This window comes from Paroedura picta, chromosome 7 (genome assembly GCF_049243985.1).
Source record: "Paroedura picta isolate Pp20150507F chromosome 7, Ppicta_v3.0, whole genome shotgun sequence".
Lineage (NCBI taxonomy): Eukaryota > Metazoa > Chordata > Lepidosauria > Squamata > Gekkonidae > Paroedura > Paroedura picta.
This window is the reverse complement of record NC_135375.1, coordinates 49,434,428-49,578,606: the sequence shown is the minus strand read 5'-3', so window position 1 is coordinate 49,578,606 and position 144,179 is coordinate 49,434,428. Positions and strand designations below refer to the sequence as shown.

General features: G+C 42.7%; 2 protein-coding genes and 1 long non-coding RNA gene across 8 annotated transcripts; 2 read left to right on the top strand and 1 right to left on the bottom strand.

Annotated features, from left to right (window-relative positions):
• The first annotated feature begins 25,007 nt into the window (after nt 1–25,007).
• Nucleotides 25,008–50,102, top strand: LOC143841926 (uncharacterized). The gene is made up of 5 exons (XM_077346476.1): nt 25,008–25,104; nt 48,999–49,082; nt 49,259–49,342; nt 49,641–50,052; nt 50,096–50,102. Exons 1-5 carry the CDS (start codon nt 25,008–25,010, stop codon nt 50,100–50,102), a joined length of 684 nt encoding a protein of 227 aa, XP_077202591.1.
• A 461-nt stretch (nt 50,103–50,563) lies between these two features.
• LOC143841787 (uncharacterized) lies at nt 50,564–51,449 on the bottom strand. Its single transcript, XR_013232830.1, has 3 exons — nt 51,044–51,449; nt 50,805–50,924; nt 50,564–50,671 (listed from the first exon to the last, which is right to left on the bottom strand). It is a non-coding gene; the product is annotated as an uncharacterized LOC143841787 (long non-coding RNA).
• A 30,275-nt stretch (nt 51,450–81,724) lies between these two features.
• Nucleotides 81,725–141,184, top strand: PJA2 (praja ring finger ubiquitin ligase 2). Of its 6 annotated transcripts, XM_077347754.1 has the most exons (10): nt 85,882–86,009; nt 97,290–97,398; nt 104,895–105,095; nt 107,157–108,222; nt 117,930–118,115; nt 122,365–122,550; nt 123,289–123,400; nt 132,284–132,398; nt 132,632–132,753; nt 140,524–141,184. In XM_077347754.1, the coding sequence occupies exons 2-10, from the start codon at nt 97,353–97,355 to the stop codon at nt 140,647–140,649; spliced, it is 2,160 nt and encodes a 719-aa protein (XP_077203869.1). In that variant the 5' UTR covers nt 85,882–86,009; nt 97,290–97,352; the 3' UTR covers nt 140,650–141,184. The 6 variants fall into 6 exon arrangements, 1 of the variants encoding a protein (XP_077203869.1); XR_013233137.1 differs by lacking the exons at nt 122,365–122,550; nt 123,289–123,400; nt 132,284–132,398; nt 132,632–132,753; nt 140,524–141,184 and adding exons at nt 98,974–99,153; nt 109,967–115,140 and having other exon boundaries at nt 85,965–86,009; nt 117,930–118,058; XR_013233136.1 differs by lacking the exons at nt 122,365–122,550; nt 123,289–123,400; nt 132,284–132,398; nt 132,632–132,753; nt 140,524–141,184 and adding an exon at nt 109,967–115,140 and having other exon boundaries at nt 85,712–86,009; nt 117,930–118,058.
• The last annotated feature ends 2,995 nt before the right edge of the window (nt 141,185–144,179 follow it).

Below are 144,179 nucleotides of genomic sequence, written 5' to 3'. Positions count from 1 at the left end.
CCCTCGAAGCACTATGAAAAAGCGAATGTTGCGGGAGTGTTGCTGGAGTGCTGTGTTTTGTGTATGACGTCGTGCATAATGTAAAAAATGTAGCATTTACAAAGTGTTACAATTCAGCTACATTTAAGTTGTGCAGAATGGACCTTGGTTCTCCAGATTAGAGTCTGTTGCTCTTAACCACTGCACCATGCTGGCTCTCAGCATCTGTCATGTCTGTTTTATACCTGATAAACAATAACCAGAGGCCCAGCTGCTCCTGAGGAATAATCCCATATATTCAAAGAATGAGAAGGGAGACTTCCCACCCCCATGGAAATCTGGCCATTGTCAGGCAATGCATAAACAATAGGAAACCCTTGGCTGTATTTGCAGTAGTCACTTAATGGTCCCAGCTTTGTTATATAAATAGACATATGATTCCTTCTTTAAAAGCTGCCAGGTTTGTTTAAAAGCACATACCAAAAATACAACCATTAAACAAAATGCTTAGGAAATGAATTTGAGTTTAAATCTCTATTTAATCTCTATAGAGTTCTTGTAACTACAACTTCATTTAAACTGCCTCTTATCTCAAATCAGCCTATATAGTTTTATCTGCATGTATTTTAATGCATGCAGCATGAGAGCATTAGTTTAAAGGTCATAAGAGACCCTATGAGCATTAATCCATGATAAGCATTGTGGGGGAAATTCTGCTGTGAGGACTGGTATTTCCCCCAAAATGTTGGACATGAAAGACCCTTCCAGCTCAGATATGAACATCAGCCTCAAGTGCAGTTGTACAATGAAGACAAATGAGATTTTCAGGGTATAAGCTTTTGAGCACTGGAGTTCCCTAAGGTCTCTTTGTTGGTCACCAAAATAGACTTGAATCTAACTGTTCAGCTGCAGACCTATATGGCTATCACCTAAAATAAAATAGTTCAAGATAATTTTGGCTTAGGTCAACAAATGGCAATATATAATGCATTATTTATTTATTTATTTATCATACTTCTATACCGCCCTCCCCGGAGGCTCAGGGCGGTTTACATCATAACAGAGAACAATACATAAAACAGTCTGTAAAACATGTATAACTGATAACTAATAACTGTATCCAAATAACAGCACAATATAACAGTGTAACAATATAGTGGTACAAACAGGTCCAGGGCTTATTGATGGAATTCTGAGGGGGGGGAGCAGGGGCCCTTTGGTCGCTGTTGATTACATCTGGTCTCTGCCAAATGCCTGGTGGAGGAGCTCCTTTTTGCAGGCCCTGCGGAACTGTTTAAGCTCCGTCAGGGCCCTGATCTCCTCTGGGAGCTCATTCCACCAGGTAGGGGCCAGAACAGAGAATGTTCTGGCCCTGGTCGAGACCAGACGGAGTTTCCTCACATGAGTTTCCTCACATGAGAAGCATCCCTATTTAGAACAACATAACTATCAATTAAAAAACCCACATGGAATATCCTGATGGGTTTTGTTAACATTGTTCACCTTTCAGTTTTCAGTCTGTTCTGGTAAGTTCTCATGAAGAATGTTTGAGACTCAGTCTGTTCCTGTAAATAGTGGTGGTAAAAACAACCACTTGAAATGTTCCTAATGGAGGATACTTCAAACAGTTTTGTGTAAAGTTTACGGTGCAATTCCAGTGAACAATGAAAATTCACAATATTATGAAATGTTGATAAAACTCCATTAGGAGCTACTTCAGCATCCTTGTAGTTATGTTTTAACTGTGTTAGGATTGTATTAGGCCATGAAACTCACTGCATAATTTTCTCTCATTCTCTTTTACCCTACCTCTAGGTTGTTGTGAAGATAAAATGGAGGAGGGGAGATCACCATATTTGAAGTCATGATCTCCTTGGGGGAAGAATAGAATAAAAATATAAAATATAATAGACAAGTGGGGGGACACAAATACTTGTCACCCACTATTTCTGTATTTTCCCTAACTTTATCTGCCCTTTGTTTTCTGCTTTTTCTCCCCTGTTTCTATTATTGGGAGTGTTCCCCAACGTTGCAGTTGTTAATTTAATTTTTTTCTGCAAACTTTTCTAGGGCTTCTAGAAAAATGTCTTGTCTACCCATGGCTTTAGTCTCTAGATCAACAGATGTAGTAAGTATCAACAGATGCAGCATTGCGGGGAATTAGATATGTTAACAGTGGATATCTATGTTTTTTCTCCTGATAGCAAGAAACAGGACATTAATTCTATAGAAAAACTGAATCACCTAACGGTTTTGTATTTCACAAGTCAAGTCATGAGCATTACTGCTAGTCAGATGAATAAGCCAAGCTATACATAAGCATTTATCTCTCAAAGCCTGGTTGTATGTGAAGGATTATGTGGTAGCTTCCTAGGCTTACATGTGGGGCTTTGTTGTTGTTTTTGAGCAACTAGAAAGCTCCCTTTTGTTTTAGCTCTTGCTGTGCCTGAGCTCAGAAAATCTGGTTATCCTTCATCCCACCCTTTGAGATCAGAGTTGGACAGCAGCATTCTGAAAACATGTCCTTTGAAAGCCCAAGTTTCTAGAAGTTGTGAAATTTTATTTACAATGATTTTAAAAATATCTTTAAATGATTTTATAGTGCTTGTAACCAACTTAGTGGTGGGAAGAAACTATTGAAGTTTAATTTTTTTAATTGTAAATGCATTATGGTTGCTGAGAGAGACAGAAAATGCAGATAGGTTAAAGAGGTCAACCTGGCTCCATTTGTGTATTTTCTACTACATGGAATCAGACATCAGAAGTCTCTTTATCTTTGTTCTGCACTCTGGCTCTATAGCAGGAGTGACTGACTCTTGCTCCCTGTACAACTCCTGAAAAGAATGACACCAGTGGAAACAAGCATAGATGATAAAATGGACAGAATTATGTACAGCATCATTATATAACTGCCTCACTAGCCATGATTCCTATACCAGAGACTCTCTCTGTAAGCATAAAATATTTCCACCTGGGTGATATACTTTCAGAAACCTTCATGTAGTTTTCCTCTTTTAAAATATAAATACAGCTGTGACTTCTGTTTAAATTCAGTGGGTTCTCTTGTCCTGATCCTCAGTGAACTGCTGCTGTTTCTACAAAACAGACACCCTGTCTACCTGGGTCTTCTGGTTTTATGGAGACAACAGGGCAGTTGACCCCTCTAAGCACAATCTCTTTCATAAATTGGTAATGATGGCTGGGATATATTTATAAATCTGTTCCTGTGTGACCTCTTCCTACGTAAAAAACAAAACATTACTTCAGTGCAGTGATGTAGCACAGTCCAGTTCTTTAGAGGTAACTGCTTTTTGTTCTTTAAACAGTCTATCTCAGGCTTTGCACTAGTAACCCTGAAAACAGCAGGTGTCTGTTAAACTTCATTCTAGTTCAATGATTTCCAAAGTCCTGATATTTTTTTCCTGTAGGCAAGTTTAAACACTTGAAAAGATTAACTTTTGGTGTGAAGAACTAAGGGCCTTTCTACACACCATAAATCTAGTGAAATGCTTACCTTCTGCAGACACCATATTTTTGGTGTTTTGCATGATGCCAACAACATTCAGAATCCAAGCAGCAAACTGGTAGCTACATCCTCCACTTTAAAGCGCTAGCTGGGGAATCGCATAAAGTAGATTCCCCAAGCTAAAAAGCACAAGCTAGAGGAGAGCAACCAGCAAGCCACACACCAAGGAAATGTGCAGAGCCAAAGAAGTTCTATCTTTGCCTCCAGTTCCCACCCTCACACCCACCTCCCTCTCCCTTCTTCCGGGGATGGGTTTCTTTGTTTGTTTTAGGCAAACTGCCTGGAGCAACAAATAGGTGTTCAATCATGAAGACAAAGCAAAAAAAAAAAAAAAAGAATTCCCCAAACATTTATTGGGTGATAAACACAAAGCATGCCTGGCTAAAGTCCCCCCCCCTCAAAAAAATCAGGAGGCTTGTGCAAGGGCCCAATTCAGCAGCTTCAGCTGCAGCTCCCATGTAAGTCAATGGCGCCATTGAGTAAAATGGGAATTTTGGCTTTTTCACCTTTCCAGGGGCCTGAAGGAGTTGGGGTTTGAGGTACAGCTCCCAGGATTTCAGGGTAGCTCTTGGAGGCTATTCCCTACTTCCCTCTGAATTTCTAAAGGATTGGTCCAAGGGGTCAGCTTTTAGGGGCTCCCAAAGCAATTGCCCCATCCCTCCATAGGATAGAATGGGGGGAAGGGGTCACTCACTTTGGGAACCCCTGGAAGCCGATCCTGTGGACCAATTCTTCTCAAATTTGGAGGGGAGTCAAGGAAGAGCCTCCCAGAGCTACCATGAAATCTTGGAGGCTGTACCTCAAACCTCCACTCCTCCAAGCCCCTGGAAAGGTGGAAAAGCCGAAATTCCAATTTTAGTCAATGGAGGAAGGGGCTTGGGTGCCTGGCTTGATTGACAGGTTGAAGAAAGTTGCTTGTAAAGCATGTTGCTCTCGTCAGCCATTTCAAGCAGCCATGTGGAGTGTAAGAAGTGTGAAAAGGCAGTGGACTGCAATGAGACAGCAAGAAGGTGAGGAATGGCCAGAGGCATGATAATCTTTAGCGCTATGCCACTAAGGTGGCATAATGCTATTTTTAGCGATGTGCAGAAATGCCCTAAGAATTACCAGTCCTAAGAAGAGCCTGTATGAGTGGCTGTTCTGATATGCTCTTTGGCTAGAAAGAGGCAAGACCAGAATGATTCATGCAGAGATGCAATACGCATCCTCCCCCCAAAAGAACTAATTTTCCTGCAGCTCTTTACAAGGAATGATAAATCCTACATGGACAGCTAAAGCACAGACTTACCTTTAAGTGAGGTCACCCAGTGTGGACTTATGAAGCCCTCTGATGATTTCATTCATTTATTTTGCACTGGATACAAACAGTGAGGATTTATGAACACTAGTGAGGATTTATGAACACTGAAAACATTTGAAACCCCAGGACTTAACAGGGATATTGATTTCTTATCTCACTATATATGCTAACCTCATTCAGTCCTTCCTTCGATATTCTCACCAATCCAGAAGTGCTGTACATCCTCTTTTACATCCTCTTTTATTTCTTATTTGGAATAATAGATTAGAATAATGTAATTTGGAGTGGAAGCTTAGAATGTATTTCTCTGGTCTGGGGATAGAGAAGATACCCTGCTCAGCCAATTGCCCCGCCTCAAAAGAGAGAACACTGTAAGGTCACCAAGCTTGGGAGGAGTTGCTTAAAAGGTCTCAATTAATTACTCTCAGCATTCTACAATCAAGAAGGGTACATCTGCCCAATGATTTTGATATATCTATTTTCTTTACTATTTTTCTACCCAGAATTAAACCCAAATGTTAACCATATGTGAAGGAACCAAGTCTGGGTCCCCCTGAGCCACTGCCTCTCAAACTAGTGGTGCTCAAACTCATTAGTCCCTGAGGTTAAATGTGTACAAGAAAACAAAAACCTGTAAAATACACATACATTTTTTTGAGCAATAAAAGGTAACACAGTCTCTAGAATTAGTTACCCTAAAACCCAACAAAGGGTACCTTTTCTTTCTAGCACTTAAGTACCTGGCATTAATTGCTGCACAATTCAAAATTGCAGAGTCCAGGCTACAAACTTATACATCCATCCCATCGGATCAAGAGTTAGCATCACATCATTCTGATCTAAGGCCCAAGTATAGTTTCTTGCCCTCTGGCATCAGGAGGTCTTTGGAATCCAATCAAGGTGGTCTTTCCCTTGAGCCCTCCAGAAGATGATGCCACTTGCTCCTGGCTTACCCCTCCCATCTAGTTACTGAACTGAGCACAAGCTTTTTCATTTAGCCAATTACCACATTCAGAAATCTGGCCTTGAGAGAGATAAAGATAAGAGGAAGCCCAATTACAAATACCTGCAAGCTGAAGAAGGACCTACTATTATTCACGGTAATCCTTGGTGAAATTAGGGTGCTTTGCCTCATACCATATAAACTAAGCTTGTTTTTCCTATTTGGTCCTTGTCTGTCAAACATCATCATTATATCTTATACTAATTTGCTGCTTACCCTCTATAGCAGGCTTTCTTAACCAGGGTTTCATGAAACCCCCGGGTTTTCTGATGACCCTGGAAATGTTTCCTCAATGGGTAGGAGTTAATTAAATAAATCCCAAAATGGCCAATGATGGGCCTTGAGGGGGTGGGAAGGGTAGGGGTCCTGTGTGGGTGGGTACACAGCTATGCTTCCCAAACATATTCTGCACAGGCTACCTATATGTATGGACATATGTATGGGCTTATAACTTCCATTTCAATGTATCTAAAGAAGTCTTATTGGTCTTAAAGGTGCCATTGGACTTGAACTTTGTTCTGCTGCTTCAGACCAAATCTAATTTCAGCCTCTTTGCCTATCCTGTGAAGCTCATTTGGATGACCTTGAGCCAGTCATTCTGTTTCAGCCTCATCTATATCACAGGGCTGTTGTGAGGAGTGTATCCATTGGCTACCATGGAGGAAAGATTGTATAAAAATCTAATAAATAAATGAATTTTCAGAAAGCTAACACTTTATTCTGTAATTAGATTCAGGCACATTCATAATTGTCCTTTTGGATTACAATGGGACTGGCTCAGAGTTTGACTTTCCTACAAGCCTTTAGTTTATTTTATGTGATGACGGAATCAGCAGTATTTCATTAAGCTGGACTTAGTATGATATATTTCAAACATGTCTCCATTAATGTCAAGTTATATTTATGCTTGCTCACAAAACCTGTTTAAACAGGCAAATATTTGCATTGGATAGTTTATTGGTGGAAAAGCTCTCATTCACAATTTGTTATCAAAGAAATAAGGAGTTTGCTAAGTGGTTTGGTTTGAAGTTAAAGATATACTTGCATGAAACTACAAAGTTTTTTATTATTATCACCCCACCTTGTGGGCTGAGTAGCGCACAGGACAGGACATTAGCATATAGTTCAGTGAATTCCTGCTCTAACCATTTTCTCTCTGGCTGAGTTGGCCAGTCAGTTCTTTCAAGTAGAATCTTTATGTAAGTTTCCTGTTCACCATCCAGATATCGTTCTCCTCCCAGAGGCCCATGCCACAGATATCTAGACTTGCAGCAGCATCCATTCATCTTGTTCATACTTGATTTCATGAACTGATCTACTTCATTCAATCATCCTTTCATGGAGGAAAGGTCCATAATTGGCTAATGGCTATGTGAATAAAGTGAACCTCCATTTACAAGGGCAGCAAATTCTGAATCTCTGTGCGAAGAGGCAGCATCAGGAAAAACTTGGACCTCTATGTTTTCTGGGCCTCCCAGGGTAACTGGTGTGCTAGACTAAATGGACCACTATCATGCCTGCTCTGTCTGCATCTCCATCTGAGTCCCCAGAGAGTGCTTCCAGAGGCTGTGGCCAATCCAAATGTGCTTCCCAGTCCAAGCATTCTCCTGGCACTGCCTGGAGATCCTGCCACTGGGAATCAGAGCCCACCTAATCCCCTGGTCCCAGCCAGGCTGACACCCAATCCTATATTCCAGCCTACATAAAACCCTGGAACAAGACCCACCCAGCCCCGAGGACTCACCAGAGCAGTGGTGCCAGCATCGCCAGACCAACTTGACAGCTGTCAGGAGATCAGCATGCTGTCAGTCTAGATAGGATCTAGGTGCAGCTCCTTCCTCATATGAGGATTAGGCCCAGCTGCAAGTCATCTGCCTGACCCAGCCTTGGTGTACTTAAGAAGAGGCTTGATGTAAGCCTCTTCATGGGTGCAACATGTGTATTCCTTTCCCATCTTCCCAGACACTTGGTGTTCTGGGTTGCTACAGTGAAGCTCTGCCTGACCAACTCTTGGTTCCTGACTTTGGCCTGACTTCAGCTTTGACTTGGTTCCCGGTTCCTGACTTTGACTTGGCTTGGCTTGACTTCGTTCCTGGCTTCTGACCTCGGCTTGTTCCTTATCTCCACTCCTAGCTCTTGACTCCATTCCAGCTTTCAACTCTGCTACCAGCTATTTGACCACAGTATGGCTTCAGCGGTCTCCCTGGCAAAGGACCATGGCCTGGCTTTAACTATGCTTCCTGTCCTACCCTCCTTGGAAAACTGCCTCCCTCAGCTCTAGACTCTTGTATTGGACTTTGATTCTAAACTTGGCTACTGATTTGGTCTCAGCTTCCCAGCCATGGGTGTAATTAATTGGTACCTGGTGTGCTACCCAGCAGGGTTGCACAACCACGGGTCTGACCCATTAAGGCCCTTCTTTTGTTTTTATTCATTTGTCAGTACAGCCTAATAATTATCTTTCTGGAACAAAACACAAACATTCATCACTTAACAAGTCCTGTGGATAACATATGACAAGCTATGTGAAAGATACGAAAGTATCTCAAGAAAACAGATGTTGTCATCCATTTGAATCATTCCCAAAGCCATTCAATGAATCTGTTATGTCAGTTCTAATCATAGCAAGTTCATTTCCTTGGAGGCAAGGTCTATTCCACTCAACCAATGGATCATTGGTGTAAATGTGTTCATTATCAGAATGCTAATCCCTAATATTTATACATTTGCTGTCACGTTCCTTGACTGAAAAGTAGCAAATGCCATTTCAGAAGATAGTTGTGGATAACAGAAAGGATAGCTGTGCTTATAGATAAAAGGAATGAGGAGAATAAAACATGATGTAAAAAATCTAGGTGGAAATAAAGAATCTGCAAAAATGGGGGCTCCATAGAAGACTTTACTGTAATGATATATATAAATATGTAGTGCCCATATGGCATATGAGATCATTTTATGGTTACCAAAACTTGTTCAAGAATACTGTATAGTAGACCAAACTACTAGAATTTCAGATGTCCTTGTTAGTCCTTTCTCTCATAGTCATGAGTTACTTGGAGGCATAATTACCTTTACAGCTTAAAAGATGAATTTTCTCCAGGGGATTAATTGTAGCAATTTAAAATACCATTGTGAATCGTTAACATCTCTTAACAATCACGGAGAGACCCGTGTTGTAAATGTTAGCAAGGCTATTCAAAGCATGGCATAAATTCATGACCTAATCATTTAATGTAGCAGTTTCTAGAGCAATGTACTCTTCCCTCTTCCGAGGGCATGTTGCTTTAATCACATTCTGCAATTTCGGTCTCCTCAAAATGGAGAGTGGCCAAATGCAACATTGACTTATTTGACAATGAGATGAATAACCACAGTTCCACAGGAATTGTGGTTGCTTTGGGCACAGCAAAGGTGAGATACACACATTCATCTTAAATCATTCCTGTTCCTACATGGTGTTGAAAGTACAGGTATGTTAAAGACACATCTATGAGAAGGTGGTTCCTACTCCTTCAACAAAGCCAATATTCCCAAATGGACCTCAGGAATCCAATATAGAGAAGCTATCCCTTCTGTACAGCTGCTCAGTCCTAGAGTTCCCTGTATATATTTCACACTGTGTGAAGAGAAAATGTCATGAAAAGTAAATGATTTTAGGCTTTCTGAGACTCAAGCCTTCAAGATTCCAATTAGAGCAATGAGCCACGTGCCAGCGCTAACCCTTTTTGTGACTTACTGGCAATGTGCTACTACCAGTTTGAAAATAGTAATGGAATAGATACGGAGAACAAATAAGATGTAAAATTATTTATATTTTGAGCTGAGACTCTGGTTACAAAATACAAATTGTTGCAGACACCATGAGATAATCAATAAACTCTCATAACAGAATTAAAAAATGAGGCAAACAACAAACTTTCTTAGACAAAGAATACTATCTGTAAATGGCTGGAAGCGGTATAAATAATTGGTTAAGGCCTAAGTGGGAGGAGAAAGGGGCCAGGCCAGGATAGCAGAAAGTGCTGATTGGTCCCTCGCCTGGACTGACAAGAATTCCAGCCAGTCAGGTGAGGGGCCAATCGGAAGATGCAAAGTGCCTTCCAATTGGGCCCTGACCAGGACAGACCAGAGTTCCATCCAGTTACCTCCCGACCTGCCTACCTAGACCAACCAGAGGTAACCTGGAGACATTGCTGCCAGTCTGCTCCTGACCACCGCAGGGAGAGGAGGTCAGTAGGGCTGCCAAGGCGGATGAGAACAGAGGCTTGGACAGGCTGCACCAGCCCTTTTTGCCCCATGGCTGTCCTAATTGTCACATCCAACTGTAACTTGCCTCAGAACACTGACAGAGCTGGCAGGAGGCTGGTGAGTGCGCTCCCTCCCCCCTCCCTTCAGGCCTGCTGTGAAGGAGCCTCTGACAGGCCCTGACTGAGGGGAGGGAGGCGTTTCCAAGAGCAACGCAGGGGAGTCTGAGGGCATGGATGTGGGCCTTCCTTTTGAGGGGGGGGGACTTTCCACTTCTGCCAAACAGTTGGCTGACAGGGAGGCCACAGAAAAGCCCCTTCTCACTTAAAATACTGCTCTGGCTGGGGGTTAGATACAGCCAAGCCATGTGTATTTCTTCTTTGCAGCTCTCTGCAGATTTGAGGCCACTGCACAGCGTTATTATGCAGATGAAACTGGTTGCTGTTGCAGAGGTTCTTTTGTCTCCTGTTTCATCTGCACAACAACCCTCTGCAGTAGGCCTCAAGTCTTTCAATTCAACAGCAACCTGTGTGGGAGGCCTTAAATGTTTCTTCTCTACCACAACCCTGTCCAAAGTATCCCTTTCTCCCTTGGGAGCTGATCTTTATACTATGAAGATGAGCTGTAATTCCAGAAGCTCTCCAGGCCCCACCTGGAGGTTGGCTACCCCTGGGTTGGAAATATCCCTGGAGTTTTGGAGGTGGGACTTCAAAATCATACAATGCCTCAGAGTCCAGCCTTCGAGGAGGCCGCAGGTGCACTTCTGGGCCCGGGGTGAAGGCTGCATCGCTGCCAGGGGGGGGGAGGAAGCCTTCCCCCCAGCCCCAAAAGCACACCTCTCACCCATTGTATTTACAGGTACAACAGGCTTGGTCCCTAGTAAATCATATAAGGTGGCATTACAAAGATAAAAGATGTAGTAAAAGCAAGGTAATTGTTGTGGTAGACTACAAATCTGTTCCATTATAAAAGGTGCCCTTCTGAATGGAATATACTTGTCAAAGGAGGAGAAAGAACAAGATGGTTAAGAATACCAAGACCACGAGCAAATAATAACCACTTGGTTAGGGACAGAGAGGAAAGAGTGTGGGGTGAGGGCAGGGGAGAGAGAAATTGAGCAGGATATATTGATATCTAAAGATCCTGATGTCTAACAGAGAACCCAGCACTAAATCAGGTATCTAGGTGATGGGAAAGCAACTAAATCTAAAAATGGAGGAAACAGGGCTTCATTCTGTGCCACTTATCAAGGAAAATCTGCCTCTGATTATAGGATTAAAAGGATATTGGCCTGGAAACCAAGAGATAAATCAGGGAGGGGGTGATTTGTGAGCCCAAAAAAGGTATAACAGGTAAATTTGAAATAGTTCCAGAAAGGGAGAAGAGTTGTAGGATTTGAGAGTCAGATTCAAACCAAGGTGAAGTCAAGGGGAAAAACAAAAATAGGTGGCCTACGTATGCATATAGATCATGAGTAATTTACTAGGATGTGATAGTAATAGCAACAGAGTAGGTTGTGACAGAAGTCCCACTGATGAGATTAAGGGATCTCTGATTAATGATCTATGTCTGGAAGAGATCTTTCCCTCATAGGAACTTTGACAGGCTGCATACTCACTCCCAGTTATCATGATCATGTTAGGTAGGTATGGCTCTCCTTTCTCCCTTCAGTGTCTCCTTTTGTTCTGTGATGGTGTTTTTATTCACTTTAATGCAAAGCATGTAAGGATGGAAGTCTCAGGTACCAAGATATGAAATGAAGAAAAAATGGAGGCAGTGTGGTTGTGATGTGAACTCCACAGTTCAGAGACCAAGAATCCCCCCCCCCAACCCCAGATCTAAGTTATTTTGATTTATTATTAGACTTTTATATCACTCTTCCAAAAAGCACAGGGTGGTTTACATCTTGGCTAAGGAATTAAAAACTCAAAAACATAGGATACTTTTCATTTGAAAATTGACATACATGTCAAGAAAGATGATATGCTAAACTGTAGTTATTGCTTTTAAGCATTTCTTTTCAAATGGGTCATCTGGCCAATGGAACTGAGTCATTTAGAGAAGCTGAAACTTAAAGATACCATCCCAAGAAACTTAGCTTGTGTCTATATTCTCCAACTGCAACAGAAGTACAGATAGACATGACTGTAAGTGCTAACTGTCTTACTAGGGAAGACCAGGGGCAATTCCACGCATTGAAAAAATAGCATTACACCAGTAAAACTTCATAATGATAAAAAATAATGGCCTCCAGCCATTCTTCACCTTCTGGCTCTCTTGCTTATGTCTGCCACCTTCTCGTGCTTCTTAGCATTCTGCATGCCAGCTTGAAATGGCGAAAGAGAGCAACACGCTTTACACATGACTCTCCTCTGCTTGTCAATCAAGCCAGGCAGCCAATCACCTTTCTCCATGTTTTAAAGGGCCCATGATGCCAGCTAAGTAAACTTCTCCATTGAAATGCCTATGCATCTAATCATAGATGCATAGTGCTTTTTATAATGCCACCCCTTATGGATCTTTTAAAAATTAATCTCGTTCCCAATTTTGGGAGGGGGGGACTTTACAGAGGCATGCTTTGTGTTTTAACTGGGGAGGGGAATGATTTTTTTGTTGTTGTTGTTTTGCCTGCACAATTTAACGATTATTCATTGATCCAGGCAGCTTGCTTTAAAAAAAAAAACGTCCCTTGGAGAAGGGAGAGGGAAACAGGTGCGAGGATGGGAATCGGATAGCGCTACTTCTGTTCCACACATTGCCTTGGTGTGTGGCTTGCTGGTTGCTCTCCTCTAGCTCACGCTTTTTAGTTATGGGAATCCATTTTATGCGATTCCCCAGCTAGTGCTTTAAAATGGAGGATGTAGCTACTGGTTTCTTGCTTGATATTGGCAACTTCATACAAAACACAAAAATATGGCATCTACATAATGTGAGTATTTCACCATATTTATTGGGTATGGAAAGGCCACAGATATGCTCTTTACCTCCAAAGTGACCACTGGTCTACCTGGTAATTTCAGTGAGAAACTTTTATTCCTGTGGTTGAGGTACTTCATTATTTATTATTGCTATTGTATTTCATAAACCAGCTAGATTCATGGTTCTAACCTGTCGTTTGCCTCTATCTTGCTCTTATTATAATTCTTAAGATACATTCACATGAGTAGTTGTGTTGGTCTGAAGCAGCAGAACGAAGTCCATTAGCACCTTTAAGACCAACAAAGTTGTACTCTAGATATATGCTTCCGTGTACACACATACCTCTTCAGATACATTGAAATGTAAAGAATATACATATAGAAGAAGAAGAGTTGGTTCTTATATGCTGCTTTTTCTCTACTCAAAGGAGTCTCAAAGTGGTTTACAATCGCCTTCCCTTTCCTCTTCTCACAACAGACACCCAGTGAGGTGGGTGAGGCTGAGAGAGCCCTGATATCACTGCTTGGTCAGAACAGCTTTATCAGTGCTGTGGCAAGCCAAGGTCACCCAACTGGCCACATGTAGAGGAGAAATGGGGAATCACATTCAGCTCACCAGATTAGAAATTGGCACTCCTAATCACTCCACCAAGCTGATAGAAGATGAACATAAGGAAGGTATTTAAGAGCATGACAGAAGTGTTTAACAGATGCAAGGACTTCTTATGGTCCATTAATTTATATGGTCACCATTTGTTGGGGTTCCAGTGGGAAAACATAATGAAGGGCATAAATGTGTCAAAATTGGAAATTGATAGGCAGCTGTACACTTCTTAACTGTGGAATGCTGAGAGTAACTAACTAAGACCCTGCTATCATGATTCATCCATCTCCTCTCCAGTGTCAAAACTTTGGATCATGTTATGAACCTTTTATGAATTATACCACATTTTCCCAACCATCCATACCTCCCAGGAGCATTCAGGTGCTGTTGCTGGAGACCCAAATATAGACCCCTGAAACACATTGAGTTCCTTGGGCCAGTTATTCTCTCACAGCCTAACCTACCTTGCAGAGTTGTTATGAAGATAAACTGGAGGAGAGGAGAACCAAGTATGCTTCCTTGAAGTTCTCAGAGGAAGGATGGGGTAAAAGTACAACTAATGAACATGCAGGAATACAGAAAAAAAATCAATTGAGCTGAAACAGAGGAGAAGGAAATACAGAAAGGGACAACAAAAACATCAGACACCATACTTATGCTTGCCTTAAATGCTTTCCCTTATTCACTGGCTGACAGGTTCAGTAATACCAGTTTCATTCTTATTTTTCCATTTATTTGATATCTACTTTTTAGCAACCAAGTCTTTCTTCTGGCTTGATATTCTAGTTATCTGAGAGCTATGCTAATCCTCTCACTTGCAAAGACTATTTCTGACACATCTAGGGCCAGATTAATTTGTTGACCATCCTGGACTTCAATAACTACTCTACATTTTCAGTTCCCGTGGCCCAAAGTGGCTCCCATGCATGCAACAGCCGTTACTTGCAATCCACCCTTGGTTAAAGAATTTCACTGAAGCAAGGGTCATTGCTTTGAAAGTCACAGGCTGCTGGGCATGCACCGGTAAGTACATTTAAAAGACTTTAGTGCCACATAGATTTTACCATTTACAGGCAGTATAAAATTATGGGCCAATATGCCTAGGTTTATAGCAAAAGGTGGTATCTTTTGAGCCTTTTCTTATTAGCTCATAGTAGGGCCATTTAGAGGTATTAATTGGAAAGGAAATTGGAATTCTAATGAAATTAACCATTTTAGCTGAATATGCTTCCATATTACTTTCTTGGCGGGGGAGTCTTCTTTTCTTTTACTATGAACTGATTCTATTTTCATTGAACATAGCATATAAATTCTGAAAGAGATGGACTCAAAATGTATGACAACACAATGAAATAAAAATTTCTAGTATTTTAATACATATTTCTGAACCAGATGAATCATGAAAGATCAACCCAAAGCAGAATCCTATTCAGGTCTATTCAATGTACCTCACCCTCAGGAACATAGAATCATAGAGTTGGAAGGGACCTTAAGGGTCATGTAGCCCAACCCCCTGACGAATGCAGGAACTCACAACTACCTGCCCTCCTACAGTGACCCTAATTTCATGCCCAAGTGATCTCCACCACCACCACCATCACCACCAAATATCTCCAGAATTCAGCCTGGCCTGGAGGAAATTCACCTACCATCCCACAGTGGCGATCAGCAACTCCCTGGGTATGCAAGGAGGGGCCACAAAAGGCAAACACTGGCATATCCCTTTCTGCCCACCCACTCACAATCTGCCTAAGTTCATAAAATCAGCATTTCTGTCAAATGCCCTGTAAATGCTTAAAAAAATGTCTTACAATTTGGTGTCTGTGAAATCTGTGCTATTTATATTAATAGCTGCCAATCTGTTTGGATCAGCATGTGCAAGAGGGGGCGAAAACATGCACCTTAACAATATAACCCAACCATGACCTAAAGGAGATTGATGTCCCCTACTATGCAGACTCCAAAGAAAGCTGCCATCTATAAACAAACAAAAGTTAACAACCACAGCTATTGCACATCGATAAGACTGTTAATGCATTATGCTCTAGCTGGATAGTGATGATACAAGGAGATTAAAAGTTCAGCTCACTTGTGATCACAATGATAAAAATGGTAGGTTCACCCTTCAAAAAATTTCAGTATTTCTACTTTGGATGTTTTAAGATCGAACACAAATTTTATTTTCTTGTGAAGAAGAAGGAACTTCTGTAGCCAGAGCCCTTTAACTAAGAATTTTAACCTGGTCTTCCAGGTTCCTTGAGAAATTTCTTCTATACAAATTCTATAGAATTACATCTGTATTATTTCTTAAAATGGCTCTACACTTTTTGTGAATTCACCAGTGTTAAATATGTGTTTCATACTCCATCTTCATTATACCCGTGTACAATGTGCTTGACAGCTCTGATTAGGCACAGCACCCTAATAAGTGCATTTAGGATATTTAAGGACTGAAATTATAATAACAACTAGAGGCAAAGCCTATTGTACCCAGGGAAACAATGGATGCCAGGATGCACACCTGGACTGTGGCCTTCCTGGGTGATGGCAACTTGGCAAAAGCATAAATCATGGAAGGTAGAAGGAAGGCAGGCAGGGAGGCAGAATGCAGAGGCCAAGCTGGGTCCCATGCGACTGGCAGAAAGCCTTTGCTTCTTCTCCTGCCCCTTCCCCCGACCCATGAGGGCCCATCTCCAAACCTCAAGGAACATTCCTAACCCAGGGGTCACTAACCTCAAGGTGTAGCCTGGAAATTTCCTGGAATTGGAGGTCATCTGCAGACTATAGAGATCAGCTTCCAAGGGGGAAATGGCTGTTTTGGAAGGGGGACTCTGCAATGACAACTCATCTCCAGGCTCCTGGATATGAAAGGGCCACTTGGAAGAGGGGAACTCTGCGACACTGTGCCCCAGAGACCAACAACAATTCAAGAGACATCAAAATTCAGTAATAGTAGCTACTCGCAGTAATACAGAATTAAATGAAGAGCAATAGACTAACACACAGCAGGAAAAAGAACTGCAAATAAAAGATTATTGATTATTCTGTGTTGCTTTTCTCTATCCAAAGGAGTCTCAGAGTGTCTTACATTTGCCTCCTCTTTCTTCTCCCTGCAACAGACACCCTGTGAGGGAGGCGAAGCTGAGAGAGCCCTGATATTAGTGCTCAGTCAGAACAGCGTTAATAGTGCTGAGGCGAGCCCAAGGTCACCCAGCTGGTTGCATATGGGGGACTGTAGAATCAAACCCAGCTCGCCAGATTAGAACTCCTAGCTACTACACCAGTGTTTCTCAGCCGTGACAAAGGGGAGGTCCCAGGAAAATATCAATGTCCACTTTATCCTAGTTTTTCTGGTGTCCCACTTGTATCATTATGGCAGTTGTTCAAATATTTTCTTGGGGTGACTTCTCAAGGCCCTCAGCAGCCCCCAAGGAAAAAAACCTCTCTGGAAATGCACTGCTAAGCACAAATGCAACAACTTCAGATGTTTGCATCAATGAATATGGTGGTTATCCTGCTGTAGGCCATGATCTTATCAGCAATAGCAAGAAATAGTCTCTGGGAAGAAATGCTATTAGTCCTCAACCTATTTAAGGTTACCAGCTCTGGAGATTTTGGATGTGGAGCTAGGAGAGAGTAAGTTTTAGACCTAAGCAGGGAATAATGTTATAGAGCTCATCCTTTAAAGCCATCATTGTCTCCAGAGGAACTGATCTATGTGGTCTGGTTAGGAGTTATAATACCAGGGGCCATTCCACACAATGACCAATGTTGCTAAATGTTTGCAATATGCAGAAACACTATATTTAATAGTAGAATTTCGTCATTCCGCACAACTTCAATTCTAGCGGCATATTGAAGTCCTAGTAGTGGTCTGTTCATTCCCCACAAGTTTCCATCTCGCCGGAATTGCAACAAAGGAGGCGATTTTTTTCTGCACTTCTTCCCACCCCTGGCCATCAATCAAACAGAACAGCCAATGAACTGTTGTGTTCGTGCTCCTGAAAAGCCCCTTTCCCTTTAAAAACTGTTTTTTTTTAAAACCTGAAAACACCAGTAGCAACTAATATTTGTTCATTCAGCGTCTCAGAAAGACCTTTTTCACTGGGGTAGGAGCTGGGGCTTAATCGTTTACACACTCGTCAAGTAACCCTCCCCCTCCGATGGGTGCAATTTCTGGCTGAAATTATGGGCAGTGTCCAACAGGGGGCTGTATTGTGCTCAGAAACTTTAAAGACAACTGCAGAAGGGAGCTTTGTTCTACTTCAGAATTGCTCGTGGATGGACTTCAGCCGAAGAAGCCTCACTTATTCGCTTCTTTCACTGGTTTAAGGGGGGTAAATGGTGGTCGCATCTCCGGAAGCTCGGGGGCGAGAGCTAGAATCATAGAATCATAGAATCATAGAGTTGGAAGGGGCCATACAGGCCATCTAGTCCAACCCCCTGCTCAACGCAGGATTAGCCCTAAGCATCCTAAAGCATCCAAGAAAAGTGTGTATCCAACCTTTGCTTGAAGACTTCCAGTGAGGGGGAGCTCACCACCTCCTTAGGCAGTCTATTCCACTGCTGAACTACTCTGACTGTGAAAAACTTTTTCCTGATATCTAGCCTATATCGTTGTACTTGAAGTTTAAACCCATTACTGCGTGTCCTCTCCTCTGCAGCCAGCAGAAACAGCATCCTGCCCTCCTCCAAGTGACAACCTTTCAAATACTTAAAGAGGGCTATCATGTCCCCTCTCAACCTCCTTTTCTCCAGGCTGAACATTCCCAAGTCCCTCAACCTATCTTCATAGGGCTTGGTCCCTTGGCCCCAGATCATCTTCGTCGCTCTCCTCTGTACCCTTTCAATTTTATCTACGTCCTTCTTGAAGTGAGGCCTCCAGAACTGCACACAGTACTCCAGGTGTGGTCTGACCAGTGCCGTATACAATGGGACTATGACATCTTGTGATTTTGATGTGATGCCTCTGTTGATACAGCCCAAAATGGCATTTGCCTTTTTTACCGCTGCATCACACTGCCTGCTCATGTTTAGTTTACAATCCACAAGTACCCCAAGGTCTCGTTCACACAGAGTGCTACCTAGAAGCGTATCCCCCATCCAGTAGGCATGCTTTTCATTTTTCTGACCCAGATGCAGAACTTTACACTTACCTTTATTAAATTGCATCTTGTTCTCATTTGCCCATTTTTCCATTGTGTTCAGATCTCGTTGAACTCTGTATCTATCTTCCGGAGTATTTGCCAGTCCTCCCAATTTGGTGTCATCTGCAAACTTGATGAGTAGTCCCTCCACCCCCTCATCTAGATCATTAATAAATATGTTAAAAAGTACCGGTCCGAGCACCGAGCCCTGAGGTACCCCGCTACTCACCTCTCTCCAGTCTGATGAAACACCATTGACAACAACTCTTTGAGTGCGGTTCTCTAACCAATTCCCTATCCACCTAACTATCTGAAAATCCAGATTGCAGTCCTTCAACTTATCCATCAGAACATCATGGGGAACCTTGTCAAAAGCTTTACTAAAATCCAAGTAAATGACATCAACCGAATTTCCCCGATCCAGCAAACCTGTTACTTGGTCAAAAAAGGAAACTAGGTTGGTCTGGCAGGACCTGTTGGAGACAAATCCATGCTGACTTCTTTGGATCACCAAATTGTCCTCCAGATGTTTGCAGATCGCTCCCTTTAATATCTGCTCCGTTATCTTCCCCACAACAGAGGTCAGACTCACTGGTCTGTAGTTTCCTGGGTCATCCTTCCTCCCTTTTTTGAAGATCGGAATAACGTTTGCTCTTTTCCAGTCCTCCGGGACATCTCCAGTCCTTAAAGAGGTTCCGAAGATGATGGACAAGGGCTGTGCAAGTTCTCTGGAAAGTTCTTTGAGTACTCTCGGGTGCATTTCATCTGGACCAGGGGATTTGAACTCATCCAGTGCAGCTAAATGCCTCTCGACAACTTCTCTATCCATGTTAACCTGCCACCCAGACACTATCCTTTGGCTACAGCCATCTCTAGATGTGCCTAAACACTTTGACCTGTGGGAAAAAACTGATGTAAAATAGGCACTAAGCCTTTCTGCTTTCTCTGCATCTTTCGTTAGAGTTTGTCCATCTGCACCCAACAGTGGGCCTATTGCCTCCTTGACTTTACGTTTGCTCCTCACATAACTGAAAAATCTTTTCTTGTTACAGTGGGCTTCCCTGGCCAATCTTAGCTCACTCTCAGCTTTGGCCTTTCTGATGATTGATCTACAGTGCCTAGTAACCTGTAGGTACTCTTCTTTAGAGCTCTGTCCTTTCCTCCATTTCCTGAACATTTTCCTTTTCTTTCTTAGTTCCTCTTGAAGTTCTCTGTTCATCCAAATAGGCTTCTTAGAGCTCCTGCAGTGTTTTCGTATTTCTGGAATAGTCATTGATTGAGCATGCAATAGCTCTTGTTTGAGTAGCGTCCACCCTTCACATGCTCCCTTCCCTTCCAGCATTCTCGTCCATGGTATGACACTCATCATGTCTCTGAGTTTATTAAAGTTTGCCCTACGAAAATCCAACATCCGCGTCTGGCTACAAGCTTCCTTGGCTCCCCATCTCAAAAGGAATTCTATGAGGACATGGTCACTTCCCCCTAGGGTCCCCACCTCCTTCACCTCATCTACCAACTCTTGCCTGTTGGTCAGTATTAAGTCCAGTATTTCTGAACCTCTTGTGGGTTCATCTACCATTTGATAAATGAAATTGTCAGCCAGGCAGGTCAGAAACTTGCATGACTGAGGACGCTTCGCAGAGTTAGTTTCCCAGCACACATCTGGGAAATTGAAGTCACCCATGATGACAAGGTACTGCCGTTTGGATATTTTCTCAAGCTGCTCACAAAGTGCAGCATCCACATCCTCTCGTTGGTCAGGCGGTCGGTAGCAGACACCAACCACCACACTGTTTGTTTTCCCCTCGCTTATTTTCACCCAGATGCTTTCCACTGCAGATATGCTCTCCTTCACTAGAATTTCCTGACAGGTAAGCCCTTTCCTCACATACAGTGCCACTCCTCCACCTCTTCGATCTATTCTGTTTTTTCTGAACAGTTCATATCCATCCACCATTACATTCCAGTCATGAGAATCATTCCACCAAGTTTCTGTGATGCCTACTAGATCATACCTTTCCATCAGCATGAGAAGTTCCAGCTCTTCCTTTTTATTGCCCATGCTTCGGGCGTTAGTATAAAGACAACTGAATCCTTTTACTTTTGGTTCCCTATGAGCTGGCCTTGCCGGTTGGGCTGCCTCCGATCGTTTTCCTTCCATACACTCCCTATGTTGATCGTCTCCTTCCCCTAGTGGCTTTAGTTTAAAGCTCTCCTGATGAATCTCCCCAGGTTCCTGCCAAACACATTCTTCCCCAGTTTCGATAAGTGCAGTCCATCAGGTGCTAGTAGGCCTTCCTCAAGAAAGCCTATCCCATGGTCCCAGAAACCAAATCTCTTCTGCCGGCACCAACTACGCAGCCAGTGATTCACCTCCATTATCTTCCTCTCCCGATGCATTCCTCTTCCCTTGACAGGCAAGATTGAAGAGAATACCACTTGTGCCCCCATTTGCTTGAGCTTCCTCCCCAGATCTTGATAGTCTTTTTTAATAGGAGCTAGGGAGGGACATTCTTTCTACCACTATTTTGAGAACACACATGTCTTTTGCTGATGTGTGCTCAGAAGTGTAGCAGTTTTTTCGGGGGAATCCACTTTTTTGGATTTCCCCCTAAGCACTATAAAATTCCGATTGTGCAGGAGTTTGGCGGGAGTTTAGCAGTTTGTTTATGATGTCATGCAGAATATTAAATTAAATTTACAAAAGGTAAGACTTCAGCTACATTTAAGTTGTGCGGAATGGCCCTAGGAGTTCTCTAGACCCCAGCTGGAGGCTGACAACCTTAACTCTTCTCCATCTGCTTCTGCTCTGCCTCAAGGTTTCTGGTGGCCATAGAGGATTATTCCTTTCCTGGCCAGAACCTCCCTCCAGGCCAGATCCAGTCCTAAGAATGGGATCTTCATTTAAGAATGACCAGGATGAACCAGAAACTACACAGAGAGTAATCAGGAAGCTAGACTAGTGGACTGTGATCTAACTATGGAGCCAGATCCATGTACAAGTGCATATGATGCTCTGTAGGATCGTCTCAGTCAATCCCTGGTGAACTAATCCCAGGAACAGGAAGGGCATCTCCTTCTTTAGATTATTTAAGCCCTGGGCTAAACAGATAACCTTGCTGGTTCAATCTGTTCCCATGGATAGTAGAGTTCGATGCTAAGTGTGCTCCTGGACCTAGTTGCTTCCTGGTATCAGAACTCTTCAGGTGATCAGATTCTGCTTCCAATTACCCTTGTTCCTGAGGAGTCTGAAGACTGCTTCAAATAACTGCAGCCAAACAGATCTAATCCTCCCAGCATTGTGATGAGCAACCGAGTCAAGATGGTCAAAAATAAAATACTTTTTAAATTCAATTAGTAATTAAATTGTCGAAATCGCTACCAGTAGGCACAGTGATGGCCATGAGCAACAGTTAGATTCAAGGAGGATAGGTCCACAAAGGCAGCCATACTGACTAAAGGCAGCCTCCATAGTCAGAGGCAGAAAACTTCCAAAATCTAAGGTTAGGAGAAGATGCCAGGCAATGCCTCTGGGCTCTGTTTGTTGGTCTTCCAGATTAGCTGGTTGGCTACTTTGTGAGGCAGGACACTGAATTAGATGGACTACTGTTATGATCCAGCAGCACTAGTCTTCTCTTCTTATTCATCACACTGAATTCTATTTGTTTCCTTTTTTTCTATTGAAGAGCACAGTCTCCAAAAGAGAAAAATGAAACAAATTGAAATTACTGTATATTTATTGCTGATATTTTTTTTACCTGTATCCTACTACTTCCACTACTGCAGTTCTATAAAGGTAAAGGTAAAGGTATCCCCTGTGCAAGCACCGAGTCATGTCTGACCCTTGGGGTGACGCCCTCTAGCGTTTTCATGGCAGACTCAATACGGGGTGGTTTGCCAGTGCCTTCCCCAGTCATGACCGTTTACCCCCCAGCAGCAAGCTGGGTACTCATTTTACCGACCTCGGAAGGATGGAAGGCTGAGTCAACCTTGAGCCGGCTGCTGGGATCGAACTCCCAACCTCATGAGCAAAGCTTTCAGGCGGCTGCCTTACCACTCTGCGCCACAAGAGGCTCTTACTGCAGTTCTATAGACGGGGTCAATTTCATCCTCTTGTCCCTCCCTACTCCAGTCTACCTACCTGCATGATTGTTCTATTGCATGGGTCTCATGATCCCAGGAATGATCATCCTGGAGATCAGAAGGCCCTGCAGGAATAGAGAGAAACTCAGGAGTACCATGGGTGGTTGGAGACATGGGAGTATGACTACCCTGTTCAGGTGGCTAGTCAGGTTGGTCTCAAGCAACAGAATAAAATTTGTATCTTGTGGCACTTATTAAGTCCAGCAATGTTTAATTATGGGTATAAGCTTTTGTGTGCATGCCTACTTAATCAAAGATTTGAAAACATGGCGACAGTTGACCCACTGGATCGCCAAGTCTCAGACACAACTGAATGGCTAACATCATCATCATCTGATGAAGCAGTTTGCACATGAAAGGCTGATGCCCGGAATTAAACAGTGTTGGTTTTAAAGGTGCCACTAGCCTCAAACTTTGTTCTATCCTCTTAACATTTCAAGTTTTGAAAGTTCTTTTGTACTGCTTGAAAGTCAAGTAATCGAACACTTTGCAGACAAACACTATCCAAAGACAAAAATGTAGACTAAAGGAAACAAACTGTTAGGGAAATGAAACTTCAGAAGCCACCTCAAAGTATATGTTGTTGAATGTCTTAACAAAATAACGCGTGTGACAATTGATATGTGGTGTGATGCATCATTCTCCTCAAGAAAACCCAGTTTGCTTTCTTTAGAAACATACTTTTGCCTTTAGTTATAGCTTTTGCCAGAGGCTTCTTATTAGTCCATCAGCAAGCAGCACAGTAAGAAAAGAAACGGATGAGTTGCATGCATGCCTGTATGCATCATCATATATACTGTAGGCTAAATTGTTGATTCGATGTACTGAAGAAATGCTGCTAGCAAGCCAAAAGTGATCTCCGTTTTCTTCCCCTTTATGCATCCGATTGCTTTCAGGGAGTGAGGCAAACCAAAGCCTTAAGAGAATAACCAAAAATAATGATGATGAAAGGATCAGCAATGAGGACCATATAAAACAGATTTGTAACTTTTGTTTAAATTGGATTGTACTTTCTGTCAAAATGGGACAATAAAATGAACATTTACGGTTTTTCCTGCTATGAACAAATGTTATTAAGTGAAGAACCTGAAATGCAGATGAACAGATAACTAGCTATTAATTGAAACTGTTACACTTACAGAGCACATTAAAACAAAGGCATCTTAAGATAGTTACTGCAAACTGCTTGAAATGAGTCAGATTGGCATTACAAATTATAAATGGGTCATAGCAACACATGGGTATGTTAAAGAAGCCAGTTTGTCATGGACGGCTGGTGTATAACAATTCCATTATACCATATGGTACATTTCAAAAAGCTTTATTTGAAAATCCGAAAGTAAAATGATCATGGAAGCAGATTCATAGCTATGTTTATTGTGTAGGAAAGTTGTCTATAGCTTCTGGTTACTCAATATGCTGATACTGCTGTGTCCCCCATTTCCTAGAGTAGCAGAAGCATGGGAGACAATCACATGGATGGTTCTCAATTTCTCACTCCCTTTTGTTTTAATGCCAAATAGCAAGTTTCATTTACTCCCTCAGACAAATTGAACTCCTGACTCTTCACGTCTGAATCATAATCTATTTCCTTGAACTGCATTTTCCCTGTAAGATGTATACATTTCTCAGCATTGTTTTCTCATTGGTTAATCATCACTGTGCCTTCCATATTTCAAAGATAAATTGCTGTCATAGTCTCTGTCATAATTTTGGCAAGACTAGCCAGTAGCCAGTGTTTTGCCCCCCTTTTTCAGTCACTGCCAACACTTTGGGTAAAACCCAGTCCTTCACTTCTTACATAGTTGGCCAAAGGCAACTTCACAGGGGTGTCACTCAGTAGCAAGCCAAGGACCCAAGCAGGTGGAGAAAGACTTGCAGCACAAGCTCTCTTAAGTTAAAAAAAGAATTTTATTTCTACAAGGCACAAACTTGGCATATTGCAAGGGCAGAATTCAGGCACAGGAAGTAAAATAAACAAAAAAGATGGTAACTAAAGTTTGTATAATCTTTGTTGCATCTAATGTGGATAGGTGCAGGACGTCCTCCACTCTGGTGCATCTGCATCTTCCTTTCACATCATTCCCCTTGTCATGCTTCATGCAAAGCACACAGTTCCTAGTCCTGAAAGAGTTCGCAAGGATGCCCCCAACAAAAGAACTGCTCCCTTTTCTGGATCCCATCAGCCTGTGTGCTTTGGGATATTCAGCCAATCTTGATGCTAAGCCTTGGACCTCAAGTCAGCCAAACCTGCTTCCTCCAATCAAAAGGCACTAACACACCAAAGGGCTGCCATGTTATCTGTCTAAGCTGGAAAAGAAGCCATATTCCAGCAGAGAGAATATTTCCCCCTCCTTCTTAGCCGTGAAGACACCTGGGCTTTGTTATGTTACCATAATGCAACATTAACACAGTACACGAATATATCTAGAAAACCAAGCGGAAAAATTGGAAAATTGATTGAAGACAACATCATCCCTTCTGACTAAAGCCAGGACAGAAGCTCTGAACTAACATCAAGGGTAGCAATTATCTGACACTACCTTAAAACAGAAATGGAGACGACAGCAAATGTATTACAAAAGAGAAAGAATTTTAGAGGTGAGTTCAAAGAGCAAAGGTTTGGTATCACCATTCCTTCCTCACTGATAGTGCAACCTTCTTGAATACAAATGGCTCAATCCAGGCAAACATAACTACTTTTAAGACACATTGATTTCAAGGGGGCAGGTGAAGCATGACTACCCACCTGAATCTATCTTCATGTGTTTTAACCTTTTCCATGTCAGTAAATGTGATATAAAAGTTCTTTACATTGGCACTTAACTTTGCCTTAATCCTAAATTTGGATTCAAGAAAGAGAAAAAGCTGTTAGTCTTATACCTATTCCATTTATTGATATGAGTATCAGAGAGGTACATCATTTACACTGCTTCTAATGACCGTGTAACTTTAGCGATACAGAGCTGCTAATGGTGATGGTTTCCAAGTTAAGTCAAATGTAATGCTTTTATAAAAATGACAGTGCATTGTGCACATACGCATGTAGAAACTGTTTAATTAAATTGGTCCTGAGTGAACAAATGGGGTGAAATTCATGGCTGGCTAGCTTTTTGTGTGTCCCACCTCTGTCCCTTCTGTTCCTCTTCTCCTCCCCCCCCCCTGCTGGTCTGCCCACCTGCTGCTCAGCCCTTTCCTTCCCCACTCACCTTGGCCCCCACTCACCTCCTGCCCTCTTTCTCCCCAAGTACCACCTGAGCTGATGTAGCCACCACCTCCCCTGCATGCAGAGACACACATACACACACACATACTTGCCAGCAAAAGACGCTTCCCCACAAGGCCTTGCCGCCCGAGCTGCCACCGCTGCCTTGCGGGGAAGCATCTTCTGCTGGCGAGTGGGTGTGCATATGCACATGGGAGAGGTGGCAGGGGTGGCACCAGCTCAGGCAGCGAAGCCTCACGGAGAAGCATCTGAGTGTGTGTGTGCATGTGTATGTGCAGAGGAGGCGGTGACAGCTCAAGCAGCAGCAGTACCACCCCAGCTTCAGAGGTGCTCGGGGATAAAGAGGGCAGGAGTCCAAGGCATTAAAAAAATCCCCAAACTGATATTGACTTACATAGCTCCCTGCATGTGGAAACTTGTGCAGCCGGGATTGGCGGGCAGGAAATGGAGGAGAGGTGAGAGTGGGTGTGGGGGCGGGACAATACTCAAGACACTATTGTGCGTTTCCTCCTCCATATGGTCTTATCCCTATTTGCTCGTGCGATAGAGGGTGATAGATCCACTTTCCTGGATTTACCATATCATGCTTTAAAAATGGCTGAATCACAACCCATTTCCTGGACAGCCTCAGGATGTTGGCAACATCATATCACCAACATGCCAAGGCTGTGCAGGAACATTTTCCTCATGCAGAAATGGCCTATTTGAACTGTTCTTTCAAGAGCAGTGTTACAAGGGACCCGACAATTTTATACGGAGAAATAAGACCACTATGCATGAAATCCTGAACTTCTCCTGGGTCATACAAAGCAATAGTGTCCTAAACCATGTTTTTATGGGAGAGACAATAAATTATAGACTAGAAGAGAAATGGGAGTTGATAGAAGTCATGTTACTGTTTATGCTAGGCAGAAACGTGGAAATTGCTTTCTTTTCCCTGCTTATTTCCCCCTCCCCCCCCCAATAACGTCATAAGCTACTGCTGCTTCTTTTTTTTAAGTGAAACAAAATCAAAACAATATAGGATTTGGGTTATTTGAAGACCCCTCCCAAATATGGGGAAAACAGATGAAATCAATATTTTTGATGGATATTCAGGTGGGTTCCTAAAATTAACTTTTTAAAAATTTAAACACAAATCAGCATTTAACTGCCAGATGGTTAACGAAGGCAAGCCAGGCAACTACTATAACTCACAATAATGAGTATGGTAATGAGCTTACATTATAAACTAAACTGCCAAATGATACATAGTACCTACTTCATATAACAAAGCCCTTGGAGTGGTTGCTACTAAAAAGAAATGTTTCATCTCTATGAAGAAACACTGGAGGTATAATTAACAGCCTTCATTAAACACTCACATGAATAGGACACTCTATGGTTTTTAAGAAACAAATGTTTTCAACTGAAAATCATTGCCACTGGGGCCATTGTGGGAAAAAACAGACTATATGCTAAAGAAAAGCACAGGTAAGCTGCACATTAAATGAGTGCTATTGTTCTGGTTTCACAAGAATCTGTTTTGCTTTCTCGTTTGTCTTGCTGTTAGCTGAGAAAGTAATAATATAGAAGAGATACTGGAAATTATGTTAGACTTGATATTGTTCTCTCCGCCACGTGATCAGATTGGTTTAAATAAGTTCACAAGGGCTCGACAGGGTTCTCCCGTGCAGAACATGTCGGATTTATCTACAAAATTAGGAGCAGAATTTGACTTCTATATTTTGAGAGAATATTAAGTAAACACATCTTTGGTCAACATAGCAAGAAAAGCAGAACTGAACTGTATTTCAGCTTTTCGTGTTTACCAGATCCTCATTGTCTATTCTTTGTAATATTTCCATTTCTTTCAAGTTAAAATATCATCAGGGAGAGTTCCTAGTTACCCAGTACATCAGTATCTCATATGGTTCTCCCTGCCCCATTTTGTCCTTGCAACAACTTCTGAGTGGGTTCATCGAATCATAGAATTGTAGAGTTGGAAAGGATCTCCAGGGTCATCTAGTCCAACCCCCTGGAGAATGCAGGAATTCACAACCACCTGACCACTCTCAGTGTCCCCAATTTCATGCCCCAGTGATCCCTCTGGAGGAAATTTACCTACCGCATCCCACAGTGATAATGAGCAATTCCCTGGTTTTGAAAGGAAGAGCCACAAGAGACAAACACTGACACATCCCTTCATGCCCACTCACTTGCAATCTGGCTAAGTTCATAAAATCAGCATTTCTGTCAGATGCCTATCTAACCTCTGCTTAAAAACTTCCAAAGAAGGAGAACTCACCACCTCCCAGGGAAGCTGGTTCCACTGAGGAACCACTCTAGCTGTCAGGAACTTCTTCCTGATATTTATCTGAAAATTCTTTTGAATTAATTTCAACCCATTGGTTCTGGCTTACTCTTGGAGGTTAGGTTGAGAGAAAATGCCTGATGCAAGGTCACCACAGCAGAATGGGGGATTTAAACCCAGATCTTCCAGATCTTAGTCATATACCCTACCTGCTCCCATGCCATAACTATCTGTAAGATGCATCCCTGAACTACAAACTTCAGAGAATGTGTAGGCTTCTGAATTCACTCTGAAGAAGACCTATTCAAATTCTTCCAGATCCTTTAAAACATTTATTCTTATGAGAAGTTTTACATGAAGCTATATTTCTATTCAAATTTGCAAGATCCATCAAGTGTATGATTCAAAAGAATATGAAGCTGTGTAGCTCGCATATTTAGATAGGAACTATTAAATCCATGGGTTCAGTAAGACATGGACATGCAGCTCCAACAACCAAACAACTTTACTGGAAGCAAAAAATACTGAAAACAAGTAATCAGAACTGGGGAACTTATATACTCATTCATGACTCCCGCCAAGACACACAGTTGGTCATTAATGAAGGCCCATGATTGGACCTTAAGTCTATTCACTGATTGGTGGCATACTGGGAACTGGCAAATCCTGGACACGGGTTAAGGATCTCAGTCTCTGTTCCTTAGGTTACAGTTTCTAAATGTTCATAGATGCCACAGGAACTTCCTGGTATTTTTCACATAGTCTCCTCCTGTGTCCTAATGGGCTCAGTTGGAGACTTCCTGCTCCTTTGAGCAAACTTCCTCCCTGTTTGCCTTCAGATGATGAAGAACAGCAGTTAGACAGTTAGACTGCTAAGATTCTCTCTCTTTATAAAGTTGTTTCAATTTTCAATAAAACTATTTTATTCTGTAAGCAGCTAAGTGTTTTGCCCCTTTGCATATTTAAACACTTTGACCAATTTCAACATAGTCTTCCACCATATGTGACGTTTGCCCTCTATTGGTGTTGCTCTTACCTTTCTGCTCTGTATATGTGGCAAAATATCCAAGTAGTATAATGTTCAGTTAAGAGGGGCTAATTCTTATGCAATATTTTGCGCTTTTTGTACACTAGGCCTGAAATGCCACCGAATCCAATGATAACATTTGAGAGTCCATTTTGTGTTCCTTTAAAAATTATTATTTTTAATAATTAGACTTCTATTCTGCCCTGTTTTGACTAACTCACAGGAAATGTAATACTGGATTTTTTGGATGCACCCCAAATATTCTGATATTACAGCAAGGTCTATAAATGTAGGAATTTACATAATGTAAAGGTTTGGTTTTCACATTTATGTTTCCTTCTCTGGTGCACATTTGTCTTTATCAAAAAGCTGGAGGACCTGCTGCTATAATTATCTTCTAAAAGCTTTTCTTTTGTTTCAGTTTCTAGCTTAGCCATTTTTGTTCTATTGACCTTTGCCAACCGTAACGGTTGCTCAACACAGTGTGGCTTCCATTACCCAGTTTGTTGCCCTTTTTGTTGCAAGTGACATGATTTCCCCTCCTTCTCTTCATACAGTGAAGTTTACTTTGTTGTTCCATAGTATTGTTACGTTATAGATTCCATTCATTTTTGCATTCCGACTATGGTTTAAAAAAAAACATACAAATACTAAGAATTTTGACTTCATATGAGAACAATTTAAATTGGTTGATTGAACCTAAAAGAACAATTCTTACTTTTTTAATGCTTTCCATTTAAACTCAATGGAAGGATTTTTCAGAGAATCATTTTTTTGATATGAAATGCACCACTGGTGGGTAATCCAGCTATTTTTTCATTTATAAGGCATTTTTAAAAACTTTTTAAATATTAACAACATAGAGTGCTAAAGGGTAGCACAATGTTAAAGAATAAAACTAACACTTAAAAATAGAACTACTCTGTGTGGTCAGCTAAATTTCTCCCTATCTAAAGAACTGTCCAGAGGCAGAGCACCCACCTGTGCACTTACCAACTTGGGCAAACATTCCCCAGGACCAGCTGCAGCAAGCCCTATAGGAACTCACAGTGAGGATTGGTACAACCCAAGCACACCATGGTAGCAGAGTGGCCACAGGAGCTAGTGTCAAGTAGGGCTGCCAACTCTGGGTTGAGAAATACCTAGAGACTTTGGGGGTGGAGCTGGGAGTGGGCAGGATTCTTGGGGGGGGGGCTCAGTGGAGTATAATACTATGGAGTCCACCCTCCACAGCAGCCATTTTCTCCAAAGGAACTGATCTCTGTTATTTGGAGATAAGCTGTAAAACCAAGCAAGCAATAGGGCACTGGGATTCCAATATGGTACATCAAATATTTCAATATACTAAGCAGACTTCCACGGAGTCTTCAAGCTTCAGTTGATTCTTTAATATTCAGAATTCTAAATAAATCCCAATGTGTTTCACTGCGTAGCTTTATCAAAGGGCATCAATTTCAAATTGTTTTCAACTGGCAACTTCAATTTTGAAGAACAATCTCTTAACAGAGAATCTGGTACAGAGGGTTTTTAACCTGTATACCATATAGCAAACAAACAAATTCTATAAACAGCTACTCCTAACTACTCAGATGCAAATAATCGATTGAAGCTATTTCTTGCTTTGTGTCTGGTTCTTCACTGGGTCCTACCCCTCCTATTTCATTCTTGCTCTAACCTGGGGACTGGCATCCCTAGCATCCCCAGGGAATCCACTGGAAGAGGTGGTGAGAACCAGGGCAGCTCAGCAGCAGGCAGGCTCACTGGAGGCAGCCCAGCTAAGGGAACAGGGAAACAAACAGATGACTACTCAGTGATAGGATCTAAAAGCAAGAAACAAAACACTGAGCTGAGGTTTCCAAGTCATCTGTGACAAGAGTAACTTTATTCAACACAGCAGCTGAAAACCACACTGGTTGAATTGGTTTTTCTATACACTTTCTCAGCAGCCAGTATTTGAATCAAAATTATAACATATGAGATGAGATGAGATATGTCAAATATATCAAAACCAAACAAATTACATTCTGGTATTACCTTTCGAGGTAGTTTAAATAACCTTCCATAAAAAGCTACAAAAACTGAGGTTTACTGAAAAAACCTGTCATGCATGCCAAATTCAGTAACAATTACAGTCAAAAGTAAAACAAAAAACCATATAATTTCTATATTGTACAAAGAGAGATTTACCCAAAAGTAATAAAGTCAAATTTCAGAGTAAGATACAATTCTGTAGTACAAAATATCTTATGGGGGACCTAGTCTACTATCAGACCATTGTCAATGAATTGACTTTCAGTCTACTCAAATAGTCAACACTGGTCATGGATTAATATACTATGAAAGTTAGTCCTTCAATTACCATAGTGTAACAAAAATGTAAAGGAAATTATTTGTAAAGGAAATTATTTGTATTGAGAATAAGAGGCAATGCCAACATTCTTCACAACATACACCAGCTCAGCTACTGGCAACTGTAACAAACAACTCCCAGCTTTTATAGTCAATTTTCCTGCCCAAACCTCACACACAGAAAGCCTGCATACAATAATTAACCATTACGTTTCCAGCCCAACAAATGCATTACAGGAGAAATAGCAAAAATCACAATTGAACCACATCTTATAAAAATACTGAGTAATTCAATGTGGCATTCAACTCTCCAGGGTGCATTATGGATGGCAAGAAACCTTGCAAAAAGTCTGCCCAAAAAGGCAGTGTTGTTGTTATTTCTGCACATGGGGCCATTTTCGCTGTGCAAAACCCATCATGTTTTTTATTCTTATGCATGACAGCCCCTACATTCTGAAGGTACCTGAGTACCATCTGTTGTAAAGCAAGAAACTGAAAATCTTGTTCCCTATGTTGTGCTTCAAGGAAATGCCTGACCAGAGGGACCTCTTTAACTTGATTTCTGATATGAGAGTTATGCTCCAATATTCTAGTCTTAAGGGGTTGAGTCGAAATGACTACATAGAGGAAACCACAAGTACATTTAATACAATATACCATATTCTTAGAATTACAATTGACAAAGTCATTTATGTAAACATGAAAGCTCTTAGGACCAGTGAAATATTGCACTTCATCTGACAACACAAAAAAAATTGCCACATCTATGAGTCCTTTAAGGAAGTTGAGGAGTCACAGTGTTTCTAGAGTTTTGAAAAAACACCAAATCTTTAATATTTTAAGATCTTCTAAGGCCTGTCAGAGGGAGTAATTCAGAATAGGCAGTCCTAACTTCTATAAGCTAGTTTTATATTTCCAATAGGGTATTTGCTTGTTTTTTTTTAAATTAGGCTGCCTCTCCAGGACAGTTTGCTTGAGGTGCCTTACAAAACAAAACATGCCTGTAATAAAAATATGATATATAAAAAGTTGTTAAGTAAAATTGAGCATTAAAAAACTCAAGCAGATAATAAAACATAGATCATGAAGCAGCTGGAAATGAATAATGGTTTTCAGACTCAAAGCATGCTATAAAAAGTGTGTTATAAAAACAACCCTTTAATTAATAACCTCTTAATTAAAAGATCAACCCCTTAATGAAATGTCAATCACACTGTGGTGTCACTTCTGGTGCAAACTCAGAAGTGTGGTTTACCATAAAGTTCTTCATGAATAATAGAATGTGACAACAATATGATGACCATTCCATTGCCTTCAACTAGGCCTGTTTGCATTTGTGCAAAGGTGAGCAATCTTCCCCCCTCCCTGTCTGGCTCAACCCAAAGGTAGGGGAAAAGTTTAAATGCTCCTTCAAACTACATACAACAAAAAAGAGGTAATTCTTCACAACATGACACCAAATCCCTTATCTCCACCCACCCCAATTTCCTCTGAACATAAAAATGAACCTAGAGAAGGCACTGTGATAGTAATAACAATAAAAAATCCATACTTTTTAAAGTGGTCAGAGCATTTAATGTATATTGGCATATATCCATTCCTTCAATGTAAGTATCTCTTCCATGGGAAGAATAGCCACTTAAGTAGGAGGAGGGCTTCTTAGACTGAAGGAAGGCTTCAAGGCTTGCTCAGTGGAGTGGTCGGATACATCCCAATATCAAAGCAAATCTGGGTTGCAGGAAAGTTATTTATCATTGCCTTATATAGAAAGGAAGCTGAAATAGAGAGATTGCTAAAGAATGGTTAATAATTTCCTGATTCAACTGAAATCTAAACTTTAGGCTCTGGATTCATATGCTATGAATATTTGGAATATTAATTTAAATAGAAAAGTAGCAATGTATTGCTTAGATAAAATGCACAAATGATAGTGTAACATTTTGTTTGGGTGACTAACTACCTTTTTTATTCTCCCTGTAAAACGCCAAGCAAGTCAGAATGATTCTATCTTTGCAAAGTTTCCTGGGGCTGCCCTCAATTAAGCACCAATTCCCCTCTTAATTCTGATATTTCCCCAGCTGCTTTGTGCTGCATTTTGCCCTTTCATTTCAACAGTATGTAGAGCTTGTTTCCACCAGGACATGTAACTGAATATGTAATTTAAAGACATTTATATACAACAGTTTTATTCAACTTATCATTGGAGTTCATTGTAACATCTATATAGGGTGCAGAGAGATAATGGAACTCTTTTTTTCCCCTTTGCCTGCTGAACTGCATAATGCAGCACTGAGTTTGTGGGCTGTCATTTATTGCTTGGATCAAAAGGTAAAAAAATCTAAAGATCCAGATTCCTTTCGTACTTTAATCTTGCAGCGAGCCTGTCACTGCATCCATTCTGAACCTAAATAGACTTCTCAAGATGTAAATTATATGGAAATCAATGGGAATTACTCCTGAGTAAATATGCTTATCATCGTGCTGCAAGGCTGTTTATCCATCTCCCTGCCCTCCTTTTTATGGATCCCTTATAAATAATGAAACAACAGCAGGGTAATACTTTCAATGATAACAAGAAAAATGTTGCAAACTACTGAATGAGCTTTTGGGTTCATTAGACCTCTTCTTCATGCTGGGTGTTATGCAAAAACAAGCAAACAATCAAGGAGAGAGAGGGAGAGATGAAGTGAAATGTCTGCCCCAGATTGTAAGAGTCTTAACATATAGTAGCAGAGATTTAATGCAGACTGAATTAGGTTATGTTTGCTAACAACTTTATGATCTGTGCTGAAGGCAAATCTGATTAGCAGTTGCCTTTTATATTTTGAACAGAAAGGTAACCATGGCATTACTTGTCTCAGTTGCCTTTCAGTATAGTCTGAATTGTAACTAACATGGCCTAACACAGTTTGTTTGATGCCTATCTCCTCCATCTTAACACTCTTAATTATGATTTAAATAGGATGCTGGTGGGACACAATTTTGCATATGCTACTGACTTGGTTAAATTAATTTCAACTAGGGATGCTCAAGCACCTGCCAATTTGGCTCCTATCCTGTTTGCCAGGGAGCCAGGGTTTTGACTGACTGTCTATGTGTTAACCCACTCATGGCTGTATAGCAAGTTGTTCCATCTGTTCCTTCCAACAGTAAAATGCAATCAGTTTTCCCTGCAAACTACTCTACACACAACCAGTGGGATTCTGATTTCCTCCATCTTTGCTGCCCTGCTGTTCTGCTAGAAAGGGAAGAGGTGTAGGATTTTATTCCCCACTTTTCTCTACCGCGAGGAGTCTCAAAGTGCTTTACCTTTCCCTTCCTCTTCCCACAACAGGCACTTTGTGAGCAGTATTCACACTAAGGTGCACACTGATTTCTGCCTCAGTGCTGGGTGGGTAGATCTGCTCTATGGAGGCCATATCTACCCATTAGACGACATTGGCTAGTACAGCAGACCTCTGGAGACAGGTGTACCCCCATAGGAAAAAACAACTGGTAGACCCAGAGCAGAGGGTCTGTGGGAGTAATAACTAATTTACACAACCTTGTGGAATGAGCTCCCAGAAGAGCTGAGGGCCCTGATGGATCTGTCAGTGTTCTGCAGGGCCTGCAAGATGGAGCTCTTCCACTAGGCTTTTGGTTGAGGCCAGCCCAGAAAGATTGGGTCCCTCCCTATATAGGCCCTGTAGTGGACTGGAGAGACATTGCCCTTGACAACTGGGCATGGATAAGTCTCCTGAAGATAATGGTGGCTATTGGGGACTGAGCAGGATGGGTGGAGTTTTTTTTTAGATTGCTTGAGATTCATTGTTGTTTTATTATATTCTATTGTATTTTTGTTTTTACTGTAAACTGCCACGAGCTGGACTGGGTCTGGGAATGGCTGGGACAAATATAAATAAAGAATAAAATAAAAAGCTTAAAGGAAATGTTGCTTGTGAGATAGGTGGCTCTGAGAAAGGTCTGAGAGAACTATGACTGGCCCATGGTCAGTCAGCAAGCCTCATGTGGAGGAGTGGGGAATCCAACCCAGTTGTCCAGTTAAGAGTTCACCACTCTCAATCCCTACACCACACCGACTCTCCAGGCAAGCAGTTGCTAGGTAAGCAATTGCGCAAGTAGACCATTAAATCAGATGCAACCCATATATATCAGTCATAAATACTGTTGTTTTTTAAAAAACTGGCCAGTGTTTGCCTAAGTTGTATTTAGTGCTCAGAATTCCCATCCTGAGCTATGGATCCCTGCATGCATAATGATTGGTGAGGACTTATCTAAAACGGGAAATAATTCATGTATTAAAAGTCACACAAATGTGTTTTTTCCCTTCCTAGTAGCTCTAGAGAGGCATGAACAGCAGGGCAAATTTCTTATGGCATAACTTGTGTGAGCTACAACAGATGTTGCAGCCAGCATCAGTTTAAATTAGGACCTGCATCCCAGAGTTTCACTGTCACAATCAGTATAATCCCTTTGCCTTTTTCTGCCCCTTTATTTCTGTTGGCCTGCCTTTGAGAAGAGTTCTAGTGAACACAGAAGCTTGTCCCCTTCCTATTATTCTTTACTTCATTTTAGTTGGTTAAGTTAATACTCCTATATTTAGGAGTTTTTTTTATTATTATACACACACACACACACACACACATATATATATATGATTTTATATATCCTCATCCATCCATGGTTCCTCTATATATTTGTGAAACAACCTGGGGGGTGGGATGTGTCCGGCTGTCCAAGTTGGAATAGGGCCAATCAGGGTATAGCCAGCAACGCTGGCTGCACCCTGATTGGCCCTGCCCCTACAGCTTCTGCCTTACCTCCCTGGACGCTACCCACGTTCCTCTCAAACATGCCAGAGACAAAGAGAGACACACAGAGCTCTGCCAGACCGGACACAAGCCCTCATTCCCTCCTATTGCTCCTGCTGCAAGGAGGCAGAGAGAGACACAGAGAGAGCCACCCCTGCTGCGACAGAGGGTGAGAGAGACAGAGAGCTCCCCCAAACTGCACACCAGCCTTCCGTCCCTCCTAAGAACAAGCCCTCATTGCCTGCTAGGTCTCCTGCTGCGAAGCACAGGAGAAACACACAACTAGAGGGGGGGGGGGGAAGAGACACAGAGAAAGATCTGCACCTCCCGGTGTCCCCTGGGTCCTAGCGCCCATTTCATTCCTGCTTGCAATGGGCTTTCTTGCTATTATATATATATAATTTTTATCAGCAACATACTGTTAAAGCTGGAAAAAGTTAAAAAAAAGAGAAGGGAGAGTTTTCAGTCATATGAGTCTGTATTAATCATCATATCATATATAAATATAAAATATTGTAAGCTCTTTTATATTGATAGATGATATATATATTTGCTAGACAATGAAATGCTATCTGTGAAAATGTCTGATTTTTCTGTCTATTATAGTAACAGCTTTAGAAGAAGGCTTTTATTCATCATGATAATTTGCAGTACTAAGAGAATATTTACTAATCAGGTTAGCTTGTAGAAGGACATATCAGCTCTGAGATCTGTTTTCAATAGAAAACAATTTCTTGCTGCTTGTTTAATTTCCAAAAACATGTATTTCTCTGAATATGATGGATATTATTTAGAATCAAAGGGACAGTTAACATCCTATCTGAAAGAACCGAAATAGTGGGATTGGCTTTATTCAACATCTCTTTTTCAGTCCCATACACAACTTTTCTGCATAGGGCACAAACAGCAGGGCATTTTTAAAGGAATGGTAGTTGAATAACTATTTCCCAGCTATAATTTCATACACTACCATGAACTAAAAGATTTCTTCTATACGTTAGGACTGATTAGGCTAGCTTCTCCTCCCACATATACGTACGAGAAATGAAAGAGAAAAATAATACAGTTTTACAGGATGGGGATTGTAATTGTCCACTGGGTACAGGAGGAACAATACATCCAAAGCAACACAAGCAGAGTTTATTGATGTGGCATCGCTATATATGCAATTAATAAAACAAATATATATAGCACATGTTCCTCCATTAAACTCCCAACAAATTTCAGAATTCAGTGCCAGCACTGCTGGAGTCTTGAAACAGTTTTTTCTGATGAGGAAAACAAATGCAGCAATAACTATTAATATAAGACTCTTTCAATTGCATTTTTTTCTTTTATCTTCTTGTGGATGGGTGGGATGTGTGTTAGCTTAAAAAGACCTGTCTCCTGAATTTATGATTGGGAAACTAGCAGTTCTAGGAGACTTTGCTTTATGAGAGTGGCAACAAGTGAGGATATTCCACTTGTGTACATGAAAGAAGGATCTTGAGTAGAAATCTCAGGCCTTTTTAATGTCTCTGACATCACTATCACTAAACATTATTCAGTTGAAGTTGCATGCAGACAACTCACACCCTACCTGATTAGCCCTCCCTGCGAGTATGCCACCAATAAACAGCATTCTGCCTATGAGGGCCAATCAGTTCAAACTGCATACAGACAAGTTACTCCCTACCTGACTTGTACTCTCCCTCGGGGTGTGCTGCCAATAGAGACAGAGCACTCTGCCAATGAGGATCAATGAGTTCAAACTGCACTTTGCCAATGAGAGCCAATCAGATCAAATTGCATGCAGACAAGTCACTTCCTACCTGATTGGCCCTTCTCGTGGGTGCACCACTAATAGGGAGAGAGCACTCTTCCGATCAGTCCAATCATGGGGATTATCTGTCCTCTTCTTGCTATTTGATGGATGGAAGAGGTGCTGGCCTCTCTGAAAGGCCCTGCTGCTGGTAAGTTACTGCATCCTCAGCACAGACAAGCTGCCACATGTTTTGTGAGCCCAGGTCCTGTTAGGAAAGACTCCTCAGAGAAAAAGCCTTGCCAGAAGCTCCTAGCTTCACCTGAGCCTCAGCTGGGCGAGAGCTAACAGGCAGTAAGCTCTGACCAGCAGGAGGAAGTAGAGCTGCAGACAAACCAGGGCTTAGATTCCAAAGTTGCTGTAGGTGGAGTTATTCATTGCTCTGCCCAGCCTCCAGCTGCAGCTCCCTGGCTCACCTGATCCAATTAAGCAATGCCAGCTATGTACTGGAAGAGAGCTGCAGTGTAAAAGGTACCACGCCATGTTAGCAAGACAGTTGCTGATTGCCAAAGACTGTGAGCCATCACAGAATGAGAACCGAGAGGCTGATGACAACCTACATTAACTTGAGGCTGGTAGGCCTGGGTTGTAGACACAACCTATGACCTCCTCCTTCTGCTGATGCCCTTGGACTGCCTGAATGACTGTCCTAAGATCACGTAGGGAAGTTCTTTGAGGGCACAGCGGGGATATGAACCCAGGTTTCCTCAGACCTATCAAGTACTGCAACATATATGCTGTCTAGCATATGTGGTTGAAATATCAATAGATACTGTCTGAATTCCTTGGTATCTATATTACTGTGTACAGACAGGATCTATAAAAAGGGAAACTATATCAGAGTCTCTGGAATTTAATGAAGCAGACAGAGAATGAATTCCAAATTCTAATGATGTCTTTTCCAGGTGGCAACAATACACAGCAGAAACTCTTTGAAAAGTGAAAGTGAATGGCAAAAATAGGTACTGCACATAAATGAAAGAAAACATTCAATCAGCTCACGAGGCCCTGAGCTTGCACTGTGTTCAACACCCATCGGATGTTGCTAGAATATTGAATATTCTTCCATTTAGGAAAAAAGCTGGTTTTATTTCTACTTGTGGATTCTGAACAGAACAAATTTCCCACAACCTTAACTGCCAGTCCAGCTGGGATAAAGGAGATGTTAAATACAATACAGAAGGAGTGGCAGCTGGCATACAAAGCAACTGGGTATTGAGAACATATGATAGCATCACAGTCCACACTCACTGGAGTAGAAACATAACTGAGCCAAGCCAGAAGGCTCAAAAATGGAATGTCAACTTATATTGGATACAGTCACAACACGTTTAATATTACTGAAATTTCACTATGCTATTGCATATTATGAATTATCTGCTTTTCTATTTTCATTCATATAAGTTTGGGACATCTGTTTATGTCTACAATGTGTACTGTTGTTCATAACTCAATTCAGAAACAATCAGGAATGAATACTCCTTCATACCTAGTTATATACATCTTAGCTATAGAAACCTTACATTAACCTGTCATATGTCTTCAGTGATAATATGACAGTTTAATGAAGGCTAAATCATAATAAATCCTGCAAAATTCTCTCAAGGATATGAACTCTCACACATATAATGGTACAGGCATCATGTATAATAAGCTTTCAGTATCCAAGTTAATCAGTTTTTCTTATATTTTTAAAAAACAGATCATATGAACACATCACTTTGGAAGGCCGTTCTTACCATTTTCAAGAAATCTGGGCAACTTTTCTGAAGATAGTAATTACTACTTCTTCAAATCCCTTCTGTAAGCCCGTATATAAAACATGCTAAGACATAAGCTGTATCCAGATGTCATGACAAACCACTGCTGTCTTTGCACTAGAGTCAGACTGAATTTTCCACTCACGCAAGATACTTCTGTCAGTGGAATATAATATATCTGAATCTGTCTTCCCACTGCTGTAAACTGCCGTATCCAAAATGCTGCTTCTGGGGAACAATAAGGGAACAGCAACAACATAAATTGAAAATGGCAGGTCTGCAAGAGGAAGAGGGATTTGGGAGAAATCGCCATACTACTTCCTTTAGTTGAAAATTTATTTGAGATTGAACTCATTATGAAAATAAGCCTTGGAAGTCCTTGGGTTTGTGTACTCCCCTTCCTTCCCCTTTGTTATAAATTGAATTTAGGAAGATCCTCCAGGTTCCCAAAGAACTTATCTCAAAAACTTGATGAAGGATCTCAATAGATTTATTTATAAGTGATACAACTTGAACTTAGGGGGGCAACAACTCAGTGTTCCTTCTTCCCAGACAGCAGGGGGTAGAATGGCCTCCCCTCCAAATATTAACCATTTCTTAAATGTATCATCATTTGTAATTCTTTAGCACAGATGTCCGCAACATAATGCCTGTGAGAGCCATGATGTCCACACTTTTCTTGATGCCTGCCAAGTGTTTTTAGAAAGTCACTGAGGCCAGATGGGGATCCTTGAAGGTCTTGTTGGCTGTACAGATTTTTTTTTAACGTTGTTTTGGCAGCAGCTACTATTATAACACTGTGTCACTGAAGGTAAGCTGTGTATATGCCAAAAACTATACATACATTTTAAAAGGCATCCCATTAGACAGAGCTTCTGCCTATAATGGTAAAGATTTGTGATTAAGGGTTCTGCATAACCTCACTAGTATTGTCAGCTCTGGGTTGGGAAATGCCTGGAGACTTTAGGCGTGGAGCCAGGAGTAGGCAGGATTTGGGGCAGGAAGAAACCTCAGTCTCGAGTATAATGCTATGGAGTCCACCCACCAGAGCAGTCATTGTCTTCAAGGGAACTAAAGAAATAAAACTCGCCTCAACCAAATCTGGTGGAATACTCTACTGAACAATATCAGAGCCCTGTGTGACCTTAAGTTGTTATGTAGGGCTTGCAAGACAGAGCTGTTCTGCCAGGCCTATGGTTGAGGTGAAACCGCCTAATTATAACACCACTGATTTAATATATGTTTCCCCTCCTCCCCCCCCCCCCGGAACCAAAGATGAAATAAGCATCTACACATAGGTTTATGTTGTTTAAGGATTTTGATGATTTTGATGATTTTAACAATTACTAACAATTATGTATTATATGTGATTTAAAACCTTTTCAGGTGCCCTGAGCCTTCAGAGAAGTGTGGCCTAAAACAGAATTATCATCATCATCATCATCATCATCATCATCATTAATAGATCTCTGTCACCTGGAGATGAGCTATAATCCCAGGGGATCTGCAGGTCCCAACTGGGGATTGGCATTCCTAAACCTCACTCCCTGACATTTTGTGGTTGGTTTCATCTTCTGTAGCAGTCATTTTGGGTTTGTGCCCAACACCCTGTGTCAGACTTTCAAAGGTGCCTACTGGTTCAGGATGGCTGGAGACCTCTGCTTTAGCACATCCCCTTACATTGGCACTCACAATAAACCATAGCTTGCTGTTATGACTAAACCACAATCTATAATTTGTTCTCCTGTTTCCATCCCATCCCTAGTTAGGATACAAGAAGCATCATAGTTTGTGGTTTGCACATAATGACAAGAAATTAGTTGCTGCAAATGAGGAGTGGGCAGAGGAGAAAGAAACCCCTGATCCCAAATATTTCCAAGGCTCATTTTTTTAAGGGGAATGTCATTATGAGTATGATGATAGGAAAAGGTGTATTATGAGAATATTTCAATACTTTTCCCTATTCATTTCTTTTAGTAGATAAGAGTGTGGTTATCATAGGATACCTGTACAGCTAAAAGTATAGAACGACTAGCTACATGAAATTATATCACTGTAAAACTACGCTTATAGAACTCAATGGATATCCTTGGGAAGCCTGGAGTATCTCAGGGATTAACTCATCAAAATTCAATATGTATCCTTTGTGGGCCTTTGGGGTTTAATTGTTCTTGGAGTACCTACAAGCTAGGGGAGAATGTACATTTCATAGCAGAACACTGAGCCGTGAATCCTTTTAACTCCAGCTACTCACAGGACTCCCATATGTCATTAATTCTTAACATTGCCATTATATAGTTTACTGTAATAGCTAATCTCTTCCTGTATTCATTTGGGCTTAAATGATAACCTTTTACAAATAGCTTTTTGACATGATTAGCCACAATTGGTATCACTTTTGTCAAGCATTTCTACAATGGACAGGATAAACTGTCCTTTCACCTGTGTGACTGCTAGATAAAAGAAGACAAATGCATTTTAAAAAATCTGACTCTACTTCAGCTATTTATATTATTACAAGCCTTGAAGGGATTTGTCACTATGTGAATGTATCTCTCCAAACACAGACAGCCAGGAATCTGGGGGTGATTTTTAATGCCTCCCTTTCCATGGATGCTCAAGCCATGGTGGTAGCACAGTTGGCATTCTTCCATATTCACCAAGCTAAGCTACAAGCATCCTAACTGGCCCTGGTAATCCATGACACAGTCACGTCAAGGCTGGACTACTGTATCTTGTTCTATGCAGACCTTCCCTTGTCTTTGATTCAGAAACTACAACTAGTCCGCAGTGCAGCATCTCCTTGCCAGGACTTCTTGGAGAGCCCACATTTAGCTGGTCCTCTGCCAGTTACATTGGGCCCCAATGGAATTCCAAAGCAGATTTAAGGTGCTGGTTTTGACCTTTAAGGCCATATATGGACCAGGACCAGCATATCTAAGGGACTGTATCTCTGAATACACCTCCCAAAGAGCATTACGCTCTGCAAATACCAGCTGCCTGGTACCCCCAGCCCCAAGAAGAAGAAGAGTTGGTTCTTACATGCCGCTTTTCCCTACCCGAAGGAGGCTCAAAGCGGCTTATAGTCGCCTTCCCATTCCTCTCCCCACAACAGATACCCTGTGGGGTGGGTGAGGCTGAGAGAGCCCTGATATCACTGCTCGGTCAGAACAGTTTTATCAGTGCCGTGGCGAGCCCAAGGTCACCCAGCTGGTTGCATGTGGGGGAGCACAGAATCGAACCCAGCATGCCAGATTAGAAGTCCATACTTCTAACCACTACACCAAACTGGCTCTTGAAGGTATGCCTGTCCTTGACCAGGGCTGGGTTGCCTCAGCCCTGGCACCCTCCTGGTGGAATGAGCTCCCAGAGGAAGTTAGAGTCCTGTTGGAGCTAGCTGAGTTCCACAGGGCCTGCAAGATAGAGCTCTTCTGCCAGGTATTGGTTGAGGCCAGAGTGGCAGATAACATTTAACTGCTCCCCCTTCCCCTCTTTCCCCTCCTAAACTATGTAATCAGGGAGAGGCCCCCAAGCTGATGATATCCAGTTGCAGACTGCTATAAACTCAGAGACACGATGAGTGTCAATAAACTCAGAGACATGATGAGTGTCATACTATGGACAAGCATGCTGGAAGGGAAGGGAGCATGTGAAGGGTGGGTGCTACTCAAACAAGAGCTATTGCATGCTCAATCCATGACTATCCCAGAAAGATGAAAACACTGCAGGAGCTCTAAGAAGCCTATTTGGATGAACAGAGAACTTCAAGAGGAACTAAGAAAGAAAAGGGAAATGTTCAGGAAATGGAGGGAAGGACAGAGCTCTAAAGAAGAGTACCTACAGGTTACTAGGCACTGTAGATCAATAATCAGAAAGCTCAAAGCTGAGAGTGAGCTAAAATTGGCCAGGGAAGTCCAATGTAACAAGAAGATTTTTCAGTTATGTGAGGAGTAAACGTAAAGTAAAGAAGGCAATAGGCCCACTGTTGGGTGCAGATGGACAAACTCTAACGAAAGATGCAGAGAAAGCAGAAAGGCTCTGCGCCTATTTTACATCTGTTTTTTCCCACAGGTCAAAGGGTTTAGGCACATCTAGGGCCATTTCGCACGGCTTCAAAATAGCACAATGGTTGCTAATTGGAAACGCTACTAATTTGCCATAACCCACGACGTCGTAGACAATCTGCAACAATCCTGAAACCGACCCGCAAAAAGCGCTTCGTTGTAGCGCTTTCAGGGGAATCCAGAAAAGTGGATTCACCCTCCGGATAGCGATACACTCCTGCAACCAATCTGCAACAGTAGCGCTAAAGACCTGTGCGTTACCATTGTTGCTGGTTCTTCAAAGTCCCTCCCCCTGGCTCTCTCCTCCAAACTTCCGGCGAAGCGATCGCCATTTTTTTTTCTCCGAGCGAGCGGGGATAAACGCACCAGCGAGCCTCTTTCTGTTTAGAGGCTTCCCTGGCTTCAGTCCTTCACCTTTAGTCACTAAGCACAAACCACATAAAAGTCTGTTTGCTGAAATAAAGTCCCTTTATTTTTTACACATAAATTCAGCCGAAAATCGGGCCTGTGAGAGGGGGGGGGGGTTTATCACTCGAGGCAGCGTGCAAACGATCATACAATCAAACGACAGCTCACATTAGGCAGCTGGATGGGTCTCTCCGTAGCAACGAATCTACCTAGATTCGTTGCTATGGGTCTGTTTTTTTTTTTTTTTTAAACCTTTCTTAAAGGGAAAGGGGCTGTTTGGGAGCATGCTAACGGCTGCACATTGGCTGCTTGACGGCCAGGGGCGGGACGAGCTTGGCAATAGCGCTTCCTTTCTAGCGATTTCTGCCGAGACCGGAAGCCTGTGGGAAACGCTAAAAAACGCAACTGATTCCACTACAAAGGCAGGTATGCATAACGACGAATTCCACTATTTTAAATGGCGATTTTTCATTCCGCAAACAATTTGCAACAAAGATCCCCGTGCGAAAAGGCCCCTAGAGATGGCAGTAGCCAAAGGATAGTGTCTGGGTGGCAGGACCATGGACAGAGAGGTTGTTGAGAGGCATTTAGCTGCACTGGATGAGGTCAAATCCCCTTTCTGGAGAACTTACACAACCGTTACACATCTTCAGGATCTCTTTAAGGACTGGAGATGTCCCGGAGGACTGGAAGAGAGCAAACGTTATTCCGATCTTCCAAAAAGGGAGGAAGGATGACCCGGGAAGCTACAGACCAATGAGGCTGACGTCTGTTGTGGGAAAGATAATGGAGCAGATATTAAAGGGAGTGATCTGCAAACATCTGGAGGACAATTTGGTGACCCAAGGAAATCAGCATGGATTTGTCTCCAACAGCTCCTGTCAGACCAACCTGGTTTCCTTTTTTGACCAAGTGACAGGTTTGCTGGATCGTGGAAATTCAGTTGATGTCGTTTACTTTGATTTTAGTAAAGCTTTTGATAAGGTTCCCCATGATATTTTGATGGATAAATTGAAGGACTGCAATCTGGATTTTGAGATAGTTAGGTGGATAGGGAATTGGTTAGAACCGCACACAAAGAGTTGTTGTCAGTAGTGTTTCATCAGACTGGAGGGAGGTGAGTAGTGGGGTACCTCAGGGCTCGGTGCTCGTTCCGGTACTTTTTAGCATATTTATTAATGATGTAAATGAGAGACTACTCATCAAGTTTGCAGATGACACCAAATTGGGAGGACTGACAAATACTCCGGAAGATAGAGACAGAGTTCAACGAGATCTGAAAACAATGGGAAAATGGGCAAATGAGAACAAGATGCAATTTAATAAAGATAAGTTTAAAGTTCTGCATCTGGCTCAGAAAAATGAAAAGCATGCCTACTGGATGGGGGATACGCTTCTAGGTAACACTGTGTGTGAACGAGACCTTGGGGTACTTGTGGATTGTAAACTAAACATGAGCAGGCAGTGTGATGCAGCGGTAAAAAAGGCAAATGCCATTTTGGGCTGTATCAACAGGGGCATCACATCAAAATCACAAGATTTCATAGTCCCATTGTATATGGCACTGGTCAGACCACACTTGGAGTACTGTGTGCAGTTCTGGAGGCCTCAATTCAAGAAGAATGTAGATAAAATTGAAAGGGTACAGAGGAGAGTAATGAGGATGATCTGGGGCCAAGGGACCAAGCCCTATGAAGATAGGTTGAGGGACTTGGGAATGTTCAGCCTGGAGAAAAGGAGTTTGAGAGGGGACATAATAGCCCTCTTTAAGTATTTGAAAGGTTGTCAGATGGAGGAAGGCAGGATGCTGTTTCTGTTGGCTGCAGAGGAAAGGACGTGCAGTAATGGGTTTAAACTTCAAGTACAACGATATAGGCTAGATATCAGGAAAAAATTTTTCACAGTCAGAGTAGTTCAGCAGTGGAATAGGCTGCCTAAGGAGGTAGTGAGCTCCCCCTCACTGGCAGTCTTCAAGCAAAGGTTGGATACACTTTTCTTGGATGCCTTAGGATGCTTTGGGTTGACCCTGCGTTGAGCAGGGAGTTAGACTAGATGGCTTATATTTGCCAGGCCAAGGTTGGAAAAAGTCAAGTCAGTTCCCATGTCTTTCCAGCCATTTACTTGTTTACTATTTACAGGGCCATTTCGCACGGCTTCAAAGTAGCAGGATGGTTGCCAATTGGAAACGCTACAAATTTGCCATAACCCACGACGTCGTACACAATCTGCAACAGTCCTGCAACCGACCCGCAAAAAGCGCTTCGTTGTAGCGCTTCTAGGGGAATCCAGAAAAGTGGATTCACCCTCCGGATAGCGATACACTCCTGCAACCAATCTGCAACAGTAGCGCCACAGACTTGTGCGTTACCATTGTTGCGGTTTCTTCAAAGTCCCTCCTCCCGAGCCTTTCCTCCTAACTTCCGGCGAACTGTCCGCCATTTTTTTTCTCCGAGCGAGCGGGGATCTACGAGGCAACGAGACAGCGACTGGCTTTCAAGCACGATCACTTTCTGAAATTCTGCCCGGACACCACAATAGTTTTTCAAAAGCACAGTGGCACACACCGTCACGTTCCAAACATTTGCCCAAAGCTTAAAACCCCGTCTACCTTAGGCCAGTATTAGCGGAGTCAACGTACGGGGATCATTTTTAAAAACTTTCCTCTGAGCGTGCCAACGAACGTTCGCCGCTCGCAGTCTCCTGTTTAGATTACTGGGGTTCAATAGATATTATTCGAGGTGATTTCATGAGGGGCGGTTTATGTGTAGTGGGTCTTTGTGTGGTTCCGGGTGCGTGGTTGTGCTTGGGTGCGGACAACCCCTTCCATCGGCGGCTAGACCTCCGGCAAGCGGAGTCGCCGTCCGCCGTTCATTTTAAAAAACTGTCCGCTGAGCGTGACAACGAACATTCGCCAGTTACATGTCATTGATTTATGCTTTGGTTGGTGAATATTATTGGGGAACTGTTGCGTACCACTGCAATTGCTCTCGGTTTTACACCGGCATGCGTTTTTGTAATGGCGGACATCTCACTAAAATGGCTCCCGCTGCATGTTCAAACTGCTCTTCCCGCGTGTGGACGAATCAGCGCATGCGAGAAGTCAAACAAAAGGCGCTAATCTGGCCATTAGGAGCAGATCCTGTTCCCGCACGAGGAGTTTTGAACGTGACATGTGACCTAATGTGGCCAATGCGCGTGTCCCCTACTGCCCTCTACCAATCAGGAGCCGGCTAGTCCCTTTGTCTTTGTGTGCGGGAAGGTATATGATCCGTTGCACCCTGCACCTCGCACCACCATTTTGCTCAGCTACTAGCGAAAGCACCATGGAATCCTCTTCGCAAGCCTCGTCCGTCCCTGCAACCGGCCGTGGCCCAACTTGGAGGGACGCGGAGATCAGGGACCTGATCGCAATTTTCTCGGAAGAGAAAATCCAGGACGCCTTCCAGTCCTCTCACAGGAATAGGGAGGTCTTCGAGCAAGTGGCCATAAAGATGCGTGCCCTGGGCCACAACAGGACCGGCCTTGAATGCCGGTCGAAAACCAAAACGATGCGGGCGGAGTACATGAGAGCCGTGAACCATAACAAGGGTTCCGGCAACGAAAAGGTGACCTGCCCCTACTTCGAGGAGCAGCGCCCGCTGTACGGAGACGGGGAAGGAGCCGGCAGGCCGAAGCGCGTCAGGAGGAGCCTTAAGGTGGTTCGGAAGCCGGCTGCCCCGGTCGAGGAACCACCCGCTGAGGAGGATCCCGGCGAGGGCACCTCGTCCAGCTTTCGGCCTCCACCCCCCGTCCAGCAACGACCAGCGGAATTGGTCACGGTGGACCTGATGGCCATCGCTCCTGGGGAGCCAGAGGAGGTTCCTGAGCAAACGCCCCTTGCCTCCGGTAAGTAATTTTTTTTTTATTTTATATTTTATTTTTTTTATATTTTATATTGAGCAAATGTGTGTTCTGACGTTTGGGAATCGTTTTCTCGTGTGTTCGTTGCAACGCATAATATGATAGGATGTTTGTGGATTGCTTTGGGTGGCTTTTTAAAACGGTTGTGTTTAACCAACAACCCAAACAGTTTTGCAGCATGCCTCAGCCATAGGCCTTCTGCAGCGCTCTAGCCACTACTTTGGGACCTTGATGTGTGGTTCAGGTTGTATGCTTGCTCCTTTTTCACTATTGTATGCCTTGTGTTCGTTGCAACGCATGCTATGCTTGGATGTTTGTGGATTGCTTTGGGTGGCTTTTTAAAACGGTTGTGTTTAAACAACAACCCAAACAGTTTTGCTGCATGCCTCAGCCATAGGCCTTCTGCAGCGCTCTAGCCACTACTTTGGGAGCTTGCTGTGTGGTTCAGGTTGTATGCTTGCTCCTTTTTCACTATTTTCTGCTCTTGTCCACAGAGACAGAGATGCCTGGGACGGTGGTCCTCGAGTCCCCTGCAGCAGTAGCAGAGGACAGTGATTCTGGGGCGTCCACAAATGTTGGTAAGTATCAGTTGCAATAAGGGGGGGGGTGTAACTGCTTTGTGCTTTTCTGTTTGTGCAGGGCAGCAGCACTGCCAAGAGACAGAAGAGAGTCCCTCAACGTTGCTGCTTTAGGGTTTGAAGCTTGCTTTGCCACACTTTGGTCCTAAATCATGTTCTTTTTTCCCTTTTTTCAGATTTCATACCCGGGACACAGGAGGAGGAGGAGCGTGGGGTGGCTGGACCTCCTGCCGTGCGCAGGCGTATACAGATACAAGATGGTGAGCGTGCATGAACTGTTCCTTTCGAGCCATGGCTGCAGGGCAATGTCTGTGTGCAATAACTGTGTGCTTCCTTTTCATTTTTGTGCTCCCCTGGCATTGTTCTGAGTCTTGGTTTAACAATATGTAACCAAGAAAGGCCACCATGGGCAAACAAACAATAACCATGTGCTCCCCTGGCATTGTTCTGAGTCTTGGTTTAACAATATGTAACCAAGAAAGGCCACCATGTGCACCAGGGTGGGTTTTGACTGTCTCGTTGTTACTAACAGTTCTGTTTCTCTTTTTTTGCCAACAGAGGTCCTTTCAGAAGACGACGAGCCAGCTGGCTCACCACCCAGGGGTGCTCTCCCGGCTGAGGAGAGGCTGGCCAGGGAACGCGGCAGGCTGCGGCGCGTCTCCGTCCTGACTAGTGTGGGAGAAAGGATCCTGGAGCACTGCCAGGAGGAGTCCAGGCGTGCCGCTGCTGCAGACCAGGCGATGCTCTCCCTCGTGGCCCAGGAGGGCAAAAAATTCCGTGCCATCCTTAGAGACTCGAACAACTCACTACGCGAAAGCGTGGAGGAGGTTCGAATGATAAGGAGGCTGATGGAGAGGGCGGTCGCGGTTATGGAGGCGGCCACCCCTCCTCAGATTACAGTGCACGTCCCCCCCCCACCCACACCCCCCCACCACCTCCAGCACCCACCCCACCCACCCCCTCTCAGAATGCCGCGACCCAAACGAGAAGGAGGACTGTTCTCGGGAAGAGAGTCGTTAAACCCGCGGACAAGTTCTCCCCCTCCTAGTTTGGGCCAGTTTGTCTGGTTATCTGTGTTTGCTGTTGTCTGTTCAATAAAGTTTATGTTTTTGACTCTGTCTCTGTGTACCCTCTCTAGTGATTGTGCCTTTTCTGGCACCGTTGTGTGGGTTGGAGGTTGGAGGGTGTTTTAAAGGTTAAAGGTGTTTTAGGAGTTTGGGGTGAAAGGTGTGCAAGGAGTCACACTGGAGTCTTTTTCAGGAAATTTAAAATAACATTTTATTTTCAGAAACAGTTCAACAGGGGAAAAAAACAAGGGAATGTAACTTGGACCCCCCCCCACCACCACCACCCTCCAAGAAAGCCAACTGTGTTTTAACAAATTCAAATATTTAACAGGGATAGAAAAATGGGCAAAGTAACTGGGAACCCCCCCAACACCCCCCACCCCAAAACACAAAAAGAAAACAAAACTTAGGTCCCACCGCTCCCCTCCCCAGCCCCTTCCATCTCCCTCACTCTCCTGCACAACCGTCCCATGGTCCCCCTAACTTTGCGGCGGAAGAGGTCTTCGTCCTCCTTCTTCTTAACTGTGTGGGGAGGGAGAAAAAGTACACATTAGTGCCACACATATTTTCCAATTTTTTTAGTTTACATGCATACACTTTTTGGTGGCCTTAGCCACAGTGTGAGAAGAGTTGGGCAGTGGGGAACATAACCTACGTTCTTCCGCCTCCCTCTGCTGCCTTTGCTGCTCTAACTCCCCTTTCAGGTCTGCCACTTCAGCCTCTAAGGCAGTCACCCTGGCCTCCATGGCACGCATCCTTGCCTCCATAGTTTCTGCTATAGAAATCAAACAAAGAATTTAATAACACTTCAAATGGAAGCATCACAGCAGGCTCCCATATGGCTCCATGGGGGTACACACACATGGGTCTCCCGCACAGACATAAAACTCTCACCTGCAGCCTGTCCTGAGGTGGAAGGTCCCTCTTCCTCCCCCTCCTCACGCTCAGGTGCTTTTGCCATCTTGGATGGTGATTGTGTGGCTGGGCAAAGAAAAAGAGAAATCATAATTAAAAGCACACAAACCAGAGATGAAACACAGCTGGTAGACACACCACAGTTAGAGTCAAAGCGCATAACCAAAGTGGTTCTACACAGTACTGGCGGGCTAAGTCAGAGGGGGTTGACAGCATCTAAATACTTTCTCGAATTTCATTGGGGACAGTAGGGGAAAGAGGCAGCTAGTCATGCCATGCATGTTTAAGGGCAAAACACAACGAGGGCAGCACTCACCCATATGCCTCCTCATTTCCAGGGGGGGCTTCCCAGCCTTCTCCCATATTTTCACCATCTGGTCGTGGAAGACCGTCCTCCCGCTTGGCTGCGGGACCCCCCCCCCCCCACTGTTCCAGACTGTTGAGGAAGTCCAGCTTCACCCTCTTAAATTTTGTCCGGACCTGCTCCCAGGTCCGGACATAGCCCCTCTCCCTCAGCTTTGATGCCAACACCAGGTAAGCACCCTTGGTGTGGCAGTGGGTGCTGGCCATAAGGCGGCCAACACTTTTCGATTGTAGCACCAGCTCCAGAAGTGCCTCAGCCTCGGCGCGCTGCCAGAAGGAGCCCTTCCGTGGCTTCGGCATCTTCGGAATGACGGTTAGGGAACGAACGTGCGTTGCTCCGATCGACCACCCCTATTTTAAATGTATCAAAGCTGCCCACCAATAAAATTATTCCTTGGAACATAAGTGGATTGATCCTCCGGTTTGACAGGGGTCGCCAATACTTCCTGGCTACCCGCCTCCCCGAACTTTCCCCGTTCAGCGCTTCCGTATTGTGTGTGTCAATTTCAGTGGGGAGTTAGCATTTAGGGCTGTCAAAGTGCTTTTGGACCAGAGAATCCCCGTTTTTTTGCTGGCAAAGTACACAAACCGCACAAGACAAGGTTAAACAAAGAACACAAAACTTTATTCAACAACAGAGTGGGAAAAACAATTAAACACGCCTCCTGTTTCTGTAGATGTGGGTGGCTATGGCGTCCCGAACCTTGCACCCCTCAGCATAGATCCTTTTTCTCCTTGCTTCAGGGATGTCTTGAGTGTCCACAAGGACTACAGGATCAGGTTCATCCACAGGGAAGGGGATGTTATGTCCCTTGTCCTCGCATATGTTGTGCAAAATGACACACGCGATGATCAGCGGAGTCACATTGTCTATATGCACATGGAGTCGGGACATCAGGCAACGGAACCGGGACTTCAGACGTCCAAAGGCACGCTCCACTACATTCCTTGCCCGGGAGTGACTGAGGTTGTAGTGGCTCTGCACGTCTGTCCTTGGCCGCTTGTAGGGAGTCATGAGCCAGCGTCGTAATGGGTAGGCTCCGTCACCGAGCACCAACGCCGGCACACGCACGCCCTCAATGGTGGCGGTGGGGTTTCCTGGAACAAAGACCCCTTCGTCCATGGCTTTCCTGAGGTTCGATTCCCTGAAAACAAGGGCATCATGCCTCCTGCCACTCCACCCCACCTCGGCATCGATAAACCGGCCGGAGAAGTCCACAGTTCCTTGCAGGAGAACAGAACAAAAGTCCTTCCTGTTCCCGTACTCCTTTATGCTTCCCCCGGGGGCACGGATAGGGATGTGGCTTCCATCGACGGCCGCAAAACAATGCGGGAATCCAAGCCTGGCAAACCCGTCCATACTCTGGAATAAGGGAAAGAAAAGAATATAAGCCATGGCATGTCAGCGTGGGGTGTATCGCGTCTTCGTTGCTGACCTGTCAAACAAGAAAAAAAATTTAAAGGGCAAAGGGGATCGAATGACACTCACCGCTCCAAGCCGGTCTCCGAGGCACACGACTTTGCTGAACAATTCCGCCTCCATGGCGAGGCAGAACTCCTTAAGGATATCGCCAACCGTAGTGACTCCGAGTCCGAATTGCTGGGCTACTGTCCGGAAGTACTGAGGGGTGGCCAAGTACCACAATGCGACCGCCACCCTTTTTTCCACTGGCACGGGGCGCCGCATGCCAGTGACTTGCCTCTCCATGCGTCCACGTAGAGCCTCCACGAGTTCAAAAAATGTCCCCCTAGACATTCTAAAGTTGGCAATCCAGTGGTCATCATCCCAGCGAGCCCACACAAAATTTTCCCACCAGTCAGAGGATCTTTCGTCCGCCCAGAAACGGGGGGGGGAACCGGACCTCTGCCAGAGCTTGCCAGTGCCTCTTTGCCGCCATGGTTGCCCGTAGAGAACGTCTTGTGCTGCTGGTCATCGCTCTGGCAATACATTCTCGGTATTCCTCTGAAGCAGCCCTCCTATGCTGCACAGTGGTGCGGATACGCTGGACCACCGCAATCATCTGAGCCAACAATTGAACAATAATCCTCTCCATTTCAACGTTAACCTGTGCTGCGGGCAGTAGGCTACGCAAACAAAGAGACCGCGTGTCTGCCCAGGTGCATATAAGCAGGTAACCTGTGGGCGTGTACTGTGGGCGGGGATTAACCTATCAAACATATCAATGCATCAACCTCTGGTTCATAGAAAACAATAGAAAACACGTTCCAAGGGCGCCAATGATTTGACGATAACGCGTTGCTACGGGTTTTCCAGGGTTTTTTTTAAAAAAAGGGAACCCCGACAAGTCCGGCTTTAGGGTCGAGGTCAAAGGGGTGCCCGCAGTTTGATTGACGGGCACGGGAGGCCAGAAGCGCTAAAAAGGGACCTCCTTTGTAGCGAAAAGACGGAGAACCGGAAGCCTGTGGGTTACGAAAGTGACGAGAAGTGAAAGTGCTAAATTCCGCAAAAACCGCAGCTGTGCGTTACGGGCACAGCTAGTTACATTTCGCTAGTTGAAGTAGCGATTTCGCTAACAGCAACCAAATAGCAACTTTGAGCTCTGTGCGAAATGGCCCACAGTTTCAGACTGTAAATATTTATTTAGATCTTCCTGCATTTTCCAGACGTACAGGACTGATGCTTGTCTGTCTGTCTGCTCCCCAGAATACAAACAATTGCTGGTAAGGGCTGGCCATAGCCCATAGCCGAGGAGGGAGACCCCTGGACCACTCCCTCCCAACTGCAGGCAAAAATGGCTCCTTTGAAGGCTGGACTCTGAGGCATTGTATGATTTTGAAGTCCCACCTCCAAAGCTCCAGGGATATTTCCAACCCAGGGGTAGCCAACCTCCAGGTGGGGCCTGGAGAGCTTCTGGAATTACAGCTCATCTTCATAGTATAAAGATCAGCTCCCAAGGGAGAAAGGGATACTTTGGACAGGGTTGTGGTAGAGAAGAAACATTTAAGGCCTCCCACACAGGTTGCTGTTGAATTGAAAGACTTGAGGCCTACTGCAGGGGGTTGTTGTGCAGATGAAACAGGAGACAAAAGAACCTCTGCAACAGCAACCAGTTTCATCTGCATAATAACGCTGTGCAGTGGCCTCAAATCTGCAGAGAGTTGCAAAGAAGAAATACACATGGCTTGGCTGTATCTAACCCCCAGCCAGAGCAGTATTTTAAGTGAGAAGGGGCTTTTCTGTGGCCTCCCTGTCAGCCAACTGTTTGGCAGAAGTGGAAAGTCCCCCCCCTCAAAAGGAAGGCCCACATCCATGCCCTCAGGCTCCCCTGCATTGCGCTTGGAAATACCTCCCTCCCCTCAGTCAGTGGTTATTAAACGTTCCTTCCCAGAAGGCCTGAAGGGAGGGGGAGGGAGCGCACTCACCAGCCTCCTGCCAGCTCTGTCAGGGTTTTGAGGCAAAGTTATAGTTGGACATGACAGTTAGGACAGCCTTGGGGTGAAAAGGGCTGGCACAGCCTGTCCAAGCCTCTGTTCTCATCCCTCTTGGCAGCCCTATTGACCTTCTCTCCCTGCGGTGGTAAAGGGCAGACTGGCAGCGATGTCTCCAGATTGCCCCTTGCTGGGCTGGATGGGCTGGCTCTGTCAGAACTTTGGCCCTGTCAGAACTTTGGCTTTGCACTCCCCAACTGGCTGGAACTTTGGTCTGTCCTAGTGAGGGCCCAATCGGAAGGCGCAAAGCGCCATCCGATTGGGCCCTCACCCGGACTGGCCCCACCTACTCTCCACCCACTTAGGCCTTTTATGTTTATACAGCGACAGCTGTATAAAGATGTATATTGGTACATTGGTAGCATATGGAGGTGTTGTGTGTTCAAATTCTACTTTAAAAGGGATGTTTCAGGACTAGAGATGCAGCTGAATCTCATCCAGTCAGCTACTGACAAGCCCTATAGAGTCAATAAGCCAGAAACTTGACCGGAGGATAAGTATTCAGTGGTTTAAAGAGAGTTAGTATTCAGTTGCTATGCAATGGACTTTTAGGCTTCCAACTTCCTGCTTAAAGTATAGTAATATCATGTTGTCTTTACAGTATTTCAAAAGTTTTGCCTGAGTATAACTATATTCCGAAACAGTTATCATTTAAAGTGATAAAAAAATAGAAAGCCATTAGTCCATTAAGAAGGCACATCTTCTTTGTTCTCAAATCGTTGTTTACACTTACCCTCCTGTCAGCTGGCTGGCTTACTGTCTTCTCATCAAATTGACTTCTTGGCCTTTCCTCCATATGTCTGCTGACCTTCTGGCCTGTTCCCTTTATGGGATTTGACCATATGCCCAGATCCCATGCTCAGAGCACCACTTCCAATAATGGATTAAAGTACAGGCCTCAGAGATAAGAGCTGACATTGCTTTCTAACCTTTCGGTACCTTTGCTAGCTCAGCAGTCCAAACATAGCTTCTCCCAGCCCCCCAAATTGCCTCTTCATGCTGTGAGGTCTGCTTCAAGAATGACCTACATGACAACCATAGCACTCAACGTTTACAGCAACAAAAGCTGTGAAAATTCTAATGCACACTACTTACATTAGATATAAATCTGTGATATACTGACAGTGATAATCTTTGTGTAATCTGCTTTGCTTCATGATGTAATATAAGCTTCGTTTCATATCCTGTTTTTCCCCCCTCAAAACACAGATATATGCTCTTAGAAAAGTCAGTGACACATGCTGGAGTATTATGAAAGTCAGATTTTTTTTTATGTTGATGAACTTTTCACATATTGAATAGCCCAGTTCTAGAGTTTGGGAGAGAAGTGAGGGTTTTTGGTTGTGTTTAGTTTTTTTAAGGGAGGGGGTCCTAGACTTTTCCTTTAATCCTGACACTCCAAATCAGAAAATTAAGCCACTGTCTACACAGGCCAGACATTTTTTTAAACCTGATACTCACCCAACAGCCAAGCAAGATATAATGAAAGGGTAGGGATGCCTTTCTCAGACTGGAAGCATATAAGGACATACTCAGGATTATAGATGTGGATTTACTGCCTGCTAGATGCACAGCTAGAAGGCTGCAGACCAAATTTTTCTTTCTGTTCCATTTCTACTCTTTTCTGTTCCACTTCTTCCTTGTGAGAAACATGTGCACATTTAGGTTTTGCATCATTTGTATTACCATTTCATTAATTGCCTATAAATGGCATAAAATGATATACAAATGCTGAAGTATGAGGTTTCAGCTCACAGAAGGGAGATAATTTTCTTCATTGATTCTAACCCCTCCCCCCACACTGAAGACTTAAGCTCTCTTCTCCTGCTTTTTTTGGGGCATCCCTTGTTTTACAGAAGCAGCATTTGTAAGTTATTTGAGGTTGCAGAGGGAGGAAAGGAAGTTATATTTTGCAGCAGATGGAATTCCCTTCTATCAGCAGAAATTTTCACAGGGGAGCAGCCCAAACTCATCAAATGCTGTAAAAGGAAGCATCTTGTTTGCCAAGATATGGACTGTTGGAATTGTATAGTATTATTGAGTGGTGGCAGTATTAGTGGTATTCTACTTATAAATTTCATAGACGAAAGATTATTGTGGTCAGGGTCCAAATAGATGCTTTAGGGATGCTCAATGGCTTGTGAGCACTCAGTGGGAATTTAACATAGCTTTGTTGAACAACTGATCCCAATGTCAAATTGTACGCAAGTTACAAAAACAGTGAGTTGGAGGAAAGACTTCTGTTTGGGAAAAACAAATTCATAGTTTCATATGTAGGTCTAATGGGTGTAACTGAGTATCCTTCTGGATCCTGGTTTGTATATTTAATCATTACCTTGCTAATTTTCTGGATTAAGCATCAAAATGAAGTTTGAGCCCAGTGGTACCTTTAAGTCAAACAAAGTTTAATTCAAGGTATTAGCTTTCATATGCATGCACTTCAGCTGCAGTGAAACGACAATCATTACATATGAGAATAAGGGTAGTTGCCAGGAAGGTCTAGTTAAAGTTAAGATGCCTAAATAACTGGCAATTATAGCTGAGATTCAATTAAAGTCATTGGTAAAATCTGTGAATAGTAGTATATTAGCATACAAATACAAGATTTAACTGAGTTTGAGTTCTGTGGCTTAGTTCTCACATCAGTTTGCTAATTCTTCTATTTGTATGCTAATTTGCTATTCATAGGTGTTACCAACTACTTTAAACCAATCTCAGCTATAACCTCCCAGTTACTTATATATCTTGATTCTAACTAGTCCTTCCTAGCAAATAACCTCCCCCACCCTCTTTCTACCTATATGTAATGGTTGAGGAAGTCTCTTTCAATATATCTGAAGAAGTGCGCATGCACACGAAAATGTATACCTTGAATAAAACTTGGTTGGTCTTAAAGGTGCCACTAGACTCAAACTTTGTTCTTCTGATTCTGACCAACATGGCTACTCACTTGGCTTGTACTCGATGTCCTCGATGTATTCTAAGGGGACAGATTTATTTCAGATGGGCACAGTCCAGCTCATACTTAGGTTTACTCAAGCTCACTGAGTTCATTCACTGGAAAGTTATGAGAATGAGGGATAGATTTAACAGAATGAAGAATATGTTAATGTTATATATGTGTATGTGTGTATGTATATTTATGTTATGTATGTAGAACATTTTCTATAAATTTAATAAGCATGCAATACAACATTATCTGTAACCGCTCCCGCGGTATTAAATAAAAGGGTAAGGGCAATGTGGGAGGAGAAAGGGTGGGCTCTGTCCAGGATAAAAACTCAGAGGGCCCAATCAGGAGCTGCAAAATGGCTCCTGATTGGGCCTTCCGAGTGTCCATCCAGGGCTAAGAAGCCAATGGCTTCCCATTGGCTGCTTGGCCCAGCCTCACCTGGCCTGGCCAGGGAGTCACCATGCAGACACTGAAGTATGGCCGCATGGTGAGTCCTCCGCCCGGGTTCTCCTCCCACTGGGGAAAGGAGCAGGGACACCGTGTCGAGGACGCGGCTTCCCTGCTCCTTTCCCACCCCAGGGCCCTTGCTCGGCAGCCTTTTGCCGGCACCAGGCCACCTTCGCAGCATCCAGGATGCTGGGGTGCCCTTGGGACCTCCAGAAGGCCGCGGCGCCCCCCAGCACCGCAAAGAGGCTTTTGCCGGGCCCAGGCACTCCCTGGCAGTGTCCTCAATGCTGCTAGGGAGCTACTGGGGCCATCAGAAGGCCGCGCTGCCCCGCCCACTCCCTCTCCCAAATCGCTCCCCCTTCACGACTCCCCCCCATGGACCCTTCAAATACCCCCCTCCTTTTCCCCCACTCTCCTCCAAATCCACCTACCTCCCTGGCTGCCTTCCTTCCTTCTCCCTTGCTTCCTCTATCTCTTTATCTCTTCCCCCCCACTCCTCCTACCAATTCGCCCCCCCTCACGACTCCCCCCCACAGACTCTTAAAATACCCCCTCTGTTTCTCCCACTCCCCTCTAAGTCCACCTCCCTCCCTGCCTGCCTTCCTTCCTTCTCCCTTGCTTCCTCTATCTCTCTAACTCTTCCCCCCCAACTCGCCCTCCCAATTCACCCCCCCTTGCGACTCCCCCCACAGACCCTTCAAATACCCCCCTCCTTTCCCCCACTCCCCTCCAAATCCACCTACCTCCCTGGCTGCCTTCCTTCCTCCCTTGCTTCCTCTATCTCTCTATCTCTTCCCCCCCACTCCCCCCAGCAATTCGCCCCCCTCGCAACTCCCCCCCACGGACTCTTAAAATACCCCCCTCCGTTTCTCCCACTTCCCTCCAAGTCCACCTACCTCCCTGCCTGCCTTCCTTCTCCCTTGCTTCCTCTATCTCTCTAACTCTTCCCCCCAATTCCCCCTCCCAATTTGACCCCCCTCATGACTCCCCCCTTCACACACACCCCTGTCCCCTCCAAATCCACCTACCTCCCTGCCTGACTTTCTTCTTCCTTCTTTCCTTCCTGACTTCCTCTACTTCTCCATCTACTTCCTGCTTATCTCTTTCTCCCTCTCACTTGCTCTCTTTCCCCTTTCCTCTCTAACATACTTCTTGCCTTCCTTCCTCTGTTCCTTCTATTCATCCCTTCACCCACCCCTTTCCCTCCTTTCTCAATCCCATTCCTCCTTCCCTCTGTTGTGGGGAGAGGAATGGGAAGGCGACTGTAAGTCACTTTGAGCCTCCTTCGGGTAGGGAAAAGCGGCATATAAGAACCAACTCTTCTTCTTCTTCTTCAACCTTCCTTTCCTCCCTTATTCTTCCCTATGCTCTCGCACACGGGTAGTCAACCTGTGGTCCTCCAGATGCCCATGGACTAAAATTCCCATTAGCCCCTGCCAGCATTTGTTGGCAGGGGCTAATGGGAGTTGTAGTCCATGAACATCTGGAGGACCACAGGTTGACTACCCCTGCTCTAGCGCCCGCTGTATTTCAGCAACAGCAGGTTTAATTTCTAGCTTCTATATTATTTGGATTTTCCCATCATTTCAAGAAATATGATACAGGGGCAGCATGGTAACATACGCCAATAATCATTGGTTCATCATCTATGGTAGAGGTTCTCAAAGTGGGTAATATACTCCCCCAGAGGGTGTTGGTGGAAGGATCCACTGGAGTGGTGAGGAATTTTGGGGTTGTAAGAGGGTGGTGAGGAATTTTGGGGAAGTAGGGTAAGTAGCAGTCTGACTCTTCCTTCTGTGGCCTGCCATTGCCTGTCTCTGTGTTGTAGTGACCTTGGTGGTCTCCTATGCCAGTGCTGACCAGGACCAACCCTGCTTAGCTTCCTGAAGAAAATGACAGCTTCAGAAATTTGGCTGGATGGGATCATATTTCTGCTGAGTTCCATCCCCCCTCAGATTGTGTCCTTCCCAGGCCCCACCCAGACATCCCAGAATTTCTTAACTCTGGGTTGGCAATCCTTCCCCAAAAGTATCCATCTTTGGGAGGCTGGAAAAGCCTGGCCATGGGATTTTCCACTGCTTGCCCCCCTCTCTCCCCCCCATCTGTCTGTCTCCCCAAAGCCAGACTAAAATATGGCTACTGCACAACAACCAAAAAAGAAGTATAGGCAATACAGCATGTTTTGAATTTGCAGTGGACCTAATACCAGGAAAGAGGTGTGTGTTCGTACTTGTGGGGGAGGGGGGACTAACAATGTGGTCTGGGAGGCAAAGAGGTGGCAGCCCAAAAATGTTTGGGAACCACTGATATAGGGTAACTCCTTCCTGCCTTTGCTTCATACCTTTCCTGTGCAATACCTTTTTGAAGTCTGCCATCAAAAATGATAGTTGAGAAAGTTTTGAAGTTTTAATACTTAAAAATTATTATTGCTATCTAGCATATGTACCCCAATTAAATAATTCCTGAATTCAGTGCAGGGGGAGTCACAAAGGCTCACAATGTTTCCATCATTTCTTGTTTAGCAAAGGAGCTGGATTTTCCTTTATTATACAAATATCTATATTGATGTGTCATCCTTTATCTTTTTAGCACACTGCCTTCAAAAAGACATTTAATCATCTTTATTGCTTCTATGGATCTTATCTTTACTGATAACTCATAGATACAGCACTGTAAACTTCATTTTTTGAGTGAAAAAAAGGTGTGAAGGAAAGAACTGTCATAAGTTCCAAGCACATATTTTCCTGGCAGTTCCCAAAGCTAAAGGATGTTGAGTTTGTGAGCCTCCCCTCTCATTTATCCACCCACACAGCAGATGGCATAGTATAGGCTGCTCTATGCACTCACAATGTCTCAACTGTCAGTTCTCCTTGTAACATTACAAGCAGAATCTGTCTCTGTGATGGTTGCTCCTTCTGTAATTTTTTGATATTAGCAAAAAAAAAAATCAAACAAATGTCATGGTTTGTTCAAATTTCCAATCGAAATGATATTGTGTTTCACAAGACCTTGTATTCATCCTCACCCTTCCTTTCCTGAATGATAATCCCATATGTGTGTGTGTGTGTGGGGGGTTTTCTCATGTGAACATTGCAAAAAGAAAACCCTCAGTTTTTTTTCAAGCGCTCACAAAGGAATACATAGAAAAAGCATAAATCACAACTGCCACCTCTTTTGATTCTCTGTATTGGACACAAGAACTGGAAAGAACTACTTTCCTCAGATATTCTTGTGTTTGTAGAACTCCTTATTGTAGCTAGTTTGGTGTAGTGGTTAGGAGTGCAGACTTCTAATTCTGCACTCTCCCACATGCAACCAGCTGGGTGACCTTGGTCTCAACACAGCATTGATAAAACTGTTCTGACCAAGCAGTGATATCAGGGCTCTCTCAGCCTCACCCACCGCACAGGGTGTCTGTTGTGGGGAGAAGAAAGGGAAGGCGACTGTAAGCCACTTTGAGCCTCCTTCAGGTAGAGAAAAGCGGCATATAAGAACCAACTCTTCTTCTTCTAGCTTATTAAGGTGTTTAAAGGTGGCTGCACAGAGAGAAAGAGAAGGGCTTGCCATCAATGCCTCATGAAGAGATAAGTGTGGGGAAAAGGAAGGGAGGGTTCACTAATATGAATTCTCCTGAATGTTAACCCAGGCCTGAATTCTTGGGGTTGTTGTTGTTGTTATGTGCGAAGTCGTGTCCGACCCATCGCGACCCCATGGACAATGATCCTCCAGGCCTTCCTGTCCTCTACCATTCCCTGGAGTCCTTTTAAGTTTGCACCTACTGCTTCAGTGACTCCATCCATCCACCTCATTCTCTGTCGTCCCCTTCTTCTTTTGCCCTCGATCACTCCCAGCATTAGGCTCTTCTCCAGGGAGTCCTTCCTTCTCATGAGGTGGCCAAAGTATTTGAGTTTCATCTTCAGGATCTGGCCTTCTAAGGAGCAGTCAGGGCTGATCTCCTCTAGGACTGACCGGTTTGTTCGCCTTGCAGTCCAAGGGACTCGCAAGAGTCTTCTCCAGCACCAGAGTTCAAAAGCCTCAATTCTTTGACGCTCGGCCTTCCTTATGGTCCAACTTTCGCAGCCATACATTGCAACTGGGGTTAAGTGTTTTCTTGGGGTTAAGTGTTTTCAATTTGGGCAGGTTTACATCTTGAGATAATCAACCTCCATTTGGTTAATATCCCTAATTACAGATGGGTGCAAAGAGTACATTAAGCTCACCAGCTTCATGCAAGATTCTCTGTTACAAAATGCATTTCTGGGCTAAAGAATTATCTAAGTAAATGGTAAACTACATCATAAAGACCTGTTTCCAGAGTAGCCAAAAGCATCTTACCAAGGGAGCCAGCACTGAGTAATGCTTAAAAGGTCAGGCTAGGACCTAGAAGTGGTGAAGGTGGAAAGTGCCATCAAGTTACGACTGACATAAAAAAGATCCTGTAGAGTTTTCAGGGCAAGGGCCAAACAGAGGTGGCTTGCCACTGCTTGCCTTTGTGTAGCAACCCTGGGCTTCCCTGCTATTCTCTCATCCAAGTACTAACCAGGGTCAACCCCTGTTTAGTGTCTGATATCTGACAAGATCGGACTAGCCTGGACCATCCAGGCTCGGGCAAACCAAGAAGCCATGGGTTCAGATCCCCAGTAAGCAGTGTAGTGACCTTAACCAGAAATTCCTTCTCGTGATGAAAACAAAAGGGGTGTGCAGCCTGAGCTCCTGAGAGGGAGGGTGGAGTTCATATAGGAATATATATTGCCTGCCTCCACATCAGAAACCTGGTTTCCCATCAAGATAGATTCAAGTGGGTAGCTGTGTTGGTCTGAAGCAGCAGAACAAATTTAGAGTCCAGCATGACACCTTTAAGGCCAACACATATTTATTCAAGGTATGAGCTTTTGTATGCACACACACACTTCTTCGGATACATTCCATGATGTTGTAGTTGAGGAAGTATGCATGCACACAAAAACTCATACCTTGAATGAAATTTTGTTGGTCTTAAAGGTGCCACTGGACTCTAAATTTGTTGTGGTTTCTCATCCAAATACTAGCCAGGGTCAACTCTGCTTAGCTTCTGTGAATTGATGATATCAGGCTATGCTGGGCTGCCCAGGTCAGGGCATACATTTCATAATGTCAGTACATTTGTGTGATCTAAAAAAGTTTTAAAAGAAAGTACGCATACCATAGACTTCAATTTTTCCCAACATTTCTATTTAGTGGGTGAAGATTACAGGAGACAGATACCAGGTTGCGCTGAGTATTGATACTAGGCTTGTTCTACAACACAGTCAACACTTCCCGGTTGTTGCAGATTGCAAGGGATGGAACTTGGAAGTGATGAACAAGCTGTCTGCCAGAGACTCTAATGCAATCTCAAGCGATCAATATGCAAGCACAGCCTGGGGATTTGAAGGTGTCATCACCAGGAAGGTTTCTCTATTCTTCTTGTATGCCTTCCTTTGTCCCTTGCAGGAAAAAGACAAAAGAAGAGGACATTTTGTTAACATTCTAGTTCAGCACAGAGAGAATCGAACCTCATTATCAATTAGCTGATTCAAATGACTAGCTTGAGCAGTAATTGTTGGTTGTCTCCAAACCACTATCATGACACAGTTGATCGCTGTATTTAGCCTTTTTTTAACATATGGAAATCATTTTATATTTCTTTCATCTCTGTTTGAAGTGCATGTAGCTAATTCCTTTTTCTGTTTTGGAGACTATGACCATGTTGGGTACGGGAACAATAGCAAAGATTATTGAGGTTCTTATTTATTTGGTCTTCATCTAAGTAATAAAGCACTCTATTTTTACGTTAGAAATTTGGTCAGTTGAGTTGCAGCACTAGATATGCTTGCAAAATAATCAAAAACTTACAAAAACTTACCTTGCAGTTTTTAGCTTAGCAGGTTGCTGCAGCTAAAGCTATAGCTTTGTGGAAAGTGTTTCCTCTTCACATTAGTTAAGCTGGCAGGTGTACATGGTTTTGAACATATAAGAGAGCTGTTTAGGACAGGTTTTCTAGTGCTATGTTTTCATAAGAACATAAGAGAAGCCATGTTGGCTCAGGCCAATGGCCCATCCAGTCTAATACTCTTTGTCACACAGTGGCCAAAACCTGGGTACCATCAGGAAATCCACCAGTGGAGCCAGAATTCCTCCCACTGTTGCCCGCCAAACACCAAGGGCCATTCCGCACCAGGATCAATGTTGCAAATTGGTTTTGGAACGAAAAAACACCATTTTAAATAGTGGAATTCGTCGTTATGCATACCTGCCTTTGTAGTAGAATCCAGTTGTGTTTCTATCGTTTCCCACAGGTTTCCGGTCTTGGCAAAAATCGCTATCCAGGAAGCGATATTTGCCAAGCTTTGTCCCGCCCCTGGCCGTCAATCAAACGAGCAGCCAATGGGCGGCCGTTATCATGCTCCCGAAAAGCCCCTTTCCCTTTAAGGCAGGTTTTAAAAAACACACACACATTGCAACTAATTGATTCGTTGCAACGGAGAGACCCATCTAGCTAGCAGGTGGCGTGTGAGCTGCCGTTTCATCGTTGCCACGCTCCCCCCGAGTGAAAAAAAATCCACCCCCCCCCACACGGACGCGATTTTCGGCCAAAAATAAAGGGAAAAATAAAGGAAAAATAAACCAGCAAACGGGCTGTGTGGTGCTTGGTGACTTAAAACAGCTCTGGGGAGGGACTGCAGCCGTGGAAGCCTCGCTGGGTGAATGAAGGCTCGCCGGTTCGTTGATCTCCGCTCGCTCCGAGAAAAAAAATGGTGATTGCTTCGCCAGAAGATCAGAGGAGAGAGCCAGGGGGAAGGACTTTGCTGAAACCGCAACAATGGTAATGCACAGAACTTTTCCACTGGTGTTGCAGATTGGTTGCAAGAGTGTAGCGCTTTCCGGAGGGTGAATCCACTTTTTGGGATTTCCCTGAAAGCGCTACAACAAAGAGCTTTTTGTGGATCAGTTTCAGGAGTGTGGCAGATTGTCTACGACGTTGTGCATAACCACATTTTTGTAGCAATTACAATTTGCCACACTCCTGCTACAAAGAATCTGTGCGGAATGGCCCCAAGTATGTAGAGCATCACTGCCCCAGACATAATGTTCCACCTAGACCTTCTGACTAATAGCCACCGATGGATCTCTGCCCCATATGTTTATACAAACAGACTTGTCTTCCACAGACTTCTTGAACATCATACAGGACTTAGTGCAAGGTGCTGGTCAGGTTCATGTGACTTCCCTGTTGCCCTTGAACAGAGAGGCACTTAGAATACTCCCAAGAATACATCACAGGGGAGAAATGGCAGTAGGAGGCAGCCATTTAAGCATTTTCACCACCATTACTAAACTTCATGCTGGTCAACTCCTGGCATACTTCCAACATTGCTAGAGCACCTTAGCTCTTTGGGAGATGTCCTCACATATTATTAAGAAAATCATCATTTTAAAAGAAAATTTGACTGAAAACTCCAGCAAAATATGGCTCTTGGGTTGGTGTGGGGAAAAATATGAAAGAAAGACAGCTGACTCAATGTTGAGAGCAAACGGTAGAGCTTCAGACTCATGATTAGGTTAGTAGAGTCCAGAGCCCCATTGAATCTTTCTAACTAGTGGGAAATAAAAGCTGTTTGCCTTTTCATGTATATAACTCTGCTCTTTATCTTCACAATAATTTGGAAACATAAAAGGCCAGTTTCCTATGGCAGAAAGAAAGCGATTGAGATTTGTTGTTCCTTTAATCTCTTTGTGTACACATACAGAAGCAGAGCCTATTGATAAGAAAGATTCCTCAAAAAGGCAGCACTACCACTAATCCAAAGAGAGGACCTGCACTCCAAATATGTTTCAGTGTTAGTCTGCTAAAAACTTCAGCTTTTCTCTCTCTTAGTACTTTCACATATGCTAAATAATACAGTTTCCATTCACTTCAGTGATGTTTGCAAGTGGATTTTGCCATTTCACACAGCAAAATCCAGTTGCAAAGTAAATTGAATGTAGATTGAAAGTTAGCTTCCTTTCTGAATGGGTGGCTCACTGCTGAATACTCTCATTTAGGAAAGGTTATTCAAAACTCTTCAGTGCCCACATATGTTAGGCAATTTGGCTTGTTGTGAGACTAGTTTATAATTGCTATATTGCACTTCAGCTAGCATTGATAATAGCATACTGGTTAGCCCCTTTAATGGTGATATAGACTCACGATTGTGTGAATATCTGCTGCAACTGAAAGACAAGGTTGTTGTCTGCACAGGGCTTTTTACCCACTCCCAGCTCAAATAAATCCCTCCTGTCTACACTGAATTCAATTTCCATTTTGATTTTGGGTGCTTTAAATTTTCCCTCTGCAACATGCATGATTGATCTGGAGTGACCCTAACTTTCCCCTGCGTTATCCAGAGGTGGATATAACCCTTGATATTTGAAAAATCACCATCAGTAAGTGTGCAGATTTCTGTTTTTTGTGAATTAACTTTCTTCTCTATGCCTTGTAACAAAGCAGTCTTCCCTGATTGGCTAGGGCGTCAGTTCAAAGACTTCCTGGTTCTCGGTTGCAAGGCTTGTCTTAAAGTGATTGTGCTCCAGAAGCCCTAACTTCTCTCAGCAGAGATTTGCCTCTTGGATTTATTCCCTTCTTCTGCGGTCTCCAGTCCTCTCCCCCCCCCCCGACCCCCGCCCCTTGTTCAAGAAAAGAGACCCCTGCTGTGTTTGGCTCCCCTCCCTGCTCTGAGCTTCCCCAATCAAGTGCAGAACACTTTCTGTTTCAGTTGAAGGAGGGGGGAGAGAGATAAAGGAAGACCCAAATTCAAATCTATCTGAATTCAGCAGGATCCACAACAGAAAAAACAAGGTAAGTGCAAAATAAGCCCAGGGCTCCAACCCAGTTTGTTGAACACAGGTAATAGGAAAATGAGGCATCATGTCTGTTGTGTATGTAGACCTGTCAAGGATCAAGCTTGAGGTCTGAGGCAGGATTGTAATTCTGAGCCACCAATTGCCTCAAGTCTGTCTGGCTTCTCTGCATCGGGTAGCCACAGCCTGACTGGTCGGCTCACAGCAAGCTCCACCAAGGCTCCAATCAATTCAAATTATCTGTAACCAATCACTCATGACCATGGGTAGGGACAATTGTTCCCTGTTTGTATATATTGGGGGGGGGGTGTTAGGGGGATTTTCAGTGCAGTATGGTACTACTTGTACTATGAGCTGATCACTAATAAAGAGCTGAAAGATTCTAGTGCCTCCATGTTCCTTGACTCACGGATCTAACAATGGATAGAGAGATAGAACAATAAGCTATGGTACAGGATTCAGTAGACAGCTAGTTGGTCAGTGTCACAGCAGGCAGGATGTGAGTCTGAAAGTGTAAATACTTCCTATTTCCTCCTGATCTTGCCAATGGGTGTTCTGGGCCTGCCACCCCCCAAGGGGATTTGTCCCTCTCTTGTTTATCATTGGTTTGGGACACTAGTTGATGAATGTAGATGCTCCCAGCTCCCACCCATCCCTTTTCTCCTACAATCCACCCTAGCCAGCATCTATATGGAAAAATGGTCAGACATGCAGATGAAGTTCTTTGAACACAGTCTGGGTTTATGCACATAGTGAAAATTATATAACAGTACAATGGACAACTGCAGAACTGAGAAAATAAAAACACTCAAAACGAGTATAAGCTTTCTAGATGCAAATGTTACCCTGGCATTCCCTCCTTGAGATGGACACAAGCCCACTGGAACATGAAACAGTTGCAGATGCCACTTTATTCACTCCCTTATTTCTAGTTTGGCTAACTGGGGCCCAGATATTTTAATCCTTCATGCCCCAGGTGGATGCTTTTCTCCTCACCAAATCCTGAGGTTGGGAAGCGATCCCCTCCTGGGCCTTTTCTCCAGTCAACTTGAAACACACACTTTCCTCCTTTATTGCCTCAACACGTTTGGTGTAGTGGTTAGGAGAGCCAGTTTGGTGTAGTGGTTAGGAGTGCGGACTTCTAATCTGGCATGCCAGGTTCGATTCTGCGCTCCCCCACATGCAACCAGCTGGGTGACCTTGGGCTCGTCACGGCACTGATAAAACTGTTCTGACCAAGCAGTGATATCAGGGCTCTCTCAGCCTCACCCACCCTACAGGGTGTCTGTTGTGGGGAGAGGAAAGGGAAGGCGACTGTGAGCCTCCTTCGGGTAGGGAAAAGCAGCATATAAGAACCAACTCTTCTTCTTCTTCAACTATCCATTATGTCCATTCCTGACAGCTGGGCAAATAGATACCTCCTTACAGGAAACTCATTTCCACTCAGCTGGCAATTTAATCAGCTTATTACCTCCTTCCTTGGGAAAGATCATTCATGCCTGAGATTTGAGACCCCTGGGCATAATTCAAAGCAACTTATTCCCTGTCTGGACCTCTAATAGCTCACAGCCAAGGAATGGTTGGAGTCCAGGAAAATCATCAGGACAACTGTAGCTCAGTGGGGCTGGCAGCACACTATCAAGCAGGAAGCTCAGAACATTGTTCCAGCCCTGAGTGCATCCTGTGAGGAAATGTGTGTCTCCACACCTCAGTTCCCCAGAGAATGTGGCTGGGAATGTCTGTGCTCTGGCAGGACTGGAATACGTCCTGTTGCTTCAAGGCTTGATGTGAAAGTGGAAGAGTTACTCTCCTAAACTAAGGATAGATCTGAGGTGGTCATTAGATTATGAAGAAAGCGCTTAGGAGCAGATGGCCCTTGGGTTTCCTACTACTACTCTGTGGGTATCTTGGTGAGATTATTTCTGTTAGAAGTAATTCCGTTTTAAGCCTTTTTGACCACTGTGTCTTCAAATCCCCCTTCTGTTAAGGAGCTGCGATACCACATTGCACAAGAAAGCTTACCAAAATCCAGGTAAACAATGAAGTAGATATCTTGCCTACATTTGTGCAAAACAAACATGTTATATATGTGACTCTCCTTTACTACATCAGGATAAAGGTATTAACTGTAGGCTTCTGCTACAAATACCACTCAGTGAGTTCTGGGAGTTTTGTACATAGGAGTCTGTCTGTCTGTCTGTCTATCTATCTATCTATCCATCCTCAGCTGATTTATGACAAACCTAAGAATTTTCAAGGCAAGAAATGTCCAGAGGTGGTTTTCCATTGCTTGCCTCTGCATCTCGGCTCTGATATTGCTTAGCGGACTAGTGTCTAAATACTGACCAGGGTCATTCCTACTTAGCTTTCAAGATGTGACACGGTTGGGCAAGCCTGGGCATACGTAGGACAGCATGATTCTAAAACACAATGAATTTGCATAGGGATATCCAAACTGGGCAGTATGCCCCCCCATGGGCAGTGGAAGGTTACAGGGGGAAAGTGAGGGATTGGGGGCAATAGGGGACAGCAGTTTGACTCTTCCTGCTGCAGCTGCATTTTCCTAGCAAGAGATGTTCCAAGGTGGCCTGTCATTGCCTGCTTCTGGGTAATAGCAGCCATGGATTTCCTTGGTGGTCTCCCATTCCAGGGCTGACCAGGGCCCACCCTACTTAATTCCTGAAGAAAATGACAACTTCAGAAATTGTGCTGGATGAGATTGTATCCCTGCTGAGCTCCTTCTCAGCCTCCACCACCAATCTCCAGGAATTTCTCAACCCAGGGTTGGCAAGCCTTCCCCAAAAGTCTAAATCTTTTGGAGGCTAGAAAAGGATTTTCCTCTTTGCTCCTAGTCATGGGGTTTTCCATTGCTTGCTTCTCTTTTCCCATCTATCTCTCTCCATGCAGTGAGGACCCAAAGTAACATTGACAAAGAACTTATATATGCTTTTCCAGACTAAACTGTGGCTGCTTCACAGCAACCCAAAAAGAAGCGCAGGCAATATAGTGTGTTTTGAATTTGCAACAGACAACACCAGGAAAGAGATGTGTGTTTACATATATGTGAGGGGGCACTAGGAGTGGGGTCTGGAAACCAAGGGGGTGGCAGCCCAAAAAGTTTGGGAACCACTGATCTAGCTCATATTTCAAAGAGATCATTAATATATTTTACTGTTATAACAGATCTAGGAAGTTAGAATGGCTGTAATTATACCAAAAGGAGCTTTCAGGATCACATTTTTAATGCTGCATATGGATTGTGAATAGATTCATTTATTTTTATGGCCTCAGCTAAGCAAGAATATCCAGTGATTTGTTTCTTAATCAATGCTACATTGTGTGGCCTTTTACAAGCATATTCTACATCCCAGTGTGTCAAAGCTGTTACCAATAACTTAGACTGCTGCACTTTAACATGAGAATAATAGCACTTCAATAATCTAAAAAAATAAAACATGTTAATTTGCTTACCTGAGAAAAGTTTACCACTGATTTGTTTCAACATGCTGTTGGATATATTGTTGCTAGTGTAGCATATGAAATTAAGAAGCAATGGGTGGGTGTTAAATAGTTACTGAATGTTCCACTTTAATTTCAAGGACCCAGCATGTAGCAATTTCTGACCTCTTGGACATAAGTCCCTAGGTATAGTACCCCTTTCAAAGGCCAACTGGTCCTTCTCTCAGAGCAAAAGAACATGGACGGTCTAGCACATTCACATGGGGACAAGTTAAAAAGGAAAACAGCAGTTTAAATCATGCCCATGTAAGTAGTGATGCAAACCATACAGTAGCAAAAAGAATTTGCTCTTGCCTTTTCAAACTGAAGCCTTTTACTCCTTCAGTATTGTGGGAGTGTGGAGAATGCTGACTTTGAAAAGGGCATTCTCATCACCTGCGATTGCTGACTAGGAGGACAGAAATAGTCATGCACTCTTCCCAAAAGAACACTCTGCATTATGTCTCTCAAGCATCCCAGAGGAAATGGTAGCTGTTAGCAGACCTCCCTACAGTAATTTAATATCTAACTACCACCAGTTAAATCTTAACCCCAAAGAAGCTGTGGATTCCCAATATGTGACAGCACAGTGGTTACCCAAATAAGGTAAAAGGTAAAAGTAAAGGTATCCCCCGTGCAAGCACTGGGTCATGTCTGACCCTTGGGGTGATGCCCTCCAGCGTTTTTATGGCAGACTCAATATGGGGTGGTTTGCCAGTGCCTTCCCCAGTCATTACTGTTTACCCCGCAGCAAGCTGGGTACTCATTTTACCGACCTCGGAAGGATGGAAGGCTGAGTCAACCTTGCGCCGGCTGCTGGGATTGAACTCCCAGCCTCATGGGCAAAGCTTTCAGACGGCTGCCTTACCACTCTGCGCCACAAGAGGCTCTAATAAGCAGTCTCCTTATTAGTTGGGGGAATTAGCTTTAAGGATACAGAGTGAGAAGGGGCAACTGGGATTCTCCACCTATGTTTATGAGGATTTCAGGCAGATCTTCATCCAGAAAGGTTTTTATTTAAAAGAAACAGAAATAAGCAAAGTACACATATAAACTCTAATACACATAGAAGAGTTAAGTAAGAGGAAACCAGGGAGGAAAGTGGGAAAGCTTTTTTGGGGAGTAGGGTAATAAGTACCAGAGGTTCAGGAAGCTGCAGAAAACAGCCAGCATTTCATGAAGAGAAGAGAACCCACAGACTGGTCGGGTGTCCAACAACACACATACACTACACTAGTGGCTAGGAGCTCTTGATATAGGACAAAATGCCCCCTGGGGTAAGATGACATATTTGCCCCAACAACAACCTAATTGGTTTTTTCTGAGATAATGATTTAGGAGTAGTCTTAAGTGGACTATAGATGCAAATAGGGCTTGATGACCCTGTAAGTATGGGTGGAAAAAGCTACTAGATACGGTGAATAAAATTAACTGTTGCTTAATTAGGATGATGATGATGATGATGATGATGGTGTTAGCCATTCAGTTGTGTCCATCTCTTAGTGATCCTATGAGTCAACTGTCGCCACATTTTTCAATCTTGCACAGCTTCTTTTAGTTGTACAATGCTCTGGCTAGGGTCTGTTTTGATCGTAACTAACCACCGTGTTCTTTGTCATCTTGGTTTCCTTTTACCACTCACCAGTCCTAGCATAATTGCTCTCTTCACTGAGTTGGATCACATGATTTTGCCTTCCCCTGTTGGCTGTTTTGTACAAAGTGCTTCTTTTGTGTACAAATTCCTCTTCCTCATCACCAAATACTCCGTGTGTATACAAAGCATGTCCAACATGAGACCAGAGAGGTCTGCCATGCAACCTATCATTGAGATATGGGTGTCCAGACTGGAGATTGATTGCTTTTGGATCTGATAACCTAACTATATGCCATGATTGTGCTGGGGGAAGCAAAAGAAGATTTTCCCCCCACTTCCATTTTGTACATTGCTTCCTGTTTTGCTGGTTTAACATTATGAGCATAGGATTGTCAGATTTGGGAATGTAGCCTGAGGTATGGGGAGAGGGGAGACCTCAGCGGGGAATAATGCCATAGAGACAACCCTCCAAAGCAGCCAGATTCTCCAGGGGAATTGATCTGAGTTAGTTGGAATTCCAGGAGATATCCAGGTCCCACCTGGAGGCTGGCAAGTCAGTAAAAGCTGCACAAAACGGGCTTAAGATGGTAATACACCCCTAGGGCTGCTCTAGAACTAGGTTTTCCCTAGCATAATGATGTACTGCTGTCACGTAGTCATGTTTTCAAATATACTGGCCTGTGTTATGCCATTGAGAGTGCCATTCCAGACAGCTTCAAAATGACTTTAGGATTGTGACTAACAATTCACAGGTTTTAATTTTTTATTGATTGTTATAAAATAGAATAATAGAATATTGGTTTTTATCTTTTATTACCCTCCTATTTACTGTATTTTGTTTTATGTAAGCTGCTTTATTGAGAGTTTTGAGATATCAATATTGAAAACAATGTTGATTGGTTAGAATCAGCAGAACATATAAACACTTCTGAATTGACTGCTAAGGAGACTTCAGTCTGATTTCAGTCCTAACTGAGAGGATTCAAACACTGACTGTTCCAGAATTCAGCCCTGACTGAGAAGAGTTTAACATAGACAGGAGAACTGGGGAAAATTGGAACGGACTAGTGGGTAGTTAGATGGAGTCTCTCATTTGGCCAAGGAAAATCTTCTAGACTAGATTTTCTAGGGAAGGAATCTTCTAGAGAGAGAAGGAATTTCCCTACCCAGTCAAACAGGGAGTTATCTCTGAAGAGTGAAAAAAGTCTGGTGTGGTTAGAAACTGCATTTAGACACCTTAAGTCAGCTAAAAAACTCAAGATGAGTACTGGTGTTTCAAGATAAGAGGTTTAGGTACTGGAAAGAGTGTTCCAGTCTTCTGGAAACCAAAAGAGTTGAAGAATACTCAAAGAAAGTATGCTGGCGTGTTTGTGGAAAACACTGAAACAAAAGCTTCTCAACATAAAGATTTAAGTCTCTGTAAAAAGCTTTAAAAGCTCTAATCAGCCTAAAGCATAAAAACTAAAGTCTGCACATGTTTATTTTATCTCAGAATTATCTATACTGAGTTACCTGACAAATTTTACCCTTGATTTCACCTATATTAAAGAAAATATTTTGCCAATTTAGAATATAAAAATGTCTGTAGGGTTGTGCTCTTCAGCCGTTGAAGTACCTGTTCCAGCCTGAAGCAGCCAGTGCTTCGGCACTGGGGGGAGGGCCAGCACCGGTGCTGATGTACCAGGTGGCATACACACGCAGGCGCCGGTGCTGGTGCCAGTGCCAGCAGCCGAAGTGCACAATCCTAGTCTCCGGTGCCATTTAAGTTAAAGGAAAGCTCCAAATCTTCTCTCAGTTTCTTGGCTGTTGAGCAAACAGCCAAAGTTTTATACTGTGGCCGGGTGGGACAACCAGAATTCTTCAAAAAAGAAGAAAACACATTACTAGGGTGACTCAGTCAGACAGAGAAAGTTATGTGAGGAGCAAACGTAAAGTAAAGGAGGCAATAGGCCCACTGTTGGGTGCAGATGGATAAATTCTAACAGAAGATGCAGAGAAAGCAGAAAGGCTTAGTCCCTATTTTACATCTGTTTTTTCCCACAGGTCAAAGGGTTTAGGCACATCTAGAGATGGCAGTAGCCAAAGGATAGTATCTGGGTGGCAGGTTAACATGGATAGAGAGGTTGTCGAGAGGCATTTAGCTGCACTGGATGAGTTCAAATCCCCTGGGCCGGATGAAATGCACCCGAGAGTACTCAAAGAACTTTCCAGAGAACTTGCACAGCCCTTGTCCATCATCTTCGGAACCTCTTTAAGGACTGGAGATGTCCCGGAGGACTGGAAAAGAGCAAACGTTATTCCGATCTTCAAAAAAGGGAGGAAGGATGACCCGGGAAGCTACAGACCAATGAGGCTGACGTCTGTTGTGGGAAAGATAATGGAGCAGATATTAAAGGGAGTGATCTGCAAACATCTGGAGGACAAATTTGGTGATCCAAGGAAGTCAGCATGGATTTGTCTCCAACAGCTCCTGCCAGACCAACCTGGTTTCCTTTTTTGACCATGTGACAGGTTTGCTGGATCGTGGAAATTTGGTTGATGTTATTTACTTGGACTTTAGTAAAGCTTTTGACAAGGTTCCCCATGATGTTCTGATGGATAAGTTGAAGGACTGCAATCTGGATTTTCAGATAGTTAAGTGGATAGGGAATGGGTTAGAGAACCGCACTCAAAGAGTTGTTGTCAATGGCGTTTCATCAGACTGGAGAGAGGTGAGTAGCAGGGTACCTCAGGGCTCAGTGCTCGGCCCAGTACTTTTTAACATATTTATTAATGATCTAGATGAGGGGGTGGAGGGACTACTCATCAAGTTTTCAGATGACACCAAATTGGGAGGACTGACAAATATTCCGGAAGATAGAAACAGAGTTCAACGAAATCTGAACACAATGGAAAAATGGGCAAATGAGAACAAGATGCAATTTAATAAAGATAAGTTTAAAGTTCTGCATCTGGGTCAGAAAAATGAAAAGCATGCCTACTGGATGGGGGATACGCTTCTAGGTAACACTGTGTGTGAACGAGACCTTGGGGTACTTGTGGATTGTAAACTAAACATGAGCGGGCAGTGTGATGCAGTGGTAAAAAAGGCAAATGCCATTTTGGGCTGTATCAACAGGGGCATCACATCAAAATCACAAGATGTCATAGTTCCGTTGTATACGGCACTGGTCAGACCACACCTGCACAAAGATAACTGGATACATTATTAGTGGCTACAGTATGTACTGCTGTGTATAGCTTGTTGAAACTAAGATCCTACTATGTAATGTTTGCATCTCAATGCCATGTTGATATTAAAGCTTTATTTCAGTTCTGTTTTTAGATTTCTGATTGGTTTTACAACCCTAATCTTATTGCATTACTTACTGAATGCCCCAGCTGTGAGAAATAAAAATGGATGGGGGATACGCTTCTAAGTAACACTGTGTGTGAACAAGACCTTGGGGTACTTGTGGATTGTAAGCTAAACATGAGTAGGCAGTGCGATGCAGTGGTACAAAAAGGCGAATGCCATTTTGGGCTGTATCAACAGGGGCATCACATCAAAATCACAAGATGTCATAGTCCCATTGTATACAGCACTGGTCAAACCACACCTGGAATACTGTGTGCAGTTCTAGAGGCCTCACTTCAAGAAGAATGTAGATAAAATTGAAAGGGTACAGAGGAGAGTGACGAGGATGATCTGGGGCCAAGGGACCAAGCCCTATGAAGATAGGTTGAGGGACTTGGGAATGTTCAGCCTGGAGAAAAGGAGGTTGAGAGGGGACATGATAGCCCTCTTTAAGTATTTGAAAGGTTGTCACTTGGAGGAGGGCAGGATGCTGTTTCTGTTGGCTGCAGAGGAGAGGACACGCAGTAATGGGTTTAAACTTCAAGTACAACGATATAGGCTAGATATCAGGAAAAAGATTTTCACAGTCAGAGTAGTTCAGCAGTGGAATAGGCTGCCTAAGAAGGTGGTGAAGTCCCCCTCACTGGCAGTCTTCAAGCAAAGGTTGGATACACACTTTTCTTGGATGCTTTAGGATGCTTCGGGCTGATCCTGCGTTGAGCAGGGGGTTGGACTAGATGGCCTGTATGGCCCCTTCCAACTCTATGATTCTATGGTTCTATGATTCTATGAAAAATGTGGGGAGGGGGGAATCTTGCCTCTGAGGGAGGGGAGTGAATGGTGCTGACATATCATATCCATCAGTCATACGTCTTTCAACCAAAACATTATCAACATTCTTGATAGTATGATGAGAAATGTTATTTGCCTCTTTGCTTTCTTGTAAACTTCTTTGAGCCTCTGGGAATGGTAGTATATAAATAAATAAATGAATGAATGAATGAATGAATGAATGAATGAATGAATGAATGAATGGAATAAAGCTGCTAGAGAGAAGCCAATATTCCTGTGTACAGGATCAACCATTTCTCTGCATTGATCAGAGTTATTCAAAATGTGAATGATGCAAACTTCGGAGCCATGAAAGAGTATACACTGAAATAAAAATTAGATAGTTGTTGCAAACCAGAAAAGTTCCTTTAAAAATTATGTTTCTATTTATGAAATGCAGTACATTTGGCTAGCTGGAAATTATAGCTATTCACCAAGGTTCTTATTTTTACTATGATGCATTTGTGTCCCTAAAGCTTGAGAACTGTTTAATTAGCTGGATGTTGTTCGAACATTCAATTTAAAACTGCGCTAGTCACATTACTGGGATAGTTCTTCCAGATTTTGCAAGTTACAGCTCAAAGCTGTTCTGAAAAACCTGCACTATCTATTTGAGCAGGGAATATGACAAAAGGACAAAAATGAATGTGTGGATTATGGGCAATGATATCCCAAGAGTACTACCTCTAAGTCTCTGAAAAGCAATTGTTTGTCAACAGCCATAGAAGTGTGGTCAAGCTGACCATGGATGCAGCATTGTTTAGTGGATGTGATGGAAGCGCCTTCTATACTACTCTCTGTGTGTCATTCTATCCTTTTCAGCTATTTCTGGGTCACCCAGACGACTGGAGCTGACCCTTGTCAACGCTTGCCAGAGGAAATATCAGATTGAAGCACTTTGGAAGTGATATATAACTGACAGCTTCTCCATCAAATTGTGTTGTAATGTAGGTTGGTTTGCTTTAAGTTGTTGTGGCTGTGCTAGAATGCCTGCATGGTTTGGTAGAGATAAACTCTGGTTTCTTTTTAATGTGGCTAGGTTGTGCACCCAGGATTTGGCTTGCAGATGATCATTCAACTGCTAGTCTGTCTTAACAAATGATGATTTCATCACCCTTGCTCTTTTCCCATTTCCCCCCACAGAGATCCAGCTAGTACCCTTCATTGTACCACATGTGGTGTTGGGGAACAAGTGAAGATTAAGCCAGAATGTTCCTGTTCGTGAATCATACAAAAGAATAACTGAAGAGCCAGCTTTAAATCAAGTTTTCAGAAAAAGTGATCCAGCCACTATGTAGCAATGTGTCTACATCTCTGCCCACATTACCTGGAAATGATATCATAACGTCAGGGACATTAGGGTGACATTCTGGTATAATTGAAGCCAAATTACCCCAATGTTCCCAAAGTGATGACATTTCTGGGTCACATGGGCAGTGACATAGATACATTGCTGCACACCAGCTAGGCCCCCTTCCTGTTCAAGGTATGTCTACTCCATCTCTTGCCAGTTGCCAGGAGGGACCAGGCAACCCTACTTCTGAGTCACAGAATAGATAAATTTGGACCTGTACTGGATTTTTCTTTAGTTAAAGAACTCATAGGTTCTCAGGGTCAATAGTCAGGCCATTAGTTTGATTTTAACCCTACCCCAGAAATGGAGATATCTCTGGAGGTGGAACTAGTCTATCACAATGTTCTATCTTCCTATTTACTGAGGAATGGACAACTACTCTATAAGTAAGTTATTATGTTCTTTCCATTTATAACCCATATAAATGTCCTTCTCAGGAAGCTAGAAACAGCAGTTATTAAGTTAAAAGCAAGTTGCCTTCTTGCAGAATCATTCTAAGACACTGATCTTTGGGAGATAACAGCAATTAACTTAGAAGTCAGGTGAGAAACAATTGACAGAGGATATGAAGATGTGACGTTCTTTTTTATTTTCTCTCTTCCTTTATTCAGTCTGTAATGTTCTCAACATGAGCCTCTTGTGGCGCAGAGTGGTAAGGCAGCGATATGCTGTCTGGAGCTGTCTGCCCATGAGGTTGGGAGTTCGATCCCAGCAGCCGGCTCAAGGTTGACTCAGCCTTCCATCCTTCCGAGGTCGGTAAAATGAGTACCCAGCTTGCTGGGGGGTAAACGGTAATGACTGGGGAAGGCACTGGCAAACCACCCCGTATTGAGTCTGCCATGAAAACTCTGGAGGGCGTCACCCCAAGGGTCAGACATGACTCGGTGCTTGCACCAGGGATACCTTTACCTTTACCTTTTAATGTTCTCAACAATGTACATTTATTTTGTGTATCCTTTGAACAGAGCAAAATCTACCTTGCATTGCGTGTGTACATCTGCAAGAGTCTGTGTGGATTTGTTTCCCTGGAATGCTTGGGTGTCGTGCTGTTATATCTTTCTACACTGCAGATTCTTCATTTGACAGAATCATTGTTAAGAAGCCTTGAAAAATCAATGAGAGATATTTACCTGAAAATGAAATCTATACTCACCTTTTTGCCACTATGATTCTATTGATAATACTAACAAACATCAAAATAAGCAGAAGCTTTATCTTGGTGACTACGCAAGTCAATTTTTGTTCAATAGCACTTCAGGAGCTTAGAAGCTTTACGTGCATCATCATCCTGTGAAAAACTCAGCTCTTGCACATTTGTCCAAAAAGAGTACAGTTTCCATAGACCAGATATTTACAACATTTTTTAATGAAAAATATTACTCAAAATAAGGACTAGTTTTCTCTCATATATAGCTTCTTCTTAAGCACAGAAACATTGAGTTCCAGAGTGGTATAGTGGTTAAAGTGTTGTCTGCAGTCCAGTTGTAAAGATCTGGGTTCAAATTCCTATTCAGTGATAAAGCCTACTGGGTCATTGATATGTTCAACTTAAACTACCTTGTAGGGTAGTTTTACATATAATAGAGGTTATATAAATCTATACCATCCAAAACTCCTTGTAGAGAGAGAATGGAATCCAATGTGGGATACATTCTTCTTGAGCATAATGGAAAGCAGCCTGAACCAAATTAAAAGTGTTGGAGGTTTTTTTAGGAGTTGCTTTTTTTATACCCTGTTTTTCACTTCCCAAAGGAATCTTAAAGCAGCTTACAATCCTCTTCCTGTCCTCTTCTCCACAATAGACACCCTGTGATATCGGTGAGGCTGAGCGAGCTCTGAGAGACTGCTCTGTGAGATCAGCTCTAACAGGACTGTGACTAGCCCAAGGTCATCCAGCTGGCTGCATGTGGAGGAGTAGGGAATCAAACCCACTGCCGCTCTTAACCACTACACCAAGCTGGCTCTATTTGCTATATTATATCCCATGGGAAAGACACCATTTGTCTTGGGTGACAAATGGTGTCATGCAGAATTGTAGCTGTGAGGTGATACTAGCATATTCCCTGGTGGAGATTCAAAGTAAGTTATCATGTTCTTTCAATTTATAACTCAATTTATAACTTCAGAGACAACTAAGATGGGACATGATAATAAATGTTCAAAAATTATGCATGGGGTAGAGAAACAGAAGCAAAATATTGCTTCTCAATAGCATCTGATGAAATTGATGGGCAGTAAAGCCAGGATGGACAAAAAGAAATACTTCTTACTCAATGTTTATTTATTTAAAATATGGAATTTGCTTTCAGAGAATGTAGTCCCAGACATGGACAGTTTTACAAGAGAGTTAGAAAGATTCATGGAAGTTAGACCCATCAGTGGCAATAGTCATGGTGACAAAAGACAACTTTGCCACACCGGGCCAATAAACTACTAGTGCTACGAGGTAACATTAGAGGAAGGCCTCAGCCTCTGTGCCCTGTTGTTGGCCCTCCAGAATAACTGGATGGTCACAGTGTGAGACAAGATGCTAGACTAGACAGATCATTGGTCTGATGCTGCAGGACTCTTATTATGTTGTGTTAGCACCAGTATGGAGAACCCTTCCCCTCAACTCTTTTCAGAACATAAAGGTGCCATCTTTCTAAAAATTGAAAAAATTCTGGATTTGATATTTATTTTGATATTTTTTATCTCTATTCTGAAGTTTACAGCAAGCTACAACAAATCCTGATTCTATATTGGTCTCATAAGGATCTGCATATGGTTGAGAACAAGTGATGTGCTGAGATTTATTAGGGAGTTCCTTTAGTGAGCATTTTCAAACCTAATACTTTTAGCCCACACAATCAAATAACCTCGAGGGGTCTCATTCAGCCCAGAGAAGTTTATTCAGTTTGCCCAGTAGTACACATGATTCTATCAAGTATCAGTTGCTGATCTACCATCAAACTAATTGATCACTTTTGATATTCCTTTCCTATTGTACTGTAGTCCAGCCATACTCCCTGACTTTCTGGTCTACCATCTTTGCCCCCTTTAAAATTTATTTCCCCATTTTCCTGGTAGACATACTGGTCAAAACAGAAAGAATTACACTTTGATACAGCAACTAAATATTTCCCCTGTATAGCAAAAATACACTTAAAGGGATAGACAAGGACCAGGACAATATGATTTGGTTCAGTTCATGGTATGTGGTACACCCATGGACTGAACAGGGACAAAAAAAATCTATTCACATGAACCAAACCAGTTTAGTAAGTTCATGATCAGAAGGATGGTCCACTGGTGTGCTACACACACCAAACTTGAAGCAAATCTGGATGACTCTACTCTACCTACTCTCCAAGTTTGGTGAGGTTTAGATTAATGGGGTCTGAGTTACATTCCCCTAAGAAGGTACTCCCATACTCCATTGTTTCCGATGGAGAAGAAAAACAGTAAAAGAAAAAAGAAAAAAAAAGGACAGAAACAGAACCAAAGTCCCCAAGAATCTTTCCATTAGAAACTGAAGGTTGGTCTGTGCACTAGTTTATGCCCATGCCTATCTGCTTGGCCACTATTGATATAGAATATGCACAACAGTAAAGAAAGCTTATCCTCCCTAACGTAGCCAGTCACAGCAAGACAGTCTATCATGGATCATTTGCCACTGAAACTGAATTCCTGAACACTTGTGCATATTTCCTGAAGGTTAGTTAAATTCAAGAGGTTTTAAAAAACGTTATATTCATGGGACTGTGACACTGACACATGTGTGACATCACAGGATAGCTAATAATGCTGTAGTATGATATGAGCAGTACTCAAAATATAGCGTCCTGTTGAACATAGACATTCTAGAAATACTTACCAGAGCTGTGAATGTCAAACACACATGACATAATCAGTCTTATGTACCTCACCCAGGAAAGGATTGTGGGGAAGCAGGTAATGCTACAAGAGATGGAATGCACAGAGAAGCTCCTAGAGAACATGTTGCAGGTAGTGGAAGTAAGATACAAAGATGTTTTGCAGATGTTATGAGGGAAGATATGAGACTCAGAACAAGAACTTCAAGAAGTAGTGAACTGAGAGCGATCACCAGAGTCAAGATCCCTAGCCAGGTGAAGGTAGGAACTTAGTGAAAAGCTGATAAAGAAATTTGAAAGGTGGTTTTCAAAGGTGGATGGTATGAATCTTTATATATTATCTTTGTATATAATCCAGGAGGCCTGGGAAGATCACAAGATTGCCAGTTCCTAGAATTACTGAAATTTCTGGTCACAAACATGACAATATGTTCGATAGAAGTACTAATAGCTATCTGTTCTCCTGCAGTCTATATGCAATAACTGCTCTTAGACACTCTAGAAAACACAATAAAAATCACAAGATCAACAAACACTGAAACAAATTTTGCCATAAAACTGTTCCCACAGAGCTTATTGTAGCAACTTGGCATCAATAGCTGTATTACTCATAGACAACTCCCATAGCAACTGTATGGCCGTTGCTCAAAGCATTGTCACAATAGCAGGAAAGGCTAGTGACATGTGTAGTGCAATTCTAAGCATGCTTACTTATACTTAACCTCCATCAGTTTTATGGGATTTAGGCTTACAATTATTCAGGTCTGAAAGGGTCAAAGCAAGTGACTTTGCGGATTCATGACTGGATCACCAATGCATACTTAGGCCATAGCAACTTGTTGCTGTGAGGGGAGACAAGGACTGGGATATGGAGGGAAAGAAATTATGTCTGGGTCCTAATGCCATTTTCCTTCCATCTCAGTTTTTAACCATCATTCGGAAAAAAGACATGCACATTATGGGCCACTTACCTTTTCCCATTCTGGGCATTAAGCCATTCTCAATACATGAAACAGCACTAGGTTTGTCCAGGTGAAGCATGAAGGTCTCCCAGAATTACAACTGATCTCCACTGATGGACTCTATAAATTATACCCTTTTGAGGTCCCTTCCCAACCCAAACATTGCCACTCCAGGACCCCAAAATCTCCAGGAATTTTACCACCTGAATTTAGCAACCCTAAACAGCACAGGAGGGAGTATTAACTTCACTACAACAGTCCTTCTGTTCCATATCTCCCACGCATGGCTGCTTTTTCCAACTAAATTATATGTTGGAAGAAATTATTATGGATTTCTCTTGTTTGTCCCTTTGAGATAATGAAACAAGGAGTAAATAAAAGATCATACGAGTCAAAGATCATACCAGTCACTGAGATTAAAAAAATAAAGTCAAGGCTGATGGTATAAGAAAAAAAAACATATTTTATTACTCAGCTAAAAATTCTCCATGCATTTTCCCAGTGGGCTTCTTTGGGGAATTTGTATTATACTATCCAAATACAATACAGAGGTCTCATAAGTCTATAGCAAGGGTTATTTAGTTAATATGTAAATTTAAAAATGTGTTTAAAATCAAATTGCAATGTGAATAGTATACCACCTAGATACAGAACCTTTATGTATAAGTGTTAGAGTTTATTCTGTCTATATGATTGTATGAAGGAAAATGAGGGAGAGAGAAAAACTCCCCACATGTAAGAGACATAAGATAAACTGTCCAACACCCAACAGTTTGGGCTCAATTTTAAAAGAATCTTACTTCTCTCTAGATGAATGTTACAAACCTGTTAATCTTCTAGTGTGTACAAGATCAGTAGCAATTACCACTGGAGGGACCTTAATATGTATCAGTGTTTGGTTAATGCAAGTCCGAGACCACAGCCATGAGTCCATGGCAGTGTAGACCCTGGACTTTCCCATTTGTTTCCAAAACTGGTAGCTGTCCAGTGACTCAACTTATGAAAGGGCCTAACAGAGGGCTAAGCCTCAAGAGGATCATGGAGAGACTCAGAGCTATTACTGAGCCAAGTCTCAAAAGGCTACTCATAAGGCACCAAGTCTCAAAAGGCCATCAGGGAAAAAACAGTTCCAGGCAGGTGTACTGAATAGGGGGAAAGTGGAGTTAGGCAAGGGAGGAAAAAAGAGGTATAGGAGGGGGAACTTGGATATAAGAGAGGCTCTAGAGCCAAAACCAGAGAAAGGTATCATAGTAGGGCTGTGGATGCAAATATGCTCTCTACCAGGGAGACCTGGCTCCATGTGGTCTGAATAATCTGACTCCCATTATGAAGCTTGGGGGAGCATCCAAACAAAGGTCTTAAAATGGTGGAAGGTGATGTCTCTGGGAGCCCAGGTGCTGCATAAAACAGCATCTCTCTATTTTACAAAGCATAATGCAATGCCAGAGACAAATTTAATCCTTTAGGAGTCAAGGTCAGAAAGTCTCATCATCCAATCTCCTTTTTTCTCAATAGATGGCTCTCATTTTCACAATTAATTTTTGCACAGCCCAAATGGTAAAGTCAATGGGACGATAATTGTTTTCAGTAAAGTGTTTAGCCAATAGGGCACTTGTTCTTTTAAACTTGATATTGCTTTTATGATATGCGGAAGGTGTTCTTATGTTTCTTGTTTATTTTCCAATATAAAGTTTCTTATAGGGGCTTATATATATTACATATGACCCACATTTACTAATTTCATGATTTATGGGTGGTGTCTTTATATTGTGTGTTTTAAGTTAATGATTTTGATAATTTTGCATCCTTTCCAAGAGATAGTTCCAGTCCTAATTTTGTGGATACTGTATCAGCTAATGTTCCTACTTCAATATATCCAGTCACCCCACTCTTGCCCACTTAAGTGTCATCTAAGCCAGTGGTCCTCACTTTTTGGGGAAAGGCATCCATGTTTAAACTTAATTTCCCTTTTGGAGCCCACTCATGCATCACTGCAGGGCAAGGGTTCTCCTTGGAGCTGCTGCAAGTCCAAGAAATAATAGGTAATGGTTGCATCTATTTCCTTCCCTGCTGCCAATGGTCAGAAAAACAAACAAACAAAACAAACATTCTGCATTCTGCCAGCACTGCTGGATGGGGTCTGCTAAGCCCGCAGCGTAGCACTGCAAGTCTTGAAGCATAGACCGCAGTGGATAGCAATCATCACCTCCCATAAGAAAGCCGACTTCCACGTGGTCCAGGACATTTTCCAGCATGATAGCTGATCTCCAGATGATACATCAGTTTTCCTGGAGAAAATGGCTGCTTTGGAAGGTGAACTGTATGGCATTATACCCCAGTGAGATCTCTCCCCTCCTGAAGCCCTCCCCTCCCAGACTCCACCTCCAAATCTCTGGGGATCCCCCAATGGAGAGTTGGCAATCCTCCCACACCCGAGAGAATGAATTAGGGCTTTTTTGTGTCACTGGGAAGTGGGGTGCCCAGAGGCTCCTTTCCCAGCTCAGGAGCCTCATGACTCACCTGTGAGAAAGTTGTACACTACCTTTGGATCACAACTAACCATTTGTGCGCCTTGTGCGCCCTAAATCCTGTCTACACTCCCTCATCTATATACACGCTGCAGTTACCTTTTGTGGCTACCATCAGACCTGCTGATCTGGTATGTGGTGAGTCAGACATTGCCAGGGTGACCAACAGCCCATCTTACCGGTGTGCTGTTTTACTACAGCTCTTAGAGTCTAGACAGAAGTATTTTTTTTTTCATTTCCTCTCTCATTGTTAGTGTCACGCTTGAGAAACAGAAGGCCGTTTCAAGTGCACCTGTGAAAAACTGAACGGCAGTTTTCAGTGCAGGGGAGCCAGGGGCGCTGCAGACATTGGTCATGCGGCGTTTCAACTTCCCTGCACTTGACACCGTGGGAGCGCCTGTGGCTCGCCGCGGCACTCTTGCGCTGTCCTCTCGGCACTGTAAATTACCGATGCTGCTGCTGCTCCTCCTCCTGAGGAGTCCTCAGTGGAGCCGGGCGGGGGTGGCGCGCCTTCGGTTCTCGACGCACCCAGTCCCGTCCCGCGGCTCCGGGCCGGCTCTGCCCCTGACGCGGCGCTGCCCAGCAGCTCTTGGGCGGAGAGGGCGGGCTGCGGCTCTGCAGTGGCCGAGAGGGTGGAGCTGCCCTCGGCCGGCCGAACGTGGAAGGCGTGAGTGGGCGCCGCTGACAGACATCCGCCAGCCTCCCGCCTTCCCTCGGAGGGCCAGCCCATCAGCGTCCGATCCCTGCCTTCTTCTCCCGTTGATTGGTTTCTGTCCCCTCGGCTCGGGGCAAGATTGGTTAGCGCTGGCAGGCCTCGGGCTGCGACTGGCTAGGCCCGCTGTCCGTCCCGCGGCTGTGCGTCTCGGCTGCCTCTGGTGCTGCTGTCCTGTCGGCCTTTGGGCTGAGGGGAGGCGGGTGAGTGCTGCGTCCGGGTGGGCGCTCGGGGGGCGGAAGGCTGACGGCGGGGCGGGCGCGGAGAAGATTCTGTGCGGCCGGCGGGAGCCGCGGGAGAGCGCCGAGGGCGGCCGCAACTTCCTCCGCTCCCTCGCTCGCCGGGCCGAGGGAGGCCTTCGGTGGGGTGGGGGCGGGGAAGCAGGCCCCGCCAAGCAGCATCGCTTCCTGCCCCGGGCACGGGGCCGAGTCCTGTTGCCCAGCAGAGAGATCGGGGGGAGGGGGGGGGCGGCGATGCCACGTCTGGGGCCCTGCCTCTTCCCTGCAGAGGAGGGGGGAGGGGAGGAGGGCGGGGAGCTGCCGCGGGAGGGGCTGGTGGCACCTAAGGGGACGGTTGTCTACGGGAGAGGTGGGCAAACGAGTCGTGAACTCCTGCAGGGATGTCAGCGTGCTTGTTCTCGTGAGATTCCAGTTGATGCAGGCTCGGGGGGGGGGGGGGGGATGTGGAAGGACAAGTGAGAATGGTTTATTTGTCACCCATTGACAGGCATGGAAGAGCTTTGGCCCCTGACAGTTGCATGGACAGCGTGCTCTTATTCAAGCAGCCCAACCTTTTTTGAATATCTTAAGATTTGTAATGTGTCTGAGAATGAGAAATGGTTTTTCTAAAGCATGTCTGATGAATGCACAGAAAACTGCCCCCAGTCCCTGTCCTCCATGAGTACGTATATATATTGAATCTTTCATTCAAAAACATGCATCTGTGTTCATGCTACGTTTGTTGATAGATTCAGGTGGATAGCCATGTTGGTTTGAAGCAGGAGAACAAAGTTTGAGTCCAGTGACACCTTTAAGACCAACAATTTTTTATTCTAGGTATAAGCTTTCATGTGCAAGCATTGTATCTGAAGGAGTGTGCTTGCACACAAAAGTGTATACCTTGAATAAAAATTTGATGATCTTAAAGGTGCCACTGGACTCAAACTTGGTTCATTAATGTGTTGACTTTTTTCTTTGCCTTTTTGCTAGGAAGTCAGGACAGTTATGCTAATGATCCCAGGGTGTACAAAGTGTACAAATCCAGGGGTGTACAAAGCAAATATTTTATGCTGCATTGGCCATTGACCTGTCACAAATAATCATGCTGATTGCTCTATAAACTCAAGTTTGGAAAGGATTAAAATACCAGGTTGTCCAGCCTCTGCCTCAGAATGTTTTATTTCTTCCATCATCTTTAGCCAGCCTTTATGTGTATCACTAACAAAAGTTTGTGTTCATCATGTATGAAATGCCCTGTCCAAAGTCAGCAAAGAAAGAAAACTTAGACTGCATTTCTTACAACTGATGGTATTGCTCTTGTATCAAATGAGACCGGGGGGGGGGGGGATTAATGCTTATGTGACTGCATTGCACAAAATACAAACCAGACAGTGATACTAGTTTGATTTAGAGGACTGCCAATTCTTCCAGAATTTGTCTCCTACAGAACTACCTGCAATATGTTCATATAACATTGAAGTGTTATATTTCTCTTTCTTAAAAGTTGCCTGTGCTGATTTTTAGTACACATCTTGGTAAAATTTACTGTTGTAGGAGCAAGGTCAGCATACAATCTGAAATGAAATAAATGTTTTCCTGTGTACACTTAATTGAGACTAATTCACTTAAACTAACTGCCAAGTAAATATGCTGAGGATCAGGGTGCTAAGCCAATTGTCAGTCTCAGGTATTTTATATAACATTGGCTTTCAGAGATCTTCCTGGATGAGGGAACAAATCACATTTGGTCACTGATATAGATTTGCATCATTCCTGTGTGTAAAATTAGCAATCACAACATTTCAATTTAGGGAATGAATAGTTGCAAACATGGATGAAATCAGTTTCACTTGATATCCATAAACACCAGTGAGAGGACCACAGGATTTGACTAACTCATGTAAAATATGGAAGACGGGTAATAGAATACTAGTAGGCTTTGGCCTGCTGTTTAAATAGGGCAAAATAACACTAGGTCCAGAATGCAATTGCGGTGCATTTTACCAAACTATTTTGCATCTGTCACAAGGGTGTGAGCATAATGCTTTCCAGAGAGATGTGACGGAACTTTTTGTACTGCAATTGAGTGGATTGAAAATTTAGATATTAGTATTTAGGGGAATTGCTCAATCTGTCTATATAACCATTGTATCTACTTGGTTGTATAATTTATATTATTATAAGCTTCCTATGTGTAACTTTGCCATATGATGAATAAAATAATAAATAAATGCCTTGATAAAGATTGTAGAAGTGCTAATCAGAAAACAAAACTTATTTAAATACTCATCCCCATAATCTATGAAACAGGCCCTAGACCAAACATTCCTGAAAGACTAACAAATTTTTATTTGAGCATTTTCTTCCTTTTGTAATCTAGGGCCCATAAAATTAACAATGTAAAACCTAAGGTAACACTTCAGATTATGTTCTTTTTATGATAATCCTGAAGAGTGCTTCAATATGCAATTAACATAGAGCTGGAAGGATCCCCATAGGTCATCTAATCCAGCCCCCTGCACAGTGCAGAAAATTAACTTCCCCACTCCCCAATGTCCCCTACTCTGCTTAGTAAAAGTAAAGGTATCCCCTGTGCAAGCACAGAGTCATGTCTGACCCTTGGGGTGACACCCTCTAGCATTTTCTTGGCAGACTCAATGCAGGGTGGTTTGCCATTCCCTTCCCCAGTCATTACCATTTTACCCCCCAGCAAGCAGCTGGGTACTCATTTTACCGACCTCGGAAGGACGGAAGGCTGAGTCAACCTTGAGCCGGCTGCTGGGATCAAACTCCCAGAGCTTCAGACAGCATGGCGGCTGCCTTACCACCCTGTGCCACAAGAGGCTCTATGCTTAGAGGAAGGCAAAAAAAGTCTAGGATCTGTGAATCAATCTTGCCTGGAGAATAATTCTTTCCTGAGCCCAAAGTGGAGATCAGCACTAGAGCTGAACATTGGCTCATCCCTTCTTGTCCTCCCTCTCATTATCTGTTCAAATTTATACTGAGTCATAGAAACCGCGTTGCTGCCAAATGGCCATCTAACCACTGCTTAAAAACCTCCACAAGAGAGCCCACCATTTCTGTCAGGCAGATTTTTCTAATATTTATTCTAAAACTCTTTTCAATTATATGGATTTAATTTCAACCCATTGTTTCTGGTTCAGGGTTGTGTGGCAACAGAAAACAGCTTTGCTCCATCCTCCATATCAACCTTTTAAAGCTTGTTTACCTTTGAGAAACCCCGGAAACATTCTTCAGGCTTTGAAAAACCCCAGAAGTGGTGTGATGGTGCAGAATATGGTGGGAAAACCTCTCGGTACACTTCCACCTGAGGGCCCCTGGGAGGGCAAAACAGTCGCCTTGAAAGGACTAACCTTCTCCACCCCAGTTCCTTGCTCCTCTATCAATCCAGGATCTTGGGTCAGGGGGTGTTAATGCTGGTCTGGGAGGCTTACTTCTTCAGGGCACCCCCAGCACCAATGATACCAGGTATTGAGTGTGTAGGCCTGGGGTGGGATGCAGTCAAGAGCATGGCCATCTGGTAGGTGTAAAGGTAAAGGTATCCCCTGTGCAAGCACCGAGTCATGTCTGACCCTTGGGGTGACGCCCTCCAGCGTTTTCATGGCAGACTCAGTATGGGGTGGTTTGCCAGTGCCTTCCCCAGTCATTACCGTTTACCCCCCAGCAAGCTGGGTACTCATTTTACCGACCTCGGAAGGATGGAAGGCTGAGTCAACCTTGAGCCGGCTGCTGGGATCGAACTCCCAGCCTCATGGGCAAAGCTTTCAGACGGCTGCCTTACTACTCTGCGCCACAAGAGGCTTCTGGTAGGTGTACCAACTATCTAATGTACCACCAAATACCCTGTCAGGCCTGCTGGAGGTGGTGGATGCTTGGGCACTGCAGTTCCCCAAATTGCTGATTCTGGAGGACTTGCAATGTCCATGCAGACCATCTAGCCTCCAGTCACGACTAGGATCTGGTGTCATCCATGGTAGCACTGGGACTCTCACATTTTGTTGCTGGTCCTACCCATCAAGTGGGCCATGCCCTAGATCTGATCTTTGGCACAGGGGTTCATATGGATCTGATGGTGGCTAACCCTGTCCCATTGATAAACCACTATGCACTGAAGGCCCAGTTCCATATACACCTCCTCCCTGTGTAGGCAGAGGGCTCATTTTAGCTCGCCCACAGAGACTTATGGATCCAGATAGCTTCCTGAGTGCTCTGCTGACTTATTGGATGATTTTGTCAGTGGCTGGTATAACCGAATGCTGGCAGCGATCGATGAGATCACTCCCCGATGGCCTCTCTGCCCACTCCTCAAACAAGCTCATACTGAGGAGCTGAATATGAGGAAGAGGAAGCTCCCTAGAGTGAGTTTGGAGGAAGACTCATGACAAAGCAACAAGAACATCTTAGGACACTTATGAGAGACTATGAGATGGCGGTGAAAGTTGCAAAATTGAGTTTTATGCAACTTCCATTGCACCAGCGAACTCACACCAGTTTATGGTAATTGAATCTCTCACTGCCCTTGAAGAAGGGTGTTCAAATAGTAGTCAAATGAGTATCCAACGTGAGGCATTTGTGAGCCATTTTGCTGATAAAGTCTCCACGATGACCTATCTCCAACCTTGGATAGAGTAAAGGAACTGGAGGACCCTTTGGCACCTTTGGAAGGCATGTTTGATGGTTTCAGACAACTCTCGCTGACCAAAGTAGGTAGGTTGCTTACTTCAATGAGGCTGACCATTTGTTGTGGACCCTCTGTACCTCTTGGTTGCTCAGACTGGGTGATGAGGGGATAGGAGACCCCCTCCAAGAGATTGTCAACCTCTCCCTGGCAACAGGGGTGTTCCCAGAGGGATTGAAAGAGGCAGTGATTCAACCACTGTTGAAGAAGCCATCTCCTGATCTGTGGAGCCCAGCCAACTACCACTCAGTTTCGCATCTTGTGTTTAGAGGGAAGGTGGTTGAAAAAGCAGCCACAGACCATCTCTAAGCAAATTTAGAGGAAGCTTCATTTTTTGATCCATTCCAGTCTGGCTTCCAACCTAGCCATTGGTATGGCTCTGGTCACCCTGATGGATGATCTTTGGTGCCAGATAGACTGAGGTGGGTCAGTGTTGCTCATGTTGCTAGATCTAAGAGCAGCATTCAATGTGATAGATCATGAGCTCCTTGCTCACCACCTTGCCAATGTTGGGATATGGGGGACCGCCCTTCAGTGACTGAACTCCTACCTCCAAGGTTGCAGACAGAGGGTTGCAGTATGCAATAAGCTGTCCCTTAAAGAGTCTGACAGGGGCAGTGCTATCCCCTACATTATTTAACAGCTTCATGTATCCTCTTGCCCAGCTAGTACAGAGATTTGGACTTGGATGCCACCAATGCCATCCAATGTGGCATCCAAGTCCAAATCTCTGTACTAGCTGGGCAAGAGGATACACCCAACTCTATCTCCTGATGCATGGCCATCTGGACTCACTTCCAGAAACATTCACCAGTTGTTTAGAAGCAGAGCCATATGAAACTGCTTGAATCAAGCAGGGCTGACTGAAACTCAACCCCTCCAAGATGGAGGTTTTGTGGCTGGGTAGAAAGGGTCCTGAAGAGGAAGTGTGATTACCTTCATAGACGGTATGCAGCTGATGCACAGTCTTCCAGGAATCTAGTAGTTTGGTATGATTTTTGATGCCTTGTGGAGGGCACAAGTCACTAGAGTAGCACAGCAGGTGTTAATCTTCAGCAAACTAAACTACTAGAGCCCTACCTGGCCCCGGAAAACCTGGCTATGGTGATCCATATGACTGTCACCTCCAGGCTAGATTACTATAACTCATTCCACACAAACCTGCCCTTGTCCCTAATCTGGAAACTACAATTAGTCCAGAATGTAGCTGTGTGGGTCCTCACTAGAACACTTTGGAGGGCCTATATCTAACCTGTGCTGAGGCAGCCACTTCCAATTGTTTTCTAGATTAGATTCAGGGTACTGGTATTGACCTTTAAGGCCATTGTGGTCTGGGCCCCACATACCTGAGTGACTGCCTAACTGACTACATCCCTCGGAGAGCATTCCACTCTGCCACAAACAGGCTGGTGATCCCTGGCCTGAGAGATGTGCGCTTGGCCTCAACCAAGGCCCAGGGCTATTTTTGGTCCTGATCCCAACATGGCAGATTGAGCTCCTAGAAGATCTGCAGATCTTACAGAAACTACCTCAGTTTCGAAGGGCCTGTCAAATGGACTTCTTCCATCAGGTGTTTGGTTGAGTGACAGGATGGCTCAAGTAGTTAACCGAAACTCAACCCTTCAAAGACAGAGGTCCTGTGGTTATGTAAGAAAGGATCAACCAAGGAAGCTTGCTTGCTGTGTCTGGACAGGGTACAACGTTTGGTTACACAGCCAGAAATCTGGGCATGACCTTCGATGCCTCTTTATCTACAGAGGCGCAGGTTTTGAGAGTAGTGCAGCTGGCATTCTTCTACCTTCACCAAGCCAAACTACTAGCACCTTACTTGGCCCCAGAACACCTAGCCACAGTCATTCATGCACTGGTTACCTCTAGATTGGGCTTCTGTAGCTTACTTTTCATGGGCCTGCCCTTTTCCTTGCTCCGGAAATTTCAATTAATCCACAATGCAATGGCCAAAATACTCAGTAGAAAACACTGAAGGACACAATCAAACTGTGGTCCGGGAGCTGGACTGGCTTCCAGTTGAATTCTGGATCAAGTTTAAGGTATTGGTACTTACCCATAAGGACTTTTGCAGTCTGGCCCCTGTGTATCTGAGAGACAATCTTTCTACCTACATCCCCCATCCTGTCACTGCTTCCAATCATTTAGCAAAGTTGTCCAGGGGTGAATCTGGGCGGCTGTCCATTAGGAGGTAGAGCTGGGTGTCATCTGGTAGTAGTAGAGATTGAGAACACGTCATTATGTTTTAGTTGTGTTCTTGACTAGCAGGCTATGAGAAATAAACCCTGTGCAAGGGCCTCAGTTGTTGGATTGAAGGGCTACTTGAGGGATGTAGGAAAGACCTCTGTTATATTAGTTCTAATTTATATTCTGCCACCTAGAAAGGATATTGGGAGAGTTGCCAAGAGAAGGGGGTAATGGGGAGAGGATATTCTTGGGTTTAATCCCCCCCCCCCCAATATCTGCTGAGTTAGGCTCTAACTTCTCAGTGAAGCAAAAGATTCAGGAACTGATTAAGTAGGATTTCATAATCTTAATCATGTTCTGTACAGGTGGGAAGGCTGTTTCTGGATCCTACCCGGCCCACCATAGTTCTCCCTTCATTCTGCATTCATGTTGATCGTTTCATTTGGAGATGTTTAAAGCAATAAACATTTAGAGCCTCTTGTGGCGCAGAGTGGTAAGGCAGCCATCTGAAAGCTCTGCCCATGAGGCTGGGAGTTCAATCCCAGCAGCCGGCTCAAGGTCGACTCAGCCTTCCATCCTTCCGAGGTCGGTAAAATGAGTACCCAGCTTGCTGGGGGGTAAACGGTAATGACTGGGGAAGGCACTGGCAAACCACCCCGTATTGAGTCTGCCATGAAAATGCTAGAGGGCGTCACCCCAAGGGTCTGACATGACTCGGTGCTTGCACAGGGGATACCTTTACCTTTACCTTAAAGCAATATAGTGGTTATAAGATGAAATGTGTGCCTGCCTTGCCATAATAGATTTACTGATGCAGTAAGAGATGTGAAATCACTACAAATCTTCATTACCAGAAGCATATCCATAACAGGAGTCCTTATTTATCCTTGGTCATGTCCTACCTGTAATTGTTTCAGATTCTGCTTCAATGCAGGTACCCCCTACATATGGGTATTACTGGGAGCCCAAAATTAGACCCAAAAGCTCTGTTCCTTTAATAGCAAGGCCTTCCACAAGTTGAACAGGCCTCTTGAGTTGAAGGAAGGTTCCTTAAGATTCCATTATTGGAAGAGACCCCTTGAATCTCTTATTTTAATTGTTGTGATTAGCAGGGAATGGCATGTATCCCTCTGTGGAATAATAAGATTTGAAAAAGTTTGTAGCAACACAGGAAGACTATTGCCTCTTAAAAATGACACCATACAGTAATGTGTGCCAAGACACAGTGAAAGTACCATTGATTGGAGGGTATTGTTGCAAACACACAGTCTTATTTGCTGCCCTTTCCCTGCAAATCAGTTCATTTGGAAGCAGGCACAAAAAGGTTGTATTTACTTTACTTTTGAGGAATAGAACTATACAAAGGGAAAATCTATTGCTTTCTAGTATCCCAAATATATGGAAATTGGATCCGATGGTTTGGTGGCTGAGCAGGAGAGGCTTGCTCTTTCTGGCTCAGGTTGTAGAGCTCTTACAAGATGATAGGATACAGGGAAGGAGAATAAACATACATGGATCTTAGTTGACTGATATATTATAATTCTGAAAAAAAAATCCTGTTTTGCTTAATGTTGCTTGGTAATGACGTGAATACAAATGATTTTATTTATTTATTTATTATACTTATATACTGCTCTCCCCGAAGGCTCAGGGTGGTTCACATAGAACAGAACAGAAATAATACAGATAACTTAGATTAACAATAATGAATGAAGTGAAACAAGAAGCAACATGGGACAGTAGAAAAATGTGGGAAACACTAAATTAACTCATACTGATAGCCCACTGGGTTGGGTGGAATTATGGTGGGTGCCATAGGAGGGGGCTCAAGAGGAGGGCCCTTGGGAAATGATGGCATGGGTCAACTTCAACTAAATGCCTGGTGGAGCTCCCTTTTGCAGTACCTGCGGAACTGTTCAAGTTCCGTCAGGACCCTGATCTCCTTTGGGAGCTCATTCCACCAGGTGGGGACCAGGATGGAAAAAGCTCTGGTTCTGGATGAGGCCAAGTGAGCTTCCCTGGGGTCAGGGATCACCAGGAAGTTGGAAGTGCTAGATTGTAAGGCTCTTTGGGTGGTGTAAGCAGAGAGGTGATCCCTGAAGTACACTGATTTTATCCCTCAATAGTGAACTTCTATGTAATTTAAAATGCAACAAAATGGTGCGTGATGGTTTAGGTATGTGGTTGCAATAGGTCTGTAGTGTCGGTCTGATTGCTTTTAATGGACTTATTTAATTGAAATCACAATACAATTTCTCTCTAATATTTCTGTTGTTTCCAGGTATGTAAAAGCAGCCAATGCTTGAAAAGACTTGTTTACTTTTTTAAAAAATGCATTCTTTTAAAACTATGAAATTGGAGAATATATAATTCTAAAAGTTACAGATAAAAATGCTTGTAGGAAATGTAGTCAGATGTATTTATGACTTTTGGGGAAAAAACTTTGATATATTTTGACTATCCTTTAGAAAAGCAGTGCAAGAAATGACAGTCTTTATGCATTGGATTGCCTAGACTTCTTGGGAAGTCTGTAGCCACAGAGGAAACAAATGGGCAATCCTAATAACTAAACATGCTCAGCTTACTTATGGAGCTGAAACATAATTTATTATTCAGTTTATATCCCGCCACTCCCATAAACCAGCTGGTGGCGGCTAACCCCCCCACATTATAACCCACCATGAAACCCCTTACATCTAAAACATGACCAATTCCAGGCAGTGGTGGGCAACTCTCCCTCTACCCCAGCTCAAACAGATGGATGAAACCACATGGGGAGTGTAAGGAGCTGTGCTGATCTAATCTGCTCAAGGGGAGAAGCCCAGATCTTGACCAACTTGGCTTTAACCAAAGACCTGGCAAAAGAGCTCAGTCTTACAGGCTCTGTGAAACTTCGAAAGCTCTGCCAGGGCCCTAAGCTCACCTGGGAGCTCATTCCACCAGGTCAGGGCCAAGCAAATTTCCCTCAGGCCAAGGACAACCAGTAAATTAGCTCCCACAGAGCGGAGAGCTCTGTGGGGGTCATAAACAGGCAAGCGGTCCCTCAGATAAGCGGGGCCCTGCCCACAGATGGCCTTAAAGGTTATTACCAGAACCTTGAACCTGATCTATGCTGCAACTGGCAACCAGTACAGCTGCCTCAGCACAGGCTGAATATGGGCCCTCCAAGATGTACCAGTGAGAACCCTAGTTTATACCAGCTGCAATTTCCAGAGACAAAGATAGGCCTGTGTACAGCATTGTTGTTGTTAGGTGCAAAGTCATGTCCGACCCATCGCGACCCCATGGACAATGATCCTCCAGGCCTTCCTGTCCTCTACCATTCCTCAAAGTCCATTTAAGTTTGCACCAATTGCTTCAGTGATTCCATCCAGCCACTTCATTCTCTGTCGTCCCCTTCTTTTGCCCTCAATCGCTCCCAGCATTAGGTTCTTCTCCAGGGAGTCCTTCCTGCTCATGAGGTGGCCAAAGTATTTCAGTTTCATCTTCAGGATCTGGCCTTCTAAGGAGCAGTCAGAGCTGATCTCCTCTAGGACTGACCGGTTTGTTTGTCTTGCAGTCCAAGGGATTTGCAAGAGTCTTCTCCAGCATCACAGTTCAAAAGCCTCAATTCTTTGGCGCTCAGCCTTCCTTATGGTCCAACTTTCACAGCCATACATCGCAACTGGGAAGACCATAGCCTTGACTAGATGCACTTTTGTTGGCAGGTGATGTCTCTGCTTTGTAGGATGCTATCTAGATTTGCCATAGCTTTCCTCCCCATCTATTTGCCAGGAATTGAGAGGGCCGGATGCCATGATCTTCGTTTTCTTGATGTTGAGTTTCAAGCCAACTTTTGCACTCTCCTCCTTCACCTGCATCAAAAGGCTCTTTAGTTCCTCTTCGCTTTCTGCCATTAGAGTGGAGTGAGTTACAGAAGTCCAATCTGGAGGTGACCATTTCATAAATCACTGTGGCCAAGTGTTCCATGGCCAGGTAGGGTGCTGGTAGCCACACCTGGCACAGCAGGAATAATGCTAAGCAGGCTACTCTTGTGACCTGGGCCTCCATATTTAAGGAGAAGTCCAAGATCACTCCCAAATTCCTTGCCGGTGGCATGGTGTTAAGTTGCGCTCTGGCCAAGGTGAGTAGGCACGCTTCCTGGCTTGCCCCCCTCCCACCCAGCTACAAGACCTCAGTCTTGGAAGGGTTGAATCTCAGGCAGCTCTGCTCTAACCACCCAGCCACTGTTTCCAAACATCTGGCAAATGTATCCAGGGAGAATCCAGATGGCCGTCCATGTGGAGATAGAGCTGGGTGACAAATAGTATGGACAAATTTTCCATTTCTTTTACATAATACTAATTAAAATAATGTAATTGGTATCACAGGTTTCATGGACAAATAAATAGAGATATGGACTGAAGAGATGGCAGGAAGAAAGCTGAGAGAATATGGATCAGATTGAAGTCTTTTCTAACAAGACCCCGCTGAAGTGCAGTAGGTATCCTGACATATGCGGACCACTGGTTAAAATAGAATTGGACAAACAGAGAGAAAAACAGTTCTCATAAACTTGTTCACAAATGAATTTCCAAGGATCATCGTGTTTAGTTCACATGTGTGGACAAAGCTGCGTTGAGATTATATTCACTGTTTCCTTACTCTCCTTGCCTATGTCACTTTCCTCTCAATTTCTACATTGCTGTAAAAATAGTTTGGCCTGTTATCTAAATTAAACAGCAGTATTTGCTGCCAACCATACTTGCACAATTAAGACCTCATAGCAAGGTACATTATCCAGATTTGCAAACCATGTTTTGGACATGGTCTGAAGAGTCAGTCATTTAGAACAACAATTCCCAGTTTCTCATGTATATGGAATGGATTCATTCTTTTTTTTCAAGGAAGGCTAGTTTCAGTCATCGCATTTTCCGGACAGTCAAAGCACAGTGTATAATTGGTATTATACCCTAAACTAATATGTTATGGATTGTTACCATTTTATCTCTAGATGTTGATAGTAAAGCAAAAATTAAATTGAACAAAACCTGTAGTCACCTATGAAATCAAATCGTAGTCAAGATAAAATGAATATTTTTGCATTCTCATATTTCTTGAGTGGGGTATGTGGAAGTAATATGAAGAATATTGCATGACAATTCCATTTAACAATGGGGCTACCAAGGAAGCTGAAATTGAGTAATTGTAAGGCATACTCTGTCAAGTTTTTCTTTGGTGATCTGACAAGTGAGTTTTCAAACTTTTCCTTAACATGCTAGCTACACATACACATTTGAAAATACACATTTGAAAATACACATGCTTTTAAAATATTCTAGCTGCCTCATCCAGCCTTTCATTTTTAAGAAGAGCAGTGATAAGACTCGTGTGCTATAACATTTAGAGTGTCAGACTAGGACCTGGAACCCAGGTTTTAATTCCCATTCTGCCATGGAAGCTCATTGGTGACTTTGGACCAATCATGCTCTCTCATACTAATCTTCATCATAGGGTGGTGGTTGTAAGGATAAAATGGAAAAGGGGAGAATGAATTCACTTTGGGTACCTATTGGAGAGAAAAAGAGAGTATCCATCCTAAAGATATTGTGCTGTTGCCTTTGAACTTTAATGAACTGCAGTGAAGGCTAAAGTCTTGTAACAAGTGCTATTTAAATTATTGTTATATTGTTATACTATACGCTGTCCCGAGATGACAAGCTCATGAGGGATGGGTTGTAAATGGAAACATAAATTTAAAAATCCAGGGAATCTCTCTATTTTTTCCAGTGTATTTTCCCTTTCAAATCTTCCTGTTCTCACCGTTTGTTGCAAGTGCCATGCTAATTTCTGTGTCAACTGCGCTGAAAACATAGGGGAAACAATATTAGTATGATCTTAATGTGCCAAGATCATACCAGTTTAATGAGGAACATATTCCAAATTCAGTGGTTATTTAGAAATGTATATTGCTATAAATCAGGCATCATAATTCTTGCCTGGAAGTAACTAATACAGTGTCCCCGTACCTTTCCTTGCCTTCTTCATTTTGGTTTATTTTTGCTTGCTTTTTAGCAACTATTCCAAGATCTTTTAAAATCTAACTAGAGGGTGACAGATGGCAAACCCTGCCTACAGATCACAAGGGACAACAGTTACTGCAGCATAGCCCTGTGCATGCAGATGAAAGAAAAAGGAAATGTGCATTAGATACAGGAGCACAGAAAGAAGGAGCAGAAGATCATAAACTTGCAGGCAAGGCCTATTTTAAAACTTCTTTTTAAAAAAACAACAACTCTGTAGCACGCCTGGTTACATTTTGGTCCTTCACAATAAATACCAAGAGATTAGGCCATAGGCAGGTGCAGACATCCTGCAGTGCAGTGTCTGCTTTTTTTTTATTCTGCATTGCAACATTAATTTTTGGAGTTTGTTGACATAAGATCTGGTAAGGACCACTAGTTTAATTGACTTTTAAATAATTGGGTCCACAAAGGATAGATTATTGAATGGTTATTAGTCAGGGAAGCTTATTCCTATCTGTGTATACTGATAGCCCGAGTACCAAATGTGGCGGGTGTATCTGTGTAGAAAGGATAGCCATAATTATTGTGCCCTGCTTGCCATCTTCTAGAAGTACCTGCTCAGCCTCTGTTAGATACAGAATGTTGCATTTAATGGTCTGATTGAGCAAAGCAATTATCTTGTGTAATCTTAGTTTATAACGTTTTGCATTTTAAGCATGCTTGTCTGAATGTCTACCTCTTTTTCTTGAATTGTTTTACTAATTTAGGCAGGAAAGTTGACCATAAAGAAGGAGGTAGGTGGTTGGTAATTAGCCTGGCATTGATGCATGTATATTTTCTCAATCCACAACTCTATGTACAGATGCTTTCTCCATAGTGACCCCCACTTTATAGCATGGCCTGCTTGAGGAGGTCAGGAAGGCTTCCACTCACCTGGCTTTTTGGAAACTATGCAAAAATGAATTATTCAAGAGGTGTTCTTTGTACAGGCAATAGAATTCTAGTGTATTAAATGATGCACAAAGATAACTGGGTACATTATTAGTGGCTACAGTCTGTACTGCTGTGTATAGCTTGTTGAAACTAAGATCCTACTATGTAATGTTTGCATCTCAATGCCATGTTGATATTAAAGCTTTATTTCAGTTCTGTTTTTAGATTTCTGATTGGTTTTACAACCCTAATCTTATTGCATTACTTACTGAATGCCCCAGCTGTGAGAAATAAAAATGGATGGGGGATACGCTTCTAAGTAACACTGTGTGTGAACAAGACCTTGGGGTACTTGTGGATTGTAAGCTAAACATGAGTAGGCAGTGCGATGCAGTGGTACAAAAAGGCGAATGCCATTTTGGGCTGTATCAACAGGGGCATCACATCAAAATCACAAGATGTCATAGTCCCATTGTATACAGCACTGGTCAAACCACACCTGGAATACTGTGTGCAGTTCTAGAGGCCTCACTTCAAGAAGAATGTAGATAAAATTGAAAGGGTACAGAGGAGAGTGACGAGGATGATCTGGGGCCAAGGGACCAAGCCCTATGAAGATAGGTTGAGGGACTTGGGAATGTTCAGCCTGGAGAAAAGGAGGTGGAGAAGGGGACATGATAGCCTTCTTTAAGTATTTGAAAGGTTGTCACTTGGAGGAGGGCAGGATGCTGTTTCCTTTGGCTGCAGAGGATGGGTTTAAACTACAAGTACAACAATATAGGCTAGATATCAGGAAAAAAAAATTCACAGTCAGAGTAGTTCAGCGGTGGAATAGGCTGCCTAAGAAGGTGGTGAGCTCCCCCTCACTGGCAGTCTTCAAGCAAAGGTTGGATACACACTTTTCTTGGATGCTTTAGGATGCTTTGGGCTGATCCTGCGTTGAGCAGGGGGTTGGACTAGATGGCCTGTATGACCCCTACCAACTCTGTGATTCTGTGAAAAATTAATTGAAAGGTTTAGGATTGACTAGTGGGAAAACCTTCCTAAATGAAATCTTCCAAACCTCTAAAATTATGATGGTTGATTTATTTATGATGTGTTTAGTGGGAAGGAAGCATTGCATTTGTTACTAGCTGTTACTAGCTGAGAGCCAGCTTGGTGTAGTGGTTAGGAGTGCGGACTTCTAATCTGGCATGCCAGGTTCGATTCTGCGCTCCCCCACATGCAACCAGCTGGGTGACCTTGGGCTCGCCATGGCACTGATAAAACTGTTCTGACCGGGCAGTGATATCAGGGCTCTCTCAGCCTCACCCACCCCACAGGGTGTCTGTTGTGGGGAGAGGAATGGGAAGGCGACTGTAAGCCGCTTTGAGCCTCCTTCGGGTAGGGAAAAGCGGCATATAAGAACCAACTCTTCTTCTTCTTCTGTTACTGTTACTTGTGGTGTACTATAGTGCAGTTCATGTACATTACTGGACTCTGCTTTGTAGTTTTGCACTTGTCGGATTATCTCTGATGAAACTTCTGCAATTAATAGAAAACTTATCTTGCTATAATTCCACGCTAACAGTCTGTGAAACTGTAACTTGAATTACTTTTCCCTTGTCCTTATGCTACATTATATGCAAAACTTTATGGGATTTCCTGGTCACAGGGCCTGTAAGGAACCATAAGCTAGGAGGAGAGCAACCATCATAGCCCCAGAAAGGCCATAATAATTAATAGGGGAAAGCACTGAGACAGGGAGTATTCCTTCTAATATTCATTTTTCAAGGCCAGCTTGAAAAGATTGTCTTTAAGGCAATCTTCCTCAGCATTTTTACTTCAAGAAACCTCTGAAACATTCTTCAGGCTTCGAGGAACCCCTGGTTGAGGAAATTATCTAAATTTATTTACTGTCACTCCCAGGCCAAGCCGGCTCATGGCAGTTTACAGTAACTCCCCCCCCCCACCCCGATAAAACATTGACAGAAGTACAAAAAATTCCCAGGTGGCATAATCCATCTTACTGCCTCCCCCCATCACCATTTTAAGAGAAGATCAGAAGTTTATTTTTGTTCCAAATTTCAAATTGAAAACCCTATAGCCAATAATCAGTGTTTACGTTAAAAGTTTTATTTTAGAAATAATCTAATAATTATAGATATTACTCCCCATGATAAGGTTGGGGTGGCTTGCTGATGATGCATGTCCTACCCAGTTGGCCCTCTTTGGGGGTATGCCCCCAATAGGGAGAGGGCACTCCCCTGCTGAAGGCCAATCAGAGGCTTACCCACCTCCTCCTGGGCAGGCTGGAAGAAGAGCCCGCTGCTGCTGAGTCTTCACTGCCAGAGAGCCTGTCACAGCACCACTTTTTGTTTGGCTGGGTGTTCTTCCATCCCTCTCCTGGCCTTCAAGCAACCAGAGGGGAAGAACTGGGCCCTGCTGGCCTTCAAACAGCTGCGGGGGGGAGACTTAAGTGCCCTCTCAGCCTCCAAACACTTGGAGGGAGAGCTTGGCACCCTCCTGACCTCCAAACAGCAGTCTGAAGGAGCTCTCCTGCCTGCCATCCCTTTCAAAGTATGTTTTTAAAACAGGCCTTGATACTAGGGATGATATAAAAATAGTGAGTCCCAGAAAGCACTGGCCTAGGTAAAGACAATTAACAATGTATGAGCATACATGACATTCCTGCAGAACTAGCTTTCAGTAGCTTGAGGAAACCTGAGTAGAATAGTAGCCAAGGACATCTGCTGACAGTGTTAACTGTCAGAAGCTCAGCTATGACGGAAGACATCAAGCTAGCTAGCTGGCTTGAGAGGTAAGAGTGTGGCACTTGCACCTGCATACCCAGGGATAAAATGGCTGAGTGAGATTGACATGCAGTAGAAGTTATGAGCATTCTGGATAATGAAGTGCCAGATAACAAGGCTTTTCCTGTAATTGTGTACACACTTTCTAGGGAATGGCTGATACTCAGTCTGAACACTTGAGGCTATAAAACAATTTCTTTGTGTCCTGATACTTTTAAACTTAATAACAGGAATGAAAAATTAGGCCAGTTATAGATTTTAAAAAATAGGGGTAGGGCTGGGTCCCCCCCCCCCACTAATGACTTTTTCCCAGTTGAGAACTCTGAAAAAATATTTTATTAAATATTTTCTATTTCAGAATGAGTAAAATGTTTCTTCACGAACAAGTATGAGGAAATTGGGGGGGGGGGGAGAACTAGGAAAAAAAGATTTCCCTCTTTGGAATAAGCACAAAATGAAAGATAGGATTTTACTCAATGTGTAGCATGGAAATTTCTAAGAAAATCCACAGTATTAGATAACAATAATTGCTATGTATACTGAAGACCTATGCAATACTGTTTTTTGTCTGAATACAAATTATTTTGCCAATTCTTAATATGCTATAATGTGTTTAATGATAATACATTATTAAAGAGTTCATTGTTTTCGGTATTATGAAGTTTAATTTAATATCAAAATATGGTAATGTTACAAACTGTCATGGTAGGAGGCTAGGCTGGGAGCATGAGTCAGGTTTCAACAGAGGGCTTTTCCAAAATCACAGTTCTTTTCCGATCTGTGTCTAAGAGCCAAGGAGTGGTCGCCAGTTGTTCCAAGGTCAAGGTCAAGAAAGCTGAAAAGTGAGGATTTAGGCAGCATTGGCTAGGCCAAGTGCTCAGTTACTTCCATGTAGAGCATTCCTTCCAGGTTTAATCTTGAGAAAACTCAGAGTCCATTAGCAAGCCTTGACAAGCCACACCTTCGATTGTCTCACTCCTTCTGACTTTTTTTGGGGGGGGGGTGCTATCAGCCTGATGGCTCACAACTGGCCTAGACTATATCCAAATGCATTGTGGGACCAGATTTTAAGTTTGTTACAGAGGGACACAATTGACCAGGTAGTTGCCAACCTCCAGGCACGGCCTGGAGATTAGCTTCAAAGCCTAGTGAAGTTATGATGATTTACCAATAACCATAAATTCATTTAATACTCTGTTTAATCAATTAGAGTTAGTTAATTCCCTACAATATAATTAATTTAGCCTATAAACAATTTATCACCGATAAATTTAATTAAAATTATTAAAAGCAATTAACTGATTTTAAATGGCTGTGCTGAACATGTTAAAAGCTTTGAACACTCAAAAAACTTTCTACAAATGGTAAGAATTATAACAAGCGTTCACTACCAATCACCTGTAACTTCAGGGAATGAGTTACATGACTGTATGTACGGAGCCACTGCTTTGAGTTGAAATTGCCTAACAAGAAACTAGACACTAGGCATTATCAATTATCTGTGAGGTTCTTCTGTGTAACAGAGCAGCTGTACAAAGGAGAATAAATAGGAAGACCCACCTGAATTAGTCCGTGCTAAGCATTAGGAACACAAGCTTTATGTATATATTATATCATCTGGTTTTAACATAGGGCATCAACGAGTCCAAGAGAAAAATGCTGTGTTACCTCCTGTCCTGCACTTGTACTTTGCTGATTGATTTCCTCTAGCATGCTCACTCTTCTAGAATGGGGCAGCATCTGACAGCAGCAGACTTTTCTCTGCACAAATAATGAACATGCAGGTCACCATAGTCTCAGAGTTCTTTCTTGGGAAATGTTGGGAAAGATTGTACTTAGACATGTCCTGCTGAAATAAAATTTGAAGGGTGGATTTTATTCATTATATATATATAAGAAGATAAGATGGAAAAATCCTATATAATACAAATAGTTTGTTATTGCTACTTAGAATTTGTGTGTGTATGTGCGCGTGAAAGAAAGGGGGATGCTCTGTGTACATTGATGAAGTTTTGATGTTTAATTTAGAGAATTTATATGATATTTGAGTTATAACATTTAGAGGTTTAATCAATACCAAAATAGAAGACAATTAACATAAGCTCCCGGTTTAGTATTTTGAACCCTTGATTTTTAGTTTATGCAGGAACATTAATATATGTTGTGAGTCATGTTGGAATTTAGAAATAAACTTCCAATATATTTAGAATTCTATTCTTTAAACCATTCCTACTTTCTTTTACAGCAATGGGTCAGGAAGCTGGGAAGCCTGCATGGCCAAAACCGGCAGGAGGGTATCAGACTATTACTGGTCGAAGATACGGAAGAAGGCATGCCTATGTCAGTTTTAGACCATCTCTGACAAATCTGGAGAGAAATTCAAGCCAACATGATGGAGAGTGTGAAGGACTAGAGCTAGATGATGTTCAGAAAGAAAATTCTTTGTGTGAGTGTCACAGAATTGCAAAAAGAAATTCTCTTCCTTCAGGAAAATTGGAAGTACTTTGCTGCTGTTATTTTGTTATTAAATATTTTTACAGAATATTTCTGAACTCCTGTTGCAGTTTTAATGTTTGTAATGCTTCTGCTACATGCTTTAAGAAATCCTAGATATTATCATTGTATTGAGTTAATATCTATATTGTAAGTTCTCTTGGGAGCTTAAAAAAGTATGATGGTGGCAGATAAATATTCAGAATAAAATAAAGCCAAGCACCTACAATTCAATATGCTTTTTCATTTATAAAATATTGACTTTGACTGTTTTTACATCGATCAGTATTTGTGATCAGCGTTACAATATGATGCAATTATTTGGTGTGGCTAAAAGTGGTCCCTGGTGCCCTAGATTTTCATGATTTACTTTTAAGTGGGAAATATCAAATAGTGGCTTATATGACTATAGATCATAGAATTAAGTCAGTGGTGGAATGTCCTTTATGTTACATGCAGAACATAGCAATGAACATGTTTTTAGTGTTCAATGTCCATACCTTAAATACTTAACCACTGTATCAGGCTCAACTATGTACACAGCCTTCTGTTTCTTTGCTTTTCCAATTTTATTTCATTTGTTATATTGCTTTTATGCCATTGGCTGTCTCTCTATCAAAGACTTCTTGGGAATAGATGCATATGCAAAGATTATTCCCATTTTTTTCCAGAGTAGTTTGTTTCTAAATTTTGCAGAAATGTAAGAGAAAAATCATTTTAAAAATCAAAATATACCAGAGCAAAATTCACCAGTTCCACTATTGTATTTTTATTGGCTGTGGCGTGTATCTTACCTTCATGGAACTCAGAGTTTTCCTACATTGACTTCTGTCACTGTATCCCATTCTGACCCATGGAAAGATCATTCCCATGTTTGCAGGACCTGTACAAAAGACTAGCTGGTGTCTGTGTGCTGGGGCGGGGAGTGGGGGGTCAGAGAAGGAAAAGATTATCAAATCGCTCCTATCTCTTCCAACAGTACTCTTCCATTGAGGAAACGGGTAGATTTCATCCACTTGTCCTTTCTCACTTCAGCCCACTGACCCACATGGCTGTTCCTCTGCATGGATCCTGCAGCATCTGAAATGAACATGGGAAAACTCTAAGCTTTCCATGAACAATTAAGTTGATACACACCAATACTATGGGGAAAGCCAAAAATCTAAAGCTTGTACTAGACTGATTTTCTAGGGAACAACATTGCCAGCAAAACCTTAAATATAATTTAATATACATTTTTTTCTGTGCTTTTTAATTTGAATGATGATGGAGAAACTTTGTCTCCTGAAGCAAAAGCATCTTCTTAACCTGACCATACTATGTAGTTTGATGGAGCTTCCCTTTCATGGATGTTCTTATCAAAGGCAGCAGTTTAATAATGCATACTGACTTGGCAATATTATATAATATAAAATTATATAGAAGAAGAAGAGTTGGTTCTTATATGGTGCTTTTCACTACCTGAAGGAGGCTCAAAGCAGCTTACAGTCGCCTTCCTATTCCTCTCCCCACAACAGACACCCTGTGGGGTGGGTGAGGCTGAGAGAGCGCTGATATCACTGCTCGGACAGAACAGTTTTATCAGTGCCGTGGCGAGCCCAAGGTCACCCAGCTGGTTGCATGTGGGGCAGCGCAGAATCGAACCTGGCATGCCAGATTAGAAGTCCGCACTCCTAACCACTACACCAAACTGATCCTACAAGTAGTTCTAACATTTTCTTGTCATCTAAGCATGAAGTAGACCAACATTTACACTAGTGCAGTGTGACAAAAGCCAAGGTAAAGTTAAGGTTAAAATTGTGAGTTGCTTCTGACCTAGAAATGTGCTCATGAATTTCCCTTGCTGATATGCAATGTTAATCTATTTATCTACCATGTATTCCAGTTGTGCATCTGAACATTCATCAAATGATGTTGGAAAGACATACTTCTCACATGAGTATGTCATGATTAGTAAATTTATAACTGATCTGCTTTTTTCAGCATATGCTTTCTTTATATTTTTTATATAAAGGTTCCACTCCATTGGCTCAAGTATGTTCTGCTTTGGCCGATGTACCATTGTCAGCAACTATTGGGTCAGAAGGACCTCTTGTTCAAGCTGAATTGAGCCAAGCACTCAAAACAGATACTACTTCATGTTCTCCAGGACCTTACAGTTTGGGAGACAACTCAGTTGTGAGTAGCAATGTGAGTTCTGATGGCATTTTGGACAATTGTACAGAGTATACTTCTGCAGAGCATAACAGCATGAATGGACAGAATGGAATTGCTTTTGTAAATATTGACTCTTATGAGCCTGATAGCAGTGACGGCGAGGATGAGGGTGGCCAACCTAATTTATCCTTGGCAAAAGAAGAAGCAGGAATATTTCAAGAGACACTGGAAAGCGTTCTTTCTGAGTTGGAGAAAGAAGTAGATTCCTTCAGTGATCTACAATCACATTTGTCCAAATTCACTTATAAAGCTTCTAGTAATAGTTTTGAAGATCTAAGATCAGTGCCTTTTAAGAGACATTCTAGCACAGAATCAGATACTACACATCAAACTAAGACGCTTCTGAAAACACCCAGTGAAGATGACTTGTTAATCAAAAATAACTTTAGTACCATTTGTGACCTGGAACAGCAAAAAAATGCAACAGATCCTACAATTAGGACACCAGTAGGGATTTATAATGACTTGAGTATTAATCATGGAAAGGTGGACCAAGGGAATTCATCTGAATTGGTAGTAAGACCTAAAGTTAGAAAACAAAATTCTGTAAACCACTTGGAAAAGAAGCAGTCTTTTACAAATGATGAGGACGAGAAAAGCAGTGCCAGGAGGCGGAGTGAGAATGTGGATGTCCAGCAATGCAGTACAGAACGCGTTTTGAAACATAGCAAAGAGAAAATCAATTCTAGTATGTTTTTTGACCCAAGAGATTATGAAGGTGCTCAAAAGAAAACAAAAAGTGAACTAAGGAAGCAAAATATAACTCTCCAAGACAGCAAAAGTAAAGTAGATGATAATGCTTTCTGGGATGAATTTGAAGACAGTGGCAAGAATCTGTCTAGCTCCAACAGAGATGAAGATAGGTAAGAGTTTTGTGTACTCACGTTTCTATAGATCTGAATGTGCTCTAATACATAGATATCGAATTGTTAAAATACAATGTAAAAAGGTACTGTTTTCTCACCATATTATCCAGTTCCTGATACAGTTGTGGAATGGAAGACTAGGCAAGCCTTTTGCTTGAATCTATTGGTGCCGGAACTTGGTAAACTTTGATAGCTATGATACACGCTCGGTATTTTTTTTTTACTTCTTTTATTTACAAAACTCTTATCCCACCTTTCTGGTCTTAAAAAGGGCCAACAAGGCAGTTAACAATTTAAAACATGATAAAACCACATTTTAAAACCATTAAAAAACCCAGTACATATAATTAAAACATTCAAAACAGTTAAATATATATGAAACATTTTAAAAGCAATTAAAATATATGTTAGGAAGGAGGAATCATTGAAGGAATGTCAAACAAAACAAAAGAAGAAGAGTTGGTTCTTATATGCTGCTTTTCTCTACCCGAAGGATTCTCAAAGCGCCTTCCCTTTCCGCTCCCCACAACAGACACCATGTGAGGTAGGTGAGGCTGAGAGAGCCCTGATATTACAGCTCGGTCAGAAAGCTGTTTCCCTGGTTGCCACCTGCCTAATCTCAGAGTGCAGGGGCACCTGAAGCAGTTCTTCACAAGATGACCATTGTGGTTGAGCAGGTTCATAAAGGGAGTAGGAAGACCTTAAGGTACATTGCCCCCAAACTGTATAGGACTTTGAAGGTCAGAACCAGCATCTTGACCACTTCCATGTAAGTGGCTACTGGAATTCCCAAAACCCACTTCAATCAGCATCCTGGCTGCAGCATTCTTTAACAACTAAAGTCTCTGGACAATAATCAAGAATAGCCTATGTGGAGTGCATTCCAGCAGTCTAATCTAGATGCAACCAGGGAATGCAGCACAGTCACCAGATCTTTTCTTTCCAAGAAAGGCATCAGCTGCCTAACAAATCAAAGCTGGTAAAGGCACAGCTGCCACCTGCTTACCCAGCAGTAGGCCTGGTTCCAAGAACACCCCAAAACTACAGACCAGTTTCTGAAAGGGCACAATGCAACCCTATCCAGAACATGTGATACCTTACATCCCTGCTGAGATGATCTCTGTATATTTTAAATAAATTTTTGGAACTATATTTCTGTTTATAAAAAAAATAATTGGAATTTATGCAATGCATCATTCTTTAGTACCTTACTTGCATTATGTGATGTTTGCTTGCATTATATGATGAGGTTTCCCTTACTAGACAAGCTAGGCTCCCATTAAACATCATCTGCTAAGAAAACCAAACAGCACTGCAACAATGCTTTTTCAATTTTTTTTGTTTCTATAATATATTTTACTACCTTAAATACTATCTGAATATCACAAAAGCACTTGAGAACTTTGTAAGACATTAGGTAAAACAACATATTTAGAAAAGCCACATTTAGAAAAGAAACCTGAAACAGAGTGTCAGTAAAGAAGAAAACTTCAACTTCTGACCTCTCAGGAGGACAGCTTGATGGGTGTTTCCCAGCTCTCTTTGAGGGAGGCAGGTAATTTAAATATTCCATCTTCCTGTGGGAAACGCCCCTCTCAGCCAGTCTTCTTCCTGCCTCGTTAGAGGGAGCAGCTAGAGTCTAGGCGTCTCTGAGCTTTTTGAAGAAGATACCCTGTTTGTTTTTTCCCGATTCCTTCAATTTGCCTCCCTCCCTCCACTTTTCCTTGTTCTTCCCGGCTAGCTGCCTTTTTGGTATTTTTTCTCCCCTCGGCTGCGCCGGATCGAGCAGCAGGGGAACGCCGGCAACAGACGCATGCTCAGCGGCGGCCATTTTGTTTTTTCGGCGGGAAATGGCGGCGGAGCAGAGAGATGGCGGCTTTTCCTCCGAGGACACCGAGCCACGGATCGGGATCGCCGGGGTCGGAGCGATGAAGGAGGCGGTCGGATCGACTGCTCCGGACCCCGCAAAAGCTGCAGCGGCCGCGGCAGAGCAAGGACAGCGCTCAAAAGCCACGAGGGCCGCTAAGCAGCCTAGTCGCCCCCCCAAGCCGGCTGACACAGCGGCTACGGGCGAGGGGCAGGATCCAGGCACGGGCCACAGAGGAAGAGATTCAGAAGGGCCCTCAGCTGGGCAGAGGAGCACCGCAGAGCGCCTGGAGGAGGGTAATGTAGAGGCCATACAAGGCCAATTTAATTTACCTCCTGATTTTGTAAGACTCATGCAGAGCACTGTACAAGCTGAAATTGCAAAGGTGTGCCAGCAGCTTCTGTCCCCGGGTTCCAGAACCTCTGTGTCTCGTTCCCGCTCATCTTACCCAGACTCCAGGGCTTCCAGAAGGAGCTATTCCCACAGGAGGTCTCCTCAGGCCTCTGGCTCCAGGCCTCGCTGGCCTACCAAGGCGGCCCAAAAGAGACCACACTGTACCCAGCAGAGATCTCATTCTTCAGAGGAGGAGATGGATGCCAGAGAACGAGAGGAGGGCGATTTGGAATTTATTACAGATGAGGAGGAAATAGAACCGATCCAGGTACCTCAACAGACTGAGAGATTTTTCAATATGGAAGACTTTCAGTTTTTGCTTAATAAATCCATTTCTATCCTGGATTTGAAGCAATCTGTCTCTGAGGAACCCCCTTGTAAACAGGCCAGGAAGTTTTATGGCCCTAAGGGTAGTGGAGAATTTTTTCCTAAACCTGAAACTAATTTAAAGAACTTTCCTATGCCAGAGTCTTTCGAGAGAAAAATACGGGCAGAATGGGAAAAGCCGTTGGTGACTAAGCAATTCCCTTCGTTTATTCGTAAGATGTATGCCTTACCAGAATATGCAGAGTCTTTCTTACAGGTGCCAGTCATTGATGGTCCAGTAGCAGCACTCCAGACGTCGGGCTTGGTGTCTGAGGACGGAGAGGGCTACCTGAAAGATGTAATGGACAGAAAGGCAGAGTCCACGCTACATAAGGCACATGAAGCCATGGCAATGTGTATTAGGGCGGCCACTACTGCTTCAGTGGTGGCCAGGGCCTCCATGGCGTGGTGTAAAAAGTTGCTTTCTCTCATCCCTGATACTGAGGGAAGACTTCAGGAAGGTACCAATAGAATATTGAAAGCTTCTGCATACAATGCAGACGCATCTCTAGATATTGTAGTGTTTGCAGCACGTGCAATGGCTTCTGCCTCGGTGGCCAGGAGACTGCTGTGGCTAAAGGCTTGGCAGGCTGACCCACACTCTAAGACCACTGTGGTGGCTTATCCTTTCCAAGGGGACAAGCTCATTGGGGATTCTTTAGATAGAATTCTTATTGAAACCAGGGACAAGAAGAAGGCCTTTCCGCGGCGCATCCGCAGAGATAGCAAGCCCTTTCCCTCAGCCTTCCAGAACCAGGGTTCAGGCCCCAGATATCGTCCGGAAGGCAGAAGAGGTTCCTGGGGTCAGTCCAGACAATCCTCCTGCAGGGGGGGATTCAATGCCAGGTTCAGTCGGTTCAGAAACAGAGCTGACCGTTCAGAGGGAGACAACAAGAGCTCTCAGGCGTGACTTTCCGTCCCTTCCAGTGGGGGGGAGACTACTCGCCTTTCACGAGCAGTCGTTGGATCCATGGATAGACTCCTGGGCTCAGGAGTTGGTCCGGAGGGGCTACAGAATAGAGCTGGGCCAACATCCACCAGATCATTTTTTCCCCTCTCCAGTCTCCCACAATCCATAAAAGAGGGCTCGCATGCTACAGGCAATCGAGCATCTCTTAACAATAAGAGCAATAGAACCGGTGCCGGAATCGGAAAGGGGTCAGGGAGTTTACTCTCTCCTGTTCACGGTTCCAAAGAAAAATGGGGACTGAAGAGCCATTCTAAACCTCCGTTTTCTAAACACCTTTATTCCTCTCAGAAAATTCAGGATGGAGACCATAAGGTCCATAACGGAGGCCATTCAGCAAGGGGAGTTCCTCACATCCCTAGATCTTCAGGAGGCATATCTACACATGCCCATCTCAGTAGATCACAGGAACTATCTGCGTTTCTGCACAGAGGGGCGGCATTATCAATATCGGGCCCTCCCTTTCGGGCTGCCTTCAGCTCCGTGGGTTTTCACCAAATTAGTGGTAAATCTGGTGGCCATCTTGAGACAGGAGGGCATCCATATTCATCCCTATTTAGATGACCTCCTGATCCGTGCCCACCCTCAGGTTGGCGGAAGAGTTCACCAAGAGGTACTGGAGCGGTTTGGGTTCCTAGTGAACCAGGAAAAAAGTTACTTGGTCCCCACGCAGCGTCTAGAGCACTTGGGGGTGGTGATAGACACAGTCAGGTGTGCCCTGTTTCTTCCCCTGGCCAAAGTTTTGAAGACCATTCAGCTGGTCTCTCAGGTTATCCTGGCAAAACGTTCCTCACTGCTCCAGTTAGCCAGTGTTCTGGGAATGTTAGTCGCAAATGCGGAAGCAGTACAGTGGGGGCGGGCGAGAGCCAGACCTCTGCAGAAAGCACTAGGGCCTTTTCAGTGCAGCATTGCCAAGAAGAGAGACTTATTAGTTTTGTTGGACCTGCACACCAAGGACTGCTTGGTCTGGTGGACAGTAAAATCGAATCTGATCAAAGGGAAGCCGTTCCTTATTCAATCAGTTCCAGCAGGTGTACACGGATGCAAGTCTCTCCGGCTGGGGAGTGACACTGAACGATTCACCCACTCAGGGACTTTGGTCGCCTTCCGAGAAAAAGCAGCAGATCAACCTGTTGGAGTTGAGAGCGATAGTTCTAGCCCTACAGTTTTTTCCAGCAGGGCAAGCATGTTTTAGTCAGGACGGACAACGTGACCGCCAAAGCTTATGTGAACCAACAGGGCGATTCTAGGTCCGGAAAGTTACAAAAGGAAGCCGAAAGTCTGATGTTGTGGTCAGAACAGCATCTGGCATCGCTGCGAGCAGAACATATTCAAGGGACTCTGATCACTCAAGCAGACTGGCTCAGTCGGCAATGGGTGGTAGAAGCGAATGGTCTCTAAGCAGAGAAGCATTTCACCTCATCACAGTCCGCTTCGGTCGTCCAATAATGGATTTGTTTGCTTCCAGCCAGAACCACCAGGTGGACCGGTTCTGCAGCCGGTATTACCATCCGAAGGCGGAGATGATGGACGCACTGACAGCAGTCTGGCCAGACGGACTCATGTCCGCCTTTCCACCAGTTCCGGTGTTGCCAAAGCTTCTCAGACGAATTCGGTTCCTGCGTGCAAAGATAATTCTTGTGGCTCCGTGGTGGCCCAGACGATGATGGTTTTCAGCGATAGTGCAGATGTTGGTGGGGCCGCACCTCACACTTCCAGTGACGGAGGACCTACTGTCCCAGGGTCCTCTTCGACACCCTTGTCCAGGCTGGTGGAATTTGACCACCTGGCTACTGAGAGGGCAGCCCTGAGACGGAAGGGATACAGCTTAGCTGTTACAGATACTATCATGGCTTCCAGACGGTCCTCTACCGTTAGAATTTATAACTGTTCCTGGAAGGCCTTCGTGCGGTGGTGCCGGGGGAAGGCCGTGTCAGCGTCCTCTCCTAAGATTAGCAGCATCCTGGAGTTTTTGCAGGATGGTCTTAAGTCAGGTTTATGTTCTGGGACACTGCGCAGGCAGGTAGCTTTGGCTGTCCAAGCATCCACATATTGTCAGATTTTTAAAAGGGGCTGCCAAACTGGAGCCTCCACCTAAACATCTTTTTCCCACCTGGAACTTGGGGTTAGTGCTCACGGAGTTGACCCGGGAGTTGTTTGAGCTGATTAGGTCGGTGTCCCTTTCCAGGCTTAGTCTGAAAACGCTTTTTCTGGTGGCTATTACGTCCGCTAGGAGAGTGTCAGAATTAGGGGCACTGTCCATAGACAAGAATCTCTGTACTTTCCATGAATCCAGGGTGGTGCTTCGGGTGAATCCTTTATTCAGGCCCAAGGTGGATTCTAGGTTTCACCTTTCGCAGGAAATCAGTTTGCCCGCATTCTTTCCTCATCCTAGCTTGGATCAGGAGCGGGTCTGGCATAAGCTGGACGTCAAAAGAGCCCTTAAGGTGTACATTGCTGGGACTAGTGACTTCAGACAGTCGGAGGCCTTGTTCATAGTGGTCTCAGGGGACAAGAGGGGACAGCCCTTAACTAAGGCTGCCATCAGCAGGACAGTGCGGGCATGCATATTAGAGGCTTACAGGGCCACGGGTAAGGTGGTGCCGGAAGGCATCACCACTCATTCTCTGTGGAGTGCTGCCACCTCAGCAGCGTTTGCCAAGCGAGCATCAGTGGAGGAGGTATGCAAGGCCGCTACCTGGGCCACACCCTCCACATTTATCAAGCATTATAAGATTCAGCAAGGGGAGATGGAACAGGCTGCCTTCGGGCGTAGAGTTCTGTCTCACGTGATGGACCTGGTTTAACGGACCCACCCTGGGTTTGGGGCTGCTCTTTAAGGTTCCATCAAGCTGTCCTCCTGACCCAGAGGGAGAACGACCCCTGATTACTCACCGAGAGGGGTCCTTCTCCTCAGGGGTCAGGAGAACAGCTTGTCCCGCCCAGTAGGGAGGTCCATCACGCCTTGGGTTTTATTTCCAGCATTGTTTCAGTTGAGTTCTCCAGTCTGGAGGTCTGTTGTTTACAAACAAAACACACACAAAAAGGAAAATGTAGATTATAGATGCCTGGTATGGGTTTGTTCTGTGTCTAGTCTTCCTTGCCCTCCTTCCTCAGTGTAGTGTCTGTGTCTGGTGTTAACAAGCTTACATTATAGCAGTGATGGCACAGGATACGAAGGACTCTCCGGAGATACCGACTGGCTGAGAGGGGCGTTTCCCACAGGAAGATGGTCTATTTAAATTACCTGCCTCCCTCAAAGAGAGCTGGGAAACACCCATCAAGCTGTCCTCCTGACCCCTGAGGAGAAGGACCCCTCTCGGTGAGTAATCAGGGGTCGTTCTGACCTCTCTCCCATAGCACTTCATTCACCAAGTGCACTTATTTCACTTCAAAAAGAAAACACCTCTTTAAAAAGCAAACACCTCTTTTAAAAGGAAATGCTTGGAATCTAGCTTTGAGAATGGGCTGGCTTTTGGTAGTGGGGAGAAGGAAATCATTGCAGCAAGGTGGATTGTCTCTCACTCTTGTCCTCACAACCTCCTTCCAACTGAATACCTATCTTTATTTGTCCAACATGATTTGAACAGACTGGATTTTAGGAAATAGCCATTATGGATAAGTTGTTTTAAACTTTGCCTTTGTTTAGAGATGAAACTGGACATACTTTCAACTTTCTGTTACAGACAACATCACAGTTTGTGTGATGCACAGATACTGGCTAGTAGGCTAACATCCTAATATGATATCATTTGTTGGGTCTAGTTTAGAATTGACTATTAAACAAATTTGGTGTCATGGAAAATTGTAGGAGATTCAGTAAAGTTTTCTTAGCTCTTGTAATATAATGAATAGTGTGCCCCATAGCTACGTAATCTTAGGATACAGGAAGTATTATTGTTGAGAACTGATAATCCAGATAGAAAGAAGAGCCACTGTACAATATCCATCCAGTGCTCCCAGATGGAATCTTTTGCATCTACACATCTCTCCATTAAAAGGACGGGTGTGTTTGCCATGTTAACTTGTCAGTGCAATAAAAAGTTAACTCGCTAAAACAGTCAAAAGAAGAAATAAAAGTATCTGTAATGACCCTCTAATTTGACATTGATCCTACTTGGTTCTTAGTCATTCCCTCTGCGCTAATAGTATGGGTACTGAAGAGTGCAATTAGGGAGAAGACATGGTATTTAAATGCAATTATAATATGTTGATATTTTGTAGTGATGCCTTACTTCAAAGTGGCTACATAAATGAAGACAAAAAGAACCAGTAATAGAAAATATTATGCAAAAGAACATTGTTTTGAAGACAGCTAAAAAGTAATCTATTTAGAAGTGACTACATTTGGAAAAGTGTGTTTAGACTCTTCTAAAAAGCCAGAGATTTAACATAACCCATGGTGCCATCCTAAGCAGACTCCTACAGAAATCATTTCAGCTGGGCTCAATACTGGGAGAATATTTGTAGGATTGCCCTGCAAACCACCTAATTATTTCTGAAGATAAAAATTATATTCAGAAATTGCTAGGTTGGTATCCAGTTACATGAACACACACACACAAACTTAAATGTATCTGTTCTGTAAAGCTGACTCTCTGCTTGTTCATTCATTTAGAGGTTTTGTTGAACTACTGTAATGTTGTGAGCATGTGCTCTTTCACAAGTGGGAATAAAGAACAGATGGAAGTATTTCATCACATTTACCTTCTGTGTTGTTGGATCAATTGCAAATATATCACAATGCCAGAAAACCTGTTGGAATGCAGCATGTATCTCCTGTTTAAACTCTTCTGAACAAAGCAGCCATGAACATATGGTTGAATCGAAGTTGTGCACATTGTCCCCTAATGAAGTTGTAGCTTAAAATCTCAAGATAGGCTGAGGGGGGTGGTGGCTTGGATGTTTCCAGAATCAATTAAATTAGAGATGTTTTGTATATTAACTTTTCTGACCAAATCAAACATTTTAAAGGAGAAAACATAAACCAGAATGGTCTGCTGGCAAGCTGCTTCAGATGTAGACACAAAATAGATGTTTTGTGGCAATTCAGATGATACAAAGTATTAATTTTATATCTCAGAAATAAGTAATGATTCCAACTCTGTGATTCAGTAATGGATAGATAAGTGACTCTTAATTTAATAAAACTTTCCCGTTAAAGTTTTTTAAAACAGGTTGTTGGTGTTTTTTTCCTTTAAGAGAGGTGCATATCAAGTAGACTGCTTATTATGAAGGATTAGATCCTACCAGCTTTTTTCCTAATGAAAAAGAGAGAGAAGTCACTTTTGACTTCCATAAAGGCTATTTGAGGGACCATGGGATCCTGTGGAGAAGAGCCACTCAGGGTGAGGCTGTGGAGTGGAAGAGAACTGGACATGGCCACACCTTCTCCCTCCTGTGCTAGGGGAAAAGATGGCCAGATGCAATGCCAACGAACAGAAATCTGTGGTGCAATATGCAAAATTAGTAGATATGTTCACAATAAAAATAATCTTACAGACAAAAACTGTCTTACATTTTTTTCCAAAAAGGAAATTTATTGCTTGTAGAGGAATTCCCAAAGAAATCAGAAAAGAATTGTAGAGTTCTGAAATAGATCTTTTTCAGTTCACACTGATTTGTAATTCAGTGGAACCTGAATGATACTTACACCCTCCCATATGGTTTGATAAGTTTCTTGTAGTTCAATAGAACCTCCAGCTTGCTGGGGGGTAAACGGTAATGACTGGGGAAGGCACTGGCAAACCACCCCGTATTGAGTCTGCCAAGAAAACGCTAGAGGGCGTCACCCCAAGGGTCAGACATGACTCGGTGCTTGCACAGGGGATACCTTTACCTTTACCTTTAAGAGATCACACCTTTACTTATGGTGCACTTATTAGCACACGACTCAAGTTACTATATCCCAGTGACTTTGAATGATCATGAAAGTCGGTGCAACTAAGGCAGTACTTCACAAAAAGAGCTATTTAGCCAAAATTCCTGTTATGTGTGAGTTATGGTAAGTGTTGTATATAGTACTTAAAATGAATTTGGTTTTTGACTAAATTTGTGCTCAAAATGTTAACTTTGACCTCTTAAATACAAATGGATTGTTTCAAATTACAGTTCAGAATGCAGTGATGGTGAATGGTCGGCATCTCTGCCATCCTATTTTGCTGTGACTGTGAAAGATCAGTCTTCCAGTGATGAGAGCTGGGAGACGCTTCCAGGAAAAGAGGAGCAGGAGCCTGAGGTGCAGAGTGACAGCAGTGGTGTGGAAGAGGAACATAATGAGTTTGGTTTCCAAACAGGGTAGGTCTTCCTGTTTCAGACACTGAACTGTGCTAGACAGTAAATACTTAACAGTACAGGATTAAGTACTCTATTTTGCAATAGCTTTCATTTTATTATCATAAAACCATGCCTCGACACAAAAAATGTTCAGTATCGAAACAGTATTTTAGAAGTTACAACTTGTATAATTCAAATAACACAGCTGTTTTCTTCCCTTGCTGTTATCATTCTTAATCTTTACCTTTAATACAAAATTGTGTGCTGTACAACTGGCAATCTTTTTCTCTTTACAGTTTTAATAGGGAATAATCTGGAATTACTACTTTTTAAAATGATAGTGCTTATGATACTTTCAGGATCCATAACAGTGTATGTGAGGGGGTAAAACCATGCAGGCAATGAAAAAATTAAATGCTTCCCTCGTCAAAATCAGCATGCCCTGCAACTGCTATTTCTATATTAAACTGGACTCTTAGAATTTTTATTTAATTTATTTCCAACAGAAAACCAGTACATCATGGATAAAATGGTGCATTCTCTGCTGATGCAGGTATGAACATTCAGACATGCAGTTCCTTTCATCTGCAATCTCAAGTAATAATTCTCAACAAAGTGATAGTTCAGCTCTTAATTCTGTCTGAGTATAAATTAGCTGTGATCCAAAATGCTGCCATGCGTACATCCAGGCTAAATTTTCTGCTCAGACTTCTATCAGTGCAATGGAATGTTCCTGCCTGACCTCTCCCACTGCAGTCTATTGATCTCCCTGAAATAATCCTCCTTGGGGTGAGGGAACTGTCAGGAACAACATAGGAGCCAAACTAGGGGTCAGCAACAAGAGAGGGAAATTTTGTGAAAATTCCCATACCTCTAAACATAGATTCCAGTGGGTAGCCGTGTTGGTCTGAAGTAGCACAACAAAAATAGAGTCCAATAGCACCTTTAAGACCACAAAATATTTATTCAAGCTCTGAGCTTTCGAGTACATGCACTCTTCCTCAGACTAGATGAACAACCATCATAACTGTAGAGATATAAGGCAAGAGCCAGTTTGGTGTAGTGGTTAGGAGTACAGACATCTAATCTGGTGAGCCGGGTTTGATTCCGCACACACCCACATGCAACCAGCTGGGTGACCTTGGGCTCGACAGGGCACTGATAAAGTTGTTCTGACCGAGCAGTAATATCAGGGCTCTCTCAGCCTCACCCACCTCACAGGGTGTCTGTTGTGGGGAGAAGAAAGGGAAGGCGACTGTAAGCCGCTTTGAGCCTCCTTCGGGTAGAGAAAAGCGGGATATAAGAACCAACTCTTCTTCTTCTTTGTTGGTCTTAAAGGTGCTATTAGACTCTATTTTTGTTGTCTTACCTTTAGTGAAAATCTTCGTCAATCCTATCCAATGTTCCTTTGTTATTATTCAGATGTAAGGTGAGCTGGTGAGATTAGAGTAAAAAGACTATAATAAGGACAGTTGCTTTACTGTAATTCCTTAACATTCAGTTTTAAGGAAGAAGATTTAAGAGACAGAAGATATCAGAAATTCAGGTTTTCTAAAATACCAGATTTCACATTAAAAGCAAGACAGTTAAGGAAGCACAAGCTATAATAATATAGACACATATTCATATTTTTTTACAAAACTTGCATCAGCTTTGAATAGCAATGATATTATGCCAATGACATTTTTCTGTGTACTGTGTAGATTTGGTTGTACATTTTCCATCTGGCAAATAAAAATCTTAGTTCAGAAGACCAAAAATACTGAATTGTAAGGAAAACAAAAACTGTAATGGGAAACTATAAATGGTAGAAAGTTCATCTTATCTCCCCATTGTTAAGAGTGCTGGGTTGCAGTTTTTTAATAGCAGCAGGGTCAGTTAATGTTGAGAGCAATGCCACTGATTATGTAATGTAAGAGAAAACAGAAGAAAAGCTAGGGAATGCTAGAAGGCATGCTTGCTATATTAAATATGGGGGGGGGGGTCAATTTAAGATACCCAAACTGTGCTGCTGCTGTTACAAGGCATCTTCAGTGGAGTCCTCCATACCTGAGGGTTTCTTGTTTGTTTGTTTGCTTGCCTTAAATTAGCTTTTGTTACACAAAATAGAAAACCACTTGAGTATATTAAATATTTCTGTTTGAAGTTTTTCTTTCTGCCAGGTATTAAGTCTGTTGTATTAAAGATGACTGAAAGCAACTAGTGTTCTTTCACTGATAAATTGGTCATGTTTGCTTAAGATTAGTGCTTGTACACGAACAATTGCACACTACTTACATTCATTAATAGGGTTTGTAAATGACCTTGGCCTTTATATTGTCAATTGCTTTTAGCATTGGAGACGAAGGAATAGCCTGTCACCAATAGTGAGGCATCATATGATTCATTCGAGGAAATTTTTATCCCCTAAATGGGGGAAAATGTATTTAAGACCATTAATTTTGTCCACCTACACTGTGAAGCAATTGAAAGGGTAATTGTTTTACTTGCTTCCTGAGACCTTTTTTATATTGCATGACTACATCACAGTAAATCGTGACTCTTGCAGAATGACTTGGATAAGTGGTTTGTATATGCTTGAATTCATGGCAATAAGAGGTTTTAAGTAGCAGCTACCTTAAATTATTCTCTTGTCAAATTATTCTCTTCACAACACAAAAATACTGTAAGGTCTTGTAAATAGTTTGCTATTGCTGACCTTTATATAAAGACGACCAGCTGTTCAGTAAGCAAACAAAGTCTGGTTGGTGCTGAATCAACCACAAATTGGAGGCTTATGCAATTTGCTTAATGTAGAAGGGCTACATAAAATAGAGTTTGGCAATCTTGAATTAGGCTAAGGGAAACACAGGAAGCTTGGATAGTTGTATTGCTTGTAAAAGTAGACCAGTAAGCTGTATAAGCCCTGCAGAAAGCAACAAAGATGTTGTTGTGGGGAGTGGGGGAGAGGTATTTGTGGTCCAGGATCTGGAATTGACCCATTTAAAACAAAAGCTGAGGATCTTGAAGTTGGGCCCTGTAGGTACAAAATTAAGTGAAGTAGACATGCCCATTCTGTGGCATGAATTCTGTAGCTGCAGTTTTCCAGAATGAATTGAAGAGGTGGCAGTAGCTCACAGTATAGTGACAATAACAATAATAATAATAGTATATACGTTTAGTTCTTTAATAAACATTTTTATGTTTGGGCTTGTATTAATCTATAATCTTAGCTTCTTTCTATCCTTGGCTGCCAACAGGCTGTTTTACCTTCAAGGATTAAGTGGCAACAGTAGACTATAAAGTATAAATGAGATGTAATATGTAAAATAGACTCTGATTGTGTTGCAAAACAGTAAGGTTGTGGAGGCAAGTTTTAAAGTCCCATCTTCATTTTATCCACATTGCCATATATTTTTGACAGCTGTGGGCACAAGGGAGTGCATATTACCAATGTGCCAGCAACTTAATTGGCTGCCAATTTGTTTCTGGTTTCAATTCAGGATGCTAGTTTTAAGTTCAAAATGGTTTAGGATCGGAACACCTGAGGAAGCTTCTACAACTATATATGCAATCTTGAGATCTGATAATAATCTGATAAGAAGGCCTTGCTCCAAAGACCAAGTTGATGCTAGAGTGGCATCTATTCAGAGCAGAGCTTTTAAGTATTGCCTCAATTCTGTGTAGGCTGTTAACCTTGGATGCCTGGTAACAACATTGTCTTTGTCTTTTGGGAGGTGGGGGCAGATGGGTAAAGATTTTTTCTTCTAAGTTCTTATTTATGGCTTTATAAAAATTGAAGAATTTTATGAATGGTTTTTATGAATGGCTAATATTGATGACTTTACTGCAACTGTTTAGGTTTTAATAAGCTATCTTTCGTATCTTCAATATCAAGTTGCCTGGAAATTTAGTAAGCAAGCAGATAAATTTATAAAGGGCTTGATAAATTTATAACAGGGTGGTATCTTGTTTTACTGATCAAGGGATTGGCCCAGGTCACAAATATAGTTGATGTATTTGTTAGATCTCAGCATTTCAAATATATATATTCTTGATTTCTAAAAAGTCTTGTTTTGTATAAATGCATTTTAGCTGTTACTTCAGTGATTGCTGGATGCTTATTCAGATTGTGATATCTTTGGGAAATGGTTGCTAGTGGGGGTTTTTTCTCCAGTTAACACTTAGGTGTAATATGGGCACTCAGCACAACTAAAGACCGCGCTCAGTACAATTGCTTACATGTAGTTTTACTTTCATTTTGTATAGCTTTTCTAATTTTTGTATAAAGGGAACAGACCTCTCTAGAGGACGGTGAGATTCCTTGGTTGCAGTATCATGAGGAAATTGAAAGCAGTAGTGATGAGGAAAATGACCAAGTCAGCCACTTTGTACACCCTGGCTTTTTCATGTTGGATGGCAACAACAATCTAGAGGACGATTCCAGTATGAGTGAAGACTTAGATGTGGAGTGGAGGTATGGACATTCGCTTCAGTTAAAAATTAACATTACCAACTGGTGGTTCCTGGAGCCAAATTATATTTACTTATGTGTGCTGCTTGCTTTCCAATTGTCATCCTGAAAGTAGAAGTGCTTCCTCTGTCTCTGCACTGCATAAGGTGGATTAGGAGATGTGGTAATGAAGATGTATGTTTGAGCAGGTTAGGGGAGGAAAAAATGAGAGGCTGGCCTTCTCAACTTGCCATACTTGCATTGGTTGGCAGTTCACAGGGGAGGTGAGGGGAGAAAAGAGGAACATTTGGTCTGTCACTCCCAAGTTGCTGACTAGGGAAGAAAGTCCTTGATGTTACAGCTGTTGATTTTAGACATAGCCAGTTCCTTAGCCAGTTTCTGGTATTTTTTCTTTCTGTCTGATTTCACAGTTCCAATTATCTGGGAATGTGGGTAGCATCACTGTTGAAAGATTTCATAAAAACTATTTATAGCTGGTCCTAGAGAGTAGCACACACATATTTATAGACACCAACTATATTTGCCCCAGCAAAAGACAGTGTGGACCTTAAAAAGAAACTGTGGTTGTTAACATAACATATGCGTAATATGACCACACCAGCCCAATCTTATATTTCAGGTTGCATCAGTAGATATGCTGCTTAGAGGTGTGAAAGCTACAAGAAACAGCTTACATATACGATACTTAGCAAGAGAAGATGGAACTTTTTTTCTAATGTGTTTCTTCTCCCTCCCTTCCAGGCTACTTGATGAATTCAGTGATGGTCTTGGTGTTGCTCAAGCCATTTCTTATGTGGATCCCCAGTTCCTGACATATATGGCCCTTGAAGAACGCTTGGCACAAGCCATGGAGGTAATGCAATTTTTAGCTTGTCTTAAGACAAACTGAGAAGAAATATGATTTAAATAATTTGTACAAGGTCACCATTTATCCCATCATGAAATTAGCATATTAGTGTGTATATATATATATATGTGTGTGTATGCGTGCGTGTGTGCAGATGGCTTTTTAAGCCCAACCTAATGCAGCCCTATGGACATTACAACAATACCTTGGAAAGAAAAGTGGCTTTTTGCTTTATCCCAAGAAATGGCTGTACTTTCTAATTATGACCTTGTGCATTCATGCACTCTTTTGCTACCTTCTTTTCAATATTGCTCCCTGCCAGCACTAATAATATAGGAGCTATCCCAGTCAATACATGGCAACAGCCACATTACCTTGATAACAACATATTACCTCCCCCTCCACTCACACATCATCTGGGCATGGAACTGGGGTTACAGTGGGTGTGCAGAGACTTGTGAATTTCCTGCATTCTTCTGGGGGGTTGGACTAGATGATCTTCGAGGACCCTTCCAACTCTGACTCTACACGCATGCAAGTATGTTGCCAACTGGTAGCACCTCTTCACTGGATCCAGCCATACTGGTTAGAAAGACCAGGTAGAAAATTACTACTCATACCACAAGGTCCAGGACTTTAATCAGATTTCAATCCCTGGAAAATTCTAACACAGCTAACATCATGTACAACTCAGCTCTGCCTTGCCAGGGAAATAGTCAGGGCCACACTGGGGGGGGACAGCCTGCTATTTGAATCATGACTGTCAGTTTATTCCGATATCTCCGTGGTTGGGAAAGTGTCTGGTCATAGAATTTATAGAGCAAAAGGTTGTCTCCCAGGTAAACCATCAAAGTCCATGTGAATACTACTTATAAAGGATTCTGAGAATTTCACAAAAGTGCAACTATTAAAACTTTGCTGTAGTTGAGGATTGACTTGAAGATGAGCTTCCAGGTTAAAGCAAATGGTAATGTACACCATTTTGTCTCTGACCTTTGTCATGGCAAGTGCTCGGGTAGTTGATTATTGGTTTTTGTGGGATGTCTCCTTTAAAAACAGCTAGCATAGATTATGTGTGCTGTTTCTCTATCTGCAGAGTTGAGGCATTCTTTTTTCCTTTTTTTATGTCCTTTATTTCCCCACAGCTAGGGAAGCCTTGGTCAGTATATTATTGTTTTGGATGAGAATGTAGTAGTGGCAGGAGGAACCTGAAATGAAATAGACCACAGTTTTCTTAGCTGTGGAGATGTACATCTTCAGAAAGTGTTAGAGCAGTAACTTCGAAAAAGACATGCCATTTTCTAATTGAGAAATAGTCTTGTTTTTAATAACTTATTTTGATGCCTGACCAGAAAATTCTCCAGAAACCTTCTTTCTTTGGTAATATGGGAAAACTGATGCACAGGGCACGGGGGGAAAGACAGCTCTTACAAGAAACTGTATGCACAGCATTTCTATAGCTTTGTGGGTAGCCATGTTGGTCTGAAGCCACTGGACTCCATTGACACTTTTATAACTGAATTCCAGGCATTTTAAGGTGTTAATATCTTTTTCTGAAAGTTAAGGGTGCAATTTGTAGATAAATTGCTGTCCAAACTGACATACGGTTGAGCATTTAGTTATTTTATTTAAAGCACATTGTGCTACTTTTCCACACAATACAGTATAGATATCCTTGTGTTACTAACTCATATTGTGCTCCGTGTCTGTATTAGCATTTTGGTGTATAGAGCAAAAATGGTGTAGGAAGTAGGGGAAAAACACAATGACCAGGAATAATGAATATTGCAACTTCAAGTTCAGGCTGATGTATGGGCTGGGTTCCCAACCCAGAAACATGTGAAAATGTCCTCAGGCAACGTCTGTCTATAAGCCTGTTGTAATTCCAAATGACAGGTGTTCCAGGTTCAAGTTATATTGATATTTGTTGTTATATCGATATTGTTCTATGTAAGTGTTCTTCAATGTTTTATGTAAACCACCCAGAGCTGTAAGGAAGGCCGATATAGAAATCCAAGTAAATAAATAAATAAATAGATAGGGCACTGGTAGTTTGTCTTGGTGAAGGTAGAAGAAAGCCAACCACACTACTCTCTAAACCTGCACCTCTGTATATAAGGAGGCATTGAGAATCACACCCAGATTCTTGTCTGAGGGAGACTTGCTGAAGCTTGGCAATATTCTTAAACTTGCAGAAAACTTGTAGGGAATGATGGGAACTCCAAATATTTCCTGTTTCACAACTGTTTCCTCATATGTCGAAAAGATTGCCCAGTCATCCCAATAGTGTGTCTTGCTGGAGCATACAGTAGAGAAGGAAGGCTTGCTGGCCACAAAATTATTAATGTTTACTAAGCTATTGTGATGACTGGGCAATCTTTTGGACATATGAGGAAGCAGTTGTGAAACAGGAAATATCTGGAATTCCTGTCATTCCTTACAAGTTATCTTCAAGTTTAAGAATATTGCCAAGTTTCGGCAAGTCTACCATGAATCATGAGCCTCTTGTGGCGCAGAGTGGTAAGGCAGCCATCTGAAAGCTTTGCCTATGAGGCTGGGAGTTCAATCCCAGCAGCCGGCTCAAGGTTGACTCAGCCTTCCATCCTTCTGAGGTCGGTAAAATGAGTACCCAGCTTGCTGGGGGGTAAACAGTAATGACTGGGGAAGGCACTGGCAAACCACCCTGTATTGAGTCTGCCATGAAAACGCTGGAGGGCGTCACCCCAAGGGTCAGACATGACTCAGTGCTTGCACGGGGGATACCTTTATCTTTACCATGAATCAACTGAAAGTTTTTAAGAGCCAGTGAAGTTATGGACTGTAAGCTGGGCATGGTACCATGTTGTGAGACACTGTGTCAGAAAAGAAAAAGCCGTTTTGTACTGTTTTGCACCTATCACTCTAATCACTGTAATGTATTTGTTAAATATGAATTGTTGGCTTTTTGAAATAAATTTGTCCTGATACTTGTCAGCATTTTTGGAAAAAAAAAACTTTGGCCTTGTTTACATAGAGTCTTTTTGTCTTAGGTTAGCTATAGACATCAAGCTAACAGGTTGGGAAGTTTTTTCCCCTTCTTAAAGATGGAAACATTTGCCCACCTCCAATCTTCTGGCACGCCACCTGTTCTCCATGTGTTATCAAAATAATGGACAGAAGCTGGGAGGTTCCTTGTCATGATACAGAGTTGGAAACAGTACTGAGATCCAGGCAGGTTGTAATTAGACTTATGTAATACTTGCTCGGCTAGGTCAAACTTTATATTTGGACAGGAGAAAACAAATTCCTAAAATTAAGAATTTACTTGTTTTTTTAATTAATCTGTTTATTTTAGATAGATAAAAGAAGCATGAGAAGAAAAAACATTAATTTTTTAATTGTTTTATTTTGGAGACCTTGTTTTATAAAAGGGGACACATACAAATATTTTGTCAAAACTAACTTGCTTTAATTCCAAATCACTTACTTTGTCTAAACCAAATTCATAAACACTATCCATACTTGTTTTTCTCTTGTAAATTATTCTGGATTCAAACCATTTTCATTGATAGTAATAGTAATAATCTTATTTCATTTATATTCGCACTCAGTGTCCTATTTGGCTTTTTAAATATTGAGGCTTATTGAAAAACGGACAACTTTAATTGGTTGGGTATTTTGCATGGACAGAAACATTATTCATATGAGTACTGTGCTGTGTGATATTTCGTTTTAATGGCATCGGAAGTGAAATTCTTTTTCCCTAGTTCATTTGCTGAAGATAGTAATGTAAGAGACGCTCAAATGCTTCAGCCAGAATTAGAAAAAATATTATCAAAGAAAAGGCTTAATAATGAAAAATGTAAAAAGCCAGCCTTGCTTTAGTCCTATCACAATATTTCAGGTGTTCAGAACAGGTGACATCCATGCATTTCAGTTAGATTTCCAACAAGTTATTTGGCCTTTTGCCAAGAATTCTTCTATGTTTCCTTTTTCACATCAAAGTGTTACTCCATTTCATGCCATGTTTCATATTTCTTGTTGGTAAGTCTAACACTCTTTTTAGAAGATCATTGAGTTTCCTGAACTTTGTGCTGTGAAGGGACTGCTTTGAACACTGAAATGCCTGAAACTGTTTGTCAGCATTATATGAAGTCTTTGAAAGTAGGGAAACATGAAGATTTGAATAGGTTGTGCTCAAGAAAAAATGCACTTGTCAATAGTCTAGCGTTTACTTTGTTCCTTTGTCAACATATCTGATTGCTTCTCTTTTGAAAAGTGATTGCTTTTCAAATACTACCTTCATAGCTTTCTTTCTGAGTGAGAAAAGTCATACAGGCATTTAACATAGCTAAAGTAACTGTACCAAAACAAGCATTAATACATGAGAGAAATAGTGCAGATCCCAATTACAGATTGTTATTAAATAAGGCACGTTCTTTATGTGAACCTCTTTTAAACAAATGAAATAGATGATGGCCAATTATACTTCGGTGTGAAATTTCTGCAGATTATCCATGTTATACAAAGAACTGGGATAACAACCTGATAACTTTAGTTTAAATGTAACATTGAATTAAAGTGTAGTGATAAGATTATGAGGGACCCCTACATTAAAAAAATCACTAAATATTGTTAAATTTCCAAAGGGGTGGGATGCCATGTATGAGGCATCTTAAACTTGACATAGCTTATCATTGGGCATTAGATTTGAAATTGAGTCATATTAGTTCATATGGATTTTGATCTGAAAAACACCCCAGTTTTTCAAATGTTTTGAGTCACAGTGATTACAGATCTGAATTAGCACATAAGAGAATCTTGGCTCGTTTAGACTGGAGTACAATTCTTTTAAGAAAGCTGTACTCCTCCCATTCACTAATCTGGATCTTTTCAAATTCAGGTAACAAGCATGTTCATGGAAATGACTTATCAGCATCTACAGGTACATGCAGTTTCTGATTATCTACAGAAAGAGAATGTCAGCAATGCATTTAATACGTGAGGATGTCAGAATTTTGTGTGTGTTGTCTGAGTGACTCATTTCTTTCATGCAAGAATCAGTGAATTTTACAAGCCCATTTCCAAATGTTGCATGCCAGATATGTCATCACAGGTATTTCCTAGAGATAATAGATGGCATTGATGCTTTAACATAACTGGAAATTGTCATTCCTGTGACATTGGTGTGACAATTCTTTCAGTGCACATAAGTTATTGTGTATCATAGTTCTTCAACCTCCTTATATGTTTTTAGCACACACACAATATTTTTCTTAACATATATTCTGCCCTCCCTTGTCAACAGAATTCTGTTCTAAGTTGAATGTAGCTCTTGTAATATTGAGAGGTGGCTGTCAGGTGCACTGAATTCCTTTAGCTCTAAAACAGTTGAAATAAATTTGAAATAATTGTTTAAAATGTGGATTTCTCACAGGGTGAAACTACAGACTGAAAAACAAACAGAGCTGATACAGTATAGTAGCCTCATAACAAATTCTGTTTCCTACTTTAACATTTAGCTTATCCTGCACTATTTCTGCTGTGCTGACTCATAGGTTGTAGGGGGAAATGCATTGTAAGGGACATAGGGTAAATTGAAGTAGATAGTATAGGGAGGAAGCTATGCAGTGGCACCTTTATTCTTTCTAGGACAGTATGACATGAAGTAGGGTGCCTGCTCAAAATGAACTCAAGAAAAATCTGTCTTCTTATTCTTGCATAAAGATATAAATTTTCTGGAAATTTTGAAGCCATTGGGAGAACTATGGGATTTTTAACTGAGGTTTCTAAGGATAGAAACAGAAAATTGGGGGAAGTGCTTAGTTCAGGTGAGTCGTACATGCAGCTGGTGTTTATCCTAGTTAGTAACATAAATATGTGTGTGCATGTTCATTTTTATAGATATTTATAATGCAATGAAACCAAATTGGGAGGTTATAAATCAATGCTCACATTGTGGGGAGGGCAGAACATGACCCCCCTTTTTTTTTCCCCCAATGCAGCTGCAAACAAAGTCAGGGGCAACTTTTCAGAAATGTTTCTTCTCTAATAAATTTATCATCAGCTGTGCAGAAAAAGACCCAAATGATGTACTCAGTGGAATTAGACAAGTTGAATCACAGCGGTTCTCTTTAACAGCATTTTGTGGAAACAAGGCTATAGCCATCACCCCACTGATGAATACTTTTTAAATCTTCTATGTTTTGATCATATGTAATACCTAATGGATAAAAAGTGTATAAAACTTTTTCTTCTAGCCTTTGCCGCATGAAAATCTCTGTATTCTCTTACAGTAAAGACACTGCTTAGGCTTTGATGTTTCCTGTACATGCCCAATTTCCTATTGTACATCAAAGAGCATTGTGATGATCCCTTTTCCCTCATTCTTGTTAACTGAGGGCTAATGAAAACTGCGAGGTTTAGAAGGAAAGGTCTGAACTTCAACTTTGTAAAAACTCATTTAACAATACAATAGTAATTTTATGTAAAGAAAGTTTTTCATATGTTCAGGAGAAATTGAGGTGTTTGGGAAAGGAGAGATGGGGAAGATGCACATAAATTCGGCATTGGAGATTACAGGAAGTCACTACAGATTATAAATACCATGTTTCGTTAGTTTTCCTCCTAGACTACATATAATATTACGTAATACTTTATCTTTTAAATAATTGGCACTATTCAGATTTGATTGTGACCTGGCTTGTTGTTGTGAGCTGCCTGCCTGCCTCCCTCCTTACAGTGCAGTTTAAGACTTCACAAACCAGGGAATTTTTAGTCTAACAAACCATGTTTGTGCTTATCACAAACTTTAGTTTCTTCATAATATCTGAATGTTGGCTTCATTAAAGAGTTCATGTAGGTTTTGTTAAGACCAATTTCATTATGGTCTATTTAATAAAATGTGTTATTAAGGAAGGTTTGTTTGAGAGGGTGTTTTTTCCCAGCAAGCAACGGATAGTTAAAAATACATACCAATTACTCAAGTCTGTTGTAAGCTGAATATAACATGCTCTGTTGGTTGACTCATCAAAGAAATGCAGTTTGGGTGGTTGGGTGTATTCTCCAACAGGCCAATTCCTTTTGTACACTGCAAACCACAAGTTGAATATTTTCTAGACCAGTGAGTGGGGCAGCTTCAGGAGGTTGGAAACATTGCTGTGTATGTGGAATTAACTGTACACCCCCTTTGGACTGTGTCTGTTTTTTTTATGTTTATCTCTGGGTATTAAAATTCCAAAATACTTTCATATACCTGTTTTTTTAAATTGACATGATGATAAAAAAGATTTTTTGTTACTCAGATCTAAAGCATAAACTGTCATTTACAGTGTAAATAATGCTTTATATGTTTTCCCCAATAAGTATTTTATGTGTTTTTGCGTGTACTTTTAGTCTGAAGTGGATATATATCTTTGAAGTCTTTATAGCTTTTCTATCTATGCCGAATCCTTTGAAGATTAATCTTCTAAACAGCTTTCTCACTATAGCCAAGTTGACATGCATACCTAACAATTCTATATTTCCCATGATTCTAGGTTTGTTGTCAAATGTGGCTTTTTTGGGCTGTTTGCTGTACATGTCTCTAAAAGTTTGCAATAATTTAATTGTATTGCAAATGTCCGGATGTTAGTAGCTTTGTCCTGTGCTTAGCTTGCTAGTGGAAAGGATGAAAGGATTACTGCAGGAGGGCGGGGAGAGGGAATCGGGGCCGGGCCGTGCCCGTGCGGCTGCGGCCCGATATGCGGGCGCGGCTCGCAGGGCGCAGCCCGATGCGGGGCGCGGCCCGATGCGCAGGCGCGGCTCACGGGCGCGGGCCGATGCGCGGGCGCGGCTTGCAGGCGCGGCCCAATGCGGGGGTGCGGCCCGCAGGCGCGGCCCGATGCGTGGGTGTGGCCCGCGCGGGCCGCGGGCCGCACCCCAATGCCCTGCCGGTCCCCAACCTCAGAAAGGTTGGGGACCACTGCTGTAGGCAATGCTTAATGAACTCATCCACTTTACCTGGGTGATTACTATGTGCATAACTAGTCTGCTTTCTTTCTGAGAAGAAAGTAAAGTCTGAAGTGTGTTTCTCATTAAGATGGAAAGGGGCAGGAAAGTATTGATGAAGGCAGGATTTAATCTTCATTAAAATGGAGCAAAATGTCACAGGTTATATGTGTATAAGTGTGATATACTTTGACAATTCCAAAGTAGCAACAGATAAAAAGATGGAAGTGGCTGGTCTGAAGACAAAATCCCAAAACAACAATATACTAATCAAAACATATGCCAGTGTTTTGAGTTTTCTAGAATTTAATCAACCTGGATTAAATATCTCATGCCATAGACTTTGCTCAGGTTGGTCTTTGTTGTCATGCCCTGAGATGGCTTATCTTCTTCCCCTTCCCACTGGACCAAAAAGTGTAGCCAAAAGTGAAGAGTTATAAAGACATTAAAAGCTTACATACTTAAGTTGTGGAATTTCTTTTGTTGGTCCTAATCATAAATATTATCTAACTTTTATGTGTTAGATTATTTGACCTCCCTGTTCTTTCAGTTCGTTATAAATATGAGCAGTTGAACAAGAAAGCCTGTGACTAATACAGCAGTGTCACACAGTCTGATTTGGTCTGCTCTCTATCCTGCAGTGGCAAAACATGGCAGGTGATCAGCTCTATTATTAGTATACACTTGACTTAATTAAAAATTGGGCATTATTCTATAATTCTCAGAATCTGTTATTTTCAGCTTGGTCTCTTTAACTGTAATTCCTAATAATCTTTTTGTTTCAGTCTCTCCAAAATCTCAAAGAAACCAGCTTGTAGCCATCTCTCTCTACAATTGCTGAGTTTTGTGCAACCTTTTAAGCAAGATTTTAAAATATATAATGAGCAGCAGAAGTGACTTTTTATGTTTTTTTTTTTTTAGACTGCTCTGGCACATCTGGAGTCTCTTGCGATTGATGTTGAACAGGCTCATCCACCAGCTAGCAAAGAGAGCATTGACTGTCTGCCACAAATTATTATTACAGATGATCACAATGGTAAAGATTAGTATTTCATTAATTATTCAGATTACATCTATTAAAATAATGTGATAAATATAATATTAAAATAATGTGCTATTCTGTGCTTTGGTAATTTCCCTAGAAATATAATGTGACTAGTAGTTACTTGTTTCAAAGGGTTTTTGTAAAAAATATATATATATTGCCATCCTTTATCTTAAAGATCTATTTTTTTAAATGAATGCTGATACATGCACTGTTTTCTTAAGCTGTAGGTCAGGAGCAGTGTTGTGCTATCTGTTGCAGTGAGTACATCAAAGAAGAAATTGTAACGGAGCTTCCATGTCATCACTTTTTTCATAAACCCTGTATAACGCTATGGTTACAGAAGGTATGTTTTGTAATAAGTTACCACACTTCAATACTCAGGATTTCTGAAATACATTGACATTATTCCTAGCTTTGCAAGTGGATGTGGCTTTAAATTCTTTGCAAAGTTGGTGAATAAACATATAGTAATAATTTCTTTGCATAATGTTAGAACCATGTTGGCCTTGATTCAAACCAATTTAAATGTTTTAACCACATTTGCATGATTTTATCCACTTTCTATTTGCTTGAATATGTTCAGTACCAACAGGGCTACTTATGCTTAATTCCTTTTCAAGCACTTAGTTGACTAGATATATAATTGCTCCCATGTTTAATGATAATGCCTTCAGCATAGTTTTCTTGCCAAACTTTGAATTCTCATTGAGAGGAATATAAAACTAAATTTAGTTCCATGCTTTGGAGCATAATGAACAAACCACAGGCTCATTTGTTCCCTGATATTCAGCTTCCTTTTTCTGTTTAGTACTAACCTTAGTTTGCAACAATATCTGAATTGCCAAATCATAGTTGTGATGAGAGGAGGTAATAAGCCTTGAAGTAATATAGGCTTGTTTTTGAGATAAGGGGCAATTAAAATTCTCAAAATCCTCTGCATAGGGAGGAGACCAGTATTAGGATGACAGATGGGCTGGGGTACAGATTGAGCTTTGGGGCTCAAATCTCACCTTTTATTTATGTTGTCAAGAAAGGCCATATGAGTTGATTTTAGTATCTCTTCATGGAGCCCTAAAATCGATAATCCTAAGTATGATTGGTCCTAAAAAGGAATACAGGCCTGGATTGGTTCTTAGACCCAAGAAGTTAACTCTGTCTTCAAGGACTGAAGTTCATGCCTAGACTTATCAGCAGTCTTTGTCAAGCTTCTAGCTTCTTGTGTTTGTTCTAAAGGAGAGGAATATGAAAGTCACTGTGCAAGTACAGTTTTAGATAGCATTATACCTTTCCTATCCTGCCCTGGAAGGCTCAGGCTAGCTCTGTCTCAGCAGATATCAGAAGTTAAGCAGGGTCAGCCCAGGCTAGTATTTGGATGGGAAACCACCAAGGAATACTGGAGTCATGATCCAGAGACAAGTAATGGCAAACCACCTCTGAACATCTCTTGCCTTGAAAACCGCAACTGCAACTTGATGCCAAAAAACAACAAAACATCTTTCTTATTTTGTTTAGTTTTTTGCCTTTAATTGTCATTTCCAATTATTTGCGTTTACTGAGATATTCTTACTTATTAAAAATATCTTCTTTTAATAATCCAAAGTGTGTCTGGACTGCTTTTGAGAATCTATCCCATGAAGCTGGCTGTTCTTCCAGCCAGGTGCTAACAGGACAGTGCTGACTGAAAAGCAATCATAAGCCCAAACCCTCTTATTCTACTCAAAACAAGGAAAACAAGAGAAAGGGGCCCAAGATGGAGGTTATGACAGTGGTTATCCCACAGTTTAAAAATGGGATCTTGGTTTCCAGGATGAGTGCTAAGCATAATTTGCTGATTGCAACTTTGCTTTGTGGGTGCCAACCTCCTGGTAGGCCCTGGCCCTAGGGAAGTATGCCTGGTCTCGATACAGGCCAGGGCCTTTTTGGTCCTGGCCCCGACTTGGTGGAATGAACTCCTCGGAGAGCTGAGGCCCCTGACAGAGCTATCACAGTTCTACAGAGCCTGTAAAATGGAGCTCTTCCACCAGATCTTTGGTTGAGGACAGGACCAAGGACTAATCATCTACATCAAGCAACCCCCCGAGATGGATGGCTGTTGGGTGGGGAGAGAGCAGTCGCCATCTGGGTTATGTTTATGTTTTACGGGGAGGTTTTATGGATTAAGGGTTTTAAGGAATTTATATGGCTTGTAACCCGCCTCGGGTCCACGGAGAGTGGTGGACTAAAAATATAATAAATAAATAAAAATAAATAAATAAACTTTATGGCAGATTGGTTAAAACTAAATGGACAATAGAAGAGGGCAAGGAAAGAAGGAAGAGTTTGCCTGGGAGAGGGGGAAAGGAAGGAGTTTGCATCCCCACTGTTTGTTTTGTTGTTCTATTTAGGAGATGGAGATCAGTCTACTGATATAAATCCCTTCTCTCAGGAGATTTTCTATAGGATTCAAACAGTAATTTTACTTGTAACATATACATTGTAAAGAAAATTTTAGTGAAACAAGCCAATTCAGCAGGGTAACAAAGTTGAAATCTTCAAGGCTATTTCTGGGTTTGTTTTGTTTACATTTTATTTTTGTGTTTACTTTATAAGCTGTATTGAGTCTCCATAGAAGAACAGGCAGATAGCAACACAATAAATAAAATAAATTTTAATGAGGGTCAGTTACCATCTGTAGTCAGCTTCTCACTCCCAAGTGTGATCTCATCAAGTGTCCATATAAATTTCAGTTCAGCAGCCTCACACTTGAAGTTCTCTGAAGTATAGCAACTTTTAAGTTTGCTGAACATCCAAAGGCATCTGAAATACTCACGGAACATGTGTTGGGGAGAATGATGTGATCCACACTAACATATTTTTTAAAGTTAATAAATAGAAACCCATGTTAAGATTTTCACAAATATGCTGCTTCTGGGGGATAGGGACCCAGAAGAATCACACAAGGTCTATCTGCAGCTAGTTTAGTCTAGAGCTAATCCCATATGTCTGACAATCAAAGCTCTGTAATTTTGTAAACAAATTATTTAGAAGTAGTAGGGCTGGCAGATATTGAATCATGAAACCCAGCTACCTGTAACTCCAAATCCATTCCGTTCAGCAAAGAATGGAAGTAAGTGAGATGCTTTGTGGTAGAAATGCTCACTTCAAGATGCTGTTGGTCCAGGCTCTGAGGAAGCTCATCTATGAAGGGACTTACATTTGAAGGGGCTTCCCTTGAGGTGTGAGGAAGCCCTCTGACATGGACTGTTAATTCAGTAAAATAGCTTGCTTGGTCTGAGTAAACCGCAGCCTACATAGCAGCAGTAGTAAATAGTCCGAACCACAATTATAAACCATTAATATTTGATTTAGTGGAAGTTAGTAGTTTTGTGATGGCATTCTCTGGTCGTCCAGGGTGGGGCATTGAACCTATGGGAAGTGGATCCTTCCAGGAGACAGGCAGGGTCACTGACAGTTTTAATCCCCTAGGGGAGGAGCTTCTCTCCCTATGTCCCAGTCTGCCTGCAGGGCAGTTAGATGTCACTGGCTGAACTCCTTTTAGAGCTTAGGGGTCCAATGGACCAACAATCTTTATTTATTTTCTCTCTATTTCTCCTCGCTATTCCCCCCTCCTTTTCTCTGGAGCGGCAGGACGTGGGTCATAGAGAGAGAGCTGCTACATCCCCCTTCAGTAGTGAAGAGCAGGATACAGCCATGGGGGACTCCTACTCAGGAGTGGAGGAGGTCAACTCTGAGGGCCATTCCGCACCAGGATCTATGTGGCAAATTGGTTGTGGGACGAAAAAACGGCATTTTAAATTGTGGAATTCATCGTTATGCATACCTGGCTTTGTAGTGGAATCCAGTTGCGTTTCTATTGTTTCCCACAGGTTTCCGGTCTCGGCAAAAATCACTAGCCAGGAAGCGATATTGCCGAGCTCGTCCCGCCCCTGGCCGTCAAGCAGCCAATAGGCAGCCGTTATCATGATCCCAAAAAGCCCCTTTCCCTTTAAGGAAGTTTTTTTTAAAAATATATATATATACGTTGCAACGAATCTGCGTTGATTCGTTGCAACGGAGAGACCCATCTAGGTAGCAGGTGGTGTTTGAGCTGCCGTTTCATCGTTGCCATGCTTCCCCCGAGTGAAAAAAAATAATTACCCCCCCCCCCCCCGGCACGGGCGCGATTTTCGGCCGAAAATACAGTGAAAAATAAAGGGAAAGTAAACCAGCAAACGGGGCTGTGTGTTGTTTCGTGCTTGGTGACTTAAAACAGTTCTGCAGCCAGGAAAGCCTCACTGGGTAAACGAAGGCTCGCCAGTGCGTTGATCTCTGCTCGCTCCGAGAAAAAAAAATGGCGATCGCTTCGCCGGAAGATCAGAGGAGAGAGCTAGGGGGAGGGACTTTGCAGAAACCGCAACAATGGTTATGCACAGAACTTTCCCGCTAGTGTTGCAGATTGGTTGCAAGAGTGTAGCGCTTTCCAGAGGGTGAATCCACTTTTTGGGATTTCCCTGAAAGCGCTACAACGAAGTGCTTTTTGCGGATCAGTTTCAGGAGTGTTGCAGATTGTCAACGACGTTGTGCATAACAGCAAAACTGTAGCAATTGTAACCATTGTGCTATTTTGGATGAGTGCGGAATGGCCCTGAGGAAGACAACAGCTGTCAGAGCTGCTGGTGGGGGAAATTGCCCAGGTAGGCTCCCCCTCTCCTTTCCCTTCAGGCTAGGCACATCTGCAGATTGTCAGGGGCTGCTGCAACAGGAGCACCATCTTCCTTCTGCAGCCCTCAGGCTCTTGGCACAGCAACAGAATGCCCCACTGTGTGGACATTCTGACTGGTTCCAAAGTAAAGATAACTCCCCACACACAAAATTTCTTTGTAATTTGTCTATTAAAAATAGGTGGGAAATTGTCCCAGAATGGCAGCATGAGCAGATCTTTCGGAGCATGTTGGGGGGAGGGGGTGGTGCCTTGGCCTAGACCTTCCTTCCTTCTCCTTTCCTCCTTCAGCCAATGACTCATTCCATGGGTCAGAGATGGCAGAAGCCTCTGTCCTGGATCTCTCAAGGGATAATGCTCATTCTAACCTTCTGGCCTGGATCAAGGAGGAGATGCAAGGAGAGATTAAATCAGGGTGTTATGAAACCTTGGGGTTTCTTGATGTCCCTGAAAGGATTTCCTTTAATTAATTTTTAATATATTTTGTAAATTTGTTAAACATTTATCAGACACTCAATCTGCAGTTGGCCAAATCAGCTGCTGTACACCTTCCTTCTTCTCTTCTCCTCTTCTCCTTGTCCTAAGAAGTGTAAGGTAGTTCCACTTGCCATGTATTCCTCTAGAGACCTAAACCCCCTAGAGGACTGGGAGTCTGATCATTCTATTTATTTGTTTTTGTTTTAATTAATGAAATAATTGTATTTGTATGCCACTGTTCTTGGTCCGGCTGGCTGCAGTGGCTAACAACAATTTAAACAGATGAAAAATTACAAAAAAAATAGAATAATGACATTTCTAAAAATATCAACAAAAAATCCCCATCCCCCACACAATTCCTCCTCAGCTGCCATTCCCAAGTAGATGTTACATATTTAAATAGTTGGTTATTGGAGAATATCGGAGGAGGGCCCAGGATCTTCAGTCTCTTCTTCCCCAAGGGGAGAGAAATAACTATCTGATGATGAAGAGCCCATACATATCCATCGCTTTCCTCAGGAGGTCTTTCCTAAGGCCCCTTGTATCCTATAGCAAACAATAAGCAGAGGAGCCAGATCCATCTCAGCCCTAATCTCGCAGCCAAAGGACTAGCAGGTGCTTCACCTGGGACTTATCATAGATACCATTCAGAATCAAGTTCTCCTGATCCAAGAAAGGAAAATATCATTTCTCTGCTGTGGGAGATTATCTAGTAGTCTCACTCAGAGGTCATGCTTCTGGAAAGAATTCTGGGAATGGTAGTCTCCTGTGAGGACATGATTCTATGGGCAATTTCCAGAGGGTTATTCTCCCATTCCAGGACATATTAACCCACAAAAGGCACAGATTGATCAAGCTTCCAGACAGTGTCTTCAGGATTTTCAGTGGTAGATGCACCCATCCAGATGCCTACAAGGGTCACCTGTCAGAGAACCAAACAGGACATTGCTGACAATGGATGGCAGCCTTCAGGGCACAGAGTCCATTCATATGGAAGGGTGGCTCAGGGACTTTGGTTCCAGGAAGAGACCCATTGGAGCATCAATTTTATGGAACTCAGGGAGATCAGGTGGTGTCTCTTAGCCTTCCAAGATCTTTTAGCCAGGAAGGATGTCCTTATGTAAATGGACAACATGACTGCCAAGTCCTATACCAATTGCCAGGGCAGCAGGATGTCCAGCATCCTTTAGGCAGAAGGGATGCAGTTATTGCCAAGGGTGGAGATACCCTCTGGTCACTCGAAGCTGTCCATGTAGCTGGGACATCCAACATCTGGTCGTCTCTGAATCAGAATGAAATCTGAACAAGGAGATCTTCCAGATCTGCCGCAGATTTGGTACAGTAAAGATGGACATATTTGCATAAATGCTCAATCATCTGGTGCCCAGATTTATGCCAAAAATGAATGTCCTCAGGCCATAGGAGTAGACCCCTAAGCTGTGACTGGCCAAATCAACTACAGTGCACCTTCCCTCCCACCAAACTAATTCAGAGTGGTTCAGAGGATCTAAGAAAAGTTGTGCTATTTGGCTTGGTTCCAGGACCTGCTATCCTCCAGCCAGAAAGAATCTCCTTCATCAAGGGCACCTCCTCCATTCTCAGCCTAAGATGTTAGGTCTTACAGCCTGGAGGTTGAGAGGTTTAGGGAGATAGGTTATATGGACACGGTCATACACACATAAGTGTCCTCTAGGAAGGGTTTCACCAATAGGGTCTTTAACAAGTTTTGTGATATTCTGAGAAAGGGTTAGACCCTTCCAAGGGTAAAATAGACAATCTTCTTTCCCTCCATCTAGTAGGTTTGGATAAGAGTTTGAGCACTAGCACCCTTAAAAGACAGGCAGTCACTATTTCTGCTATTAGATGGGCCAAGAAAGGGTGGGATTTCTCCTACCACCCTCATGTTAGGAGATTTCTTAGGGGCATGTCCCTCCTGAATCCTCCTTACACAGATTTTGTTTCTGGAATCTAAATATGATGCTGAAAGTTCTCTCTCAAGCTCCTCTTGAGCCTAAGGCCACCTATATGCTTAAGACCATGATAGACAGCCAGCCAGACAGACAGACATTGTACATGGCCAAAGGCAGAATTAAAACAATAAAATACAAAGCAGAATTAAAACAATAAAATACAAAAACAGAACTGTATTTCTCCAGTTAATACATAAAAACAGTGAGAATAAAACAATATTATCACAATTAGATATATAGAATTGATATATCAAGGGCTCTTTTGAAAGTACTTTAGCTCTAATCTTCCTGGTGGCCAGAGCAAAAAGTACCAACCTATGTGAAACATGAGAGTTGTTATCTGATAGCAAATAGATATCACCTTTGCTAGGAGGGTTTAAGAGTTTTGTGCCATTTCAGTAGATAAGGAATTTTGCATTTTCCATAATGACAGATTAGTTCTTCATATTAACCTAGCCTTTATCCCAAAAGTTAGTTCAGCCTTTCATAGGCCAGTCACTTCCCATAGGTTCAGACTTCTTCACCCTAGGAGCACTGAGAAGGGAGATTCACTGTGAGTGAAACAAATCTTCTAATCTGTTTGGCTCATTAAGATGGGAAACATTAACATTTCTTCTGCAGCAATTTAATTTCATCTCCTGAAATCATCAGTCCTGTACCTTCTGTTGAAGTGTCACATATACTCAACCTATTGATATGAGATGCTTCTTGAGGTTTTATAGTCAGAGTTACATTCTTCATACTTTTAACTAAATGCATTTTTGACATTTTTCATGATTTAAGGTTGGTCTTCAGTATTTTCTCATTCCTTGTGAATTTGACATGACAGCCTTGAAGGCAGTAGCATGAAAATTATAGTCAATTAACTTGTGATTGGCTCTTTTTGCTCATTTTTCCTCAGTCCATGTAGTTAAACCAGAGTGGTATACTTCCTTTGCAATTAACCAATGTTTTTTCCCCCTTTTAGTCAGGAACATGTCCTGTATGCCGTCATGCGCTTGCACCTGTGCTTCCAGAAACAGCCACTCCTACAGTCACCTTTCTGCCTGATCATGATTCTACTTCAGTCCAGAGTACTTCAGGAACACAATAAAATGACCATCTAGAAAGAGAGTTTGCCCATCAGACTTTACTGTAAATTTTTTTCTGTTTAATTACAATGTGAAATTGGTTTATATGTAAGTATATTTAAAGACATGCTTTAAAATATATATTAGTTTAGAAAGGGAATGTATCAGCTTTCTAAGCAGTTTAGGTTTACTGCAAGAGTTCAGATAATTAGACGGAAAGGTGTCTAAGATTGCACCAGTCTTCTGCAGTAAACATGTTGCTGTTAACTAATGTCTAATGCTTCTAATAAATTTGAATAAAGGAATGATCATTAATGTGGCACTTGTGTTCAAAATGCAACTGCAGTGCAGTTGGAGCTTACAAAAGTTATGCATATAACCCATTTTACATTATATGTTATTTGAGTCTTAGGCTGTTTCCTTTTGTTCCAAAATAGTGCCACTTAATTACTTTGTTCATAGCTCTTTCATATTTGCATCAAATGTGAAGATGTTCTGTGATCACAGCAGTAGAGTACTTTGGTTTCACTGGAAATAAATGGCATAATCAAACCACTACACTGTGACTTCTTAATACTGTGTGTGTATGTTTGAGAGAGGGTGGGGGGAACAGGCGAGATCCACCAGCTTGTCCACTGATGATAAAAGAAAGAGGGTCCCATCTGAAAAGACTATGAGGGATCATGGAAATTGCATGGACAAACTATAGAGGATGAATTCAAATAGGTAGCTGTGTTGGTCTGAAGTAACACAATAAAGTCCAGCAGCATCTTTAAGAATGCTTGTACTCAAAAGCTCACGCCTTGAATAAATCTTTGTTGGTCTTAAAGGTGCTACTGGACTCTGATTTTATTATGTAGGACTAGTATCAAAGCACATTTTAAAAATGGGCTTTGAAAGGGGTAGCAGGCAGGAGGGCATGAGAGGGTGGCCACGGCTAAAGGGAGTGGAAAGGTCTCTCCCCCACTGGTGGCGACAGGGCTTTGCGGCCTGCAGGGAGGCTGCACACACACACACACACACACACACACACACACACACACACACACACCCCGGCTGACTCCCAGCAGGAGCGGTACCTGCAGGCCACAAAGCCCTGTCACTGCCTCACTCCTTGTGAGAAACAATGGAGGCCACAGCCACAAGGCTTCTAGCAGGCAAGGAGGGAGTGTAGGAGCTGGAGGGGGAGGGCCAATCAGGGTGGACCTGGACAGACAGGGCCCTGGACAGTCTCCTCCCAGAGGAGGCAGAGAGGGGCAGAGAACACTTTACTTTTTCTTCCATTGCCATTTCCTCCTATCCTCTTGCCCTCATGCCCTCTTCACTCTGTCTTTCATTTTGTTTTTGTTCCTCCTTGGCCCTTGTTGCTGCTTACATCTCCCCCACAAGCACCTGGAATTTATCCATGAACTTCAATGGCCCTGAGTGCCATCTTGCTTGACACCTTTGGACTCAAATTGCAGCACTCAGGAGTCTCCATAGGAGAGCAAACCTCCCCCATCCCCCGTTGTCCTTCAGACTGGTCTCTTCATCCCTATGCAGGCTTGCACATCTCTTATAAATGAAATCCTCTCTTTCTTTGATTTCATGCAGGGTACTAATCCTCTTCTCCAGACCCCCTAATCTTCTCCTCTAAAAGTCCTATATATTTACACTTACATGTACAAGTAGTCCACCCTGTCTTCAGGAAGGAAAACAAACATGGCATACTCCTTGCAGCTGATTGAATATGGGCTTTGAGTATCATCTTCCAAATAGACCCCTTCACTCTGGAGTGCTTTAGAAGTGTTGGGCTGATTCCTAGGCAAAGAGCCACAGACCAAGAGCCCTTTCACTCTTGCCCTTTGGCTTGTGTCTCTGATGAGGAGGAACCTTTAAGTGCACAGGGTCACAGTACGGCATCAGATTCAGTGGCTATTAGCCATGGGGTATAGATGGAACACTTTTCTGGAGGAGGGATGCTCTGGATTCTTGGTGCTTGGGTAACAATAGTGGGAGGAGTTCTGGAGTTCTAACCCCACTGGTGGACCTCCTGGTGGTACCTGGATTTTGACCACTGAGTGACCCAGAATGTTGGACTGAATGTTAACGTTCTTCTCTGAGTAGAAAAAAAAATACAGCTGAAGATTAACCCTTGGTTTGAGCAGCTCCAACATGTACACCAAATACAGCAAAATAAGGAGAGGACGTTTACTTTGGTGCTGAAAAGGAGTATAAAAGGAAGGAAGATTATAAAAAGGAATGTTTATTTGTAATAAAAATCATTGCCATGCAAATAACATTAAAGGAAGACCAAAAGCTTACAGCTTGTACTTTCCTAGTTGCTAAATGCCTGCTTTCACTGAAGTATCTTTATCCAGGGTCCAAAGCTTAGCTGAACTGTGCTACCATGCAGAACACAACAAACCTTCACTACCAAGCCAAAAGGATTTCACTTTCCTTTCCAATATTAAAACTGCATTGTGGGATTGGCTAATCCTTGCCACAATTTAGGTTCAAGTTGGGTAGATTTCTGAACCCTGAATGCCGCAATTGGAAGGTGAGATACTCTATACTTATCCCTTGAAAGAATAGTAGCATGGATCCCACCACTCAACTGTGCAAAGCTTGAAGCCTATGTAACATAAGAGTCATTTATTTTGGAAGAACTTGCCAAAGCCTTCAATTGGATTCATGCTAGCCAGTGTCAGTGGCTACCTATTCAAGAGTTTCGGCAATATCCAGCACAATGCTCAGTTCCCAGGCCAACTGGCTGAATTGCTTCTTTTTACTGCCAAGCCAAACACTGTTCATATTGTATGCAGATGCACAAAAAGATGAAGGATAAATGGGCTGAGTTAATTATGTTTGGATCCTAATGATAGCTTACTATACTGAGGGGCTTTCCGCACAAGGAGCAATTTTGCTGAATGTTTGCAGTATGCAGAAACTCTATATTTAATAGTGAAATTTCGTCATTCCGCATACCTTTAATTCTAGTGGAATATTGAAGTCCCAGCAGCGTTGTATTCATTCCCCACATGTTTCCAGTTTCCCTGGAATTGCAACAAAGGAAGCGATATTTTTCCACACTTCTTCCCGCCCCTGGCCGTCAATCAAATAGAACAGCCAATGAACTGTTGTGTTCGTGCTCCCCAAAAGCCCCTTTCCCTTTAAAAACTTTTTTTTAAGCCAAAAACACCAGTAGCAACGAATATGTGTTTATTTGTAGCAAGGAATATGTGTTCATTCATTGTCTCAGAAAGACATTTTTTGCTGCCGTAGGAGCTGGCACTTAATTATTTACATGCTCTTCAAGTAAAAAAAAAATCCCCCTCCCATGGACATGATTTGTGGCCGAAATTACGGGCAGTGTCGAACAGGGACTGTATTGTGCTTGGCAACTTTAAAGACACTTGCAGTAGGGAGCTTTATTTTACTCTTAAGCACTTCTGTGGACAGACTTTAGCTGGAGAAGCCTCGCTCGTTCGTTGCTTTTGCCAGTCTAAGGGGAAAAAATGGCGATCACTTCTCCAGAAGTTCGGGGGCGAGAGCGGGGGAGGGACATTCTTTC

Excerpts from the sequence above, each read along its gene's own strand:
- PJA2 (XM_077347754.1), top strand. The coding sequence starts at position 97,353 with ATGGATCAGATTGAAGTCTTTTCTAACAAGACCCCGCTGAAGTGCA. Across the intron at positions 132,399-132,631 it reads TATTACAGATGATCACAATG|CTGTAGGTCAGGAGCAGTGT; the intron begins GTAAAGATTAGT and ends TGTTTTCTTAAG. Across the intron at positions 132,754-140,523 it reads TAACGCTATGGTTACAGAAG|TCAGGAACATGTCCTGTATG; the intron begins GTATGTTTTGTA and ends TCCCCCTTTTAG.
- LOC143841926 (XM_077346476.1), top strand. The coding sequence starts at position 25,008 with ATGCCCCCAACAAAAGAACTGCTCCCTTTTCTGGATCCCATCAGCCTG. Across the intron at positions 25,105-48,998 it reads TGCTAAGCCTTGGACCTCAA|AGACAGAGATGCCTGGGACG; the intron begins GTCAGCCAAACC and ends TCTTGTCCACAG. Across the intron at positions 49,083-49,258 it reads TGGGGCGTCCACAAATGTTG|ATTTCATACCCGGGACACAG; the intron begins GTAAGTATCAGT and ends CCCTTTTTTCAG.